The sequence below is a fragment of the Heterodontus francisci genome, chromosome 2 (genome assembly GCF_036365525.1).
Source record: "Heterodontus francisci isolate sHetFra1 chromosome 2, sHetFra1.hap1, whole genome shotgun sequence".
NCBI lineage: Eukaryota > Metazoa > Chordata > Chondrichthyes > Heterodontiformes > Heterodontidae > Heterodontus > Heterodontus francisci.
The window spans coordinates 175855395-175958604 of NC_090372.1; the positions used below are offsets into that span (position 1 = coordinate 175855395).

General features: G+C 43.7%; 1 protein-coding gene across 1 annotated transcript; it reads left to right on the forward strand.

The window, feature by feature from the left end:
- Positions 1 to 208: 208 nt before the first annotated feature.
- yme1l1b (YME1-like 1b) lies at positions 209 to 62557 on the forward strand. Its single transcript, XM_068014092.1, has 19 exons — positions 209 to 374; positions 10881 to 11009; positions 22148 to 22319; positions 34520 to 34621; positions 34713 to 34822; positions 34914 to 35064; positions 38967 to 39050; positions 40930 to 41012; positions 41098 to 41188; positions 46046 to 46198; positions 46304 to 46436; positions 47702 to 47764; positions 51510 to 51622; positions 51707 to 51862; positions 54177 to 54328; positions 55452 to 55578; positions 58888 to 58961; positions 60987 to 61073; positions 61994 to 62557. Exons 1-19 carry the CDS (start codon positions 345 to 347, stop codon positions 62135 to 62137), a joined length of 2154 nt encoding a protein of 717 aa, XP_067870193.1. The 5' UTR covers positions 209 to 344; the 3' UTR covers positions 62138 to 62557.
- Positions 62558 to 103210: the final 40653 nt, after the last annotated feature.

Below are 103210 nucleotides of genomic sequence, written 5' to 3' on the forward strand. Positions count from 1 at the left end.
AAAAGAGCACAAACAATAAATTCATAATGATAAATAAAATAAAGGAAACATTAAACCAAAATATTATTTTCTGTGTTCACAATCTACTCCAATCCCTCTGGTGCTCATTGAGTTGACTGGGCTCCAGGTACTTCACTGCAGGGAACGGTGTTGACGATATACAAACGTGACCCGGAAATAGTAACGCTGGTCCGGAAGTAGCGTTAAGTTGACGTCACAGAGAGGAAGCCATTTTCAGGGCAGCCAGCGGTTGGTTGGTTGTTTGGATGTTTTCGGTGCGGACAGAGTGGAGTTTCTGATCTTAGAGTGTTTTTTGGTTCATACAGGTCAAGCCGGGCTTTGAAATGTTTTCTCTGTCCACATTTCAGCCGCAGGTAAGGAGTTGGCCGCAGGGGTGGGTGTGTGTGGCTGACAGGCCGACATGATGTGGAGTTGAGGCCCAGGCGGAAAATTAAGGCAGTCACTGGGACATGGTTACAGTCAGCTACTAAAGTCAAAGCACTGTCTGCTTAGTTACAGATTGAAACCTCTCTCGTCCGATTGAATGGCCTGGCCACGTCCACCGCACACACATTGTGTGTGTGTAAGTAACGCGCGTTGATAGCCCTCTTTGTTTGTGTCTGTACACGGATGCCGCTGGTGACAGTGACCAGATGATTAACTAGGAGTGAAAGATGACAGAGGAGCTTGTTCTACTAAAACAAGTCCTCCGGACAAAATGTGCCATTGCGAGCGGTGTCAGTAACTGCATTCGTGTCACAGTAGCTTTGTAATGAGCAGTATAAAATATTTGCTCATCTAAGCGAATTAAAAAAAATTCACATGACCATGGATGTTTATTGTTTTTCTAATTGAATGGAAATTGGTTGTTTTGGATATCTGGAATCTCTTAAAACTGCTCTGATAAAAAGGAACATTTAAACTAAATGTTGGTCCCTTAGAAGCAGAGACAGGAGAAATTACCATGGGAAATGAGGAAGCGGCAGAGGCACTGAACTAATACTTTGTCTTCACAGTAGAAGACACAAAATATCATACCAGAAATGGATGATAATCTAGGAGCTAAAAAGAGTGAGGAAATTGAAATTATATCTGCAGAAAGGTTGGGGAAACTTAAGGGACTAAAATCTGACAATTCCCCAGCGAAGAAACAGATAAAGACCCACGCCAATTAGGGAAAAAATTGGAAAATTCCTCTCTGACCCTCTTAGGTGACTGAAACCAGTTTAGAGGATCACTCTGGCTATTATTGTTGTACAATGTGTAACTTTTGTGTAAACTGATCTCCACCCCAGCTAGAAATAAGTCCAGCTCTTGCTTGAAGGGATGCAGTGTTCACTGCACAAGCCTGTTCAATGGTACAGTGGGAAGATAACATCTAACCTTGTTCTGGCCTACAATACATGAGATTGTGACTCATAGTCCTTCCTAATCTATTTAATTAAAACAAACTGTTTACAGAAACATAATCTATTCCCATCATGCTTTTATAAACCTCAATCAAATAACTCCTAAATCCATGTTTCTCTGAAGTATGGTCCCTGCTCTTTGAGCTTATCTTGGTTGGTAAGACGCTTCAAACTGAAAATTAAACTTGTGGCTGCGTTCTGCAACTTTCCCAAAGCCTCAATATCACCCATCATGTGAGGAGACCAAAACTGGAAGCAGTATTCTAATTAAGGTCTAGTGCAAGGACAAAATAGTATGAAATAAAAACAAAAAATGCTGGAAATACTCAACAGGCCTGGCAGTATGGAGAGAGAAACAGTTCACGTTTCAGGTCTGTAACCTTTCATCAGAACTGGCAAAGGTTAGAAAAGAATAAGGTTTTAAGCAAGTGAAGTGAAGGGGAGGGGAGGGGGGGGGGTGGGGAGAGAACAAAGGGCAGGTGTTTGATAGGGCAGAGGGCAGGAGAGAATCATAGAATTGTTACAGTGCAGAAGGAGGCCATTCAGCCCATCGTGTCTGCACTGGCTCTCCGAAAGAGCAGTTCCTTCAGTTCTATTTTCCTGTCTTCTCCCCATAACCCTGCACATTCTTCCTTTTCATATAACTGTCTAATTCCCTTTTTGAATGCTTCAATTAAACCTGCCTCCACCACGTTCTCAGGCAGCGCATTCCAGACATTAGCCACTCGCTGCGTCAAAAAGTTTCTCGTCACTTTTGCTTCTCTTACCAAATACTGTAAATCTGTGCCCTCTCGTTCTCGATCCTTTCACGAGTGGGAACACTTTCTCTATCTACTCTGTCCAGACACCTCATGATTTTGAATGCCTCTATCAAATCACCTCTCAGCCTTCTCCAATCTATTTTCATAACTGAAATTTTTCATCCCTAGAACCATTCTCGTGAATCTTTTCTGTATTCTCTCCAATGCCCTCACGTCTTTCATAAAGTGCAGTGCCCGGAACTGGATGCAATACTCCAGCTGAGGTCGCGCTAGTCTCTTATACAAGTTCAACATAACTTCCTTGCTCTTGTACTCTATGCCTCTATTAATAAAGCCCAAAATACTGTATGCTTTATTAACTGGCCTCTCAACCTGTCCTGCTACCTTCAATGCCTTATGCACATATACACCTAGGTCCCTCTGCTCCTGCACCCTCTTTAGAATTGTACCCTTTATTCTATATTGTCTCTCCATGTACTTCCTACCAAAATGAATCGCTTCACATTTTTCTGCATTGAACTTCATCTGCCATCTGTCTGCCCATTCCACCAACTTGCCTATGTCCTTTTGAAGTTCTACACCATCCTTCTCACATTTCACAATGCTTCCAAGTTTCATATCATCTGCAAACTTTGAAATTGTGCCGGGTACACAAAGGTCTAGGTCATGAATATATTATCAGGAAAAGCAAGGGTGCCAACACAGATCCCTGGGGAACTCCATGGCAAACCTCCTTCCAGCCCAAAAAACATCCATTAATCATTACTGTTTGTTTTCTGTCACTCAGCCAATTTTGTATCCGTGTTGCTACCGTCCCTTTTATTCCATGAGCTACAAGTTTGCTCACAAGTCTGTTGTGTGGCACTGTATCAAATGCCTTTTAAAAGTCCATGTACACCACATCAACCCTCTCAGTTACCACCTCAAAACTCCAGCAAGTTAGTTAAACATGATTTTCCCTTAAATCCATGCTGGTTTTCCTTAATTACTTGCATTTGTCCATGTGACTATTGATTTTATTTTTTTAAATTTAGAGATACAGCACTGAAACATGCCCTTCGGCCCACCAAGTCTGTGCCGACCAACAACCGCCCATTTATACTAATCCTACATTAACCCCATATTCCCTACCACATCCCCACCATTCTCCTACCTACACTAGGGGCAATTTACAATGGCCAATTTACCTATCAACCTTCAAGTCTTTGGCTGTGGGAGGAAACCGGAGCACCCGGCGGAAACCCACGCAATCACAGGGAGAACTTGCAAACTCCACACAGTCAGTACCCAGAACTGAATCTGGGTCGCTGGAGCTCTGAGGCTGCGGTTTGTCCCAAATTATTTTTTCTAGAAGTTTTCCCACCACCGAAATTAAACTGACTGGCCTATAGTTGCTGGGATTATCTTTGCACCCTTTTTTGAACAAGGGTGTAATGTTTGCAATTCTCCAGTCCTCTGGCACCATCCCTGAGTCTAAGGAAGACTGAAAAATTATGGCCAGCGCCTCTGCGATTTCCACCCTCACTTCCCTCATGGTGCATCTCATCCAGCCCTGGTGCTTTATCCACTTTAAGTTCAGACAGCCTAGCTAATACGTCCTCTTTATCAATTTTAAACCCCTCTTGTGTCTGACTTGCCTCCTCTTTCAACATTGCCTGGGTTGCATCATCGTCCTTGGTAAAGATAGATGCAAAGTATTCATTTAATACCTCAGCTATATGTCCTCTGCCTCCATGTGTAAATCCCCTTTCTGGTCCCTAATCGGCCCTACTCCTTTTACCACCCTTTTACTATTTATATGCCTATAGAAAACTTTGGGATTTCCCTTAATGCTAGCTGCCAGTTTCTTTTCATGCTCTCTCTTTATTTCTCTTATTTGCTTTTTCACTTCCCCTCTGGACCTTCTAGTCTGGTTCTCAATAGTATTTTCTACCTGGCATCTGTCATAAGCACACTTTTTCTTTATCTTAATCTCTGCCTCTTTTGTCATCCAGGGACATGTGGATTTGTTTGCCCTACTTTTCCCCTTCGAGGGAACGTACCTTGACTGTGCCCGAGCTATCTCTTATTTGAAGGTAGCCCATTCTTCATCTACCAGTTTTCTTGCCAGCTTTTGACACTAATTTATTTGCCCTAGTTCCATTCTTATCCTGTTGAAGTTGGCTTTCCCCCGGTTAAGTAGAGGGGGGGGGGGGCAACTGCTCTGTCCCCGTCAACGGCATCCGGTGCCACTGCACAAGCGCCGGTGTATTTTTAAAGGGCCTCGAGCCCTTCAAGTAAATTCAAATTTTTAAAGGTCCAGCCACACTAAAATTAGAAATAAAATTTTATTTAAACTTTGAATGCCCTCTCCCATCCTCCCTCCCCCACCCCCCAACCAAGTTCTCAACAACTAAAACCTATCGCCCCAGAAAACCACTTTTTATTATGCTGAACTTTCACCTCACAACTTCAGCACCTTTGACCCTCAAATCCTGCCCACCAACCCCCGCTCTGCAAATTTCACTCCTTGCCCCTCTCCACCAGTGTCATGCCTCGGGCCTCTGTACGGAGATCTGAGGGCATGGGAGTTCTGGCAGCAGCCAGAATATCAGTGTGGGATGGCTGTCGCTACCAGGTAAGTGGTTATTCATTACTTTTAATATGATTAGCATAGGTCGGGCCTTCCTGGAAAATTTTCCAAGCCCCCCCCCCCCCCCACCCCGGCCATGACCTCCGTTGGAGGGCTGGTAAAATTCAGCCTTTTGTCTAGCTGATGAAATTAATATGTGCCATATATGTCCCATTTTGGCATATAGGATTTTCTGGACAACCTGGGAGAGGTAAAACGAGGGCACCACAGTGCTGCCATTGGCAACAAAGTAATTACAGTCTCACAAGTTTGCATCAGTTTTCATTTTGGGCAGAGGAATTTATAATAGAAAAAGTTGACAGGAAGTATCTGTGAAAGTAAGATTTATAATTTATTAGTTGATTTTCCATGGTGTTGCATGTAGAAAGTCAACATCAAGTATAGTTTTCATATGAAGCTGGTTTCGAGCCAAGGGGAGAATTGGACCAGGGTGTTCAGGTAAAATTCAGACTTCAGTTTAAAATCTCATAATCTTTACCCATTTCTATATTACCATTATAAATTGTCTATATTTATAATGAAATCCATTAATGTAAACTTATCATTGTAATGAGACATTTCTGCCAATGGCTTGAATAACAGCATGACCAATTGACAGACAGTTTCCATTATAAATAGTGGATATAGGAATTTGTAAAAGAAAATATTTAAAGGAAATGAGCACAGTTATTGGATTTTTCCCATATTATAACTGGATTTTTTAAATGGAGGAGAGTCATTACTTTAGATTCTCTCTCATCTCTCGGTTACCCTAAGAGAGCAGGCAACCTAACCTGTGCCACTGCTGTTCTAGAAAGTGAAAAATTGTGGCTCCTGAGTAATTGGGCCTTTTCTTTTGAGATATCATAATACTTATTCTGATGAGACAATGAGATCAAATAATCTGTGGAAATTGCAGACTTGAATGCTTCATACACATATTAATGAGCTGCAATGTTGAGATAAAAATATACTTGAAATCGTACATAATAATGCAAAAAAGTCTGCATGCAGGATGGCAGGAAGCAATAAAATTATATAAATGCCAATTTAAATCAATTAAGTGTACATACACAGTTCAGTACATTAATCTACTGTTGCGACAAGGTGAGAAAGGGGTCTAGGGGTCCCTCTCCACCTTCACCTGGTCTTACCGTAACAGGGCTTAATTTTAAACGCACTGTTTTTAACTCCGTCTTGGTGAATCCTTGTTCACTGCTTTCCAATTTATAAGGCAAAGAAACCAGCACAAACAGATTTTCTTAGGTTTAAAGAAGAAAGGTTGAAATTTATTAAACTCTAATTCGGTTAATGCCTACTGATACACGATGCACCCACTCTGGCATGCATACGCGATACAAGTGCAGATAGAGACAGAACAGAGCAGAAAAAATAAAGTGGGAAAGTTTGAGGCAATCTCTGAAGAGGGTTTTTGTTACGGATCTTCGAGCTCACTGTAGAGACCTTGATTGTCGGTAGATCTTGCTTTTAATTGGGGCCCAGTATTCTTAAACCTTGTTTGCTGTAGGAGACTTTTCTGTCTTGGGGTTCATGTGTCTTTAGTGAATTTGGAGTTCCGTGAGAGAGAGATGGGAGCAGAGAGGAGAGGCTGTGGTGAGCCAGCCAAGAGAGGTGTTTTCAGTCCAGGAGCAAACAGACATGGAGTTCAAACTGTTTGTGCAATTCAGAAAAAAACCCAGGTTGCCAAGTGGGTTAGTCATGCGACTTGCTGGTCTGACCATGTGTTGATTGTATCATCTTAGGGCCTGGAATGCGCTTCCCTGTCTTCAATGTCTGGTGCTCAAAGTCCATTGTGGGTTAAATGGATAAGGGGAGTAACCTCTCCTGTCCCTATTGATATGTAAATGTCTTCCAGCCAAGTGTCTGGTAGCCCTTGTAACAGGCCTTTCCTGCTTCCCAGCAACAACTTGAAATTTAATGTCCATGTGCTGAAATTAATAAGCTTCGTTCTTGGCAGTTGGGGGCCCAGCATGACACTACTTTTACTGAGAAACCTGAAAGTGACTATAATTTTACTTTATAAAATGAAGTAGTTATGCAGCTTTCATCAGCTGACTTGAATCTTATTTTAAATGTTCTACCCAAATGACCCCTCTCCAAATGTGTTTCATGACCACATCCAGGTATTAGTCTAGTAAACCATCTCTGTACTGCCTCCAACGCATTTACATCCTTCCTTAAGAACAAAGAACAGTACAGCACAGGAACAGGCCATTCGGCCCTCCAAGCCTGCGCTGATCTTGATGCCTGTCTAAACGAAAACCTTCTGCACTCCCGGGGACCGTATCCCTCTATTCCCATCCTATTTATGTATTTGTCATTATGCCTCTTAAACGTCGCTATCGTACCTGCTTCCACCACCTCCCCAGGCAGCAAGTTCCAGACACTCACCACTCTCTGTGTAAAGAACTTGCCTCGCACATCCCCTCTAAACTTTGCCCCTCGCTCCTTAAACCTATGTCCCCTAGTAACTGACTCTTCCACCCTGGGAAAAAGCTTCTCATTATCCACTCTGTCCATGCCACTCATAACTTTGTAAACCTCTATCATGTCGCCCCCCTCCCCCCACCTCCGTCGTTGCAGTGAAAACAATGAGTTTATCTAACCTCTCCTCATAGCTAATTCCCTCCAGACCAGGCAACATCCTGGTAAACCTCTTCTGTACCCTCTCCAAAGCCTCCACATCCTCCTGGTAGTGTGGCGACCAGAATTTCACGCAATATTCTAAGTGTGGCCTAACTAAGGTTCTGTACAGCTGCAACATGACTTGCCAATTTTTATACTCTGTGCCCCGAACAATGAAGGCAAGCATGCCGTATGCCTTCTTGACTACCTTATCCACCTGCGTTGCCACTTTCAGTGACCTGTGGACCTGTACGCCCAGATCTCTCTGCCTGTCAATACTCCTAAGGGTTCTGCCAATTACTGTATACTTCCCACCTGTATTAGATCTTCCAAAATGCATTACCTCACATTTGTCCGGATTAAACTCCATCTGCCATTTCTCCGCCCAAGTCTCCAACTGATCTATATCCTGCTTTATCCTCTGACAATCCTCATCACTATCCGCATCTCCACCAACCTTTGTGCCGTCTGCAAACTTGCTAATCAGACCAGCTACATTTTCCTCCAAATCATTTATATATAATACAAACAGCAAAGGTCCCAGCACTGATCCCTGCGGAACACCACTAGTCATAGTCCTCCATTCAGAAAAGCACCCTTCAACTGCTACCCTCTGTCTTCTATGACTGAGCCAGTTCTGTATCCATCTTGCCAGCTCACCTCTGATCCCGTGTGACTTTACTTTTTGTACCAGTTTGCCATGAGGGACCTTGTCAAAAGCTTTACTGAAGTCCATATAGACAACATCCACTGCCCTTCCTTCGTCAATCATCTTAAATAAGGAGACCAGTTCTCAAGAGTGTCCTTTTGTTCTGCTGCATTTAGGCATTTTCTTATGGATTAACAGTAATTGAATTGCTCTTGTTAAAACAGGTTTTGTTTTGGTTACAGAACTCTGCATTTGGTTTTTATTTAAAAAATTTATAATTTTTGCTTGAAACATTAATTGTTATTTGCAGAGCTTTGTTATTGCAGCTATATATAGCTTCTTTCAGTAAGAAATCAGTTACTGTTAAGTTAGACAGTTAACTCTAAATGCAGCAGAACAAAATGACACTCTGGAGAACTGGTCTCCTTATTTAAGGAAGGATGTAAATGCGTCGGAGGCAGTACAGAGAAGGTTTACTAGACTAATACCTGGAATGGGCAGGCTGTCTTATGAGGAAAGATTGGACAGGCTAGGTTTGTATCAGCTGGACTTGATTGAAACATGAAAGATCCTGAGGGGTCTTGACAGGGTGGATGTGGAAAGGATGTTTCCCTTTGTGGCAGAATCTAGAACTAAGGGTCATGATTTAAAAATAAAGGGTCGCCCATTTAAGACAGATGAGGAGAAATTTTTTTCTCTGAGGGTCGTGAGTCTTTGGAATTCTCTTCCTCAAAAGGTGGTGGAAGCAGAGTCTTTGAATATTTTTAAGGCGAGGTAGATAGATTCTTGATAAGCAGTGGGGTGGAAATGTGGAGTAATCAGTTCAGTCATGAACTAATTGAATGGCGGTGCAGGCTCAAAGGGCTGAGTGGCCTACTCCTCCGAATTTGTGTGTTCATAAGTAAAACACTGCAAGTTGGAATGGTGCTAATTTTGCTGGGTTTTTTTTCGAAGTTTTACCACTCAATGCTATACTTTTAAGAAGAAAAAATTGAATTTTTTAAGCCTGTGCTTAGATCATGATTTTAAAATTAAATGTTAATTTTAACATGGAAATATGGTGATCGAAGATTGAGTCAGGCCTCAGTGGCACATTCAGTAACCCAATACCTGAGCCAGTCTGGTCAAAAATGCATCCAGATAACTCGTTCTGAACAACTAACCCAGATTCATTAATTACTATGTCTGGGGCCAATACTATTCCCATTTGACTCCAATAACCTTGCAAGTTAATGGTTATACTCGCCCGAGCTGGATTAGCTACAGGAATTTCTCCCTGTTTAACTTTAACTAGCTAAAATTGCAGCTTACGATATTCCAGTAGTATCTAATTGCACAGTTGGGTTCTTCAGCCTTGGTTGTTGTCAGTTTGCTGCTAAGCACGCTCAGCATCCATGCATTGTATCCCTACAGAGCGAGTGTGTGCACTGCATATCAAGCAAAGAAAGTCTACTTGTATAACTTGCTCTGCAGCTCATTTTGGAATAAGTGTTCCAACTGATCAAAAATTGTTTATCCATAAACACCACAGCCCTTAATCGTCTTGCTGCAAGAGCAGTTTGCTTAATCTTATTCATGTGGTATTTTAGAACAGCTTCAATGCATTTAAAAGTTGTTTAGTAATTGGCATTTAAAAATCACCAAAATTCATGCTATTGCTTTGATCAAAACGAGAGTGGCTACCTTTGCAGATCTTTACAGAATCAACTTAATATGCTGCCCATTGGTTTTGATTAGGTGGCAATTTTTAAGTTTTCCCTTAAATTGACCAAACTGAGAGACACTTATTTGCAATGCATGAATAGCAGATTTCATAAAAATTGCATAAAGCAGTTTTAAAAGGTCCTGTAATCACACCTCCGCCCAAGGATTCTAATTTTAGTTGATCATTAATCATTAGAGAAACTCAATATACATTTGATAGGCAGCAAATATCAGGAACCCCTCCATTTTTATGACTTTTTTTTTACTTTAGAGCAGTGACTACACCAGAAGTACTTGATTGGCTGTAAAGTGCTATGGGATGTCCTGAAATCATGAAAGGTGCTATATAAATGCAAGTTCTTTTTTGATGTAGATGCCCAGTTTGGAAAAATTACCAATCTCCTGTCAGGCTGATTTTAGCTTCAAGTTGCTGGATAACAGGTTGGTGCAGGCTGGGTAGCCTTGAGTTTGAAGCAGATGTGCAGTGAAATTTGAGTATGGTTTTCGCTGCAAATACTACTTGTTTACAACAGCCGAATTGATATCCGAGTATATGGAGTAATATTATGATCACATTATTGAAATCAATATTAAATATGTCTTGAAGTAAAATTATTTGTTCACTTAATTATTTTTTTTTATTTAGAGATACAGCACTGAAACACAGACCCTTCGGCCCACCGAGTCTGTGCCGACCATCAACCACCCATTTATACTAATCCTACATTCCTACCACATCCCCACCTTCTCTATATACCCCTACCACCTACCTATACTAGGGGAAATTTATAATGGCCAATTTACCTATCAACCGACAAGTCTTTGGCTGTGGGAGGAAACCGGAGCACCTGGCGAAAACCCACGCGGTTCACAGGGAGAACTTGCAAACTCCACACAGGCAGTACCCAGAATTGAACCCGGGTCGCTGGAGCTGTGAGGCTGCAGTGCTAACTACTGCGCCATTGTGCTGCCCTTAAACCTAAAACTTTCCATTGTCATGTATGTTTAGCTGCTTTAGCTTTTTTAGCCTAAATTTGAGAAAATTAAAAGCTACTTAAAATGCGAAATATAACAAAATCCTTATTGTATGAATTTTGTAGGTAACCATCCCTTTGAGTCAGTTGATCAGCACCTTCCATTCCCTTAAAAGCTCAGCAAGCTCGGTCAGTTCTGCATCTATACAATGTCTGCAACGAGAAGCACCCCAAGAACGTGATCAAATCAATGAGGTAATGTTTGGTTCAATTATCTTTAATGTAAGAGGAATTGGTGAAATAAGATCTAAAATGTTAAAGTTTTTCATAATTTTTATTTATACTTGTTTGGTGTCTTAAAATATTGCCACTGTCTGAAGTTGCACTCCTACAACAAGCATCAGAATGATTAGAACTTAAGATTTTATTACCATATAAGGCATTGTTAAAAAATTGTTTATTATACACAATGTTATATTGTCTGATCTTTTAACTAGAGAGCAAATTAACTTCCAAACAGTTGTAGGCAAAACCTTTACACAGAGAACCCACATATATATTATTTATAGTGAAGGCAAAATTACTCCAGATTCCTGCTGCTATTTCCAGAATTCTGCTGGAAAGTATGTATACGTAAGCATTGGACAAGAACAGGATTGGGCTTTGCTATGAAGCCCTTGAATACTTTGCTAATGAACATTGTCTAATCTCATACATGAAGTGTGAGCGTCATGTCAAAGAACGTTAAATGCCAAGAGGTTTTGCAGTTTATTGTAACAAACAAAATAGTTGCACCATGTCCAATAAGTCAGTATATTGTGTTCTTAAAGTGGCAATGTTTAAGATGAGTAACAGTACGTACTTTGTCCGTCAAATTTATACAGGTAGCTGGTCTTGCTTATTGCATTGTTTTGGTTCTTAGGAACATAAGAACAGGAGTAGTCCATTTAGCCTATTGTGCTCCAGAACTTGCCGTGCCCCTAGCCAAGCTGTTCCAGTACAGATACAACACTGGCATCTACCTAGCAATGTGGAAAATTGCCCAGGTATGTCCTGTACACAAAAAGCAGGACAAGTCCAACCCGGCCACTTACCGCCCCATCAGCCTACCCTCAATCATCAGTAAAGTGATGGAAGATATCATCAACAGTGCCATCAAGCGGCACTTGCTTAGCAGTAACCTGCTCAGTGACGCTCAGTTTGGGTTCCTGACCTCATTACAGCCTTGTTTCAAACATGGACAAAAGAGCTGAACACAAGAACTGAGGTGAGAGTGACTGCCCTTGGCATCAAGGAGCCCTAGCAAAACTGGCGTCAATGGGAATCGGGGGGGAAACTCTCCGCTGGTTGGAGTCATACTTAGCACAAAGGAAGATGGTTGTGGTTATTGTAGGTCAATCTTCTGAGCTCCAGGACATCACTGCAGGAGTTCCTCAGGGTAGTGTCCTAGGCCCAACCATCTTCAGCTGCTTCATTAATGACCTTCCTTCAATCATAAGGTCAGAAGTGAACCTAACAGAAGAAGTAGGAGCAGGAGTAGACCATTCAGCCCCTCAAGTCTGCCCCACCATTCAATAAGATCATGGCTGATCTGTCCCAGGCCTCAACTCCTCTTTCGGGCCTGCTCTGCCTAACCCTCGACTCCCCGAGATTTCAAAAATCTATCTACCTCCTCCTTAAATACATTTAGTGACCTAGCCTCCACAACTCTCTGAGGCAGAGAATTCCAGAGATTCACCACCCTCTGAGAGAAGAAATTCCTTCGCATCTCAGTTTTAAATGTGTGCCCCCTTATTCTGTAATTATGTCCCCGAGTTCGAGATTCCCCCACTAGTGGAAACATCTTCTTAACATCTACCCTGTCGAGCCCCCTTAAAATCTTATATGTTTCTATAAGATCACCTCTCATTCTTCGAAACTCGAATGAATAAAGGCCGAACCTGCTTAGCCGCTCTTGATAAGGCATCCCCTTCATCCCAGGAATCAGCCCAGTGAACCTTTTCTGAATTACCTCCAATGCTAGTATATCCTTTTTTAAATACGGGGACCAAAACTGTACGCAGTACTCCAGGTGTGGCCTCACCAACACCCTGTAACAGGACTTCCCTATTTTTAAACTCTAACCCCCTAGCAATAAAGGCAAAAATTCAATTTGTCTTCCTAATTACTTGCTGCACCTGCATGCTAACCTTTTGTGTTTCATGCACAAGAACACCCAGATCCCTCTGTATTGCAGTATTTTGTAGTCTTTCTCCATCTAAATAATAATCTGCCTTTTTATTCTTCCTACCAAAGTGGATGACCTCACACTTTCCCACATTGAACACTATCTGCCAAGTTTTTGCCCACTCACTTAACCTATCTATATCCCTTTGCAGATTTTTTGTGTCCTCATCACGACATGCCTTCCCACCTATTTTTGTATCGTCAGCAAATTTGGATACACTACACTCTCCCTTCCTCTAAGTCATTAATGTAGATAGTAAATAGCTGAGGCCCTATGACTGATCCTTGTGGCACTCCACTAGTTACGGCTTTCCAACCTGAAAAAGAGCCATTGATCCTGACTCTCTGCCTTCTGTGTGTTAGCCAATCCTCAATCCATGCCAACACATTACCCCCTATACCCTGAGCTCCTATTTTGTGCAATAACCTTTTATGTGGCACCTTATCAGACGTCTTTAGAAAATACAAATATACAACATCTACTGATTCACCTTTATCAACTCTGCTTGTTATATCCCCAAAGAACTCTAACAAATTTGTCAAACATGATTTCCCTTTCATAAAACCATGTTGACTCTGTTTGATTGCATTATGTTTTACTAAATGTCCTGCTATTTCTTCCTTTAATAATCGACTCAACCATTTTCCCAATGACTGATGTTAAGCTAACTGGACTGTAGTTTCCTGCTTTCTGCCTCCCTACTTTCTTGAATAGGGGTGTCATATTAGTGATTTTCCAATCTGCTGGTACCCTACCAGAATCCAGTGAGTTTTGGTACATTATGACCAATGCCTCCACTGTCTCTGCAGCCACTTCTTTTCAAACCCTTGGGTGCAGGGTTTTGCAGGGTCTGCCTTTAGTCCCATCAGTTTGTCCAGCACCTTTTCCCTCGTGATGGAGATTGTTACACGTTCCTCCCTCCCATTTACACCTTGCTCATCTATTATTGTTGGGATGTTTATAGTGTCCTCCACCGTGAAGACTGATACAAAATATTGGTTTAAATTATCTGCCATTTCCCTGTTAATTCCCCATCCTCATCCTCTAAGGGTCCCACACTTACTTTAGCTACTCTCTTCCTTTTAATATACCCATAGAAGATCTTACTGTTTGTTTTTATATTTCTTGCAAATTTACTCACAATCAATTTTCTCCCTCTTTATTCGTTTTTCAGTCACCCGCTGCTGGTTTCTAAAAACTTCCCAATCCTCTGGCCTGCCACTTGTTTTTGCCGCATTGTACGCCTTTGCTTTTGATTTGATACTCTCCTTAACTTCCTTTGTTATCCATGGGTGTTTCATCGTTCTCTTCGAGTCCTTCCTTCTGACTGGAATAAATGTTTGCTGAGTGTTATGAAATATCTGCTTAAAAGTCTGCCATTGCTCATCACCTGACGTCCCCTGTAGTCTATCTTCCCAGCCCGCTTTAGACAACTCTTTCTTCATACCTCTGTAATTGCCCTTGTTTAAGTTGAAGACACTGGTTTGAGACCCGAGTTGCTCACCTTCAAACTGAATTTGAAATTCTACCGTGTTATGATCGCTTCCCCCTAAAGGATCCTTTACTATGAGATCTCTTATTAATCCTACCTCATTACACAATACCAAATCTAAAATAGCCTGTTCCCTGGTAGGTTCTGCAACGTATTGCTCTAAGTAACAATCCTTGAGGCACTCTACAAATTCGTCTTCCATGCTATTCTTGTCAATTTGATTTGTCCAGTCTATATGCAGATTAAAATCACCCATGATAATTGCAGTGCCCTTCTTGCACGCCTCCATTATTTCCTGATTTATATCTTGTCCTACAGAGAGGCTACTCTTTGGGGGCCTATAGACCACTCCCACCCGTGATTCCTTTCCCTTGCTATTCCTCAATTCCACCCAAACTGATTCTACATCACATTCTATTACACCTATATCATTACTCGCAACTGCACTGATCCCTTCCTTTAATAGCAAAGCTACCCCACCTCCTTTTCCTTTCTGCCTATTCTTCTGGAACATTGACTATCCTGGAACATTTAGATTCCAGTCTTGGTCATCCTGCAACCACGTTTCAGTGATAGCTATCAAATCAAGTGGGGATGTTCGCTGATTGCACAATGTCCAGCACCATTTACGACTCCTCAGATACTGAAGCAGTCCGTGTAGAAATGCAGCAAGACCTGGACATTATCCAGGCTTGGGCTGATAAGAGGCAAGTAACATTTTTCCCATCACAAGTGCCAGGCAATGACCATCTCCAACAAGAGAGAATCAAACCATCTCCCCTTGACATTCAATGGCATTACCATTGCTGAATCCCCCACTATCAACATCCTAGGGGCTACCATTGACCAGAAACTGAACTGGAGTAGCCATATAAATACCGTGGCTACAAGAGCAGGTCAGAGGCTAGGAATCCTGCGGTGAGTAACTCATCTCCTGACTCCCCAAAGCCTGTCCACCATCTACAAGGCACAAGTTAGGAGTGTGATGGAACACTCTTCACTTGCCTGGATGGGTGCATCTCTGACAACACTGAAGAAGCTCAACACCATCCAGGACAAAGCAGCCTGGCACCCCTTTCTTAAACATTCACTCCCTCCATCACCGATGCAGAGTGGCAGCAGTGTGTACCATCTACAAGATGCACTGCAGCAACGCACCAAGGCTCCTTAGACAGCACCTTCCAAACCCGCGACCTCTACCAGCTAGAAGGACAAGAGCAGCAAATGCATGGGAGCACCAACACCTGCAAGTTCCCCTCCAAGTCCCACACCATTCTGACTTGGAACTATATCGCCGTGCCTTCACTGTCACTGGGTCAAAATCCTGGAAGTCCCTAACAGCACTGTGGATGTACCAACCTCACGTGTACTACAGCAGTTCAAGAAGGCAGCTCACCACCTTCTCAAGGGCAATTGGGGATGGGCAATGAAGGGTGACATAACCACCGATGCCCACATCCCATGAATGAATTTTAAAAAAAAAAAGCCCCTTGAGCCTCTTTCACCATTCAATGAGATCATGCCTTTGCCCCATATTCCTTAATATCTTTCGTTAACAAAAATCTAACAATCCCATTTTAAAATTAATAATTGATCGAGTATCAGTTGCCATTTGTGGAAGAGAGGTCCAAACTTCTACCACACTTTGCATGTGGAAGTATTTCCTAATTTCTGTCCTGAAAAGTCTGGCTCTAATTTTTAGGCTATGCCCCCTGGTCCTAGATGCCCTGTCCAGCAGCGATAGTTTCTATCTACCCTATTTGTTCCCCTTAATACCGTGAAATCTTGGATCAAATCACCCTTTACCTTCTAAATTCCATCGAATGGAACCCTAGTTTGTGTAATTTCTCCTCATAATTTAACCTTTGGAGTCCAGGTATCATTCTGGTAAATGTATGCTGCACTCTTTCCAAGGCCAGTATATCCTTCTTAAGGTGTGATACCCAGAACTGCTAACATTTTGCTAATGCTTTTTTAATACCCATGCGCTAGGGTCTGTGGGGGCATCCCCGGTGACTTGACTTTGCGATCTTCGCTTACGTTCTCTTATCTTTTCAAATGGAGATTTCTTAAGACTTCCCAGCTAGAGTCAGGAACATAGCTTGGATATGAATGTCTACATAAATTACATAGTATTTACAGAAAATAGGCCATTTGCTCCAACAGGTCCATACCAGTGTTTATGCTCCACAGGTGTCTCCTCCCACCCTTGCTTCATCTCACCTCAATAACATGTCCTTCTACTCCTTTCTCCCTCATGTATATCTTGCTTTCCCCTTAAATGCATCTATCCTGGTCACCTCATCTACTTGTGGTGGCAGATTTCACATTCTGTCCACTCCCTTGGAAAAGATGTTTCTCCTGAATTCCCTATTGAATTTCTTAATGACTATTTTACATTTATGGCCCTGAGTTCTGGTCTCCCCTGCAAGTGGAAACATCATCTCTGTGTGTATCCTTTCAAACCCTTTCATTATCTAAAAGACTTTTACCAGGTCACATCTCAGTCTTTTTTCCTAGAGATAAGAACCCCAATCAGTTCAATCTTTCCTAATGGGTCGAACCCTAGAAAAATTACAGCACAGAAGAAGGCCATTCAGCTCGTCGTGTCTATGCCGGCTGAAATAAAACTAGCTGCCCAATCTAATCCCACTTTTCAGCACTTGGTCCATAGCCTTGCCAGTTACAGCACTTGAGATGCATTTCCACTTACTTTTTAAAAGAATTGAGGGTTTCTGCCTCCACCACTGCTGCTGGCAGTGAATTCCAGATGCCCACCACCCTCTGGGTGAAAATGTTTTTCCTCATGTCCCCTCTAATCCTTCTACCAATCACTTTAAATCTGTGCCGCTGGTAATTGACCTCTCTGCTAGGGGAATCGGGTCCTTCCGGTCTCCTCTATCTAGGCCCCTCATGATTTTGTGTACCTCTATTAAGTCACCCCTCAGTCTCCTCTGTTCTAAGGAAACCAACCCTAGCCTATCCAATCTTTCCTTATAGCTGCAACTTTTGAGCCATGACAACATTCTTATAAATCTCCTCTGTACTGTCTCCAGAGCAATTATGTCCTTTCTGTAATGTGGTGACCAAAACTGTACGTATTACTCCAACTGTGGCCTAACCAGTGTTTTATACAGTTCCAGCATTGCATCCCTGCTTTTGAATTCTATATCTCAGCAATAAAGGAAAGCATTCCATATGCTGCCCACCACTTTATCTACCTGTCCTGCCACCTTCAGCGACCTGTGGACATGCACTCCGAGGTCTCTCACTTCTTCTACCCCTTTCAATATTCTCCTGTTTATTGTGTATACTCTCGCTTTATTTAGGGGTAGGTGGTGGCGTAGTGGTATTATCTCTGGACTAGTAACCCAGAGACCCAGGGTATTTCTCTCAGGACATGAGTTCGAATCCCACCACAGCAGAAGATGGAATTTGAATTTAATTAATAAATCTGGAATTAAAAGCTAGTCTAATGATGGCCATGAAACCATTGTCGATTGTTGTAAAAACCCACCTGGAAGGAAATCTGCTGTCCTTACCTGGTCTGGCCTACATGTGACTCCAGACCCACAGCAATGTGGTTAACTCTTACATGCCTTCTGAAATGGCCTAGCAAGCCACTCAGTTGTACCAAACCACTACGAAGTCAATAAAAAGGAATGAAACCGGACGAACCACCTGGCATCGACCTAGGCACCGGAAACGACAATGGCAAACCCAGCCCTGTCGACCCTGCAAAGTCGTCTTTACTAACATCTGGGGGCTTGTGCCAAAGTTGGGAGAGCTGTCCCACAGACTAGTCAAGCAACAACCTGACATAGTCATACTCACGGAATCATACCTTACAGACAATGTCCCAGACACTGCCATCACCATCCCTGGGTATGTCCTGTCCCACCGGCAGGACAGACCCAGCAGAGGTGGCGGGACAGTAGTCGACAGTAGGGAGGGAGTTGCCTTGGGAGTCTTCAGCATCGACTCTGGACCCCATGAAGTCTCATGGCATCAGGTCAAACATGGGCAAGGTAACCTCCTACTGATTGCCACCTACTGCCCTCCCTCAGCTGATGAGTCAGTACTCCTCCATGTTGAACACCACTTGGAGGAAGCAATGAGGGTGGCAAGGGCACAAAATGTACTCTGGGTGGGGGACTTCAATGTCCATCACCAAGAGTGGCTCATTAGCACCACTACTGACTGAGCTGGCCGAGTCCTAAAGGACATAGCTGCTCGACTGGGTCTACGGCAGGTGGTGGGGGAACCAATACGGGGGAAAAACATACTTGACCTCCTCCTCACCAATCTGCCTGCTGCAGATGCTTCTGTCCATGACAGTATTGGCAGGAGTGACCACCGCACAGTCCTTGTGGAGACGAAGTCCCGCCTTCACATTGAGGATACCGTCCATCGTGTTTTGTGGCACAATCACCGTGCTAAATGGGATAGATTTCGAACAGATCTAGCATTGCAAAACTGGGCATCCATGAGGCGCTGTGGGCCATCAGCAGCAGCAGAATGTACTCAACCACAACCTAACCTCATGGCCCAGCATATCCCCCACTCTACCATTACCATCAAGCCAGGAGACCAACCCTGGTTCAATGAAGAGTGCAGGAGGGCATGCCAGAAGCAGCACCAGGCATACCTCAAAATGAGGTGTCAACCTGGTGAAGCAACAACACAGGACTATCTGCGTGCCAAACTGTGTAAGCAGCATGCGATAGACAGAGCTAAGCAATCCCATAACCAACGGATCAGATCTAAGCTCTGCAGTCCTGCCACATCCAGCTGTAAATGGTGGTGGACAATTAAACAACAAACTGGAGGAGGTGGCTCCACAAATATCCCATCCTCAATGATGGAGGAGCCCAGTACATCAGTGCAAAAGATAAGGCTGAAGCATTTGCAACAATCTTCAGCCAGAAGTGCCGAGTTGATGATCCCTCTCGGCCTGCTCCTGAAGTCCCCAGCATTACAGATGCCAGACTTCAGCCAATTCGATTCACTCCGTTTGATATCAAGAAACGACTGAAGGCACTGGATACTGCAAAAGCTATGGGCCCTGACAATATTCTGGCAATAGTACTGAAGACCTGTGCTCCAGAACTTGCCGCGCCCCTAGCCAAGCTGTTCCAGTACCGCTACAACACTGGCATCTGCCCTGCAATGTGGCAAATTGCCCAGGTATGTCCTTTACATAAAAAGCAGGACAAGTCCAACCCGGCCAAATTACTGCCCCATCAGCCTACTCTCGATCATCAGTAAAGTGATGGAAGGCGTCATCAACAGTGCCATCAAGCGGCACTTGCTTTGCACTAACCGGCTCACTGATGCTCAGTTTGGGTTCCGCCAGGGCCACTCAGCTCCTGACCTCATTACAGCTTGGTTCAAACATGGACAAAAGAGCTGAACTCGAGGTGAGAGTGACTGCCCTTGACATCAAGGCAGCATTTGACCGAATATGGCATCAAGGAGCCCTAGCAAAACTGAGGTCAATGGGAATCGGGGAAAACCCTCCGCTGGCTGGAGTCATACCTACCGCAAAGGAAGATGGCTATGGTTGTTGGTCAATTATCTGAGCTCTAGGACATCACTGCAGGAGTTCCTGAGGGTAGTGTCCTAGGCCCAACCATCTTCAGCTGCTTCATCAATGACCTTCCTTCAATCCTAAGATCAGAAGTGGGGATGTTCGCTGATGATTGGACAATGTTCCGCACCATTCGTGACTCCTTAGATACTGAAGCAGTCCGTGTAGAAATGCAGCAAGACCTGGACAATATCCAGGCTTGGACTGATAAGTGGCAAGTAATGTTCATGCCACACAAATGCCAGGCAATGACCATCTCCAACAAAAGAGAATCTAACCATTTCCCCTTGACCTTCAATGGCATTACCATCGTTGAATCCCCTATTATCAACATCCTCGGGGCTACCATTGACCAGAAACTGAACTGGAGTAGCCATATAAATACGGTGGCTACAAGAACAAGTCAGAGGCTAGGAATCCTGAGGCGAGTAACTCGCCTCCTGACTCCCCAAAGCCTGTCCGCCATCTACAAGGTAGAAGTCAGGAGTGCGATGGAATACTCTCCACTTGCCTGGATGCGTGCAGCTCCAACAACACTGAAGGAGCTCGACACCATCCAGGACAAAGCAGCCTGTTTGGCACCCCATCTACAAACATTCACTCCCTCCACCACCGACGCACAGTGGCAGCAGTCTGTACCATCTACAAGATGCACTGCAGCAATGCACCAAGGCTCCTTAGACAGCACCTTCCAAACCTGCAACCTCTACCAACTAGAAGGACAAGGGCAGCAATGCATGGGAACACCACCACCTGCAAGTTCCCCTCCAAGTCACACACCATCCTGACTTGGAACTATATTGCCGTTCCTTCACTGTTGCTGGGTCAAGTTCCTGGAACTTCCTTCCTAACAGCACTGTGGGTATACCTACCCCAAATGGACTGCAGCGGTTCAAGAAGGCAGCTCGCCACCACCTTCTCGAGGGCAATTGGGGATGGGCAATAAATGCTGGCCTGGCCAGTAACGCCTACATCCCATGAATGAATTAAAAAAAAAAAAAAAAAAAAAATTTGCCCTTCCCAAATGCATTACCTTACACTTATCTGGATTGAATTCCATTTGCCACTTTTCCACCCAGTCAACCGAGCCATTGATTTCTTTCTGGATGCTATAGCTATCCTCTTCACTATTAACTACATGGCCAATTTTTGTGTCATCAGAAAATTTCCCAATCATACCTCCCACATTTAACTCCAAATTATTCATATATACCATAAACAGCAAGGGACCCAACACTGAGCCCTGTGGAATGCAACTGGAAACCGCTTTCCATTCACAAAAATATCCATCGACGACTTTCCTTTGTTTCCTGGCCCTGAGCCAATTTTGGATCGAACCTGCCACATTTGCCTGTATCCCATGGGCTTTCATTTTACTGATCGGTCTGCCATGTGGGACCTTGTCAAATGCCTTACTAAAATCCATGTATAACCTAATTTCTGTCACCATTCCAGTAAATCTTTTTTTGGGCCTTCTGCAATGCCTCTCGATCCTGCTCACAGTACTATGAGGTTTAACCAAGGTTCTATACAAGTTTAATGTAACTTTTCTGCTTTTTAACTTTTCCCTCTAGAAATTAACCCCAGTGCTTTGTTTGCTTTTTTAATTGCCTTATTAACCTGTGTTGCTACTTGGCGATTTCTGTGTCTGTACCTCCAAATTCTTCTGTTCCTCTACTCCGTTTAGGTACTAATTCTCTGGGAGTACGTGGCCTCCTTATTCTTAAAGTTGTTATTCACAGTAAACCCATTCCCACAAATATGCTCTCTTTTCACCCATTCCTGTTGATTTCCTAGCTCTGAGCTCAGCCTTCCAGCAATCTAATCTTTATATTGTTCATTCTAGCTATGCCAAAATCCGTTATTATGTAAAGCTGGAGTTTTAGTATTTTTATTGTAAAAATCTGTTTAGTATTTGAAATTTTGTGGTTTTGGAAATTGTTTGAATCTTAAGCAGGAATGGGTTAAAACTTAATTTTGCAGCAATTTTAACAATGGTGTTACAATGTTTGCGTTTATTAGACAATATAAAATGTATTTGTTAGAGAGGTACCACATTTCCATTATTTTTTGAACTTTTTCAGTCCGTGCTTAACTTAAGGGAATTTGGACTGTCTGATTTGAAAACCAGCCAGCTTGATGAATTGGTAGACAGATTACTCCCATGCTTGTCTCCAAGTGACTCAAACCCTAATCAACCGTCACATTGGCAAATGTCCCATGTTTCATCACAGTCCTTCTTTGAAAATAAACATGGTAAGTAGCACTTTTTTTCTTTTGGCACTCCTGTCAAAAAACTCTCTACCCTATTAAATGTAGGACACCTCACTGGAGAGCCACATCAGTAATCTTGAGGTGCAGACTTGAGGAAGGGCACTTCTTTTGCTGTTCACTGGAAAATGGTTTCAGATTGACCTACTTCGAGATTCTGCAGTTATGTTTCAGTGTGTACTGAGTTGATCTTGGTTGTGCAACAACTAGGAGTGGGTATAAAAAAACAAACTTACTCTTGTCGAGGTTCCCTGCTGGAGAGTGTGTGTTGGTTGACATTGGGATTGGGCTTAGCAATGCAAGTGGTGTTTATTGATGGAGGCTGGCAGTATTTTTAGCAGTATCTTCAGTAGGTTGCATCCTATGCAATGTTCCCTCCAAAGTGTGTAGCAATTGGGAGTGTGCCACGCTGGGAACAAAAAGGCTGCACGCTAGCATAGCATGGCTGTGCTTCAGTCGTAAAGGGACCCGGTTGTGCACAGCAAACAGAAGTTGGAGGAAACATGAACCCTTTGTGTTTGTCGGCATCTTTATAGGCAAATCAAAGAACTGGCAATTGAAGGCAAGACTGCTGAGAGCCAGAAAATCAATTGATCAGCTACTACAGGGCCAGCAGGTTCTTTCCAGCAGAAGTACTGTGCTGTTGATGCAAAAAATTGCTTTGTTTCTTGCTGCTAATTAACTGAAAATTGAACACTGGTCCCAATATAGATAATTAAGGCTCCCGTGCATTTTAAAATGTTTCTGTGTATAGCATATTGTGTTGTGAACGTAGCTGCTCACTTATGAGAGTTCTTCAATTCAAATTAAATTTTTACTGTAACGTGAACAATTGTGTTAGTGATCTAAATTTAAAAACAAAGTGCTGAAAGTATGCAACAGTTCAACGAGCATCTGAAAGAATGCTAGCTTAACATTTTGAACAGGATCTTTGTTCAGATTGGTATTGGGAGAGGGAGAAGAGTTGCCCCTCCTATTTATATGACTAACCAGAACATACATACATACATACACAAATTTTGTGAACTAGCTTGGAAGCTTCATCTTGAGAACTGTGGCAACAGTCTGGTGTCAATGGCTCTTGCACCTATTATGACTAATGAACGAAGCATCCTAATGAATCCACCGACTCACGTTCCTGTTGGGCGTTCCTGATGGGCAAAACTCACCTGGGACAGAACTTGTAAAATTACAGTTTAAATTCAGTACACTGACTACTTTCACAAAGATGCAGCTGATGGGGTTTGTGGAATCTCAGTACATTTGAAAAGCAGGGCAGGGGTGTAAGGATAAAAAAAAAGAGCAAATTCTGGAGAGATGTAAAAGAGCTTGTATCCTGTACAAAGGTCATCTTGAGCATATAAGAGGCTCGAGAAAGAATCTTTTATTCCACAATGATTGTTCAGATAACAGCTTTTTTCCAAAAAATACACTTTATTCATAAAATTTGTAGAAGTACATTACATAACAGTTCAAATTTGACAGTATATAAAGTGCAATACAGTTCAGTTTCTTTCAATATAGTATGTGGCACTCTGAGGTGCCTCACTACACTTCCAATTACACATATTTCCAATATGCATTTCATGTCGAGCTTTCTCTGGTGCATAAAGCCTGAGGAGGGGTTTTCCATGGGTTCTAGCCCCTTCGTGCACTGTGGTGGGAGGGCCATAGACTGTGGCCTTTCCCCATTGAGCTATTGCAGAGGCTGCCCCAAGCTTTAATGTGTTCCCCAACACATAGTCCTGGACCTTAGAATGCCCAGACTGTAACACTCAGTCACGGACAGCTCTTTGCACTGGAAGATCCAACAAGTTTGCGACAAACCAAAGAGCTTCCTTCACAGAGTTGATGGTCGTCCAGCTGCAATTGATGTTTGTCTCGGTATGTCTCTAGGAACAGCCCATGGAGCAGATTCCTGCGTTATGGAGCTGCTCAGGATTAACCTTGACAAAAACTACTGCATCTCTTTACAGACTGTCTTTGCAAAGGCACATTCCAGAAGGAGGTGGCAAGTCTTTTCCCCCTTTGCAGCCACCTTAAGGACATCGTTCAGTGGCACTGCAACTCTGGGTGTACATGAAGGATCTGACAGGGTGGGCCCTTCTCACCACCAACCAAGTTACATCTGTCCTGTGGTTGGCATCCTTCCATTTACGAAAGATGATGGACACAAAGCAAACAATCCATTTATGTGGGGTGAGTTCTCTTGGTGCACCATTGCTGATGGCTGTGAAGGCCAATCTTGAGATGCAGGTTCTACCACAAGTGCTGCACTTGAAGCTGCCAGGTGACGCTGTGAGGAGGTGTTTTTGATGTTGCCGCCTGTTGCCAAGGTGTGGTAGTGCACACCAGTCCACTGGACATGTTGCCATTTCCCTCTTTCGCCTGCTAGTGACTCCCAGGTGCGATAGTCGACATTTAGGGCCTTCATGTCACGCTTGCAAGCATCCTTGAAGCGGAGCTTTGGGTGCCCCACTGGTTGTCTGGCCCTGGCTACCTCCCATACAGAAGGTTCTTGCGTATGCAACTGACTTCCATCCTGTGGATGTGTCCGATCCACCGAAGCCGCCTCTGTTTGATTAGTGCCAATGCACTTGGGAGCTCTGCCTTTGAGAGGACTACTGCATTTGTGATTTTTGTCCTGTCAGGATATACCCATAATGTGCTGCAGACAGCGAAGATGGAAATTATTGTGCCGCTTTCCCTGGTAGTTGTAAATTGTCCATGTGTCACAGCCAAGCAGCAAGGTGCTGAGAATACAGGTCATCAGCTTGGTGTTACCCCATGCGTGTTTTGCAAGTCGACCGAAGGTGGTTGTTGCTTTCCATATGCGTGTATCTAGCTCTACCTCAAGGGACAGATTGTCGGTCACCGTGGATTCAAACTAGCAGAATGTGCTAACAACTTCTAGTGGGGTGTTATTTGTCTGTTCTAGAGCAGGGATGCAACACCTTGTCCCATGACCACGGTTTGCTTGATGCTTGTAGTCGATGAGAACGAGTTATAGGCATGGGAGAGACAGTCCATGACTCTTTGTAGCTGAGTTCTAGCGATGAGGTATTCTGTCAAATGACTTTGACGGTCTGCTTAGGGAACCATCTGACGGGATCCACCATCTCCTTTCCTTGCCGGACCTCGAGGATGTTGGGTGCAGACGGATGCATGATGGACTTGTGATCGAAGGTGTTTTTCTACACAAACTTTTCCACGAGGCACAGAATACAGCACTGTCCAACTGAATGGAGTGTTCCTTGGCAACGTGGCCAGACCCATCCCTCACAACACTGGGGACAAATAGAACCTCAGCACCTAGTGACACTTGGTGTTTGCGTACCGAGGGTCTAAGCGCAGCTTGTGCAGCCGCACATAAAGGTAGCTATCAGGGTGAGGGCAACTTTGGGTAGGTTTACACCCCCCCCATTATCTGGAGATTTGTACATGGTGTTGATACGGATATGGTTCAGTTTCGATCTCCAGATAAAGTAGAAGCTGGCTCAGGTGACCGCTGCTGTGCATGTGTGAGGTATGGGCCAGACCTATGCCACATACAGCAACACTGAACACCTCGCACCTGATGACCAGGTTCTTCTCTGCGATGGAGAGGGACAGTTGCTCCCACATACCCAGTTTCTGTTTTTTGTATTCATTCATGGGATGTGAACATCACTGGCTAGGACAGCATTTATTGCTTGGCTCTTGCCATGATTTACCTTGGCTGCTGAGGCAAGTTCGAACTGATTGCAGATGCGCATTAATCTGAGAGCTGATAGCGGATCCAAGTCGAAGATGACAACGTCCTCTGTGTACAGGGAAGGCTTTGACCTGAGTGCCTCCATTGCCTGGGATTGTCACCCCTCTTTTATGCTTCCTGATGGACTCAGCAAAAGGTTTGATACAACATGAACAAGATCTTTTTTCCCCCCAAAAATATACTTTATTCATAAAAATCTGTTTTTTTAAAAAAAAAATGCATTCCTAAACAGTTCAAAACAGCACTAAGTTGACATTCCAAAAAGTGCAAAGGAAATCCGTTTTCTTCGATACAGGAGTGAGTTGCCTCACAACCCTTCCATTCCGTTTTACATGCCATGTACATTTTACAACAAACCCATATTTGGTGTATACAGCCAGAGGAGTTTCCCATGGGTCCAGCCCTTCAGTTCACTTTGGTGGGAGGACCTTAAACGGTGATCTTTCCCCATTGAGCCTTTGCAGTGGCTGCCCCAAGCTTTAGTGCGTCTCTCAGCACATAGTCCTGGACCTTGGAATGTGCCAGTCTGCAACACTCGGTTGTGGACAACTCTTTGCGCTGGAAGACCAGCAAGTTTCGGGCAGACCAAAGAGTGTCTTTCACTGAATTGATGGTCCTCCAGCAGCAGTTGATGTTTATCTCGGTATGCATCCCTGGGAACAGCCCGTAGAGCACAGACTCCTGTGTTAGAGCTGCTTGGGATGAACCTCGGCAAAAACCACTGCATCTCTTTCCACACCTGCTTTGCAAAGACGCATTCCAGAATGAGGTGGGCAACTGTCTCTTCCCCACTGCAGCCACCTTGAGGGCAGTGTGTAGAGGGGGCAAGACTCTGGGCGTGCAGGAAGGATGTGATTGGGTGGGCCCTTCTCATCACCAGCCAAGCTACGTCTTGGTGCTTGTTTTAAAGTTCTGGTGATGAGGCATTCTGCCAAATGACTGGCAGTCTGCTCGGGGAACCATCCAACAGAATCCACCATCTCCTTTTCTCGTAGGGCCTTGAGGACATTCCGTGCAGACCACTGCCTGATGGATTGGTGGTCAAAGGTATTTTCCAGCAGAAACATTCCCACGAAGGATAGGTGGTACGGCACGGTCCAACTGGATGGAGCGTTCCAAGGCATTGTGACCAGAACCATCCTTCGCAACACCAGGGACAGATGGAACTTCACGTAGTGACGCTTGGTGTTTGCGTACTGGGCTCTAAGCGCAGCTTGATGCAGCCGCACACAAAGGTGGTCATCAGGATGAGGTCGACGTTGGGTTCATTTTTCCCACCCTTATCCAGAGGTTTGAACATAGTGTCCCTCCGGATCCGGTCCATTTTGGATCTCCAGATAAAGTGGAAAATGGCTCAGGTGACCACCACGATGCAGGAGTGGGGTATGGGCCGGACTTGCGCCACATACAGCAACAACGTGAGCGCCTCACACCTGATGACCAGGTTCTTACCCACAATGGAGAGAGATCGCTGCTCCCACATGCTCAGTTTATGGTGTACCCTGGGTACTTGCACCTTCCAGATTTTGGCACACACATGAACAAGATTTCTAACAGCTGTGTTGTACACACATGAACTCTAGGTTTTGGCACACAAGGAAATTTCATCAGGGGTGAAGCTATACTCCTACTATCTTAATGAAGTGTATCGGAAAATGCCATTGCAAACCCCACAGACATTGCATTAGTTACTCCAGATCCCAACCACAAAAACGGACAAATGGACCGACTTAAATTCTTCAAACAAAACAACATATTTTGGCAGCTTCTTTCTTTCCTTTCCCACTACTTTATTCATTTTAGTTCATTCTTTGTACCATGCAGTTTTTCTGGTGATTAATTTTTCTCTTCTGTCGGAGATTCTTGTCCGTTCTTTGTCCCATTTTCTGACCAATTTATGAATTTGATCTAAAATGAAAAATGCTGGAAGTACTGAGCAGGTCTGGCAACATTTGTGGAGAGAGAAGCAAAGTTAATGTTTCAGGTCAATGCTCTTCCATTAAATCAGATAAATGGTCATCGACTTGAAGCATTAACACTGTTTCTCTACAGATGCTGTCAGACTTGTTGAGGATTTCCAGCATCTACTGCATTTTGCTTATGAATTTGGACCGTAGCTTTTTCTAATTCATTTCCTTCTGGTTACTTTGCTGCACTGCTACTGTTTTCTCCACCTTCATAAATGTTCAAAACATTTTTTTGAAAACTCCTTAACAGTTGCTCTGGAGGGATATAGCATCTTGCTGCTTGGAGCAGTAATTGGGTAAAACTGTGAAAACACAATGTGCAGCAGAGAAACGGCCCATTTGACTCAATTGGTGTATGCCAATGTTTATGCTCCACTCTAGTCTCCTCCCACCTCTCTTAAGCATAATCTTCTATTTCTTTCTCCCTTGTGTTTTTTTTCTAGCTTCCCCTTAAATGCATCACTGCTACTTGTGCGTTCCACATTCTAACCATTTTCTGGGAGTGAGGCTTTGTTTCTGCTTTTTATATCAGATTTTCTGTACAGGAAAAATTGATATTTGGTGGCAAGTAAATTTTACATCAGTGCCAGTGAGGGAAAATTTTGCAAGTTACTATCTTTCTGATAAAGGAGATAAAATCAAAATTTTACAACACAGAAGGCATCTGTCAGGTTATTGAGCTAAAATGTTAACTTTGTTTCTCTTTCCAAGATGCTGCCAGACTTGCTGAGTATTTCCAGCATTTTGTTTTTAATTCATTCTGATTTGAAAATTGAAGAACATAGGAATAGACAATGTAGTCCCTCGAGCCTTGACTACCATCCAATTAGGTCATGGCCGATCTATACCTCAACATTTACAAACATACGAATTAGGAGCAGGAGTAGGACATTCGGCCCTTCAAGCCTGTTCCACCATTCGATAAGTTCATGGCTGAACTGATTACTCCACATTTCCACCTACTCCGATAACCTTCCACCTCCTTGCTTATCAAGAATCAATCTATCTCTGCGTTAAAAATATTCAAAGACTCTGCTTCCACTGCCTTTTGATGAAGAGAATTCCAAAGACTCCCAACCCGCAGAGACAAAAATTCTTCTCCCGTCTTAAATGGCTGACCCATTATTTTTAAACAGCGTCCCCTAGTTCTAGATTCTCCCACAAAGGGAAACATCCTTTTCACATCCACCTTGTCAAGACACCTCAGGATCTTTTATGTTTCAATCAAGTCGCCCCTTAATTTTCTAAATTCCAGCGGATACAAACCTAGCCTGTCCAATCTTTCCTCATTTACCCTCCTTTTAATTTCTATCCATTGATACCATTACTTAACAAAAATCTGTAGCCATCAGTGTTAGAAATTTCATTTGCCAGAACAGCTGCAGCATTTCGGGTGAGAATTCTAATTTCCTCTATCCATCATCTGGAAAAAAGGCTTCCTGAAACCGAAATAAATTGGAGTCCGGGTGAATATGCTGGAGTCAGACCTGACAAAAGGAAGATGGTCGAGTTTGTAGCCCAGTCATCTGAGCCCTAGAACAGCATCCTTGGCCAAGTATCTTTAGCAGCTTTTATCATTTTATCTTCTCTCCATTAAGGTCAAGTATGCAGCTATTAACTGATAACTGCAGTGTCCAGCTCCTTTTTGCGAATCCTAAGAAAATGAATCAGTCTGTGCCTGCCGGCAGAAAGACCTGGAAGTCCAGGCTTGGGCTGAAAAATAACTAGTAGTTGCACCACAAAAGTTTCAAGAACCAACTGTCTCCAAATAAAGATGCTAATCACCTCCCCATGACGTTCAGGGTTGTCTCCCCATTGCCTCTTCCACTGCCTATAAATCAAGAATGAAATGGACGGTTCTGCACTTGCCTGTATGGGTGCAGTTGTAACAACTCGAAGCTGGAACATCATCTAAATAAAAATAGTCCACATGATCACCTCGTCCAATAGCTTAAACATCCACCACTGGCATATATAGTGACTTCGGTGTCTCCTGAGTGCAGGATGCACTGTAGTAACTTGCCAGGTGTTCCCTTTTGCAGCACCTCCTAAACTCACAACCTCTACTACTGAGAAATCAAGGGCAGCAAATGTGTGGGAACACCTCCACTCCCAAATTCCTCTCTAAATTGCACCCCGTCTCTCCAATGTGAAATCCGTTTCTTTATGCCCATTATAATTGCTGTTTAGTTTTGGTGGTTAAATGTGATGTAAGCCTGCTTTCTCTGTGAAGAATATTAAAACCACAATGATCGCGCATTGTTGCAGCTTCAGCTCACTTCATGTAACTTTGTGCCTAGTATAGAAAAATTACTTCCATAGGTGTGACTTTGCTAAAACATGACATATTTTTTCTTCTTTCATGGACGTGGGCGTCGCTGGCACACCAGCAGTTGTTGCCCATCTCTAATTCCCCTTGAACTGAGTGGCCATTTCAGAGGATTGTTAAGAGTAAACCATATTGATAGGAGTCTGGAGTCATATGGATGGCATATTGCCTTCCCGAAAGGACATCAGTGAACTACATGGGTTTTTATGACAATTGATAGTTTCATGGCACCATTACTGAGAGATTTAAATTCTAGATTTTTATTTATTAATTGATTTTAAATTCCACTAGCTGCCATGGTGGGATTTGAACCAGTGACCCCAGGGCGTTAACTTGGGCCTCTAGATTACTAGTCCAGTGACGTTACCATTCTGCCACTCTCCCCTTTTGTTCAAGAAGGGTGGGAAGGATAATCCAGGAAATTATAGGCTGGTGAGCCTTACGTCAGTGGTAGGGAAACTATTATAGAGGATTCTTCGGGACAGGATTTACTCCCATTTGGAAACAAACAAACTTATTAGCGAGAGGCAGCATGGTTTTGTGAAGGGGAGGTCGTGTCTTACTAATTTGAATGAGTTTTTTGAGGAAGTGACGAAGATGATTGATGAGGGAAGGGCGGTGGATGTTGTCTATATGGACTTTAGTAAAGCCTTTGACAAGGTCCCGCATGGCAGACTGGTGCAAAAGGTGAAGTCACATTGGATCAGAGGTGAGCTGGCAAGATGGATACAGAACTGGCTCAGTCACAGAAGACAGAGGGTAACAGTGGATGGGTGCTTTTCTGAATGGAGGGATGTGACTAGTGGTGTTCCGCAGGGATCAGTGCTGGGACCTTTGCTGTTTGTAGTATATATAAATGATTTGGAGGAAAATGTAGCTGGTCTGATTAGCAAGTTTGCGGACGACACAAAGGTTGGTGGAGTTGCGGATAATGATGAGGATTGTCAGAGGATACAGCAGGATATCGATCAGTTGGAGACTTGGGCGGAGAAATGGCAGATGGAGTTTAATCCGGACAAATGTGAGGTAATGCATTTTGGAAGGTCTAATGCAGGTGGGAAGTATACAGTAAATGGCAGAACCATTCGGAGTATTGACAGGCAGAGGGATCTGGGCATACAGGTCCACAGGTCACAAAGTGGCAACGCAGGTGGATAAGGTAGTCAAGAAGGCATACAGCATGCTTGCCTTCATCGGTCGGGGCATAGAGTATAAAAATTGGCAAGTCATGTTGCAGCTGTACAGAACCTTAGTTAGGCCACACTTAGAATATTGCGTGCAATTCTGGTCGTCACACCAGCAGAAGGATGTGGAGGCTTTGGAGAGGGTACAGAGGAGGTTTACCAGGATGTTGCCTGGTCCGGAGGGCATTAGCTATGAGGAGAGGTTGAAAAAACTCGGATTGTTTTCACTGGAACGACGGAGGTGGAGGGGCGACATGATAGAGGTTTACAAAGTTATGAGCGGCATGGACAGAGTGGATAGTCAGAAGCTTTTTCCCAGGGTGGAAGAGTCAGTTACTAGGGGACATAGGTTTAAGGTGAGAGGGGCAAAGTATAGAGGGGATGTGCGAGGCAAGTTTTTTTACACAGAGGGTGGTGAGTGCCTGGAAGTTGCTGCCAGGGGAAGTGGTGGAAGCAGATACGATAGCAACGTTTAAGAGACATCTTGACAAATATATGAATAGGGAGGGAATAAAGGGATATGGGCCCCGGAAGTGCAGAAGGTGTTAGTTTAGTCAGGCATCAAGATCGGCGCAGGCTTGGAGGGCCGAATGGCCTGTTCCTGTGCTGTACTGTTCTTTGTTTCTTCTTTGTTTAAATATAGCTGTCTTGCTTCAAAAAATATCAGCCATGCCAGCTAATTTTGTGATGAACTGACATCCTAGATAGTCTATGAATAATTATATAGACATGACGTATTTAAATCAGTCCAAGGAAAGTAGTTTGAAGCTACTTCTCGAAGAGTTGAACAAACAAACTAGTCAAATGAGTTCCTTATAAACTCCTTGCAGAAATGAAATAAAACAAATTCTTTTTAGAGTAAGTCTGATCAGTTTGTGAATTAACAAACTGTCTTTTGAAGGGTTTATCTGGGCTTGTGCTTATGGAGTCACCTTCTGCTTCAGTGCCTTGTAGCCAGACAAAATTGAACTACCAGCAAGTGAAATGTGTTATGGCTTTATACAGAAAACTACCCCTTGGGGAAATAGCTTTGAAACTCAGTCTTCAAAACAAAAGTGATCACTACGCAATGCTCATTATAGCCATCATGCATAAAAGCGCAGAGCCAAAGATGGCAATCGCTAATTTTTTATAAGAAATATAAGTGCATACGTCTAAGTTGCAGACCTTAGATATACCTGACACTTGGATTAAAGGATCATTTGAACTTAATTGACCTACCTTACATCAGGACGAGAGCTGCCTCTTTGATTGGATTATCAGCAGAAGCAAACATTCACTCTTGACCAGTTTTGCAGTCAAAAATATTTGCGTGTTATGATTCTTTAACAGATTATTTTAAGTTTTGTTTTGTTTCTAGCCAATCTGTTGGCTATTAAATGAATTTTAAAAAGTCTTTTAAGTAAAGAAATTAGATAAAGAATTAAGAGTGTGTGTAAAAATAGTTTTTTATTGGAACTTCTTTGCAAGAAAAAAAACTTGTATAAATTCCATCGTCCCATTTTCGACCAATATTATTGAATCTAAAAGTTAATTCTAAGGTTATTTTACACATTTTGTATTCAGTATTGCTAATGGCATCATATTTTCATATTGCTCATTGAGTATTGCAATCACTTTTATTTACATAGTGCAGCTAATTTAGGTAAACATCCCAAAGCACTTCACAAAATAAAATGCAGAGCCAAAAAAAGGAGGTGCTAGGAGAGACCACCAACAGCTTGGTCATAGGTGGATTTTTAATAAGGACTTTAAACAGGAAAAGAGAGAGTGGTTTAGAGAGAGCTAGATTATTGAGCTTGGGTACTGTAGGTACAGGCCCCAAAGTAAGGTGAAGGTAGGGCATGCACAAGAAACAAGTCACAGGAACAGGATTCAGGGGTGGGGTTAAAGGGTTAATGAAAGAATTGGCTTACCTGGGTATTTGCAGAATTTTGTTGTATAAGCTGCGATGCTACAGTAACTAATCTCTGTTTGCAATGTTAAAGGAAATGGAGCTGAATTTTTCTAGCCCTCTGACGTCAGGGGTCATGGTGGGTAAGCCTGGAAAATTCTGCCGGGAGAGGCCCACCACAACCCCTGATGCCAGGAAGGCCCCGCCGCATTTTACGGGTGGCAGCGAAGCCCCTGTGCAGCCCTCGGGGCCTTCATTTTAATATTAAAATTAAATTAATGCACATTACCTTATCTTAACCCGATGGCCGTCCCATGCCGATATTCCGTCTGGTGGCCAGAGCTCCCCATGCCTTTGGACTTCTGTATGGAGGTCTGAGGCGTGATGCTGGTGGGGAGGGGGGAGGACAGAAATTTTCAGCTTGGGGGTTGTGGGGGGAAGGTGTGTTGGTGGAAGCCGTGAAAACGGTTCCAATTGGTTGTGGGGATGTTGGGAAGGGGTTGAGGATCAAAGGTGCTGAAGTTGCGGGGGGTGAATGTTTGGCATTGCAAAAGGTATTTTTTTGGCTGAGGGGTTTCAAAGTTACATTTCATTTCCACTTTTAATTGCAGCGACACCGTTAAATATTACAATTGTTAGTAAGTGCTAGAAGCCCTTTAAAAATGATGCCTGCGCGGTGGTGCTGGATGCCATTGCCAGGGACTGTGCGGCTGCCCCCTCTATGTCATTGGGGGCGGGCTTTCCGTCCCCTCCATTTAAATGAGCCCCCGCGTGAAATATCGCGGGGACTCAACGGCGCACAAGTCACGTCTCTTCTGCGTCTTTAAATTCAGCCTGTGGTTCATATGGAGCACTTGCTTCTAGACGCTACAACTTGTGTAGACCTGACAGGATATTAGTATTAGACAAATCTTATATTTTTGTAGTCTGTTTTCTAAAATTTATGACTAACTATTTATGCTCTGACTTCTAACAAGAAGATCATTAAATATTAGGTTTTAATCTAAATGTGTTGATCATCACTATTTGTACACTTAAGTAGCGGTTCTGTTTCTAGGCTTTTCAAGCAATGTCTTCAACATGCTACGTGCGTCACGGCTTTCTCGACAGCACCCCAGGCCACTACAGACTCTCTGTTCCAACCTTCATCTGTGCCCAAGTATGTGTTCTAGATGTTAACTGTTTGTTTATTCTTGCATTAAAATGATTACTTGTTTGAAACTGTATTAAGGAATGTTAATTTTTTTAAGTCCAAGAGCAAATACGTGGCTTTAAAACTCTGAGGTCAAGAGCAAGGAGACTGGCAGCACCTGAGCATTTAGTTGAATCAGAAAGTATCGCTCCTTCTTCATTTATGAAGGTAAGCAGTGATGTTAGTCTGCCTGTTAAAACATGATCTCTTCTTGGAAATAGCTATAACACAGTTGATTTTCATCACCTTTTGTTTGAAGGGACTTCTGTTGAGGGACCGAGGCAGAGAGGTTGAGAATTTGGACAGCTTGATCAAAACAAAAAATATTCCTGAGGCACATCAAGATGCATTTAAGACTGGTTTTGCAGAGGGCTTCCTTAAAGCACAAGCTCTTACACAAAGGACAAATGGTAAGTCAGTTACTAAGACAGTTTTTATTATACAGCACTGAAGGTCCTTTTTTATTACTTGGAACTATTTCTCCCTTTCCTGCTTTCTTGCTGATACCTCATCCTTGGTATGGTCTTGTGGTGTTGGCTGTCTGTCTTTCTTTTGGCCTCATTCAGTGGCATTCTTCATGTATAGATCTTTATGGTGAATGTCAGTGTTATTTGTCCATGCCCAGCATCACAACAAAGGCCTCCCAATGTCCAGGTCAAGGCAGAAGCATGGAAAATGTGCTAAAATCTAGTCAAGGGCCCTGTTGACTATAGCAAAGTGGAATTCTTGGTTGAGGAAAGAGATTTTCAAAAGCTCTGGTGGAAAGCACATCGCTAGAGAGAGAAGCCCAGGAAGGGGAGTGAGGAATCGAAAATGGACTGTGTAGGTGAGGGCTGGGTGGATATTGGGAGAGTAATTAATTATATTTCAGATTGGAGTGAGTAACATAGGCTACGCAGTCAACAATGTATTGGAAGAGGAGGATTGGGTGGAGACCTAAATGTGACTGGCACAGAGGGTGTTCACATCCTATAGGAAGGCATGGCTTGAAGCCATGTGGGCTCCCATTGTGGCACTCATTTATTTCAAGGACATGAGTGGAATTGAGAGTAATTATTCAAGGTAAGAACAAGTTCAGATTTACAGAGCATCCAGGTGAGCAATGGAGTTGTAGAGCAACTGAATGTTCCTGGTGAAATGTTGGTTGAGAGCACAAAATCTGAATTCATTAGTAGCAAAAGACATCAGAGGATTCTTAGATACAGGTGTGCAGGGGGAAAAAAAAAAGTGTTTCATTTAATTTGTACATGCTTAATGTACTTGGTAATCATTTTGAATCCTTATGTACTAAATATTTCTGTAGCTTTCCAAATGTACTTCTATACTTATGAAATTCTACCTTTACCAATAAAAATGTTCTCTTGAATTGTAGAGCATAAATAGGCAGGAGTGCAGGTGCTCCCAGTGTTGCTGATTTGGTCCATTCTACCCTGTGATCATACTGGAGACCACTGGAAGCCGAACAACTTGCATTTATATAGCACCTTTAAAGTAGTAAAGCATCCCATGATGCTTCACCGGAGCATTATCAAACCAAAGTTGACAGCGACATGAGATATTCGAACAGAGGTGTGTTTTAAAGGAGGAATGAAAGTTAGATATTTGAAGCTGTTATGAAGGAAATTCCAGAGCTTTGGACCTAGGCAGCTGGAGCACTTAAAATCAGAGTGGAGATGGGAAGTGGTGAGGCCATGGAGAGATTTGAAGGCAAAATTGAGACATTGCGGAGCTGGGAGCCGATGCATGTTAATGAGCTCAGGGATGATGGGTGAGTGGGATTTGGGGTGGGTTAAGATGTGGGCAGCAGAGTTTTGGATGAGCTTAAGTTTACTTAGGATGGGAGGTTGGCCAGGAGAGATTAGGAATAATCAAGTTTAGAGGTATCAAAGGCAGGGATGAGGGTGTCAGCAGCAGATGAGCTAAAGTAAGGGTGGAGTTGGATGTTGTTGAAGATGGAAGTTGGCAGTTTTGGTACTGGGGTGGATTTGTCTTTGGAAGCTAATCTTGAGGTCAAATATGATACCAAAATTACAAGCATTCATTCTGCCTCAGAGTTGTCTTGAGAGGGATGAAGTTGATGGAGAGGGAACGGAGTTTTTGGTGGGGCAAAGACAATGGCTTCCCAAATTTAGTCAAAAAAATTTCTGCTCATCCAGCATTGGATGACTGAGGAGCAGTCTGAGAAATTCAAGACAGTGCAGGGGTCGAGAGGGGTGGTGATGAAGTAGAGCTACATGTTCTCAGCGTGCTTGTGGAACCTAACATTGTGATTTCAGATGATATCACTGAGGTGCAGCATGTTGATGAGAATTGGGGGGTGGTGGGGGGTGCCAAGGCTCAATGTTCAGCATCAGATGTAACTGTGTGGGAACAGGAAGAGAAACAATTGCAGTTGATTCTCTGCGTAGATATAAGTGGAACCAGATGAGGCCTGTCCCACTGAACTGGACGCGTTGGAAGAGGATGATGTCAATCGTATCAAAGGCTGCAGACAGCTCAAGAAGGAAGAACAGAGATTGTGACCGTGGTAAACACACATGCCATTTGTGGCTTTGAGGGCCATTTCAAGACACTGACGGGCAGAAATATGTTTGCAAGATTGAAATGTGGAGTTGCAGGAAAGATGGACATGGATTTGGGAAGTGTTAGCATATACAAGGACTTTGGAGAGGGAAGGGAGGTTGGCGATGGGACGGTACATTGCAAGGACAGAGGGGTTGAGGGTGTTTTTTTTTGAGGAGAGGGATTATGATAGCAGACAATATTTAAGGGGAGGGAACTGTTCAGCTAACATGGGGGCCAGGAAGGGAAGTTAGGTGGTCAGTTTAGTGGGAGGAGGGTTGAGGGAACAGGAGGTGGGCCTCATCAATAAGGTGAGATTGGAGAGGGCGAGATGGGAGTGAAACTAGAGAAAGATGTGAGCTTAGGGCTAGGGCAGGTGGGGGAAACCTTGGGAGAATTTTAGCCCAGTGGGCTAAAAGAAAGGTGGGAACGAGTAGAGGCAGCTGAACAGATGGTCTCAATCTTTGTGGCAAAATCTATGAGCTTCCTGAACTTGTTGATCTCGGTGAGCAATCGTCCCAGCAATTAGTTGCTTTTGATCTTTGATCATAACATCCCTCTGTTTTTATTTTTATTTTTTCACTTTCTTTAGCTATTTTTAGGATTGTCCCTCCCACAGGGGTGGGGAACAAATGCTGGCCTTGCCAGCGACGCCCACATCCCATGAATCAAATAAAAAAAAAAACAGGGCCCCCTAACCAATTCCTACTTTAAAGGATATAAATGTGTTATAGGCAGTTCAGTGAAGGTTTACTCGACAGTACCTGGGATGGGGGGTTTATCTTATGAAGGAAGGTTAGACAGGTTGGGTCTATATCCATTGGAATTTAGAAGAATGAGAGGTGATCTTATTGAAACATACAAGATCCTGAGGGGAATTGACAGGGTGAATGCTGAAAGGATGTTTCCCCTTGTGGGAGAGACTAGATCTAGGGGACAAAGTTTCTTTTTTAAAAAAAAGGCGTCGCCCATTTAAGATGGAGACGAGGAATGGTTTCTGTGAGGGTTGTGAGTCTTTGGAACTCTCTTCCCCAGAGAGTGGTGGAGGCAGGGTCTTTGAATATTTTTAATGCAGAGGTAGATAAATTCTTGACTAATAAGTGAGTCAAAGAGTAGCGGGTACAGGTGGGAAAGTGGAGTTGAGGCCACAATCAGATCTGTGATGATCTTATTAGATGGCAGAGCAGGCATGAAGGGGCTGAATGGCCTACTCGTGCTCCAAATTCATACATTAGAGACTCTGCTCTGATATACCCAGTCTCCTCTGTAAGCACAGTTATGCACCAAGCTCATGATCCATCTAACTTCTCCATTCTGCTAGACCTGACTTGGAAATGTACTTCCACTCTCATTTGAATGCAGTTGTGAAGTCAGAACTGGGGAATAAAAGTGGAGTGAATTCAAACAGTAAATTGGAAGAATGGGTTTACCAAAAATTGCATAGTAAGAATAAAAAGAAGAAAAGGTCAAAGAAAAATGCTAATCTAGTTTAAAAAGTGGAATACATTTTTAAAAATTGTGTAACTTCTTAAAAGAACTCAAAAACTACACAATGAGTAAGGTAGAAGATGAAAAAGCACATGTTAGTAACTATAGATGTAAAACATTATTGTGCCAATGTGTGGCATTAAGTGCAGTGTTCTCAAATGCAATGTGCTGCCATGCTCCCTAGTATTTAAGAAAACAGTCCTTTTGAACAATTAACACAACTTTTTTTTTGTATTCATTTTTTTTTCTCCTCTCACTCTAGACTCTTTAAGAAGAACGAGACTGGTTCTTTTGTTCCTCCTTTTGCTTGGGATTTATGGTTTGTCCAGAACGCCGTTCTTATCTGGTAAACTTTCAATGACTCACTTAATTTTGCTTTTGTGGTATGCAGTTAGAAGCAAGCAATAATTTATAAATTACCACATCATTTCAACTGACCGTCTATTCTTAAAAATATTTTACCATTGCAAGTTAATGTTCTAATATGTGTGTTTGGATGCATCATTTTAATTCTTGTGCCACTGTAAGAGGAGAATTCATAGCACGGTTTGTGTGGTATCTCCTCTATCTTCAGAAATCCTACCTAGTTTCCTGGTAAAAACAATATATTGGGTACTTAATGTTTTATTTGATTCGATAGGTCAGTGGAAATCAGTTCTTGGGAATAGTTCAAAAATCTTACACTTTTAAAATTAATTAGTTCTATCAGTATCAAGTTTGAAAAGAAATATTACAATCAGGAAAAGCTACACTGTAATTCATATATTGAAATTTAAACTACCATGTTTTTTGTAAAATATATCCTTTCAATCTTAGAATTTTTCCGTGAAAGATGAAAAGCAGACTCCTAACGTGTTGACCTTTACTAAAATCTTGCCTGTTTTCAGTTGAAAAATTCACATTGGTGCAATATTTTGTATCATGAAATCATGTTCAAGTCAGCCAAGCCGAATGTTGCTCCTTTCATTTGTAATTAGTTTGGACTTTAGCTCTATTTTGGAAAGCTCTGTCTGAAAGTGATGTAATGACCCCTCTAATTTTTACTTCATATCAAGTTGTGTATTCGTATTAAAGCTGATTATTCTGAAGTTAGCTCTGCATTTGCGGCTGCCTGCAATGAATTTGGCCTAACCATCAGCCTCAAGAAAACGAACATCATGGGGCAGGACGTCAGAAATGCTCCATCCATCAATATTGGCAACCACTCTCTGGAAGTGTTTCAAGAGTTCACCTACCTAGGCTCAACTATCACCAGTAACCTGTCGCTAGATGCAGAAATCAACAAGTGCATGGGAAAGGCTTCCACTGCTATGTCCAGACTGGCCAAGAGAGTGTGGGAAAATGGCGCACTGACACGGAACACAAAAGTCCGAGTGTATCAGGCCTGTGTCCTCAGTACCTTGCTCTATGGCAGCGAGGCCTGGACAACGTATGTCAGCCAAGAGCGACGTCTCAATTCATTCCATTTTCGCTGCCTCCGGAGAATACTTGGCATCAGGTGGCAGGACCGTATCTCCAAAACAGAAGTCCTCGAGGCGGCCAACATCCCCAGCTTATACACCCTACTGAGTCAGCGGCGCTTGAGATGGCTTGACCATGTGAGCCGCATGGAAGATGGCAGGATCCCCAAAGACACGTTGTACAGCGAGCTTGCCACTGGTATCAGACCCACCGGCCGTCCATGTCTCCGCTTTAAAGACGTCTGCAAACGTGACATGAAATCCTGTGACATTGATCACGAGTCGTGGGAATCAGTTGCCAGCGTTCGCCAGAGCTGGCGGGCAGCCATAAAGACGGGGCTAAAATGTGGTGAGTCGAAGAGACTTAGCAGTTGGCAGGAAAAAAGACAGAGGCGCAAGGGGAGAGCCAACTGTGCAACAGCCCCGACAAATTTCTCTGCAGCACCTGTGGAAGAGTCTGTCACTCTAGAATTGGCCTTTATAGCCACTCCAGGTGCTGCTTCACAAACCACTGACCACCTCCAGGCACGTATCCATTGTCTCTCGAGATAAGGAGGCCAAAGAAGAGCTCTGCATTCTACAAAGGCATATAATTGTACATGCACATTTCAGTCAACTTTTGTGAATAATGGGTTAAAAAGAAGTGATTTAATTAAAGTTCAAGGACTACTGTTTCAGGTTTACTTTGCGCTTGGCTTCAGTAAGTTTTCAAGTGAAAAGTTCATAGAGATCTAGTATTTCAGTTTACACTTGCATTTCCAACAGTGCGATTCCGTACTACATCAGGACTGGACGCAGCGGTGGATCCAATTCAGATGAAAAATGTAACTTTTGAACATGTGAAAGGGGTAGGTAACATTTGCATTGATCCTTCATAAGTATATTGAATTTTAAGTGATTTATTTGCAAATATTGCTTTTATGACTTCACCAGGTGGAGGAGGCAAAACAGGAGCTTCAAGAAGTAGTGGAATTTTTGAAAAACCCTCAGAAGTTCACTGTATTAGGAGGCAAGCTGCCTAAAGGTATGCAGCTAGGAATTATAATTTCAGTAATGCATTTTTAGTCCCAGTAGTGTGTCAATACTTTTATAACTGACTCCAAAATCATCTGATATGTTTCTAATGAGTAAAATGGAAGGAATTAAAAAAAAAAAAAAATCAATTCATGGGATGTGGATGTCACTAGTAAGATGAGCATTCATTACCCATCCCTAATTACCCTTTAACAGATGGTCGTGAGCCATCCTCTTAAAGTGCTGCAGTGTGTGAGATGAAGGTATTGCTGCCATGCTGCTAGGGAGGGACTTCAAAGATTTTGACCAGTGACTATGAAGAAACAGCAATATATTTCCAAGTCAGGGTAGTGTGTGCCTTGGAGGGGAACTTGCAGATGGTGGTGTTCCCAAGTTCCTGCGACCTTTGTCCTCCTAGGTGGTGGTGGTTGTGGGTTGTAGATCAGCTGCAGCAGCAGAATTGTATTCAACCACAATCTATAACCTCATGGCCTGGCATATCCCCCACTCAACCATTACCATCAAGTCAGAAGACCAACCCTGGTTCAATGTAGAGTGCAGGAGGGCATGCCAGGTGCAGCACCAGGCATACATAAAAATGAGGTCAGTCTTGTGAAGCTGCAACACAGGACTACTTGCATGCTAAACAGCAGAAGCAGCATGCCATAGATAGGGCTAAGCATTCCCACAACCAACGGATCAGATCTAAGCTATGCAGTCCTGCCACATCCAGTCATGAATGGTGGTGGACAATTAAACAACTAACAGGAGGAGGAGGCTCCACAAATATCCCCATTCTTAGTGATGGGGGAGCCCAGCACATCAGTGCAAAAGACAAGGCTGAAGCACTCACATCTACTTTCAGCCAGAAGATCCATCTCCGCCTCCTCCTGTGGTCCCCAGCATCACAGACACCAGTCTTCAGCCAATCTGATTCACTCCACCTGATATCAAGAAACAGCTGAAGACACTGGATACTGCAAAGGTTATAGGCCCTGCCAACATTCCGGCAATAGTACTGAAGACTTGTGCTACAGATCTAGCTGCGCCCCTAGCCAACCTGTTTCAGTACAGCTGGCATCTACCCCGCATTGTGGAAAATTGCCCAAGTATGTCCTGTACACAGAAAACAAGACAATTCCAATTCAGCCAGTTACCGCCCTATCAGTCTACTCTTGATCATCTGCAAAGCGATGGAAGGGGTTGTCGACAGTGCTATTGAGCGGCACTTGCTCAGCAATAATCTGTTCACTGACGTTCAGTTTGGATTCCGCCAGGGCCACTCAACTCCTGACCTCACTACAGATTTTGTCCAAATATAGACATAGCTGAACTCCAGAGGTGAGGTGCGGGTGACTGCCCTTGACATCAAGGCAGCATTTGACCGAATATGGCATCAAAGAACCCTAGCAAAACTGGAGTCAATGGGAATCGGGTGGAAAACTCTCCGCTGGCCCAGCACAAAGGTCAATCATGGAGGTCAATCATCTCAGTCCCAGGGCATCACTGCATGAGTTCCTTAGGGTAGTGTCTTGGGCCTAACCATCTTCAGTTGCTTCATCAATGACCTTCCCTTCATTTTAAGGTCAAAAGTGGGGATGTTTGCTGATGACTGCACAATGTTCACCATTTGTGATTCATCAGATACTGAAGCAGCCTGTCTCCAGCTGCAGCAAGACCTGGGCAACAGTCAGGTTTGGGCTGGTAAGTGACCATAAACATTCGCATCACATAGATGCCAGGCAATGACTCTCTCAAACAAGAGAGAATCTAATCACCTCCCCTTGATGTTCAATGGCATTACCATCGCTGAATTCCCCCAATATCAACATCCTGGGGGTTATCATTGACCAGAAACTGAACTGGATCAGCTATATAACTACCGTGGCTACAAGAGCAGGTCAGAGCCTGGGAATTCTGCGGCGAGTAACTCACCACCTGACTCCCCAGTGTCCACCATCTACAAGGCACAAGTCAAGAGTATGATGGAATACTGTCTACTTACTTGGATGGGTGCAGCTCCGACAACACTCGAAGCTCGACCCAATCCAGGACCAAGCAGCCTGCTTGATTGGCACCCCATCTGTCACCTTCAACATTCTCTTCCTCCACCACTGACATACAGTAGCAGCAGCATCTACCGTCTGCAAGATGCACTGCAGCAACTCACCAAGGCCCCTTCAACAGCACCTTCCAAACCTGCGACCTCTACCAACTAGAAGGACAAGGGCAGCAAATGCATGGGAGCAGCCCCACCTGCAAGTTCCCCTGCAAGCCACACACCATCCTGACTTGGAGCTATATCGCAGTTCCTTCACTGTCGCTGGGTCAAAATCCTGGATCTCCCTTCTGAACAGCACTGTTGGTGTACCTACATCCCAAGAACTGCAGCGGTTCAAGAAAGCAGCTCACCGCCATTTTCTCAAGGGCAATTAGGGATGGACAATAAAGGCTGGCCTAGCCAGCGACTCCCTGCATCCTATGAACAAATAATAAAAAAAGGTACTCGTTGCAGCCATGGTGTGCCACTGATGGAGGGAGTGCATATTGAAATGGTGGGTGGGGCGTTAATCAAGCAGGTAGCTTTGTCCTGGATGGTATCGAGCTTTTTAAGTGTTGGAGCAGACTCATCCAGGCAAGTAGAGTATTCCATCATACTCCTGACTTGTGCCTTGTAGATGGTAGCAAGGCTTTGGAGAGTAACTCACCACAGAATACCTAACCTCTGACCTGCTCTTGTAGCCACAGTATTTATGTGGTTGGTTCAGTTAAGTTTCTGGTTAATGGTGACCCCCAGGATGTTGATGGTTGGGGATTCGGTGTTTAATATCAAGGGGAGGTAGGTAGACTTTCTCTCATGTTGGAGATGGTCATTGCCTAGCACTTGTGTGGCACAAATGTTACTTGCCACTTAGCCCAAGCTTGAATGTTGTCTAGGTCTTGCTGCAAGCGGGTACAGACTTTCATTATCTGAGGAGTTGTGAATGGAACTGAGCACTATAATTATCAGCAAACATCTCCACTTCAGACCTTATGATGGAGGAAAAGTCATTGATGAAGCAGCTGAAGATGGTTGTGCCGAGACACTGCCCTGAGGAGCTCCTGCAGCTGATATGATTGGCTTGTGCTAGATATGACTCCAGTCAATTAAGCTTTCTTTCGATTTCCAGTGACTTAGTTTTGCTGGAGCCGCACTCCGTCAAATGCTACCTTGATGTCAAGGGCAGTCACACTCGCCTCATGTGGAACTAAGTTCTTTTTTTGTCCCTGTTTGAATCAAGAGTTTAATGAAGGCTGGAGCCAAGTGGTTCGTTGTTCATTAATGACCATGAGCTTCTTGGGCTGTTTGTCCTTCGTTTCTTTTCTGTTCTAAATGGTATAGTGAGCTCAAATGGGGGCTTTACAGGTTATTAGGATTGCTAAGTATTGACTTGAGAATTAATTCAAATGATTTGATGGAAATTTTTATACCGGTTTCAGTTAATTTGAAACTTAAGTATGCATGTCACAACTGATGCATGAGCGATGCTTCTAATTGTGCAGAGTAGTTTTTTTAAAGGAGATATTTTGTACAAGTACATATGCTTTAAAATTTTGATTTCTCTACTGTTTGAACATAATAGGAGCAGGAATAAACCACATGGCCCGTCGAGCCATTCGGTATGGTCATGGTTGATTTTTGGGCTTCAACTCCACTTTCCTACCCGCTCCCCATATCCCCTTGATTCCCTGAGACCAAAAATCTGTCCATCCTAGCCTTAAATATATCCAACATTGGAGCATCCGCTACTCTCTGGGTAGAGAATTCCAAAGATGCACAACCCTTTGAAAAAATTTCTCCTCATCTCAATCTTAAATGATCACTCCCTTATCCTGAGACTGTGTCCCTCGTGTTTTAGATTACCCAGCCAGCGGAAGCAACCTCTGTGTCTACCCTATCCAGCCCCTTTAGAATCTTGTAAGTTTCAATGAACTCACCCCTCATTCTTGTAAACTGTAGAGAATATAGACTCAGTTTACTCAGCCTCTCATCACAGGCCAACCCTCTCATCCCACAGAACAATCTCGTGAACCTTGGCTGTACTGCCTCCAATGCAGGTATATCATTCCTTAAATGTGGAGACCAAACTGCATACAGTATTCCAGGTGTAGTCTCACTAAAGCCTTGTACAATTGTGGCAAGACTTATTTATTTATTATATTCCAAACCCCTTGCAATAAAGGCCAACATGTCATTTGCCTTCCTAATAGCTTGCAGCACCTGCATGCTAACTTTGTGTTCCTTGTACGAGCACACCCAAGTCACACTGAATGTCAACATGTACAACTTTTCTTCTATTCTTGCAGCCAGTGAATAACCTCACACTTGCACACATTATGCTCTATCTGCCACCTTGTTGTCCGCTCGCTTAACCTGTCTATATCTCTTTGCAGCCTCTGTGTTGTCCCCACAGCTTACATGTCCACCTACCTTTGTATCATCAGCAAACTTAAATTCGTTACTCTCTGTTTCTTCATCTAAATCATTAATATAGATTGTAAATAGCTGAGGCCTCAGCATTGAACATTGCGACACTCCTCTGGTCACAGCCAACTTGAAAATGTCCCATTTATGCCTACGGTTTGCTTCCTGTCCGTTAACCAATCCTCTATCCATGCTAATATATTCTATGAGCCCTTATCTTGCTGATTAACTTTGTGTGGCACCATATCCAAATCTCTTTTGGAAATCCAGGTATACGGCATCTACTGGTTCCCCTTTATCTACCCTACCAGTTACAACCTCAAAAACCTCTAATAAATTTGAAAAAAACAGTAATATATAATTTGCAATCAACTTGAGATGTCCAATTCTGTTTAATTTCAGGTATTCTTTTAGTTGGACCCCCTGGAAATGGGAAAACTCTCCTTGCAAGAGCTGTTGCAGGCGAAGCAGACGTGCCATTCTATTATGCATCAGGATCAGAGTTTGATGAAATGTTTGTTGGTGTTGGAGCTAGTAGGATAAGGAATCTGTTTAGTATGTTTCCCCAGTTTATAAAATGGAAAATTTTATAGAATTATTACAGTTCTCTATTTCCTTTTTGTTTGAATTTGCTTTTTTTGTGTGTGCGCGCTCTTTTAGGGGAGGCAAAAGCAAATGCACCCTGTGTTATCTTTATTGATGAACTGGATTCTGTTGGTGGAAAGAGAATTGAATCACCCATGCATCCATATTCTCGACAGACCATAAATCAACTACTTGCAGAAATGGATGGGTAAGAGAAGAGGCCAACACACTAAGAGAAAAAAGTGAAGTGAAATAGTCTGGTTCAATGGCATTAGTATCTGTAGAGAGTACCTTGCCTGTGTGGCCATTTGTTCATGTGAATTTGGACAGGGAGTGTCGATCTTTGCCACTTTTTGGGATGATTACAGCCAGGTCAAATCCTAATCTCGCTTAATCTTGCACATAGGATCTTGGCCTTCAAAAATAGAGGTATTGAGTACAAAAGCAGGGAAGTTATGCTGAATCTTTATAAAGCTCTGGTTAGGCCACAACTTGAGTATTGCGCCTACTTCTACTCACCACACTTTAGGAAGGATGAGAGAGGATGTGCAGGAGATGTACTAGAATGGTTCCAGGGATGAGGGAATTTAGCTACAAGGTTATGTTGGTGAAATGGGTAGTTATCCTTGGAGCAAAGGAAGTTGAGGGGAGATCTGGTAGAGGTGTACAAGATTATGACAGGTTTAGATAAGGTAGACAAAGCAATGCTGTTCCCATTAGCTGATGGTACAAGGACTAGAAGACACAGATTTAAGGTTTTGGGCATGAGATACAGTGGGGATGTGAGGAAGGACTTTTGTACGTACCAAGTTGTAATGACCTGGACTTTACAAGGGTAGTGGAAGTAGAGAGGATCAATGATTTCAAAAGGAAATTGGATGCGCACTTGAAGGAAACAAACTTATAGTGCTATGGGGATAGAGCAGGAGAATGGGACTGACTGAATTGCTGCACAGAGAGATGGCATGGAGTTGATGGGCCGAGTTGCTGCCTCCTGTGCTGTTTTGACTTTATAACTCTATGTCCAGCAGGGGTCACTGGATGGCAATCTTGGAAAAACAAATTTGCTTTTAATTCTCCCACTTTGTTAAAAGTTCAGTGAGGGAGGTTTGTAAGGCTTTTACTGTCACGTTTGCTGGGTTAATTGTTATTTCAAGCCAGCAATCAAGCTTGGGAAAGTTTTTGCAACTTTGTGAGCTTATCATGCCATTGTATTACCACTGAGCTACAGGGGGTAGAATGTGTCTGTAAAATCATGCTATGTGTATTTTTTTTTTTAAAAGTAAGGACACTTGAGCAACCGTAGCAATTCTGTAGATAGCACTCCATTTTGTAGCTCTAAATAACTTGTGCTTTTTAAGAATTTGAATAAATTCACCAGTATTAGTGGTAGATATTAAACATTTTAAAATTGTATTTCAATTACAATGACATTTAATAATTTGTGCTGTAAAGTTTATTTTTTCTGTTCAGTTTCAAGCCCAATGAAGGTGTCATTATAATAGGAGCTACAAACTTTCCTGAAGCATTAGACAAGTAAGTGTAAATTGAACTTTGATTTGTTTATTGTTGGTTTTCTAAGTTTAAAGCCGAATATGTGCTGCTTCATTTAAAAAGAAAAGTTGGGTTGTGGGCGTCACTATCGTTTGAATGTGATTTTTGATTGAGTTAACCATGCAATTGCAAAAATAGTATTTTAATATAACTCATTAATTCACCTTTGATTATATTCAGTATGCCAATTTTGTTAAAACAATTCCACAAAACTGTAGTAACCACACTGTCTTGACTTTCAGTACCACTCAATTATGTTTGTAATTCTACCTCAACAATTTATTATTCAGTTGAATTGTTGGCAAAATAAAGCTTGAATCGCACTGTAGAATCTACCCTATTAGATCAACAGGCTGGAACTAATTTTGACAAACTGGATTGAAATGCATTTCACCAGTATAGGTGGTAGGCGGTGGCGTAGTGGTATTATCACTGGATTAGTAACCCAGCGACCCAGGGTATTGATCTGGAGACAAGGGTTCGAATCCCACCACAGCAGAAGGTGGAATTTGAATTTAATTAATAAATCTGGAACTAAAAACTAGTCTAATGATGGCCATGAAACCATCGTCAATTGTTGTAAAAACCTATCTGGTTCACTAATGTCTTTTTAGGGAAGGAAATCTGCTGTCCTTACCTGGCCTGGCCTACATGTGACTCCAGACTCATAGCAATGTGGTTAACTCCTTACATGCCCTCTGAAATGGCCTAGCAAGCCACTCAGTTGTATCTAACCGCCACGATGTTAATAAAAAGGAATGAAACCGGACGGACCACCTGACATCGACCTAGGCACCGGAAACGACAATGGCAAACCCAGCCCTGTTGACCCTGCAAAGTCCTTCTTACTAACATCTGGGGGCTTGTGTCAAAGTTGGGAGAGCTGTCCCACAGACCAATCAAGCAATAGTCATACTCAAGGAATCATACCTTAGACACAATGTCCCAGACACTGCAATCACTATCCCTGGGTATGTCCTGTCCCACCGGCAGGACAGACCCAGCAGAGGTGGCGAGACAGTGTTCTACAGTAGGGAGGGAGTTGCCCTGGGAGTCCTCAACATCGACTGCGGACCCCATGAAGTCTCATGGCATCAGGTCAAATATGGGCAAGGTAACCTCCTACTGATTACCACCTACCGCCCTCACTCAGCTGATGAGTCAGTACTCCTCCATGTTGAACAGTACTTGGAGAAGCACTGAGGGTGGCAAGGGGACTTCAATGTCCATCACCAAGAGTGGCTCGGTCGCACTACTACTGACTGAGCTGGCCTAGTACTAAAGGACATAGCAGCTAGACTGGGTCTGCGGCAGGTGGTGGGGAAGCAACACGAGGGAAAAACATACTTGACCTCGTCCTCACCCTTGTCCTCACCAATCTGCCTGCTGCAGATGCTTCTGTCCATGACTGTATTGGTAGGAGTGACCACTGCACAGTCCTTGTGGAGGTGAAGTCCTGCCTTCACATTGAGGATACCGTGGCACTATCACTGTGCTAAATGGGATACATTTCGAACAGACCTAGCAATGCAAAACTGGGCACCCATGAGGCGCTGTGGGCCATCAGCAGCAGCAGAATTGTGCTCAACCACAATCTGTAACCTCATGGCCCGGCATATCCCCCACTCTACCATTACCATCAAGCCAGGAGACCTAACGCTGGTTCAATGAAGAGTGCAGGAGGGCATGCCAGGAGCAGCACCAGGCATACCTCAAAATGAGGTGTCAACCTGGTGAAGCTACAACCCAGGACTACTTGCATGCCAAACTGCTTAAGCAGCATGCAATAGACAGAGCTAAGCGATCCCATAACCAACAGATCAGATCTAAGTTCTGCAGTCCTGCCACATCCAGCCGAATGGTGGTGGACAATTAAACAACTAACTGGGGGAGGTGGCTCCACAAATATCCCCATCCTCCATGATGGGGAGCCCAGCACATCAGTGCAAAAGATAAGGCTGAAGCATTTGCGACAATGTTCAGCCAGAAGTGTCGAGTTGATGATCCATCTCGGCCCCCTCCTGAAGTCCCCAGCATCACAGATGCCAGACGTCAGCCAATTCGTTTCACTCTGCGTGATATCAAGAAACGACTGAAGGCACTGGATACTGCAGAGGTTATGGATCCTGACAATATTCCGGCAATAATACTGAAGACCTGTGCTCCAGAACTTGCCGCACCCCTAGCCAAGCTGCTCCGGTATAGCTACAAGACTGGCATCTACCCAGCAATGTGGAAAATTGCTCAGGTATGTCCTGTACACAAAAAGCAGGACAAGTCCAACCCGGCCATCAGTCTACTCTCAATCATCAGTAAGGTGATGGAAGGTGTCGTCAACAGTGCCATCAGCAGCACTTGCTTAGCAATAACCTGCTCAGTGATGCTCAGTTTGTGTTCTGCCAGGGCGACTCAGCTCCTGACCACATTACAGCCTTGGTTCAAACATAGACAAAAGAGCTGAACTCAAGACTTGAGGTGAGAGTGACTGCCCTTGACATCAAGGCAGCATTTGACGGAGTATGGCATCAAAACTGGAGTCAATGGGAATCGGGGGGGAAAACTCTCTGCTGGTTGGAGTCATATCTAGCGCAAAGGAAGATGGCTGTGGTTGTTGGAGGTCAGTCATCTGAGCTCCAGGACATTACTGCAAGAGTTCCTCAGGGTAGTGTCCAAGGCCCAACCATCTTCAGCTGCTTCATCAATGACCTTCCTTCAATCATAACGTCAAAAGTGGGGATTTTCGCTGATGATTGCACAATGTTCAGCACCATTCGTGACTTCTCAAATACTGAAACAGTCCGTGTAGAAACGCAGCAAGACCTGGACAATATCCAGGCTTGGGCTGATAAGTGGCAAGTAACATTTGTGCCACACAAGTACCAGGCAATGACCATCTCCAAAAAGAGAGAATCTAACCATCTCCCCATGACATTCAATGGCATTACCATTGCTGAATCCCCCACCTTCAACATTCTAGAGGCTACCATTGACCAGAAACTGAATTGGAATAGCCAGATAAATACCGTGGCTGCAAGAGCAGGTCAGAGGCTAGGAATCCTGTGCAAGTAACTCCCCTCCTGACTCCCCAAAGCCTGTTCACCATCTACAAGGCACAAGTCAGGAGTGTGATGGAATACTCTCGACTTGCCTGGATGGGTGCAGCTCCAAAAACACTCAAGAAGCTCGACACCATCCAGAACAAGCAGCCCGCTTGATTGACACCCCATTCACAAACATTCACTCCCTCCACCACCGACGCACAGTGGCAGCAGTGTACCATCTACAAGATGCACTGCAGCAACGCACCAAGGCTCCTTCGACAGCACCTTCCAAACCCGCGACCTATACCACATCGAAGGACGAGCAGCAGATGCATGGGAATATCACCAGCTGCAAGTTCCCATCCAAGTCACACGCCATCCTTACTTGGAACTTTATCGCCATTTCCTGTCACTGTCGCTGGGTCAAAATGCTGGAACTCCCTTCCTAACAGCACTGTGGTGTCCCTACCTCACATGGACTTCAGCGGTTCAAGAAGGCAGCTCACCACCTTAAGGGCAATTAGGGATGGGCAATAAATGCTGGCATAGTCAGTGGCGCCCATATCCCATGAATGAATTAAAAAAAAAAGTATTTATACAGTACAATAGTTATGCAATAAGGAATATCTCCCAGATTCAGTCACATTTTAAATTGATGCAGTTTCTTGTGTATTCTTCCTCTATAGTGCCCTTGTCCGTCCGGGTAGATTTGACATGCAAGTTACAGTTCCTAGACCAGATATAAGAGGGCGAATAGAGATTCTTAAATGGTATCTTGGCAAGGTTAAAGTTGATCCAGGTAAGCTGCAGCTATTGCCTAACAAAGATAATTATTCCAAACCTATTTTGTGTGTGATTTGACTTGTTTTTTTTTCCTTTTTAGCAATTGATGCAGAAATAATAGCCAGAGGCACAGTGGGTTTCTCCGGGGCAGAACTTGAGAATCTGGTCAACCAAGCTGCTCTAAAAGCAGCTGTAGATGAAAAAGATCAAGTCACAATGAAAGACTTGGAATTTTCTAAGGACAAAATCCTTATGGGTAGGTTCTACCCAGCTATTTGAATTTTGACTTTCTAAAAGCTTTAGTATCTCTTATAAAGTTGTGTGTTTTGAAATTCCAAGCCACTACTTTAGAGGAAAGAAAATCCAAGATATACGCTTGAAAAATATCTACCTGCTGCTGTTTATGTAAATTGGCTGTATCTGTGTTTAAGAACTTATTCATCTGGTGTGTTTTTTTTGCACTGTAAAATTAGTCCCTAAGTGTTTGTCTTTTTATTGAACTAGATGGACAAACTTGCATTTTTCAGAAACTCATCTGCCTTTTTTTTTAATGAAAAATATCACCTGGGAAAATTTAGTTCCTATACATATTATATAGAATAATGCTTCTTGGAGTAACCACTTAAGCTGAATAAATTTTCAGGGAACGTTCATAATATAAACTCCGTCACTTAATCTATGTATTGTCATTTATCTAATGATATGTTGTAGGATGTACAAGCAATAGGATCACTTCAATGTAGAATCCATCTTCTCTGTCATCCATTTATATTGAAGCTTTCCAGCATACCTTCAATTTACTAAGCTGGAGGCTGCAGGAAATTCCTGGTTATCGGGTTCTGGAGGCCGGTGCCCAGTGGTGTGCCACAGGGATTGGTGCTGGGCCCTCTGTCATATATATTAATGACTTGGATGTGAATGTAGGGGGTATGATTAGTAAGTTTGCAGATGGCACCAAAATTGTTGGTATAGTGGACAGTGAAGAAGGTTGTCTAAGGCTACAACAGGATATAGATAAACTGGGAAAATGGGCAAGGGATTGGCAAATGGAATTTAAAGCAGACAAGTGCGAAGTGATGCATTTTGGGAAGTTAAACAAGGGCAGGACATATACAGTGAATGGCAGGGCCCTGGGGAGTGTTGTTGAGCAGCGAGGCCTTGGGGTGCAAGTACATAGTTCCCTGAAAGTGGCAACACAGGTAGACAGGGTGGTGAAGAAGGCGTATGGCATGCTTGCTTTCATCGGCCGAGGCATTGAGTACAAGAGTTGGGACGTCATGTTACAGTTGTACATAACGTTGGTTAGGCCATTTTTGGAGTACTGTGTGCAGTTCTGGTCGCCGCACTACAGGAAAGATGTGATTAAGCTAGAGAGGGTGCAGAAAAGATTCACAAGGATGTTGCCTGGTTTGGAGGGTTTGAGTTATAAAGAGAGATTGGATAGGCTGGGTCTGTTTTCCCTGGAGCAAAGGAGGTTGAGAGGGGACATGATAGAGGTATATAAAATTGAGAGGCAAAGATAGAGTAGATAGCCAGAGTCTGTTTCCCATGATAGGGGTGACTAAAACTAGAGGGCATAGATTTAAGGGGAGAGGGAGGAGATTTAGAGGGGATCAAAGGGGTAAATTTTTCACACAAAGAATAGTGGGTATCTGGAATGAGCTGCCAGAGGAGGTAGTGGAGGCAGTAACAGTAGCAACATTTAAGAGGCATCTGGACAGATATTTGAATGAGCAAGGCATAGAGGAATATGGAATTAATGCAGGCAGGTGGGATTAGTATAAATAGGCATTATGGTCGGCATGGCCGCGGTGGGCTGAAGGGCCTGTTTCTATGCTGTACGACTCTGACTCTATGAAGTGAGAAGCTACTCCGTGGGACATTCCTAGAGAAGGAATACTGAAAAGATAGACCTGCACACTTATATGCTACTTTTAGGAAAAAATTTATTATTCATTCATGGGATATGGGTGTCGCTGGCTAGGCCAGCATTTATTGCCCATTCAGATACTTAAATATAGAAATAAGCCTTTAAGGTCACTCTCAACCATTGCCCATAATTTTATCGCTCTCTTCACTCTGGTGCTCCTCAAATTATGCTGGCTCAGGGTGGAGACTTGCCCTGTAGGCAGCTGTCTTGAATCTTATATTTTGTTTTGTGGTATGCCTTTTTCTTAGTTTTTGAGGATTATGTGGAAATATTTAGAAACAAGATTCCGAATACTCTGCAGCAATGAACAAAAGGAACTGAACTTTAGTTTGAGCTAGGAGATCTTTATAGTAAAATGTGAGATTCTCATAAGTCCGCTGTTTCTTTTCTAGGCTGAATCAGTAGTTAAAAAGCCCCTAAAATTGTTGCTTTTAATATATTCCAAATTCCTTGTGTAATTTTGATTGAAATACAATTTAGTAGTAGTAATGGTGAAGCTGAGTATCTTCTAATTATTTGTGTAAATTAAGATGTTTAAATATCTGACTTAAAAATAAATTATCTGATATTGGAAGTGTTTGTTCAAACTGTATCTTTGAAAAGCTTCTGTTTACTTGTGACTGTTGTCTGCTGCCAACAGGTCCAGAGCGCAGAAGTATTGAGATTGATGCCAAAAACAAAACAATCACAGCATACCATGAATCAGGACATGCTATAGTAGCACATTTTACAAAAAATGCTATGCCTATTAACAAAGCTACAATAATGCCAAGAGGACCTACTCTGGGACATGTAAGTGTAAAACGCACTTAAGGTTTTGTCTCATAAAAAATTAATGACCAGTTTTGTTTGGTTTTAAAGTTGAACCGTACAATGTAAATATTGTCCTGAATGTTAAATTTTTAAGTCCAGTTTTAACTGGCAACATTATGCAGTATTGCAAGGTTAATAATTTGACAAAAGAGTGGTTGCTTTTATAGATTACCATTAGCAGGAGAAAGTACCTCTATAATTTTTTTCCTTTATTTAAATAACATCATTCAGAAGGTTACTTTCCTTACAGATAAAATGCATTTATCCCAATGCCTTATCTGACTGAAAAATTACTAAGCAAGTGCCTATATCAGGACATAAATAAATCTAAATGTGATCTACCTCAATCCCACAACTGTCAAAACTGCTTTGGTCATTTGCTAATTTTACTTTGAAGACTTGAATCCCATACATCTCTTGTTTTCCCATTAGGGGGAATGTTTTTTTTTTCCAGCTCTGCACTGATTGAGCACCAACTTGAATTTTTGTAGAGGGCTTCGCTTGCTGAAAAATATGAGTCCTTCACAATAAAGAGGGAAAGGAAATGATGGAGACAGAACATGGAGAGGCTAGGATGGGGAACTGAAAACATGGTTGAAAAGTGGGTTTTGAGGAGGTTTTTTGGTTAGTTATACAAAATATTATGAAATACTAGTGGCACTTTTTAATCCTGCATATTTACTTTCATGATTAGTATTCCTAAATTGGAAATGGTGAAAGCTTGATGTAGCTTTTTAAGTATTCTCCTTTGGAAAATAAATCTTCAAAGTAAAATTAGCAAGTGACCAAAGCGTTTTGACAGTTGTCTATGTGGTATAGTGGTTCTTTACTGTGCAGGCAAAATGTAAAATTTATCCAAAGTCAGAATCAAGGTTATAGTTAACTGTTAATTGTACTTCTAAATTGTGTTGTAAGATTGTGTGCAACTGGTTATATACAACTGAAGTAGGAATCTGAAGGCTGCAGAAATTTAAGATTAGTACTTTGTTTTTAAACTTTAATTAGAATGTTTACTAGTGTATTTGCATATTTTACAAAGATTTGTAGTTGGTTGCTAAGGGGCTTATATTGAGCTTTCTGTACAACAAAATTTTCTCCACAGGTGTCTTTGTTACCAGAAAGTGACAGATGGAGTGAAACCCGAGCTCAGTTGCTTGCTCAAATGGATGTCAGCATGGGTGGTAGAGTAGCAGAAGAACTCATCTTTGGAGCAGAACAAATTACCACAGGTTTGTATTCAGGAAAATAGGAACACGTGTAAGCCATTTAGCGACTTGAACCTGTTCTGTTATTCAATGAGATCATGGCTGATCTGTGACCTATCTCCCTATACCTGCCTTTTCCCTGCTATGCCTTAATATCTTTGGTGAACAAAGATCTATCAATCACAGGTTTAAAATTGACAATTGATTTGACGTCAGTTGCTATTTGTGGAAGAGTTCTAAACTTCTACCATCCTTTGTATGTAGAAGTGGTTTCCTAATTTCACTCCTGAAAAGTCTGGGTCTAATTTTTAGCTTATTCCTCCTTGTAAACTTCCTGAGCAAGAAGAATGTTTTCTCTACCCTATCTTTTTCCCCTGACTGTCTTGAAAACTTTGATCAAATCACCCCTTAATCTTAATTCCAGGGAATAAAACTCTAGTTTGTATAATCTATCCTTGTAATTTAAGTCTAGGCAACTCATTTTGGTAAATCTGTGCTGCTCTCCTTCCAAAGCCAAGTTATCCTTCCTAGGTTGTGGGTGGCCAGACTGCTCTCAAAGCTCCAGATGTGGTCTAAGCAGGACGTTGTATAGCTGAAGCATGACTTCTACCCCTTCATGTTCTAGTCCAGGAAGCCCAACATTTCAGTAGCCTTTTTGATTTTTTTTATCAGTTCATGACATGTTAATGATCTATGCACCTGGACCCCTAGTCTCTCTGGAGCTTCACTTTTGCTAGTTTTTCACCATTTAGAAAGTACGCTGTTCTGTCCTTTTTTAGGTCCAGAGCGGATGACTTCACATTTGTCTACATTGAAATCCATTTACCACAGTTTCACTTAATCTGTTAATACCTCTTTGTAATTTTATGCTTCCATCTACAGTGCTTGCAATACTGCTTATCTTAGTCTTTGGCTAATTTGGGTATGTGGCATTTTATCCCATCATCTAAGTCATTAATGAATACAGTGATTAAGGCCCCCATGCAGTTATTTGTGGGATACCACTAGTCACTTGCTGCCAATTAGAGTACCTGCCCATTACTGCTACTCTCTGTCTCCTGCCACTTGGCCAATTTGCTAACCAGGTCAATAGTTTGCATGCAATTCCATGAGCTTCAACTTTTAGCTAACAAGCTCTTATGAGGATTTTTAAAAAATCAAATGACTTCTGGAAGTCAATATAAATAACTTCCATAGACATTCCACTATCAATCAGGTGTATCAGGCATAACCTACTTTTTAAAAATCCATACTGGTTCTTTCTGATCAGCTGGAAGTTTTCAAGATGTTCAGTCATCCTATCCTTGACTACAGACTCTAGTAATTGCCCAACAATAGTTGTTAGGCTAACTGGTCTGTAATTCCCTGGTTTCCCCCTCACTTTTCTTAAATAGCAGTGACATGCACTGTTTTCCAATCTAAAACCGGTTTTGAATTGAGAACTTTGGAAGATCTTAGTTGGAGCATTTGCAATATCTCACCTGCCTTTAAAGCCCTGGGATGGAAACCATCTCGTCCTGGTGATACGTCGCTCTTTAGTGCCATTAATGTCTTCATTAATGTTACTTTGCTTATGTTCATTTGGGTGAGTCCCTATCCCTCTTTCAATATTGATTTCTTTGCGATGTCTGGCATGCTGTCTTCCTCCACAGTTAAATGCTGACACTGATTATGTGAGCCATTTCCACTGTCGCCAAGCATTAGGTGTTTCCATGTGGTCTTCATTGCTGCTGACTTCCCTCTTTTTCCTAATGTATTTGTAAAAAAAAAAATGTAGTTGATTTTTTGATATCCCTTGCACGTTTCTTTTCATATTCCTCTTTTGTAGCTGTTGCTGTTTTATCACCTGTTCTTTGTATCTCTCCCAGTTGCCAGGATCTGTGCTTTTTGCATTTTTGTGCTCTTGTGTTCTTTTAGTTTTATGTTGTCCCTTACGTCTTTAGTTGTCTATGGCTTTTTTTTTGAAGTAGAGCGCTTACTCCTTAGGGGCATAAACTGGTTCTGTATCAGTTTTTTTTTTGAATGTCTGCCACTGTAGTTTTACTCAGTGACCTATTTGTCCAGTTTACTCTGGACAGTCTCTGTCTCATCACATTGAAGTCAGCTGTACCTAAATTTAGAGTAATTAATGACTCATTAATAAGGTGTATGCATTTTAAGCTTAGTATGCCTGCAATTTCCTTTTGATTGTAGAATTTATATAAATTTCAAGGATGTCAAGGTTCCAAGTGACCCTTTTGTGTCTGCTGTTCTAAGATTCAGCGTGCTTTCTCCTTCCTTGCACAAGATTTTAATTTCTAGAATATAGAAACTTGGAAACACAGTGGCACAGTGGTTAGCACCGCAGCCTCACAGCTCCAGGGACCCGGGTTCGATTCTGGGTACTGCCTGTGCGGAGTTTGCAAGTTCTCCCTGTGACTGTGTGGGTTTTCGCCAGGTGCTCCGGTTTCCTCCCACAGCCAAAGACTTGCAGGTTAATAGGTAAATTGGCCATTATAAATTGCCCCTAGTGTAGGTAGGTGGTAGGGAATATGGGATTGTTGCAGGGTTAGTATAAATGGGTGGTTGTTGGTCGGCACAGACTTGGTGGGCCGAAGGGCCTGTTTCAGTGCTGTATCTCTAAATAAATAATATTGTAAAGTGCAGCTAATGTCTCTGGCACACTTGTACTTGCAATAGTGTGAATACCTACTTGTGCTTTAGGCACCAGATCTACAATCTGCAGATGTTTAGCCTTTTCTTTCTAGCCTGTTGAGTGCCTTTAAGGAGGTGAAATAACAAGCATACGGTCTAATAATTCCTCCTGCAATCAGTGATTTGAAAAACTAGCACAGGTGGTATTCTGCAGGACTAATTCTTTGGATTGTATAGTCACGATCTTCGAAATATAAGCAGGTAAAATGCAGTGGCAGGCTTACTGTATATCACGCAAACATTACTTGAAGTGTTTCCAAATTTGGAAAGGGCTAAGGGTAGCCCTGGTTGATGGCCACCCTATGAGTTAAAATTATTAGTGTCTTGCATCTTGTCAAGATGTCCAGGTTATGTTTGTGATCGTACATTTGTCATTGAACCTTTGAAATGAAAACTTACCTCAAACTCAAATTGAAGTAATCATTGCTATCTTGTATTTAGTTATTTAATATATGAAGTTATTTAAATCGTTTTAGAATGTTGCATAATGAATATTTTTATTTTGTTGAGCAGCATATTTGCAGGCAACTGAGAATTTTCACATTTGACACGTCTTATGGAGTTTGTCTGCCCAACACTAAACAAATAGAGTAAAAAGGTTTGTTTTCTGTAACAGAAATACTTTTTTTTAAAACTTAGGTGCTTCGAGTGATTTTGACAATGCAACCAAAATAGCAAAGTTGATGGTCACAAAATTTGGAATGAGTGATAAGGTAAAAAGTTACATTTGTACTTGTTTGTTAAAATATTGGTATTGCAATGTAAAAGTTGCTTGGGTCTGCTCAAAGTAGCTTCCAGTGTGACCCATGAACTGTTCTCTACACCTCAGCATCGATTAGTGATTAGTTATTGCCATTTTCCAGTTCAACTAACGTGAGTTAGTGTTGCTTGCTCACATCCCATGAACGAATTTAAAAAAAAAAAGTGCCAGGCAATGACCATCTCCAACAAGAGAGAATCTAACCATCTCTCTTTGACATTCAATGGCATTACGATCGCTGAATCCCCAACTATCAACATCCTGGGAGTTAACATTGACCAGAAACTGAACTGGAGTAGCCATATAAATACCGTGGCTACAAGAGCAGGACAGAGGCTAGGATTCCTGTGGTGAGTAACTCACCACCTGACTCCCCAAAGCCTGTCCACCATCTACAAGACACAAGTCAGGAGTGTGATGAATACACTTCACTCGCTTGGATGGGTGCAGCTCCAACAGCACTCCAGAAGCTCGACACCATCCAGGACAAAGCAGTCTGCTTGATTGGCACCCCATCCACAAACATTCACACCCTCCACCACGGCCACACAGTAATAGCAGTGTGTACCATCTACAAGATGCACTTCAGCAATACACCAAGGCTTCTTAGATAGTACCTTCCAAACCCTCCACCTCTATCACCTAGAAGGACAAGGGCAGCAGATGCATGGGAACACCACCACCTGCAGGTTCCCCTCCAAGCCACACACCATTCTGACTTGGAACTATATCGTCATTCCTTCACTATAGCTGGGTCAAAATCCTGGAACGCCCTTCCTAACAGCAATGTTGGTGTACCTACCCCAAATGAACTGCAGCGGTTCAAGAAGGCGGCTCACCACCACCTTCTCAAGGGCAATAAGTGCTGGCCTAGCCAGCGAGGCCCACATCCTGGGAACAAATAATTTTAAAAAAGTTCCTTTTTTATTCTCCAACATTATGCATAAAATGCAAGCTCAACTCAAAAGATTTGCAACTTAACCACAGTCCATTTCACTTTAATTTGCACTTTATCTTCTCAATGTCTTCCACCTCATCTCTTTTCTCACACTCACTCCTTGATGCTTTCTGATCCAAATGATTGTATTTGCTTTTGTTCTGATGTCCCTGTTGTCCTTTGCTTCCTTAAGTTACTGTAGACAATATCTTCCTGACTTGACTAAGTTCCCCAGTTTCTTACTTTTAGCTCAACATTGGTAACATTTTCAAAATTTTTAAATTGAATCCAGTAACTTCAATAATCCTTCTGAAATTATTTTGGCTTTATCGACACTGGCTCTGCTTCCTTGCTATGGAGCATTAATAGGGGGTCTTGCAATATTCTAAATAACATCAAAACTCATCAGTCCATCTATATTTTGGAAGATAATTCAGCTAACCTCATCCTCGTCTTTAATCCATCTTCAGTGCTGAGCACTTGTGCACGTCTCTCTAGTTGTAATTTAATGGAACACCTCAGTAACTGGGTTAAATGAATGACTGACAGTTAACTGTTTAGTTTAGAGATACAGCACTGAAACAGGCCCTTCGGCCCACCGAGTCGGTGCCGACCATCAACCACCCATTTATACTAATCCTACACTAATCCCATATTCCTACCACATCCCCACCTGTCCCCACCTGTCCCTATATTTCCCTACCACCTACCTATACTAGTGGCAATTTATAATGGCCAATTTACCTACCAACCTGCAAGTCTTTTGGCTTGTGGGAGGAAACCGGAGCACCCGGAGAAAACCCACGCAGACACAGGGAGAACTTGCAAACTCCACACAGGCAGTACCCAGAATTGAACCCGGGTCGCTGGAGCTGTGAGACTGCGGTGCTAACCACTGCAACCCTGTGCTCCCCATCTCTATATAAATGGCTTGCAATCTACTTTTGTTACTTTTTCTGTTAAGCTGAAGATCACAGTTTCTGTTTGGGTGTCATCTTGAAGATGAAGGTCATGCAGTGATGTGTTTTGTTTTGTCTGTAGCTTGGAGTAATGACTTATTCAGATCCAGAGAAAGTAAGCCCAGATACTCAATCTGCTATTGAACAAGAAATCAGGATATTATTGAGGGTAAGATTATTTTTGGTGGACATGTTTGCTGATGCAATCTTTAAAACTCTGAACATATCTAAGGTAGACATTTCTGATGTCTAGGTTGTCAGTTATGATATTTTTCTCTATATGTAATAGCTCCAAAGACTTGAGCAAAATAATCTAGGCTAACACTCCAGTGTAGTACTGAGGTAGTGCTTCTCTGCTGGAAGTACCATCTTTTGGATGACATGTAAATGCAGGCCCTATCTGCTATCAGAAGATTAAAGAGCCAGGGGGGTTATCCCTGTTGTCCTGGCCAGTGTTTATTCCATAGTCAACATGAATAAAAACAAATTATCTGGTCATGATCACATTGTTGTTTGTGGGAGCTTGTGTGCAAATTGGATGCTGTGTTTCCTACATGACAACAGTGACTACAGATCCAAAGTACTTCATTGCCTGTGAAGAGTTTTGGGATGTCCTAAGGTCATGAACGGTGTTATATAAATGCAGGTCTTTATCTCTTTCTCTCACTCTGTCCCTTCCTTTTGTGCGCTCTCTGGTGCCTTTCCACCCCCTTCCTGGGCTCTCGCCTGCCCTCCCTTTTTCTCGTTCGTTCTTTCGCTCACTGTCATATGAAGAGATTTTCCTTTGAATTATCATATTAATGTCTTCAGTGTGATGTGTTTGTAACTAGTCCTAACCCGTTTGCATCACATTAATGTAATACATCTTTTGGACAGTTAAATATTTTTATAGTCTGCATGACTGTCAAGTAATTTACCTTTAATTCACTTTGTTTATTTTCAGTATTGTTCAGTCTGTGATGATTTTAAACCATTGATATGACAAGAATGCACAGAAATTCTCACTAAATTAGATCCAATGTTAAATGTCTGCAATGTGCCAGTAACCCTCTTTTTGAGATGGGGCTAAAAGTCTATTTTTAAACACAGGATTCTTATGAACGTGCAAAGCAAATCTTGAAGACTCATGCAAAGGAGCACAAAAATCTAGCAGAAGCTTTACTGAAGTATGAGACACTGGATGCCAAAGAGATACAGATGGTTCTTGAGGGAAAGAGACTTGAACTAAAATAACTTCTCCCATTGGAAGAGAGACTCAGTCCATGGTTATTTACCCAGATGTATATATGTGGAAGAGCAGTAGCCCACCAAATGTATGCTATAGGCAGTTTTAACTCTTGAAGGCATTTAGTATTTTCATAGTTACAAAAAATGATAATTCACAGTTAAATTTACCTAAAATTTGTGCTCTGGAGCAATTTTAAATCCCAGCTCAACCATGCCCATTGAATAAATGAGTTTTTAAGTGATACGACATTTATGAACATTTTGCTTTGTGTAGTGTAAAGATGTACAAGCAACATGGTGAACATTGTTGCCTTCAACTATTTTCTTTTTTTTTTCCCTCTTTGTATTTTAAGTCTATTTATGTACATCTCTGAGATGCAGTTTTGATGAGTGCTTCCCAGTACAATTAAAATCAGATGAAATGTCTCAGGGCTGCTTTCATCATTGAGTCATTCAGGTATTTGTTCATTTATTTGCCTATTTATCCCGAGATTGCTGCTGGGCATTCCAACCTTTCATTATTTTTTCTGTACTCCCAATGTTTCTGGAGTTAGTAATAAAGCAAGAGTGCTACTGAAGGCTGAAGCACGAGCTGCAAAAATAGTTGCTTATTCAGCACCACTTGCTTTGCCTTAAGTAGCTATAAAGGCATAATTTCACAGACTGCAAAATATTTCCCCTCTTCCTTTTGCTGTAATGTAGAATAAACAGTGTACTGCAGGATTTGAAAACCAGACAATGTATAGAAAGATTATTGAAGTTGTACTTTTTATTTTGAATATAAGCAGTAAGGATTTCAGATTGAGATTTCTATTGACACCTAAAATAAAGAAGTCATATCTGAATTTCTATTGTATATTGTATTTGCTTTATTAAAGCCAAGAACTTAAAATAAATACATTTTCACATTTGTCACTCTGCAAGCTACTTGCTACTGTGGTTTCCCTGGAAGGAGAAGGCAGATGGTCTTGACTGATATGTTGCCCAGTGCCACTCTGGTGTAATTCATGTTGACAGAGTTGTCCAGTTTTAAGATAGCAGTTTCCTATCTAGTGAGTGTGTGTTCTTAGTCATTTGAACTTGAGATGTTTATAGAGTACAGTACCTTGAGTACCTTGAATGTCTGTGCTATCTTATTAAAACTGAGCAATGGGAAATGTTTCATAGCTATTTCCCTATTTTAAAAAAGCATTTTCCTCATTTCCCAAGGGACCAGTACTAATCTCTCTTTATTTCAATAAAGCATGCACACCTTAGTCCTCTGCAAATGATGTTTAATGTTCCTGTTGAATTCTTCTGTATAGTGGTCTCACTTGAAACTGTCAGCTGGGAATGGTTTGGAAACTTAGGCTGGGACTTTGAGGCCCCCGAGGTGGGGGAGGGGCATGGAGTATTGTGGCAGGGGGACAGCGGGCCTGCCGCCCATTGATATTCCTGATGCGGGATAGGCTGACATTGGCCTTCCCATCCAGAGGCCAACTGAGGCCCTTAAGTGGCCTATTAACTACCAATTTAGGCCTCTTCCTGCCGCCGCTGGGATCCTAGCAATGGCGGGGTGGCCTCCGCCCCGCAGGGAAGATGTCTTATAAAATGAGGCACCCTCCCTGTGGACTAGGAGGAGGGTGAGGTGTTTCTCCTTCATGGGTAATTTGTGGCCCACGGAGATCTCTTTTTTCCCCCGCCCCCACCGGGATCAACTTTACTCCACAGGACCCCCTCCTCCTGCACTGCACGACCACCCCCACAGCCTCACTCGCCGGGGCCTTCCAGACTGGCCCTAGCGACTCCACCTCACCTACTCTGTTCCAGGTTTCCACTGCTGGGCCTGGTTCTGAGGCCTCTGCAGTACCGGCAGTGGCCACCGCTCCCAGTGGCGCTACCCATACTGCTGAGATGCTTGCTCTCTCAATGGCCAGCAGCTCTTGGAGATGGGATCCCTGTGTCTTTTAAGTCTTTAAAGGGACCGGGATCCCACCTCCTAAAACTTTGCTTCAAAAAGATCGGAGGATCATTCTGGGGTGGGCACGAAAAGGCAGATGCGGGGCTCCACAGAATTTTCGGCCCATGCTGGGAGCCCTGCCTCCAGCTCAAAATCCAGCCCTTAATGTGAGAGAGATTGCAGATCTGAAATCTCATCCCAGTTTGTGGTGCATTTAATTTTACTTGTGAATTTTATATTTTAGATGAGGGATATTAATGCTTGCGAATGGAATAAATTTTGTCGTGCCTCTGCCAGCATTATGCATTCCTAAGGTCAATCAGATGCAGAATAATGTTGGACTGGGAAAAGATCCTATATGCCATCGAGCCGGTCTTCCACAATTGTGATACCTTGTGTATTACAATATATATATATATATATATATATATATATATATATATATATATATATACATACCACCTCACCCAGAATCATGTCATTTCCTGAGGTGGCAGTGGTTGAGGAAAATCTGAGAAATACCTCTGACCTCACGATGGCAATCCAAACTAGTCTAGGCGATCACTCTGGCCATGATAATTCTATGCATTGCCAACCTTTTGTACGAGGTGATCTCTGCCCTAGCCAGAAATCAGTCCAGCTCTCGCTTGAGGGAATTTGGTGAATTGGCAGCCACTGCATAAACCTGTTCCACAGGTCTACTATTCTCTGGGGAAAAAAGAACCATCTCCTGATATCTAAACTAGTTCTGGCTTTAACGTATTTAATTAGAACCAACTGTCAACTTGAACGCAATCTACTCCCTTCATCTTATAAACCTTGATCAGATCACCCCTTAAAGCAACGCTGCTCTGAAGTGTAATATCCCAGGTCTTTTAGACCATCTTGATAACTATGATGCTTCAAGCTGGGTATTAATCTTGTGGCCATTTTCTGCACCCTTTTCAAAGCCTCAATATCACCCAACACTTGAGGAGAGCAAAACTGGTCATAGTATTCGAACTGAGATCTGACCAAGGTCTTGTACAAAGACAAAATATTATGTCTTGTAGTCAGTTGTCCTGCAAATGTACCCCAACATTTGCTCTAGCCATCATTTCTGTGTTCTCGTGAACCTTTAGAGATCTATATACTGGAATCTCCAACCTTTCTTTATCCACCTGCTTTAATACCTGAAGGGTTTATGTGTGCTTAACATTCACACTGCCCACATGCATAACATAACACAAGAAATAAGAGCAGAAGTGACCATATAGCCCATCGAGCCTACTCCGCCATTCAATATGATCATGGCTGATCTTGGGCTTCAGTTTCACTTTCCTGCCCGCTCCCCATCTCCCTTGATTCCCTGAGACCAAAAATCAATCTATCCCAGCCTTAAATGTTTTCAACGATGGAGCATCCACAACCCTCTGGGGTAGAGAATTCCAAAGATTCACAACCCTTTGAGTGTAGTAATTTCTCCTCATCTCAGTCCTGAATGATTGGCCCCTTATTCTGAGACTGCGCCCCTATGTTCCAGATTCCCCGAACTACAGAAACAATCTCTCAGCTTCTACTTTATCAAGCCGTTTCAGAATCTTGTCTCAATTAGATTGCCTCTCGTTCTTCTAACCTCCAGAGAATATAGGCTGAGTAAATTGGGCCTATCATCATCAGACAACCCCCTCATCCCAGGAACTAAGTTAGTAAATCTTCGCTGCACCGCCTCCAGTGCAAGTATATCCTTGCCTAAATGTGGAGATCAAAACTGCACATTGTATTCCAGGTGCAGTCTCACCAAAGCTGTATACAATTTTAGTAAGACTTTATTCCTGCACTCCAATCCCTTTACAGTAAAGGCCAACATGCAGTTTGTCTTCCTAATAGCCTGCTGTACCTGCATGTTAACTTTATATGTTCCTTGTATGAGTATATCCAATTCTCTGAACATCATCACTTACCAGTTTCACAGCTTTTAAAAAAAAATCTGCTTTTCTGTTTTTATGACCAAAGTGAACAACTTCACACTTCCCTACATTATACTCCATTTGCCATCTTGTTACCCTTTCCCAAATTAAACCTATTTGCCAGTGACGAGGCTAATCCAGCAATAGATTAAAATCCTCCTGAAGTAGTCAAGCATGTCCACAGCCCTGATGATCACAAATCTTAGTATCATCTGCAAACTTGCAGATTGTGCCCCTTACATCTAGATCATTAATAAAAACCATAAAGAGCAATGGGTCTAACATAGATTCTCTGCGGGCTAGCACTGGTGACCGGTGGTCAGACAGATTCAAATTCATCCATACTTTCTGCTTCTGACCTTCCAGCCAGTTTTCAATGCAAAACAATAGATTACCATCAATACAGAGCCTTCAATCTTGTAGAGAAGCCTCTTGCTCAGTAGTTTATCAAAAGCTTTTTGGAAATCTCAGTAGCTGTTGTCTATATTGGGTTTCCCTCATCCACCATCTTGTGCCTTCTTCATAAAGTATAAACAAATTTGTAAGATGAGACCTTTTTCTGAAGCCATGTTGGGTGTCTATTATGTTCCTCTAAGTAATATATCTTTGCACCCCTAATGATTCCCTCAAATGTCATTGCTATTACTGATGTCAAACTAATGGGCCTGTAGTTATCTGGTTCTGACTTGTCTCTTAAAGATGGGGACTACATTAACCTCCTTCCAGTCCATGGGAACTATGCTGGAGTGCAGTGAGCTGTGAAAAATAGGGGCAAGGAACTTGTACAGTAAAAGTTCCATTTTCTTTGGAACCCCGGATGGATATCATTGGTCTGGATGCTCGATTTTCTTAATTCTCTCAAAGTTAATATCAGTTTTATTAATATCATTAAAATTTAGTCAAGCATTGTCTTGTAAGAGTGAAGACCGATGCAAAGTACTGAGTACAATGGACACAGATTTGAGGTGACTGGCAAAAGAATTAGAGGCAGATCTGATCGAAGATAGCAGCAGGGGTGGAGCATGATGCAGAGTGAGTGGGGTAACAGTGTGGACCGATGGGAGAGACAAGTGATGGTGGAGAATGAGAGAGAGGGGGAGAACAGTGTGGGCCTAAACGCATGCAGCAGCAGCGGCAGTGGAGAATGAGAGAGAGAGAGCGGGGGAAGTGGAGAATGAGAGAGCGCTCGGGGGAAGTGGAGCAGGAAGAGAGAGCGGGGGGAGCGGGGAGAGAGAGAGGGTTGGAGCGGGGAGAGAGAGAGGGTTGGAGCGGGGGAACGGGGAGAGAGAGGGGGTTGGAGCGGGGGAGCGGGGAGAGAGAGGGGGTTGGAGCGGGGGAGAGGGGGTGGGAGCGGGAAGAGAGAGGGGGTTGGAGTGGGGGGAGCGGGGAGAGAGAGGGGGTTGGAGCGGGGGAGAGGGGGTGGGAGCGGGGGAGCGAGAGGGGGTTGGAGCAGGGGAGCGAGAGGGGGTTGGAGCGGGGGAGCGGGGAGAGAGAGGGGGTTGGAGCGGGGAGAGAGAGGGGGTTGGAGCGGGGAGAGAGAGGGGGTTGGAGCGGGGGAGCGGGGAGAGAGAGGGGGTTGGAGCGGGGGAGCGGGGAGAGAGAGAGGGTTGGAGCGGGGAGAGAGAGGGGGTTGGAGCGGGGGAGCGGGGAGAGAGAGGGGGTTGGAGCGGGGGAGCGGGGAGAGAGAGAGGGTTGGAGCGGGGAAGCGGGGAGAGAGAGAGGGTTGGAGCGGGGAGAGAGGGGGTTGGAGCGGGGGAGCGGGGAGAGAGAGCGGGGGGAGCGGGGAGAGAGGGTTGGAGCGGGGGGAGCGGGGAGAGAGAGAGGGTTGGAGCGGGGGAACGGGGAGAGAGAGGGGGTTGGAGCGGGGAGAGAGAGGGGGTTGGAGCGGGGGAGCGGGGGAGAGGGGGTGGGAGCGGGAAGAGAGAGGGGGTTGGAGTGGGGGGAGCGGGGAGAGAGAGGGGGTTGGAGCGGGGGAGAGGGGGTGGGAGCGGGGGAGCGAGAGGGGGTTGGAGCGGGGGAGCGAGAGGGGGTGGAGCGGGGGAGCGGGGAGAGAGAGGGGGTTGGAGCGGGGGAGCGGGGAGAGAGAGGGGGTTGGAGCGGGGAGAGAGAGGGGGTTGGAGCGGGGAGAGAGAGGGGGTTGGAGCGGGGGAGCGGGGAGAGAGAGGGGGTTGGAGCGGGGGAGCGGGGAGAGAGAGAGGGTTGGAGCGGGGAGAGAGGGGGTTAGAGCGGGGGAGCGGGGAGAGAGAGAGAGAGTGTTGGAGCGGGGGGAGCGGGGAGAGAGTGGGTTGGAGCGGGGGAAGAGAGGGTTGGAGCGGGGGGAGAGAGGGTTGGAGCGGGGGGAGAGAGGGTTGGAGCGGGGAGAGAGAGAGAGGGGGGAAGCGGGGTGAGAGAGAGAGGGTTGGAGCGGGGAGAGAGAGGGTGGGAGGGGGAAGTGGGGAAAGACAGAGGGGGAGAGCGGGGAGAGAGAGAGGGAGGGAGGGAGCGGGGAGAGGGAGAGATGGGGATGAGAGAGAGGGGGGAGAGAGGGAGGGAGAGAGGGGGGGGAGTGGGGAGAGAGCGAGGGGGGGAGTGGGGGGAGTGGGGAGAGAGAGAGAGAGGGGTGGAGCCAAGAGACAGAGAGGGGTGGAGCCAGGAGAGAGAGAGGGGTGGAGCTGGGAGAGAGAGTGGGTTGGAGCGGAGGGAGAGAGAGAGAGAGAGGGGTGGAGCCGGGAGAGAGAGAAGGGTGGAGCAGGGAGAAAGAGAGAGAGGGGTCGTGCGGGGAGAGAGAGGGAGAGGGGTGGAGCGGGGGGAGAGAGAGAGGGTTGGAGCGGGGAGAGAGAGAGAGGCGGGGAGCCGGGTGAGAGAGAGAGGGTTGGAGCGGGGAGAGAGAGGGTTGGAGGGGGAAGTGGGGAGAGAGAGAGGGGAGAGAGAGGGGGGGAGAGAGGGGGGGGGAGAGAGGGGGGGGGGGAGTGGGGAGAGAGAGAGAGAGAGAGGGGGGGAGCGGGGAGGGAGAGAGAGAGGGGGGGAGCGGGGAGGGAGAGAGAGAGGGGGGGAGCGGGGAGAGAGAGAGAGAGGGGTGGAGCCAGGAGAGAGAGAGGGGTGGAGCCAGGAGAGAGAGAGGGGTGGAGCGGGGAGAGAGAGAGGGGTGGAGCCGGGAGAGAGAGAGGGTTGGAGCGGGGAGAGAGAGAGAGGGGTGGAGCCGGGAGAGAGAGAGAGAGAGAGGGGTGGAGCCGGGAGAGAGAGAGAGAGAGAGGGGTGGAGAAGGGAGAGAGAGAGAGGGGTCGTGCGGGGAGAGGGAGAGGGGTGGAGCGGGGGAGAGAGAGAGAGGGTTGGAGCGGGGAGAGAGAGAGGGGGGGAGCCGGGTGAGAGAGAGAGGGTTGGAGCGGGGGGAGAGCGGGGAGGGAGAGAGGGGGGGAGCGGAGAGAGAGAGAGGGTTGGAGCGGGGAGAGAGAGAGGGTTGGAGCGGGGAGAGAGAGAGAGCGGGAAGGGAGAGAGAGGGTGAGCGGGGAGAGAGAGAGGGTTGGAGCCGGGAGAGAGAGAGAGGGTTGGAGCCGGGAGAGAGAGAGAGGGTTGGAGCCGGGAGAGAGAGAGGGGTGGAGTGGGGAGAGAGAGAGGGGTGGAGCGGGGGGAGAGAGAGAGGGGTGGAGCCGGGAGAGAGAGTGGGGGAGAGAGAGAGGAGTGGAGCGGGGGGAGAGAGAGAGGGGTGGAGGGGGGAGAGAGAGGGGTGGAGCGGGGGGGAGAAAGAGAGGGGTGGAGCGGGGGGGAGATCCCACAGCTATTCAACTACACTTCTTCGCACCCTGCCTCCTGTAAGGACTCCATTCCATTCTCCCAGTTTCTCTGTCTCCGACGCATCTGCTCCTATGATGCTACATTCCATTACAGTGCTTCTGATATATCTTCATTTTTCCTCAACCGTGGATTCCTCCCCACTGTGGTTGACAGGACCCCCAACCGTGTCTGGTCCATTTCCCACACCTCTACCCTCACCCCTTCCCCTCCCTCCCAAAGCCGCGGCAGGGTTCCCATTGTCCTTACTTTCCATCCCATCAGCCTTCACATCCAAAGGATCATCCTCCGCCATTTCCGCCACCTCCAGCGTGATGCCACCAGCAAACGCATCTTCCCCTCCCTTCCCCTGTCAGCATTCCGAAGGGATCGTTCCCTCCGGACACCCTGTCCACTCCTTCATTACCCCACCACCTCGACCCCTTCCCACGGCACCTTCCCCTGCAATCGCAGGATGTGTAATACCTGCCCTTTTACATCATCTCTCCTCACTATCCAAGGCCCCAAACACCTCTTTCAGTGGAAGCAGCAATTTACTTGTATTTCTTTCAATTTAGTATACTGTATTCACTGTTCACAATATGGTCTCCTCGACACTGGGGAGACCAAACGCAGATTGGGTGACCGCTTTGCGGTCTGAAAGCATGACCCCGAGCTTCCAGTTGCTTGTCATTTCAACACTCCCCACTGCTCTCATGCTCACATCTCTGTCCTGGAATTGCTGCAGTGTTCCAGTGAACATCAACGCAAGCTCAAGGAACAGCATCTCATTTACTGATTACGATCGCTACAGCCTGCCGGACTGAACATTGAGTTCAATAATTTAAGAGCATGATGGGCCCCCCTTTTTATTTTTGGTTATTTTTTCTTCTTTTTTTTCCTTTTTGCTTTTTTGTGTTTATTTTAGGTTAGTTTGTTGAGTTTGTTTCTACTGTGCCTACCCACTGTTTTCATGCTTGTGCTTGGGGCTAGGCTGCTCAGTCCTCTGTCCATTAATACCCTCTCTGTACTAATGCTTTGTCTCTCAGCACGCCATTAACATACTGTTTGCCTTTGCTCCATGACCAGTTCAGTTCAGTTCAGTTATTCTCTGTGATCTTGTCCTATCAACACCTTCTCTTTTGTTATCTCTTGCCCCACCCCCGCTTTACTTGCTTAAAATCTTTTACCTTTCTAACATCTGCCAGTTCTGATGAAGATTCACTGACTTGAAATGTTAACTCTGCTTCTCTCTCCACAGATGCTGCCAGACCTGCTGAGTATTTCCGGCATTTCTTGTTAGTGTTTCAGATTTCCAGCATCCGCAGTATTTTGCTTTTATATAAGTATAACATTAAATGAATTAGTATTAAGAGTGTTTGCACAGAGAATATCTAGAGGCATTAATTAAAATTAATACTTTATGCAGGTAGTAACTAGATTCTAAAGGAGGAAATAGAGATTTGTTAGCTCATGGATGGACAGCTGAGACCAGCTGCTTGCAATTCCTGTGCCATGTGGGAAATTCAGGACACTTCATGTGTTTTGGGGGACCGTGTGTGTCGAAAATGTTTCCAGCTGCTTGAGCTTGAGGGGCAGCTAGAGTCACTGTGGAGCATCAGAGAGGATGAGAATTTCCTGGATCGTGCATTCCAGGAGGTGGTTACCGCACAGGCAGTAAGAGGTCAGGATAATAGATGGGTGGCCATCTGGAAGGGTGGGAAGAGGCAAGAAATGCAGGCGTCTTTGGGGTGTGTGCCACTCTCAAACCAGTATTCAGCATTGGAGACTGCTGGGAATGACGACATCTTGAAGCAGTGCAGTCCAGATCATGGCACCAATGGGCAAGGGATTGCACAGGGAGACCACTTGGCCCATCCTGTCTGCGCAGCCGGAAAATAAGCCCCCCAGCCTAATCGCACTTTCCAGCATTTGGTCCATAGCCCTGCAGGTTGCAGTACTTCAGGTGCACATCCAAGCACCTTTTAAATCAGTTGAGTGTTACTGCCTCTATCAGCCTTGCAAGCAGTGAATTCCAGACCCACACCACTCTCTGGGTGAATAATTTTTGCCTCATCTCCTTTTTAATTCTTCTACCAATCACTTTAAATCTATGCCCCCTAGTCACTGACCATACTGCTAAGGTAAATACGCCCTTCTCATCCACTCTGTCCAGGCTGCTCACAATTTTGTACATCTCAATCAAATCTTCCCTCAGCCTTCTCCCTTCCAAGGAGAACAACCCCAGCCATTCAATCTTTCCTCATAGCTGCAATTTTCCAGTTCTGGCTACATCCTCGTGCACTCTCTAGTGCAATTACATCCTTTCTGTAATGAGGTGACCAGAACTGCACACAGTACTCAAGTTGTGGCCGAACCAATAAGGTTCACAGTTCTATCATAACCTCCCTGCTCTTATATTCTATACCTCAGCTAATAAAGGAAAGGATTCCAGATGCCTTCTTAACCCCTTTATCGTGGCTTCTTGGTGCCAGGGTAAAGGACATCACAGAGAGGGTGCATAATATTCTGCAGGGGGAAGGGAGTGAGCCAGAATTTGTGGTATATGTCGGTACCAATGACAAAGCGAGAGCAGGTTATGAAGTCCTATGGTTAGATTTTCAGGAGCTAGGGATGAAGTTAAAAAGTAAGACCTCGAAGGTAGTAATCTCTGGATAATTTCCAGTGCCACCTGCTTGCGAGTGTTGAAATAGGAAGATAGGGAGGATCAATGTGTGATTTGAGGCATGGTGCAGGAGGGAGGGTTTCAGATTGTTGGGGCATTGGGATGGGTTGCTCCCCAACCAATGTCCTCATGGGGAGATTCATCAGTGTGCTTTGGGAGGGTTTTTCATAAATTGGCAGGAGATGGGCACTAGCATATAGAAGTAGAACAGAGGAATAAGGTGCGCAAAATGAGTGTTGGATAGTAGTAGAGAAGGAAGTAGTACCATATTAGATAGGAGTAGACTAAGAAGGGCCACAAGGACTGCAAAGACAGGTTTAGAATGCATGTATGTGAATGCACAAAGTGTGGTGAATAAGGTTGGTGAGCTACATGTACAAATAGCCATGTGGGAATATGATGTTAGTGGCAAGAATGGAAGCGTGGTGCAAGGACTATAAAGTGTTAAAAGCTGTATATTTGCTGCAAGAAGTACGTATGTGAATCTTGTAAAACTGGCTGTGAGTTGATAAAGTGACTTTCACAATTTGGCAGTAATGTAATTAATGCAAGATCCCCAAGATCCTCTAAATCCGTTGGCAAGAAAGGCGGTCCAACAGCATCGACCTCTCCCAAGCCAACCTGCCCAGCATTGGGGCGCTAATCACCCAAAATCAGCCCACTGGACAGGACATGTCATTTGCATGTCCAACACCAGACTCCTGAAACAGCTGTTCGACTCAGAACTTGGTTGATGGCTGGCACGGACACGGTGGGCCAAAGGGTCTGCTTCTGTGCTGTATAGCTCTATGACTCTATGGTTGCAGCAGGAGATTCCCAGGAGGACAGTGGAAACGCTTTAGAGATGTCCTCAAACCATCCTTGAAGAGATCAAACATCCTCGTCAATCCGTGGGAGTCCCTGGATCATGACCGTCCTAGATGGAGAAAGCTCATTCGGGAAGGCATTGTACACCTTGAGGGACTTTGTCAGGAATATGCAGAGGCTAAGTAGAGGTGTTGGAGAGAGCACACAAACCTCCAAACTACTCCAAAAGCAAAATACTGCAGATGCTGGAAATCTCAAACAAAAACAGATAGAATAGAATCAGAGAAAGTTTAAGGCACAGAAAGAGGCCACTTGGCCCATCATGTCTGTGCCGGCCGAAAAAAGATGCACCCATTCTAATCCCACCTTTCAGCATTTGGTCCGTAGCCCTGCAGATTTTGGTACTTAAGGTGCATATCCAGACTCCTTTTGAATCAGTTGAGGGTTTCAGCCTCAACTACCCTTTCAAGCAGTGAGTTCCAGACCCCCACAACCCTCTGCGTGAGAACATTTTTTCTCATCTCCCATCTAATTTTTCTACCAATCACTTTAAATCTATGCCGCCTAGTCACCGACCTCTCTACTAAGGTGAATAGCCCCTTCAAAATTTTGTATATTTCAATCAAATCTCCCCTCAGCCTTCTCTGTTCCAAGGAGAACAACCCCAGCCCATCCAATCTTTCCTCATAGCTGCATTTTTCCAGTCCTGGCAAAATCCTCGTAAATCTCCTCTGTAACCTCTCTAGTTCAATTACATCCTTTCTGTAATGAGGTGACCATAACTGCACACAGTATTCAAACTGTGGCCAACCAATGAGTTATACAGTTCCAGCATAACCTCTTTGCTCTTATATTCTATACCTCAGCTAATAAAGGAAAGGATTCCATATGCCTTCTTAACCCCCTTATTGACCTGTCCTGCTACCTTCAGGGATCTGTGGACATTCACTCCAAGATCCTTCACTTCATCTACACTTCTCAGTATTTTCCCATTAATTGTGTATTCCTTTGCCTTGTTTGACCTCCCCAAATACATCACCTCACACTTCTCCTGGTTGAATTCCATTTACCACTTTTCTACCCATCTGACCAGACCATCAATATCTTCCTGCAGCCCACAGCTATCCTCCTCGCTATCTGCCCCACGGCCAATCTTTGTGTCGCCTGCAAACTTCTTGATCATGCCCCCTACATTTATATCCAAATTGTTAATATATACCACAAAAAGCAGGGCACCCAGTACTGAGCCCTGTGGAACACCACTGGAAACAGTCCTCCAGTCGCAAAAACACCTGTCAACAATTACCCTTTGTTTCCTGCCACTAAGCCAATTTTGTATCCACCTTGCTGGATTTCCCTGGATCCCATGGGATTTTATTTTTTAACCAGTCTGCTATGTGGGACCTTGTCAAAAGCCTTGCTAAAATCCATGTAGATCACATTAACTGCACTGCCCTCATCTATCTTCCTCGTTACTTCTTCAAAAAATTCGATCAAGTTGGTCAAACAAAATCTTCCCTTAACAAATCCGTGCTGACTATCCTTGATTTAACCTGTGCCTTTCTAAGTGACAATTTATCCTGTCTCTCAGAATAGATTCCAATAATTTGCCCACTAATGAGGTTAGACTGACTGGCCTGTAATTTCCTTCACTCCGTTTTTAAGCAGAGGTACAACGTTAGCAGTTCTCCAATCCTCCAGCACCACACTTGTATCCAGTGAGGACTGGAAAATGATAGTCAGACCTTCTGCTATTTCCTCTCTTCTTTTAATAGCCTGGGGGACATTTCATCCTACCCTGGTGATTTTTTAGCCACTTTCAAGGATGCTAATCCCATTACTACTTCCTCTCTTCCTAAGTTTATCACATCCAATACTTCACACCCCTCTTCCTTGACTGTAATATCTGCATTGTCCCCCTTTTTTGTGAAGACAGATGCAAAGTATTCATTAAGAACAATACCAACATGTTCCACCCATAAACATAGGTTACCTTTTTGGTCTTTTATGGGCCCTACTTTCTCCTTAGTTATCCTTTTACTCTTAATGTATTGGTAAAACATCTTCGGGTTCACCTTGATTTTGCTTGCCGATATTCTTTCATGCCCTCTCTTTGCTTTTCTAATTTCCTTTTTGATTTCACCCCTCCACTTTCTATACTCCTCTCAGCTTTCTGTGGTATTGAGATCTCAGTGTCGGACATAAGCTTTCCTTGTCTGCCTTATCTTACCCTGTAAGCTCCTTTTTTTTTGTTGGAACATATTTACTCTGAACCCCTTGTATCTCCCCTTTGGATGCCTCCCACTGATCTGACACTGATTTACCTTCAAGTAGCTATTTCCAGTCCACTTTTGGTAAATCACTCCTCAGTTTAGTAAAATTGACCTTGCTCCAATTGAGAGCACTAACTCCTGTTCTAGCTCTGTCCTTTTCCATAATTAAGCCATGTTTCTATAATAGCTATGATATCATACTGCCACGTATCTATCTGTGCCCTCAGCTCATCTGCTTTATTTGCTATACACCTTGCATTGAAATAGATACCCTTGAGCACTGCCAAACTCTTTTTTTAAAATTTTCTAACCTTTGTTTCCTCTGTCTTCCAGACTCATCCATTAATTTTCTGTCTTCCATTTTCATTTCTGATTTTATCCCAACTAAGTCTACCCTAAGGTCCCCATTCCCCTGCCAAAATAGTTTAAACCCTCCCCAACAGCACTAGCAAAATGTCCCGCAAGGAACTCAGTCCCAGCTCTGTTCAGGTGCAACCCGTCCGGCCTGTACAGGTCCCATCTCCCCCAGAGCTGGTCCCAATGTCCCAGGAATCTGAAGCCCTCCCTCCTGCACCGTCTTTCCAGCCATGCATTCATCTGTCTTATCCTTCTATTTCTATACTCACTTGCACGTGGCACTGGGAGTAATCCGGAGATGACTACTTTTGAGGCCCTACTTGCTAATTTCTTACCTAGCTCCCTAAATTCCGACTGCAAGGCCACATCCCTCTTTCTACCTATGTCAGTGGTTCCGATGTGGACCACGACTTCTGGCTGTTCACCCTCCCCCTTCAGGATGCTATGCAGCCGCTCTGTGACAACCTTGACCCTGGCACCAGGGAGGCAACACACCATCCTGGATTCATGTCTGCCGCCACAGAAGCGCCTGTCTGTTCCCCTGACTATTGAATCACCTATCACTATGGCTCTTCCAGTCTTCCCTGTACCACCACCAGCCCCCACCAACCCCCACCAACCCCCATGCAGCTGAGCCACCCATGGTGCCATGGACTTCGCTGTGGCTGCACTCCCCAGGCGAAGCATTACTTTTCTCAGTATTCAGAACTGAATACCTTTTGGAGAGTGAGATGCCCTCCAGGGTCTCCTGCACTACCTGCCTGATTATTTTTGACTACCTGGCGGTCACCCATTCCCTCTCTCCCTGCATACTCTTAAGCTGTGGGGTGACCACATCTATAAACATGCTATCCATGTAGCTTTCATCCTCACCAGTGCAGCACAGTGTCACCAACTGCTGCTCAAGTTCCAAAACACGGAGCTCAAACTGCTGCAATTGACAACACTTCCTGCACAAATGGGTTCTCGAGAATATGGGAAGCATCCTGGAGCTCTTACATAGCACAGGAGGTGCACTTTCGAGGTTGAAGCATCCCTGCCATTCCTTTATTTATTAGTTGACCCTTTGCTACTGCTAAAAAAACCTTACCAATACTGCAACACCTGAGAATTATTAATAAAATCTTACTTGTACTGATAAATCCTACTAAAAATCAATACAGTTCACTAGTTAAAATAAACTTTACTCAAAAAAAATACTCACCTACTATTCACTTGTTCCTTATTATCAATGATTAATTTTTACTCATTTTTAGTCTGCCAGTTGTTGAGACGCTATAACCCAGCTATTTACTGATACTCTCTAACAGCAGTTACTCACCAACCAATCACCTTGCAGCTTTCCTGTGATGTCACTGGGCGGCGAGGTAGGGAGCGGGCGGCGGGGGTGAACGGTGGGATGCAGTGGTGAACAGTCTGAAGCGGCGGGATAGAGCAGTGGCAGGAGTGAGCAGGGAAGAGAAGCGGCGATCGCAGGAGGCAACTACATATCCAGAAAGTGCCATCAAATGTAAAAATTCAAGTGCCAAATCTTGGAACTCGAGGAGTAGCTGGTGTCACTGAGGTGCAGTCACGAGGATGAGAGATACGTGGATAGCACGTTTCAGGAGGTGGTCACCCCATAGCTTAAGAGAGGGCAGGCAGAGAACGACTGGGTGTTTGCCAGACAGACGAGAAGGGCAAGGCAGGTCGTGCCGGAGACCCGGAGGACATCCCACTTTTGAATTGGTATTCGGTTTTGAGTACTGATACTTACTCTGTTACTGAACAAATTGTTGTAGCTGCGGCTGACAAGTTCCCGGGTCCTGATGGACTTCATTCTAGGGTGTTAAAAGAAGTGGCTAGTGAGATATTTGATGCGTTAGTTTTAATTTTCCAAAATTGCCTAGATTCGGGGAAGGTTCTGTTAGATTGGAAAGTAGCGAATGTAACTCCTTTATTCAAAAAGGGAGGGAGACAGAAAGCAGGAAACTACAGGCCATTTAGGACATCTGTCTTAGGGAAAATGTTAGAAGCTGTTATTAAAGACAGTATAGTAGGACATTTAGAAAAATTCAAGGTGTTCAGACAGTCAACATGGTTTTGTGAAAGGGAAATCATGTTTAACCAATTTATTGGAGTTCTTTGAGGGAATTACATGTGCTGTGGATAAAGGGGAACCAGTGGATGTATTGTACTTAGATTTCCGGAAGGCATTTTATAAGGTGCCACATCAAAGAGTATTGCAGAAAATAAAAGCTCATGGTGTAGGGGGTAACATATTGGCATGGATAGAAGATTGGTTAGCTAACAGGAAACAGAGAGTAGGCATAAATGGGTCATTTTCTGGTTGGCAAAATGTAACGAGTCATGTGCCAAAGGGATCTGTGCTGGGGCCTCAACTTTTTTCAATTTATATTAATGACTTAGATGAAGGGACCGAAAGTATGGTTGCTAAATTTGCTGATGACACAAAGGTAGGTAGGAAAGTAACTTGTGAAGAGGACATAACGGGGCTACAAAGGGATATAGACAGGTTAAGTGAGTGGGCAAAGACCTGGCAAATGGAGTATAATGTGGGAAAATGTGAAATTGTCCATTTTGGCAGGAAGAATAAAAAAGAAGCATATTATCTAAATGGTGAGAGATTGCAGAGCTCTGAGATGCAGAGGGATCTGGATGTTTGCTGCATGAATTGCAAAAGGTTAGCATGCAGGTACAGCATGTAATTAAATAGAATGTTATCATTTATCACAAGGGGAATTGAATACAAAAGTAGGGAGGTTATGCTTCAGCTATACAGGGCATTGGTGAGACCACATCTGGAGTTCTGGAGTACTGTGTACAGTACTGGTCTCCTTATTTAAGGAAGGATGTGAATGCATTGGAGGCAGTGCAGAGAAGGTTTACTAGACTAATATGTAGAATGGGTGGGTTGTCTTACGAGGAAAGATTGGACAGGCTAGGCTTGCATCCGCTGGAATTTAGAAGAGGCGACTTGATTGAAACCTATAAGATCCTGAGGGGTCTTGACAGGGTGGATGTGGAAAGGATGTTTCCCCTTGTGGGAGAATCTAGAAGTAGGGGTCACTGTTGGATTGGCTTGCCCAAGTAAATACTTGAAAATTGCCTGTGCACCACCCACAATTTTCCATCCATTAATTTGAATGGTTGGAAAATCATCAGCTTTGCCCATGTGACTTCCTGATTATGTGCTCCTGGTGAGTGAAGATCTGCAATGGGAGCACAAAAGTGGAAATTTATACAATTATGTTGAGAGTTGGATATTCACCTTGGAAATGATCCACTGGTTTTGGAGAAATTGCCAATTCAGCAGGATATTACCAGGGACTGAGTTATTTGTGATGGACTGGATGAACCTCGTTATATTCACTGGAGATAAGGCTAAGGGGTGATTGGATTGAGGTGTTAAAATAATGAGGAGAATTGACGGGCCAAATTTTCAAAAAACTTCTTCAAATAACGAATGTGGAAATCAATGCCCTAGAAAGCTATAGATGCAAAATGATTTGTGTTTAAAAGATAGTGTGGGAACCAAAGAATATTGGGATTAAAAAGATGAGTTTCTAAATGGCCTAATCCTGTTCCTGAGCACGTCACTATAAATATCGTGTGCATTGCCATTGTCCTAACCACAGCATGGACATGCCATATTCCACTGGACAGTGATCCATATGGTGAAGTGGACCAGCCATGAAGCTTTCTCCCTTCTACTACCCCTTTTTACCATATACCATCTCGTTGCTTGATCCTGCATCTTGGACATGTGCAGGAGTAAGCCCTTCTATTGTGTGTATATGAGTTTTGACCATATAGGAAAATGCATTACACTAGCCTACAATGGGACTTTGATGTTAGTAAAGATAGGCAAAAGTGCTCTTCCATTTTCAATGCAGACCTAAAGTACAGTTTTAAGGCCAAAGCTGGCATTCACAATACTTGCTATAAAGGTACTGATATGCTTAAATATTTAGTACATTCCGATAAAAAAATCTGTAAATATTGTAAACCTAAAATAAAAACAGGAAATATTGGATATATGTAGCAGTTTGCCAACATATGAAAAACAGAGACAAGTTAACATTTTAAGGCTGACGCTTTGTTAGAACTGGAAGGTAAGTAACCCCTTTTTGTAGGTTTAAACAAACAGGTAGGAGCGGTACCTTTTTCTGTTTTTGCTCTGTTGCTATCCTGTTTCTAGCCACAAGATGGCAGAACTATAACAGTGAACATTATTTACTGATTCAATTTGTTCAGTCAAAATTCTGAATTTATTAATATAGTTATTAGCCAATGGAGTAAATATTACGACTTGGGTTGTTTAGCAAGCGTTTTTTTGGATAGCATTTAACTGAACCTTTTACATTCTACATTTTGTATAACTGTGTTTAATAAGTTATCTGATGGAAGATATTTACCACAGAATTATCATCTCCTATGTTACTAAAATAGGTTCTAAAGCTTATCGGTTCAGTTTTATTAACTAGTGGAATGTAAAACTGAGCTGGTGTCAATTAAAATCTCATTGATATTGTATATTTAGTTGATCCTGAACCTTCTTAAAATAATTAATTCTGTGATTGGGGAACTCTTGAAAAATTAATAAACTGTTAGTAAAATAAAATGAGCTATATATTGCAATACTGTATTGAAATTAATACAGACCCTGCCTTCAATTGTTTGCTTCAGCCAATGGCTGTGGAATTCTTTGAGGGTTCTACTGGTCCCCTGCCAGATTAGAGACAGCCTGAACATCCCCATAGAAAATGCAGAGCCTCAATTGTGCCTTTCTGTTGTTTTGAGAATTGCTTTTCATTCATGGGATGTGAGCATCGTTGGCAAGGCAGCATTTATTGTCCATCCCTAATTTCCCTTGGGATGGTAGTGGTGAGCCACCTTTTTGAACCGCTGCAGTCCATCTAGTGTAGGTACACCCACAGTGCTGTTCGGGAGGGAGTTCCAGGATTTTACCCCAGCAATGGTAAGAAATAGTGATATAGTTTCAAGTCAGGATGATGTGTGACTTGGAGGGGAACTTGCAGGTGGTGGTGTTTCCATGCGCCTCCTGCCCTTATCTTTCCAGATGGAAAAGGTCACGAGTTTGGAAGATGTTGAAGGAGGCTTGGTGGGTTGCTGCAGTGCATCTTGTAGATGGTACACACTGCTGCCACTGTGAGCCGATGATGGAGGGAGTGAATGTTGAATGTGGTAGATAGGGTGCCAATCAAGCAGGCTGCTTGATAGTGGTGGTAATGCTATTGAATGTCAAGGGGAGATGGTTAGATTCTCTCTTAATGGAGATCGTCATTGTCTGGCACTTGTGTGGTGTAAATGTTACTTGGCACTTATCAGCCTAAGCCTGAATGTTGCCCAGGCCTTGCTGCATATGGACATGGGCTGCTTCAGGATCTGAGGAGTTGCGAATGGTGCTGAACTTTGCACAATCATCAGCGAGCATCCCACTTCTGACCTTATATCCAAATTTATAATGCAAACTGCCTATATAAACTTGTCACTATTGTTACGATCAGGTGAGGAGGGGCTGAAGGCCTCCATATGAACATACATACGAACTTATGAATTAGAAGCAGGAGTAGGCCACTCAGCCCCTCGAGCCTGCTCCGCTATTCAATAAGATCATGGCTGATCTGATTGTAACCTAAACTCCACATTCCCACCTACCACCAATAACCTTTTCAACCCTTGCTTATCAAGAATCTATCTACCTCTGCCTTAAAAATATTCAAAGACTCTGCTTCCACTGTCTTTTGATGAAGAGAGTTCCAAAGACTCACGGCCCTCTGAGAGAAAAAATATCTCCTCATCTCTGTCTTAAATGGGTGACCCCTTATTTTAAATAGTGACCCCTACTTCTAGATTCTCCCACAAGGGGAAACATCCTTTCCACATTCACCTTGCCAAGATCCCTCAGGATCTTCTATGTTTCAATCAAGTTGCCTCTTACTCTTTTAAACTCCAGCAGATACAAGCCTAGCCTGTCCAACCTTTCCTCAGAAGACAACCTGCCCATTCCAGGTATTAGTCTAGTAAACCTTCTCTGAACTGCTTCAATGCATTCACATCCTTCCTTAAATAAGGAGACCAATGTTGTACACAGTACTCCAGATGTGGTCTCACCAATGCCCTGTATAACTGAAGCATAACCTCCCTACTTTTGTATTCAATTCCCCTTGCAATAAACGATAACATTCTATTCGCTTTCCTAATTACATGCTGTACCTGCCTACTAACCTTTTGCAATTCATGCAGCAAGACACCCAGATCCCTCTGCATCTCAGAGCTCTGCAATCTCTCACCATTTAAATAAAATGCTTCTTTTTTATTCTTCCTGCCAAAATGGACAATTACACACTTTCCAAAATTATATTCCATTTGCCAAATCTTTGCCCACTCACTTAACCTATTTATATCCCTTTGTAGCCTCCTATGTCCTCTTCACAACTTACTTTCCTATCTGTCTTTGTGTCATCAGCAAATTTAGCAACCATACCTTCGATCCCTTCATCTAAGTCATTTATATAAATTGTAAAAAATTGAGGCCCCAGCACTGATCCCTGTGGCACACCACTCGTTACATTTTGCCAACCAGAAAATGACCCATTTATGCCTACTCTCTGTTTCCTGTTAGTTAGCCAATCTTCTATCCATGACAATATGTTACTCCCTACACCATGAGCTTTTATTTTCCACAATAACCTTTGATGTGGCACCTTATCAAATGCCGTCTGGAAATCTAAGTACAATACATCCACCGGTTCCCCTTTATCCAAAGCACATGACTTCTTCAAAGAACTCCAATAAATTGTTTAAACATGATTTCCCTTTCACAAAACCATGTTGTCTCTCTCTCATTACCTTGATTTTTTTCTAAATGCCCTGCTATAATGTCTTTAATAACAGAATGAGCTTCTAGCATTTTCTCTCTCCTTTGACTGCAGCAGGTTTATTTCTTTTTCTAAGTGGATATACCTGCCAATTCAGTGAATGTTTAACTGTTTTCACACCATGAACATAAAAAGAACCAATCTGACAGGTTTTCTCGAGTTTAACAAAGAAGGAAGTTAGCTTCATTGTACTTACATCAATTTAAGTAAAATAAAACACGCTCCAACTTACACACACATCAAAGTTCACACAATACACAAACACACACAGACACACAAATGTTACAGAGTGGGGAAGGATGGATTGGTCGAATTAGAGTCCAGAGAAATAAAAGGGATATACAGTCTGTGGAGGTTGGTGACTCAGCTGGCTTCAGGCTGAATTCAGTCGTTGTGCAACTTTCTTTTGGTGATTTTGAGGCTTTCGATTTGAAGATGTGAATGGTTGATTTGGTGGTTTTCCTGGAGACAGTAAATCCTGGCTGATTTCTTTCAAGGAGTCTCTGTCTGCAGCAGGGGTGTCCCTGGGTGGTCACAGTCAGCAGGCAGGGCTTGAAGCTTGCAAGGTGGATTTGAGAGATAGAAAGGAAGGAGGAACCCCACTTGGGTTTTCTTTCTTCAGCATCTAGCTGCTTGTCTCTTTGCTGCAGAGAAAACACCAGCTTAAGCACATGGAGGATGAGCCTGTCACATGACCATCACCCAGTGATTCAAGCATGGTGGTTACTAGTGAATATTCCCTCTTGCAACTTAATCTGTCCATGTCTAGGAAATTCCCTTCTCACAGCTAGGATCCCATTGTTCAAGTGATTAGTTTTGAGTGGTTCGTCTCTACCCATTGAAAACTCAGGAAATGGCCTTGATGCCTTGCTAATGGGAACAGGATAGGTGGTTTGTTCACATTCCCCAGTTCATTGTCCTTGATGGATCTGTGTAGACATGCCATCTCCATCTCAACGCATTGGAATGTGGAAAGTACAGTGATGCAAATTGGGTTGGCCATCTTGAGTTGCCAGTATTGAGTCACCTTTTATCTGTGTTTAAAAAAAAATTCAATTAAGATTTCCAGCCAGGGGATTTAAAATCATCATTTAACATTGCACGTTTTCATGACACTATGCAATTAGAGGCTTTCCACAGGTAGCATCTCAGTTCTGCAACCCCCCAGGTTTTCAACCTGCCCTGTGTTTCAATAAATGCTACTCCTCTGCTTCTCAAATCGCCCAAAATATTGCATAAAAATAAGGACAGCAATGTATGACATTAAAATAGGGACTGAATTGTGTCTGGTCCAATTATCCCATCTTCTACCCTTCTTTCACTTCGTATTCATTCCCATGTGTAACATCATAGGAGATTGACTAGTGGTTTTCCAACCATATATTCACGTCATCATCAACACTGCTTACTTACATCTCCATAACATTGCCTGTCTCCGACCGTGCTACAGGTCATCTGCTGGTGAAATCCTTTGTTACCTCCAGATTTGACTATTCCAATGCTCTCCTGGCCACCATCCTATTTTCCATCTTCATAAACTTGATCCAAAACTCTACAGGCATACCCAAACTCACAGAAAATCCCATTCACTTTTAATTGCTTCACCATTGGTTGCTGTGCCTTCAGCTGCTTGGGCCCTAAGCTCTGGAATTCCCTCTCCAAATCTCTCTGCTTCTCAACCTCTCTCCTCCTTTCAGACTCTACTTAAACCTTCTCCATTGACTGAGTTTTTGGTCACCTCTCCTAATATCTGCTTATATATTTTGGTGTGAAATTTTGTTTGCTAACACTCATGTGGGCCATTTTACGACATAAAAGGCATTATATCAATGCAAGTTGTTGTTGGGTTGCTATCTCTGGAATTCTTGGAGGTTGGGTCATATCACATCCAGTTGTCACATTTAGTCACATGACATTAGTCTGCATATATTATTGCATTTTTCACATGGCTTTATATCTACAAATGCTTCACTTGCAGATGTACTGGTTCGCACATGCTGGGCTGGATTTTGTGCTGGAGGCAGGGTTCTCAGCCTCGGGCCGAAAAGGTGGGGCAAACCCTGCCTCTTCCTTTTTGTGCCCCCCTGGAGCGATCCTCCGGTCTTTTTAAATCAAAGAATTAGGAGGCAGGATCCGTCCCTTTAAAGTCATTAAAGTGAGTAAAGTTATAAAACTGAGCCATCTTACAGTGCTGACTTTGTTTGCACTGGAGTGCTGACTTGGGTTGCAATAGAGTGCTACAGTGGAAGTTTGGTAAGTGAGGATAGTTAAGGGTTAATTTTATCTTAAATCTAATCTGTCTTTTATTTAGCAGATCAACTTAACAGTTGCTGTTAGGGTTGGGAAAGGTGAGTTTTAGACCAGCTTTAAACAGGGTTCACTCAGGCTCTGCTTGCAGCTGCACCTTGTTAATTAGAGAATTGGTTTAAACCAGTTTTCAGGGGGCTAGAGTGAATCAGTATAAAAGTGAGCCATCTTACTGTGCTGATTTTGTTTGCATTGGAGTGCTGACTTGGGTTGGAAGAGTACTACAGTGGAAGTTTGGTAAGGAGGGAGCGAGGAGCTCCTTTCATTTCCTACCTGTCCTCAGAGTGAGGGGAGCTCAGAGCTTCCAAAGAGCACAGCTGACTGGGAGAAGACTCGGAGGGCAGAGTTCTGGACCAGTAAGTATAAAAAACTTACCTCTGGTAATAAAAACTGAAAGTGACGTCACAGGAAAGCTGTGACCGGATTGGCTGGTAGGGAATTTTTTTTACTGAATTTGAAAATAAAACATTGATAAAAATTGATTAAAACCCTAATTAACTAATTAATAAGTAGAGTAACTAAACCAGAGGGAGGAGATTACTGTATTTAGTTAGCATTTAATATTTATAGTAGGAATCTAGCACTAGGGACCATATAGCTATAACAATTTAGTAAGGATTTAATAAGTATTTATTTATCTTAAATTAATTTATTAATTAGTGCTAGAAATATCAGTTAGAGGGGTGAAGTGCTTCACCTGTGAGATGTGGGGGGTCCGTGACGCTTCCAGCATTCCGGACGACTACATCTGCAGGAAGTGTACCCAGATGCAGCTTCTCACAGACCGCATGGATCGGTTGGAGCGGCAACTGGATGCACTTAGGAGCATACAGGTGGCAGAAAGCGTCATAGACAGGAGTTTTAGAGAAGTGGTTACACCCAAGGTGCAGGCAGATAGATGGTTGACCGCTAGAAGGGGCAGCCAGTCAGTGCAGGAATCTCCTGTGGCTATCCCCCTTTCTAACAAGTATACCGTTTTGGATACTGTTGGGGGGGATGGCCTATCAGGGGAAAACAGCAGCAGCCAGAGCAGTGGCACCATGGCTGGCACTGTTGCTCAGCAGGGAGGGACAAAGCGCAGAAGAGCAATAGTTATAGGGGACTCTATAGTCAGGGGCACAGATAGGCGCTTCTGTGAACGTGAAAGAGACTCCAGGATGGTATACTAAAAGCAAAATACTGCGGATGCTGGAAATCTGAAATAAAAACAAGAAATGCTAGAATCACTCAGCAGGTCTGGCAGCATCTGTGGAAAGAGAAGCAGAGTTAACGTTTCGGTTTCAGAGGGGGACAGGTTAGAGTGAGTGAAGGGGGCAGAGAAATTGAGATGACCAATGTCTCGCCGTTTTCAGAGGGGGACAGGTTAGAGTGAGTGAGGGGGGCAGAGAAATTGAGACAACCAATGTCTCGCCGACCATCCGTCCAGGATGGTATGTTGCCTCCCTGGTGCCAGTGTCAAGGATGTCCCTTAACGGACAGGGGGCACTCTGAAGGGGGAGGGTGAACAGCCATACGTTGTGGTACACATCGGTACCCATGACGCAGGCAGGAAGAGTGACGAGGTCCTGCAGGGGAAGTTTAGGGAGTTAAGTAGAAAGTTAAAAGACAGGACCTCTAGGGTTGTAATCTCGGGATGACTCCCTGTGCCACATGCCTGTGAGGCTAGAAATAGGAAGACAGTGCAGCTAAACACGTGGATGAACAGCTGGTGTAGAAGGGAGGGTTTCAGATATCTGGACCATTGGGATCTCTTCAGGGACAGATGGGACCTGTACAAGAAGGACGGGTTGCATCTAAACTGGAGGGGCACAAATATCCTGGCTGCGAGGTTTGCTAGTGTCACTCGGGAGGGTTTAAACTAGTGTGGCGGGGGGGTGGGAACTAGAGCAGTCGGACAGAAAGTGAAATAAATGAGGGGAAACTAGTAAATAAGGTCAGTAAGACTAAGAGGAAGAGCAAGCAGGGAGATGTTGCGGAGCACAGCGGGACTGGTGGTCTGAAGTGCATTTGTTTCAATGCAAGAAGTATAACAGGTAAGGCAGATGAACTTAGAGCTTGGATTAATACTTGGAACTATAATGTTGTTGCTATTACAGAGACTTGGTTGAGGGAAGGACAGAATTGGCAGCTAAATGTTCCAGGATTTAGAAGCTTCAGGCGGGATAGAGGGGGATGTAAAAGGGGTGGGGTAGTTGCATTACTTGTTGAGGAGAATATCACAGCTGAACTGCGGGAGGACACCTCGGAGGGGTCGTGCAGCGAGGCAATATGGGTGGAGCTCAGGAATAGGAAGGGTGCAGTCACGATGTTGGGGGTTTTCTACAGGTCTCCCAACAGCCAGTGGGAGATAGAGGAGCAGATATGTAGACAGATTTTGGAAAGATGTAAAGGTAACAGGGTTGTAGTGGTGGGTGATTTTAACTTCCCCAATATTGACTGGGACTCACTTAGTGTTAGGGGCTTGGATGTGGCAGAACTTGTAAGGAGCATCCAGAAGGACTTCTTGAAACAATATGTAGATAGTCCAACTAGGGATGGGGCCGTACTGGACCTGGTATTGGGGAATGAGCCTGACCAGGTGGTCGAAGTTTCAGTAGGGGAGCATTTCAGGAACAGTGACCAGAATTCCATAAGTTTTAAGGTACTTATGAATAAGGATAAGAGTAGTCCTCAGGTGAAGGCGCTAAATTGGGAGAAGGCTAATTATAACAATATTAGTCAGGACTGAAGAATTTAGATTGGGGGCAGCTGTTTGAAGGTAAATCAACATCAGACGTGGGAGTCTTTCAAACGTCAGTTGATTAGAATCCAGGACCAGCATGTTCCTGTGAGGAAAAAGGATAAGTTTGGCATGTTTCAGGAACCTTGGATAACACGGGATATTGTGAGCCTAGTCAAAAAGAAAAAGGAAGCATTCGTAAGGGCTGGAAGGCTAGGAACAGACGAATCCCTTGAGGAATATAAAGACAGTAGAAAGGAACTTGAGCAAGGAGTCAGGAGGGCTAAAAGGGGTCATGAAAAGTCATTGGCAAACAGGATTAAGGATAATCCCAAGGCTTTTTATACATATATAAAGAGCAAGAGGGTAACTAGGGAAAGAGACACATATATTTTGCCACATGAACGTTGATTTTTAAACTGTTATTGGAGTAAAGGAAGAATTTGCTTTTTAAAAAAAAAAATCAGACCCTTGACTGGAAAGACACTTACATAGTAACAGACAGTGCTTGGAAAGGAAAAAGAACATAAGAAATAGGAGCAGGAGTAGGCCATTCGGCCTCTCAAGGCTGCCCCGCCATTCAATAAGATCATGGCTGATCTGCCCCAGACGTCAACTCCTCTTTTATGCCAGCTGTTCATAGCCCTCAACACCCCAATATTTCAAAAATCGTTCTACCTCCTCTTTAAATACTTTCAGTGATGTAACCTCCACAGCTTCCTGGGGTAAAGAATTCCAGACATTCGCTAACCTCTGAGAGAAGAAATTCCTTCACATCTCAGTTTTAAAGGGGCCACTTGCTGCTCCAATTTAATCCACAATGGACTTTTGATTACCAGATGTTGAAGGTGGAGAATCTAGCATTCCAGTTTAACTGTTAAGATGGCCGAATACACAAACAGATGTGGTCAGACCAGTTTAGTTACATGACTAACAGGCTGTTGGAGTTTTTTGAATTTGAACTGGCCACAGAGAATTTGAACTCAGAAAGCTCTTTGCTCCTGGACTGAGAACATATCTCTCCTGTCTGCTCCCATCCCTTTCTCACAGAACTGAAGACCCATTGAAGACACATGAACCCCAAGAGAGAAAAGTCTCCTACAGTAAACAAGGTTTAAGAATACTGGGCCCCAACGAAAAGTCAGACTACCTACAATCAAGGACTCTACAGTGAGCTCAAAGCACAGTAACAAAAACCCCTCGTCAGAGATTGCCTCAAACCTCTCCACTATTCTTCTTCCGTTCTTTTCTGTCTCTATTTGCATGTGCGTATTGCGTATGCATGCTATCATGGGGCGCGGCGTGTATCCATAGGCGTTAACCAAATTAGAGTTTATGTTTAAGTTTTAATAAATTTCACTTTTCTTCTTTAAACCTAAGAAGGCCTGTTCACGCTCATTTCTTTGCCTTATAATTGTAAAGCGGTGAACAAGGATTCACCAAGGGGGAACTCAAAATACAGCGTGCTTAAAAATTAAATCCCGTTATAATAAGACTAGGTGAAGCAGAATATACCAGGTGTATACAGAAATGTTATCGGAGGACATAGAGCAGTGCGGGGCAGAGGGAAGGCAATGTGGGGTAAGCGGTTGGGAGGGAATAGTAAGGCAGAGTTTGGGATGGGTTACCTGATGTTACAGGCGGCATCCATAAATTTTTAAATTATCAGCATCCACATACATATACATTTTATTTATATGAATTCAATTCTATATATATCTGTACCTTTTATATTCATAAGAATTAGCTGAGAGAGGGGTCCCAACATCCAGATTTTAGGGTTAGCAGGGCCAGAGGATGGCCACTGGAATTGGTGGAAGTGGTCATAATGGGAGCAAGGGTTGCATTGACGGCTGAAGCAAGGAGCAGCTTTTGGGAAGGGTAGAAAAAGAGAGATGACAGGAACATAGGAACAAGAGCAGGCCAGTTAGCCCGTCAAGCATTCAATGAGATCATGGCAGATCTGTGACCTAGTCCATGTACTGACCTTAGCCCCATATCTGTTAACACCCCGGGATAACAAAAATCTATCAATCAGATTTAAAATTTATAACTGATATAGCAATAATTGTCTTTTCGGAAGAAAGTTCAAAACATCTACCACCCTTTGCACGTAGAAGTCTTTCCTAATTTCACTCCTAAAAGGTCTGGCTCTAATCTCTAGACAGTGCCCCCTAGTTTTAAACTCCCCAGACAGCATAATTTCTCTCTATCTCCCCTATCTGTTTCCCTACTATCTTGAAAAAATCAAACAAATCACCTCTTAACCTTCTAAATCCAGGGGCCACAACCTTAGCTTGTTTAATGTCTCATTGTAATTTAAGTCTTGAAGTCCAAGTAACATTCTGGTAAAACTGCTTCCAAGGCCAATGTATCCTTCTTAATGTATGGTGCCCAGAACTGCTCACAGCACTCCAGGTGTGGTCTAACCAGGGCTTTGTATATCTGAAGCCTAACTTCTATTCACTTGTATTCTAGTCCTCTAGATATGAAGACCAGTTTTCCATCAGTATTTTTCATTATTGTCAGTACCTGTTGATGACATTTTAATGATCTATGTACCTGGACCTTCAAGTCTCATTGGACTTCCACTGTTTCTAGCTATTAACCATTTAGAAAGTACCCTGTTTGATCCATCTTACATCCAAAGAGAATGAATACACAATTGCCTACATTGAAATTCATTTGCCATAGTTTGACCCATTCACTGTATCTATCAATATCTCTTGTAATTTTATACTTTCATCTACACTGCTTACAATGCCACCTATCTTTGTCATCGGCAAGTTTGGATTTCTATGTGGCATTATGTGGCATTCATAAATAGTGAATGGTTGAGGCCCCAACACAGATCCTTGTGGATCACCACATGCTGCCAATTAGAGTACCTGCCCAATATTCCTATTCTCTGTCTACTGTCGCTCACTCAATTTCCTAACCAGGTCAATAATTTGCCTTCAATTCCATGGGCTTCAACTTTAGCTGACAGTCTCGTATGAGAGATTTTATCAAATGCCTTCTGGAAGTCCATATAAATCACAACCATAGATGTCGACTTTAGTCAACTCTTCAAAAAAAGTCCTGTCAAGTTTGTCAGGCATCGCTTGTCAATTGTATATTGATTATGTTAATTGTATGCAGGTGGTGGGCATAAACTGGAGATTCACCTGAGCCCCTATAAACAGACACAGACTAAAACTATGGTTGTTGGGTCTGGAGGTGTATCCATGTATTGTGTAACACTAAGTAAATATGAAAGTGTGTAAAGATTAACTCCAGTTCTATCCTTCACCAAATGGCTTTCTGGAATATAACATTGTAGCAGAAAATGTTTGCCTAAAGGTTGGAAGCTAAGAAAAATTCAGACAGAAAATTACAATCCTAGTAGCCATTGTGAAAAATGGCACAAAACAAGGTACATTGTCAGCTATGATTATCTTCTGATGTTCTGAGTCTGAACCATATGACCAGTAGAAGAATAAAGGATATACAGGCATGGGTTACATGCCGACCAAAGAGGAAACAAGGTATGGCCTTGGCATTCTCACTTTGTATCAGAAGTAATCTATTTTGTGAGGTGGATGCCTGTCAGTTGGACAGTGATGAAGGTTTGAACCTTCTGTTAAAGTTTTTGGGTGAAATTTACAAGATGATCTGCTAAATACTTATGAGGCATGGCCAGACTTAGATTTCAGAAAACAGATGATCACGTCATGAGGAATATATCATGGACATTGACACATTGGTGAAATCTGAAATTGCCTTCTGTGCTTTGTGATAGTACTCCTGCACTAGATGAGACTATAGTTTTGGAACAGAACTAGAAGCAGAGGTCCTCATGATTGTGACTTTTTGATGGCTGCCAAAAACTTGAGGATAAACTAATAAGAGAGGTAAAACAAAGGGAATTATAGTTGGAGAGAGTTTGGAGTTTATTCTGAGGTACCATATAAGGGGCAACCAGCTTTGTCACCCAAGGTGGATCTGTACCGAAAAAGTCCTTGCAGATGATACTTATAATGCCAAAACAAGGCTAGTTGCTAGGGTTTTTGAAGATTGGGAGAGCAGACTCTCCCACAGCTGGAAAAGTAATCTTGAAAATCTTCTTCGCTCCTTTGGCATATATTCATGGGAGTGATGATCAATTGGCATAAAAGCTGCATTTATGCAGGGTGATACTATACAGAGAAGTATTTCTGAAACCACCCAAGGAGGCAGCCGATGCAGAGTCATAGAGTTTTACAGCACAGAAACAGGCCCTTCGGCCCATCATGTCCATGCCAGCCATCAAGCACCTATCTATTCTAATCCCATTTTCCAGCACTTGGCCTGTAGCCTTGTATGCTATGGTGTTTTAAGTGCTCATCTAAATACTTCTTAAATGTTGAGGGTTCCTGCCTCTACCACCCCTTCAGGCAGTGGGTTCCAGATTCCAAACACCCTCTGGGTGAAAAAAGCTTTTCTTGAAATCCCCTCTAAACCTCCTGCCCCTCACCTTAAATCTATGCTCCCTGCTTATTGACAACTCTGCTAAGGGAAAAAGTTTCTTCCTATCTACCCTATTAATAATTTTGTATACCTCAATCAGGTGCCCCCTTCAGCCTTCTCTGTTTTAAGGAAAACAACCCGAGCCTATCCAGTCTCTCTTCACAGCTGAGATGCTCCAGCCCAGGCAACATCCTGGTGAATCTCCTCTGCACCCTCTCCAGTGCAATCACATCCTTCCCATATTGTTGTGACCAGAACTGTACACAGTACTCCAGCTGTGGCCTAACTAGCATTTTATACAGCTCCATCATAACCTCCCTGCTCTTGTATTCTATGCCTCGGCTAATAAAGGCAAATATCCCATATGCCTTCCTAACCACCTTAACTACCTATGCTGCTGCCTTCAGTGATCTATGGACAAGTACATCAAGGTCCCTCTGACCCTCTGTACTTCCTAGGGTCCTAGCATCCATTGTATATTCCCTTGCCTTGTTAGTCCTCCCAAAATGCATCACCTCACACTTCTCAGGATTAAATTCCATTTGCCACTGCTCTGCCCATCTTACCAGCCCATCTATATCATTCTGTAATCTAAGGCTTTCCTCCTCACTATTTATGACACCACTAATTTTCGTGTCATCTGCAAACTTACTGATCATATCTCCTATATTCACATCTAAATCATTAATGTATACTACAAACAGCAAGGGTCCCAGCACCGATCCCTGCAGTTGGCACTGGAGTGCTGACTTGGGGCTGCATTAGAGAGATAAAGTGGGAGTTTTGTGACTGGGGGAGTTCGGTGAGGAGGGAGCGAGGAGCTCCTTTCATTTCCTACCTGTCCTCAAAGAGCGTGAAGGGAGCCAAGAGTTTCCAAAGAGCACAGCTCTTTGAGTAAGTCCTGGTGGGTATTTTTCAAACTGGATTGAATTGCAAGTCATTGTTTTAGCAAGACTTAGTTGATTTTTAAAATTATAATAGTCTTATAAAGTTTTAAATTTAAAAGGTTTAGTCATGGCAGGAGAGCTTAAAGCCGTGGTTTGCTCCTCTTGCTGCATGTCGGAATCTGGGAACATTTCCAGTCCCAGGGACCAGCAGGTGTGCAGGAAGTGTGTCCAGCTGCAGCTCCTGGAAGCTCAGGTTTCAGAGCTGGAACGACGGCTGGAAACACTGTGGAGCATCCGCGAGTCTGAGAGCTTCATGGATAGCATGTTTAGAGAGGTGGTCACGCCGCAGCTGAAGGGACTTGAGGGAGGAGGGCAGTCCAAGAGAAACAGGCAGGTAGTTCAGGAGTCCCCTGGGGTCCCACTTGCAAATCGGTCTTCCTTTTTGGAGGCTGATGAGGCTGGTTCCTCCAGGGAGTGCGGACAGAGCCAAGCTTCTGGCACCACAAGCAGCCTGTCTGCACAGGAAGGGGGAAAGAGAAATAGTCATCCGGGATTTTATAGTCAGGGGAACAGATAGGCGCTACTGTGGCTGTCAACGTGACTCCAGGATGTTGTGTTGCCTCCCTGGTGCCAGGGTCTGGGATGTCACTGAACGGCTGCAGGGCATCCTGAAGGGGGAGGGTGATAAGGCAGAGGTCATGGTACATGTTGGTACCAATGACATAGGTAGAAAGAGGGATGAGGTGTTGCATCAAGAATGCAGGGAGTTAGGCAGTAGACTAAAAAGCAGGACCTCTCTGGTTGTAATCTCTGGATTACTACCAGTGCCACGTGCTAGCGAGTATAGAAATAGGAGAATAGCACAGATGAATGCGTGGCTTAAGAGTTGGTGCAGGAGGGAGAGTTTTAGATTCCTGGACCACTGGGACCGTTTCTGGGGAAGGTGGGACCTGTACAAGCGGGACGGTCTACTTCTGAACCAGAGGGGAACTAACATCCTTGCTGGTGGGTTTGCTGGTGCTGTTGGGAGGAGTTTAAACTAATTTGGCAGGGGCAGGGGACGCAGACTCCTAGCAGAATAGCTACATTAGCTATTCACAATAGCTAACAGCTCAACACAGGAAAGCAAACAAGTCAGAGGGAATACAGTGGAAGTAAGTTTCAAGGGAGTAAGACCAGGATGGATGGCCTCTACTTTAATGCCAGGAGTATTACAGGTAAAACGGATGAGTTAAGGGCATGGATTGACACGTGGAATTGTGATATAGTAGCCATCACGGAGACATGGTTGAGGGAGGGGCAGGATTGGCAGCTCAATATCCTGGGATATAGGATCTTCAGGCGAGACAGAGGAGGGGGTATAAGAGGAGGGGGCATTGCAATATTTGTTAAGGACTCAGTTACTGCAAAAAGGAGAGATGATATCTTGGAGGGGGGATCAAATGAAGCTTTATGGGTAGAGTTTAGGAATAAAAAAGGGACAGCCACATTGCTAGGTGTTTATTATAGACCCCCAGATAGTCAGCGGGAAATTGAGGAGCAAATATGTGCGCAATTTGCAGAGGTGTGTAAAAATAATAATGGGGTAATTATATTAGGTGATTTCAACTTTCCCAACATTAATTGGGATAGTCATCGTGTTAAGGGCTTAGATAGAGTGGGGTTCTTAAAATGTATACAGGAGAACTTTTTAGCTCAATATGTAGAGGATCCAACAAGGGAGGGTGTACTGCTGGACCTAACTCTGGGGAATGAAGCTGGACAGGTGGTTGATGTGTTGGTGGGGGTGCATTTTGGTGATAGCGACCACACCATGGTACAATTTAAGCTTGTTATGGAGAAAGAAATAGATAAGTTGCAAAAAAAGGTTTTGGATTGGGGGAGAGCGAATTTTAGTAAAATAAGGCACGATCTGGCCAAGGTAGACTGAAAAGAGTTACTTGTTGGGAAATCTACAGAAGAGCAGTGGGGGGCATTCAAAAAGGAAATGGGGAGGGTACAGGCCCAACATGTACCCTCTAGGGTAATAGGTAGGAGCAACAAGCCTAGAGAACCATGGATGACCAGAAACATTCAGGGTACGATGAGAAGGAAAAGAAAGGCTTTTAGCAAATACAAGGAGAGAAAATCAATGGAAGCATTAGTGGAGTACAGAAAGTGTAAGATGGAGCTTAAGAAAGCAATTAGGAGAGCAAAGAGGGGATATGAGAAAGCTCTGGCTGATAAAAGATATTCTATAAGTATATCAATGGGAAGAGGATAACCAGGGAAAGAGCAGGACCCTTTAGGGACCAAGAGAGAAATCTGTGGGTGGAGCCAGAGGACATTGGTAGGGTGTTGAATGAATACTTCACATCTGTCTTCACCCAAGAGAATGAGGATGTAGATATGGAACTCAGAGAGAGAGAGAGGGAGACTGTGAGGTTCTTGAGCAAATTGTCATAGGGAGTGACAAGGTATTGGAGGTTTTGGAAGGCTTAAAAGTGGACAGATCTCCAGGTCTGGTCGATTTGTGTCCCAGGATGCTGTGGGAGGCGAGGGTGGAGATTGCAGGGGCTCTGACCCAAATTTTTTAATTCCTCTCTGGCCACGGGGGAGTTGCCAGAGGACTGGAGAAAGCTAATGTGGTCCCACTATTTAAGAAAGGTTGTAGAGATAAGCCAGGGAACTACAGACCAGTGAGTCTCACGTCAGTGGAAAACTATTGGAGAAAATTCTGAAGGAGAGAATCTATCTCCACTCTGAGAGGGAAATTTAGGATCAGTAAGTTTGTGGATGACAAAGATTGGCCGAGTGGTTAACAGTGAGGTTGAGTGTCTAGGGTTACAGGAAGATAGAGACGGGATGGTCAAATGGGCATAAAAGTGGCAGATGGAATTTAACCCTGAAATGTGTGAAGTGATACACTTTGGAAGGAGTAATGTCACAGGGAAGTATTCAATGAATAGCCTGACACTGGGAAGTTCCGAGGGACAAAGGGACCTGGGCGTGTTTGTCCATAAATCTCTAAAGGCAGAAGGGCAGGTTAATAGGGTGGTGAAAAAGGCATATGGGACACTTGCCTTTATCAGTCGAGGCATAGATTACAAAAGCAGGGAGGTCATGTTGGAGTTGTATAGAACTTTGGTAAGGCCACAGCTGGAGTACTGTGTGCAATTCTAGTCGCCACGTTATAGGAAGGATGTGATTGCACTGGAGGGGTGCAGAGGCCGTTCATCAGGATGTTGCCTGGGATGGAACATTTAAGCTATGAAGAGAGGTTGAATAGGCTTGGGTTGTTTTTGCTGGAGCAGAGAAGACTGAGGGGTGACCAGTGTACAAGATTATGAGGGGCATGGACAGGGTGGATAGGGAGCAGCTGTTCCCCTTAGTTGAAGGGTCAGCTACAAGGGGACACAAGTTTAAGGTGAGGGGCAGGAGGTTTAAGGGGGATTTGAGGAAGAACTTTTTTACCCAGAGGGTGGTGATAATCTGGAATGCACTGCCTGGGAGGGTGGTAGAGGTGGGTTGCCTCACATCCTTTAAAACGTACCTGGCTGAGCACTTGGCACGTCTTAACATTCAAGGCTATGGGCCCAGTGCTGGCAAATGGGATTAGGTAGACAGGTCAGGTGTCTTTAATGCATCGGTGCAGACTCGATGGGCTGAAGGGTCTCTTCTGCTCTGTATTATTCTGTGATTCAGTACACCACTAGTCACAGGCTTTCAATCGCAGACAACCCTCGACCATCACCCTCTGCCTCCTATCACCAAGCCAATTTTGGATCCAATTTGCCAAATTGCCCTGGAGCCCATGCGGGACCTTATCAAAAGCCTTACTGAAGTCCATGTAGACTACATCAACTGCTTTACCTTCAGCTATACACCTGGTCACCTTGAAAAATTCAATCAAGTTTGTTAGACTGGGAAAACAACAGAAACTAAACAAATGCATCTATGGCCTGAATGATGCTTCCAGGGTGTAGTATGTTTTGGCGAGATCAGTCTTGCTGAGAAGTGGTTGTGTTCAATTAAAAACAGATCCCGCAGTGTTTCTGATAAGAGGTCATTGACCTGAAACGTTAAATCAATTTCCTTCTCCACAGATGCTCCGTGACCTGTTGACAATTTCCAGCATTTTCTGTTTTTATCCCGCAATATTGTATTAGTTTCATGAAGGAAAACTTTCAAACATCTTCATGATGTCAAATCATTAAATATATTCAAGAAAGTTAGATATAGTTCTTCGGGCTAAAGGAATCAAGGGATACGGGAAGAAAGCGGGAACAGGGTATTGATTTGGACAATCAGCCAGGTTTGCATTGAATGGCGGTGCAGGCTCGAAGGGCCGAATGGCCTACTCCTGCTCCTATTTTCTATATTTCTAGTGACGCATGTTAATGATGTATTTTGGGGTGGTACAGCACAATTTGAGAAATGGGTTATAAATAAGATTTGAGGAGTATGCAAGTCGGCGTGCACAGGAGACCACAGCTACAGGGGAAAAGTCGTCCACCTCTGAGGAGGATCACTCAGAAGATGAATAGTCACATGACTCTCCTGCACCTTCTACCAGCGCAGATACTTTAACCTCGATGGGTAACCGCTCAGCATTAGAATCAGGGTCACAAGGTGGTGAGAGCACCATACACCCGCCCGAGCAGCTGGCTGAGAGTGAGATAGCCGAGGCGTCTGACAGTCATACAAACATATAAATTAGGAGCAGAAGTAGGCCATTCGGCCCCTCTAGCCTGCTCCGCCATTCAATAAGATAATGGCTGATCTGATTGTGTCTTGACTTCCACACTCACATCTACCCCCGATAATCTTTGATTCCCTTGCCGAACAAGTATCTATCTACCTTTGCCTTAAAATATTCAATGACCCTGCCTCCACACCTTCTGAGGCAGAGAGTTCCAAAGTCGCACAACCCTGAGAAAATTTTCTCATCTCTGCCCTAAAAGGGTGACCCCTAATTTTCAAATAGTGTCCCCTAGTTCTGGACTCACCCACAAGAGGAAACATCCTTTCCACATCCACCTTGTCAAGACTGCTCAGGATCTTATATACTTCAATCAAGTCTCCCCTCACTCTTCTAAACTCCAGTAAAAACAAGCCCAGTCTGTCCAACCTCTCCTCATAAGACAACCCACTCATTCCAGGTAACAATCTAGTAAATCTCCTCTGAACCGCCTCCAACGCATTTACATTCTTCCTTAAATAAGGAGACTGCACACAGTATTTGATATGTGATCTCACCAATGCCCTGTATAACTGAAGCACAACATCCTTAGTTTTATTTTCAATTCCTCCCATAATAAAGGATAGCATTCCATTAGCCTTCTTTATTACTTGCTGTACCTGCATATTAACATTTTGTGACTAGAACACCTAGATCACTCTGCACCTTGAAATTCTGCAGTCGTTCTATGTTTAAGTAATACTCTGCTTTTTTATTCTTCCTGTCAAAGTGAACAACTTCACATTTTCCCACATTATACTCCATCTGCCAGATTTTTGCCCACTCACCCAACTTATCCACATCGGTCGGTCTGCAACCTCCTTATATCTTCTTCACAACATACTTTCCTACCTATATTTGTGTCATCTTCAAATTTAGCTACCATGCCATTGCTGCCCTCATCTAAGTCATTGATATAAATTGTAAAAAGTTGAGGCCCCTGCAGGACTCCACTCGTCACATCCTGCCAATCAGAAATGGACCCATTTACGCATACTCTTTGTTTTCTGCCAGCCAATCTTCTGTCCAAGCTAATATGTCACCTACTACACCATGAGCTCCTACTTTGTGCAATAACCGCTGTTGGAGGACAGTGGGTGGTCAGACCTATGCTAAGCCCCAGGGTGATGATGATCCTCTGGTGGCGATAGCACAGGGCATTCTCAAGTTGCAGAGAGAGAGATAAGCCGACATATGGCAGAGATGCTAGAGGCCATGTGTAGCCATGAGCGGACAATGGAGGAGTCCATCCATGCTATGAATGCTGCCATGTCTCAGGCGAGTGAGTGCATGGCTTCCTCCATTGAGAATTTGGCGACTCTCATGGAGAGCCAGATCCCACAGATGCACACAGACCTGCACACCATCGCCTTGGCCATGAGCTCAATACAGCAGTAACAAGGTGAGAGAAGGAATAGGAACCTGGAGACTTCACCCATTCCTCGTCCTTCTCTGGTGAGTGGGGATGTTCAAGTGAGCCTTAAAAGGGAGGAGGAGGCTGCCCTGCACATCTGGGAGCTCCCCTCAGGGTGCTCTGAGTGTTGACACCAGCTCCTCAGCCCTTTCACCAGTGAGCCCAGCTCCAGCAGCTACAAGGCCTAAGGAGAGGCCTGCACCAGTGCAGGACAGCCTCAGGCAGCCAGAGGCTGCAGACCAAAGCCATCACAGGCCAAGGGGCAGCTTGATCATCAGCATACTGCAGGACTGCTCCAGATCGATCAAGGCAGCAGAACCTCACCTTCTGTAGCCCAATGGCCTAGTCAGCTATGAAGAGACTGAAAAAGCTAGGGTTGTTTTCCTTAAAGAGAAGGCTGAGGGGGACATGATTGAGGTATACAAAATTATGGAGGGGCATTGATAGGTTAGATAGGAAGCAACTTTTTCCTTAGCGGAGGGGTCAATAACCAGGGGGCATAGATTTAAGGTAAGGGCAGAAGGTTTAGAGGGGATTTGAGGAAAATGTTTTTCACTCAGAGGGTGGTTGGAATCTGGAACGCACTGCCTGAAGAGGTGGTAGAGGCAGGAACCCTTACATTTAAGAAGTATTTAGATGAGCACGTGAAACACCATAGCATACAAGGCTATGGAACAAGTGCTGGAAAATGGGATTAGAAGAGTTAGGTGTTTGATGGCCGGCACATGGCTGCCGAAGGACTTGTTTCTGTGCTGTATAACTCTATGACTCAATGATTGCTCGACTGGAGCCATGGCAATTGTTGTACCTCTCCTCTGCTGCATTGTGAGTGTTCTTCACAGATGTTAGAAGCCAAGTCTTCAATGGATAGCTCTTGTCCCCGAGAATCCATCCCTGAAGGCGAGCAGGGGGGCATGAAACATTGTGGCACCTGGGACTGTCGAAGTGTGTAGGCATCATGGCTGCTTCCTGGGAAGGGGGCACACACATGCAGAAAACACTTTCAGTAACCACAGACCAGTTGAACGTTAATTGAATGGAAGCCCTTCCTGTTGATGAAAGCGGCAGCTGATCCGTGGGAACCTTGATGGTCACATGCATGCAATCTATCACACCTTGCACCTGGGGAAATCCAGGGATGGTCTGCTCAGCCTGTCAGGGTTGGTCTGGTAGCACGCATAGTTGCCAGCCCTCTTAAATAGGGCATTGGTCACCTCCTTGATGCTGCTGCCTGGAAGTCCCCACACATGATCCCGGCGGATCCCTGGAAAGATTCAGATTGTAGAAATTTTGCATCATGGTGATCTTCAGGGCCGTTGGTGTGGGGTGACCCTCCCGATCCCATTGGTTGCAACTCATCCTTAAGGAGGGCACATAAGTCGGTGACTGCCTCCCTGGAGAGCTGTAGTCTTCATTGACAATGGCGTTTGGACACTTGGAGGTAGTTGATCAGAGTCTGGTACACTTTCTGGCATACGCGAGTCCTTCTTGGTCTGGCAGGCTGCTGTTGCTCCCATCGTGGAGCTTCACAGACCGGCACAGCTGCCTTTTGGCTATCTTTTAGCTTCCATATGTATGATGACAACACCCAACTCCATCTCTCCACCACCTGCCTTGACCACTACACTGCCACCATATTGTTAGACTGCTTGTCTGGCACAACAAATTTAAAGTATTTTTCCTTGTATTTAAAACCCTTCAAGGCCTTGACACTCCTTAGTGCAGTAACTTCCTCCAGCCCTACAATTCCCACCGCCCTAAAATTGCTATTCTTTTGATTCTGTCCTCCTGTGCATCTGTTGGAAGATGGAGTAAAAGAGGCACAGAGGCAGTTGGGAAGTTAAAAGTTAGCTCAGCAGAGAGGCAGCTACAAAGTTAAAAGTTATCTCAGCAAATAGAAATCACACTGCAAGAAATGTGTGTGCTTAATTGAACAGCAGTGTATTGAATAAAGCATTGTGACTGGATATACCAGAAGAAGACCTCTGACTGTAACAACTTGAACAGCTAGGCTGAGACGCTGCTTTGTAACTTTTATACAGAAAACGGACAGATAAAACAGCAAAAACAGATAGGCAAGTGAAAGATATGTGCAGGATTAAAATGGGCTTTATATCAGTCTGGAAATAATGGGAAATTATGTGGTGGTAAAGGGAGCCAATCAATGGAAAGGTGGTAAATTCATGCTTGCGAAAGGAAGAAGTAGGGTATAAAAGGAGACATTTTGTGCTCTGAATATCAATACATTAGAGTACAATAAATGTTAGCATGCATTGTTAATCCTGTTTTCTCTGCTGGAAGAAGGAACAAAAGGTATTGCACCTCTCAGCATTGACTATTTTTGGCACTACTCAAATGAAAACATCCACCATTTAGCCAATTGTATCTCCTTCCTTTCACACACCATTGACAGTCTTGCCTTTAGGAACAAGGCCCCCTGCTCTGGAATTTTCCCACTAAATTTCTTTGCTTTTCCACCTCCCTTTCCTCATTTACGACCTTCCTTAAAACTCACCTCTTGACCATTCTAACCTCTCATTGAGATTATCAATTAGTGCCAAATTAGGGGTAGATTTGTGTTGGTGCCCCATGTCCAAAAGGAACTAGATTGAGAATGCTCAAACACAGCTCGTAGACAGGGAGACTCATTTCTCATCAGTCTGGGTTAGACTGACTCCACATTCCAAGATGACTCACTGTGCCATCCATCCCTCAAGTTCAGAAAAAAAGCAAATTACTGCAGATGCTGGAAATCTGAAATAAAAACAAGAAATGTTGGAAATACTCAGCAGGTCTGGCAGCATCTGTGAAGACAGAAGCAGAGTTAACATTTCAGGTCAGTGACCCTTCTTCAGAACTGCCTCAAGTTCAGAATCTGGCGACAGTTTTATTTGTGCAAACTGCTTAATCATGCAAAAAAGGCTCATACTTGACAAAGTTTAATATCACCACTTTTTTTTAATTTCTTTTAACTTAGCAGATCCTATATTTATCCACAAACTGTAAATCTGCAAATGAATGTGATTACAATCATATTTAAATGAGTAGTGTATACAATTTAGTTATCGTCACAGAAAATTTATGGATGTGGTATAGTAAAATAACCTGTTCCTGTTAGCAGTATTATATATAAAATCATATTACTATTAACACGAACAGTAAAATTGATCTTATGCAGAGTTAAATGTTTGGAAAATTCTCTTTAAAACATTAGATGCTATGAAAATTTTAGTAAATAAAGGTGGATAAAGAAAACCTAGTTATATCAGTTAATAAATGTTTAACAATCAATGAGATTATATAATCTTACACATGGAATAGTTTTTGATTAGATCTATTTTGTACTCTGCAGTTAACACAAGAGATTGAACAAACATGAAATTAAAAAACACAATCTTGGTAATGAATTTAGTAGTTCATGTAGCATCTCCCATCCTCCCCCAGCAACCAAGCCTATGTTTATGTAAAGAAAACAGTTGGATGTTCAGAAGTGGACTATAGGCTCTTTCTGGATGAATGAGCTAAAATGACTGTGCTCATTTGTATCTCCTTTGTGATCATGTGTGAAATTAGAACACAATGCATCTATTCTTTACATTAAAAAGTAAATGTTAAGCATCTGTAATAAAAATTATGAATGCAAAGCAACATGTACAAAGAAACCTACCACATAAGTGTAGTGGATAAGATTCTGCACTAGCAACCATGAATCATGAGATAAAATGATGAAAGCTGCTAGGTTATTGTAAAAAAAAATCCAACTGGTTCACTATTATCCTTCAAGGAAGGGAACATACCATCCCTACTTGGCCCACTCTACATGCAACTCCAGTTCTGCACTATGTGGTAATGCCCTCAGGGCACCAGTAATGAGCAATTAA

Coding starts and splice junctions, on each gene's coding strand:
- yme1l1b (XM_068014092.1), top strand. CDS start 345: ATGTTTTCTCTGTCCACATTTCAGCCGCAG. Junction 22,320..34,519: donor CTTCTTTGAAAATAAACATG/GTAAGTAGCACT, acceptor TTCTGTTTCTAG/GCTTTTCAAGCAATGTCTTC. Junction 46,437..47,701: donor CTACTTGCAGAAATGGATGG/GTAAGAGAAGAG, acceptor TTTTCTGTTCAG/TTTCAAGCCCAATGAAGGTG.